General features: G+C 41.1%; 3 protein-coding genes across 5 annotated transcripts; all 3 read left to right on the forward strand.

The window, feature by feature from the left end:
• Positions 1-38,809: 38,809 nt before the first annotated feature.
• Positions 38,810-53,804, forward strand: SERPINB2 (serpin family B member 2). Of its 2 annotated transcripts, XM_059409797.1 has the most exons (9): positions 38,849-38,916; positions 40,323-40,524; positions 42,840-43,016; positions 45,909-46,025; positions 47,299-47,427; positions 47,955-48,072; positions 51,564-51,706; positions 52,307-52,471; positions 52,827-53,804. In XM_059409797.1, exons 2-9 carry the CDS (start codon positions 40,489-40,491, stop codon positions 53,235-53,237), a joined length of 1,296 nt encoding a protein of 431 aa, XP_059265780.1. In that variant the 5' UTR covers positions 38,849-38,916; positions 40,323-40,488; the 3' UTR covers positions 53,238-53,804. The 2 variants fall into 2 exon arrangements, with proteins under 2 accessions (XP_059265781.1, XP_059265780.1); XM_059409798.1 differs by lacking the exon at positions 40,323-40,524 and having other exon boundaries at positions 38,810-38,916.
• Positions 53,805-57,304: 3,500 nt separating this feature from the next.
• Positions 57,305-79,342, forward strand: SERPINB10 (serpin family B member 10). Its single transcript, XM_059410087.1, has 8 exons — positions 57,305-57,382; positions 61,198-61,374; positions 63,439-63,504; positions 63,915-64,052; positions 65,959-66,076; positions 73,687-73,829; positions 77,053-77,208; positions 78,790-79,342. Exons 2-8 carry the CDS (start codon positions 61,207-61,209, stop codon positions 79,192-79,194), a joined length of 1,194 nt encoding a protein of 397 aa, XP_059266070.1. The 5' UTR covers positions 57,305-57,382; positions 61,198-61,206; the 3' UTR covers positions 79,195-79,342.
• Positions 79,343-82,344: 3,002 nt separating this feature from the next.
• Positions 82,345-97,952, forward strand: LOC132023982 (serpin B8-like). Of its 2 annotated transcripts, XM_059410090.1 has the most exons (7): positions 82,345-82,573; positions 88,112-88,289; positions 89,346-89,483; positions 91,431-91,548; positions 93,286-93,428; positions 94,745-94,897; positions 96,405-97,952. In XM_059410090.1, the coding sequence occupies exons 2-7, from the start codon at positions 88,122-88,124 to the stop codon at positions 96,807-96,809; spliced, it is 1,125 nt and encodes a 374-aa protein (XP_059266073.1). In that variant the 5' UTR covers positions 82,345-82,573; positions 88,112-88,121; the 3' UTR covers positions 96,810-97,952. The 2 variants fall into 2 exon arrangements, with proteins under 2 accessions (XP_059266073.1, XP_059266072.1); XM_059410089.1 differs by lacking the exons at positions 82,345-82,573; positions 88,112-88,289; positions 89,346-89,483 and adding an exon at positions 90,711-90,779.
• Positions 97,953-144,179: the final 46,227 nt, after the last annotated feature.

Here is a 144,179-nt window from a genome sequence, read left to right on the forward strand (position 1 = left end):
ATGAATGCTGAATTTGTAGGTGGCAACATTGAATCCTGACCATGGTTTTTGCCACAAACTCACTGCAGGGCTGTGGGATAGTCAGTTAATCTCTCCAAACCTCACATTTTTCACACCATGAAGACGTTACAATAAATGATTCCTACGGTTCCTTTTAGCTCTTAAATTTGATAATATCATAAAATCTCAGTCAAGTGGCATCCAGCTAAAATAAACTATATGATTACACTGTTAGTTCTTTGTGGTGTCCTTCATGTCATATCCTTGACATGAGTCCTAAAATTGGAACATTTTAGAATAATGTTAAGATCTCTGAGAATTAAGCAAATTCTGAAGGACAATCACAGTTGGATGAAATGATCTTAAAGAGGGAATGGGGTACAATTAGTAGGTCTTTGTGGTCAACCAATTCTCTCCTGTTATGGTACATCATATTAATTCATCTCTGTGCATGAGGACAGTCATCCCTGGTTTTGTAAATGAGTATGAGTTGAAGGCAGTATATGGAAGATGTTAATTCCACGCAAGACAAACTTTTTTTTTTTTCTGCTTGAGATTGCATTGGTTGGTGTCTAGTCTGCCTACCTCTTGATAGATTCCAATCCCAAGGCAATCTTAAGGAGACATGGAACACTTAAACCTCCTCCCAACAAGGACAGCTGGAATGAGGAGAAGCCAGAGAAGGTGCCTTGTGGAGAGTGCATGAGGACAGCGGCCCGGTGTGAGGGAGCATGTGGGCTGTCTTACAATATTTCACGGCCCCGTGGAAAAAGGAATGCATAGTGTTCTGTGGCTCCCTAATGAAAATTAAGACAAATAGGTGGGAATTGCAGGGAAGAAGTGGTCAAAATGGGAAGGGCCTTTCTTGCAAGCCGAGCTGGGCAACCACAGAGCCCAGCTGTTTTTATAAAGAGGTGGAACACTGACACAAGGGCTTCTCATGTGGGTGTTGGTTGGTGACACCAATGCTGTGAGAGACATTCCTTGAAGGTCTCTTTCAGGTTTAAGATTATTTCATTCTAATCATTTACGAATGTTGCTTTGATATAAATTCAGCCTCTGTAGATGCCTGACTAATGAGAATGTTGGTTTGGTTGAAGTAGAAAAGTAAATTGGTGATTCTAGAGTTATAATTTATGTCATTAAGACCAGAGGATATCAGGTTCCAAAGGTGTTTAAAAAAAAAAAAAGATTTTCTTTACTTACTTGTCAGAGAGAGAGAGTGAGCGAGAACAGGCTGGGGGCGTGGCAGGCAGAGGGAGAAGCGGACTCCCTACTTAGAAAGGAGCCCGATGCGGGACTCAATCCCAGGAGCCCGAGATCATGACCTGAGTCAAAGTCAGATGCCTAACTGACTGAGCCACGCAGGTGTCCCTCAAGGGTGTCTTTTTAGTGTAGATGACAGGGGTAGACTCTTCTATGGCAGAATCTCCACACCTTAAGGAAGGGAATGAATTTATACTCAAACCACTCTTATTCTTCAAATTAGTTGGATTTTATGAGCTTGAAGAAAACTTTCAGGAGAGTTCCAATTGAAAGATGTAAATCGGGCTTCATAGCAATGTTTTTCTTTCAACTATCTTATGTAGAATATCCAACTCATTCGTCCTTGGGTTGGATTACATTGGTTAAAGAAGTTATAGTATGCCATGAATTGTACTTATGAAAAATTAAGATCAACGCTGCTTCTTTCTTTGGTAGTCTTTGACTCACTCACAAACCTCATTCATAGGGTGCTAAAACTCAGAATGCCTTTTTCCAAAGAAACAATGTTATTCAGTATGATTAGGTCACCACGTGAATTCTTCAAAACTCATTTACCTCATCTGTAGCTGAACTATGGTATTAATGACTGAGCTAACCCTCGCTGGGCATGAGGTATGTGCCTGTCACTCACAGGCATGAATTCGTCTAATTCTCATCGAAACCTTCAAAGGCAGAAATCAGTTTCATCCGTTTTAAAGATGGGAACCTGAGACTTGGGATTAGCCATTCAACACACAGATTTAAAAAAAAGACAGACTGGATTTTCAAATCCAGAAACTCTGATATGAGACCCCAGGCCTTGACCATGATCGGCCCTGCCCTATTTACTGGTTTGTGTTGTAAGGGCCTCGATGGTAGAAAATGAAGCAGACAGGAACAGAAGGGAGTCCTTTCCCTCATGTGGGAATGGACATAGTTTAGAATAAAATTTATAGAAGATTTTCAAGTCGATAAAGAAGTTTCAGACTTGAAATCATTTCATAGGCAAGTGTGCTTTATTTTATGCTCATTCTCTTTTCTGTGTTTATCTCCAGTTCTCTCTCTCTGTATTTGATAGAGAGAGACACAGTGAGAAAGGAAACACAAGCAGGGGGAGTGGAAGAGGAAGAAGCAGGCTTCCCACTGATCAGGAAGCCTGATGCGGGGCTCGATTCCAGGACCCTGGGATCATGGCCTGAGCCAAAGGTAGAGGCTTAAGGACTGAGCCACCCAGGCGCCTTGTGTTTATCTCCAGTTCTTAACTTCGACTTCCTCTTCTTCCTGCTCTTCGTTCTTCTGGCCTAAATTAGGTGCTCATTGACTCAAATCCCTCTCCAGGGAACCTTGAGAATGGACTGCAAAGAGCCCTGGATTTGGTGTCAGCCTATCTCAGCGGGGGATGAAGAAGCTGACAGGCTTGTGGGAAGCATCCCACGGTCAGGACTCAGTCTCTTTCCTGTGCAGAATGCACTTTCCAAGTCAGCCCCCTTCACTAGGCTGCAAGCAGATTAAGAATTCACAACCAAGGAAGGGCTTGATAAGTTGTTTACTTTAAAATTACAGAGGCATCTGGGTGCCTCAGTCGATTAAGTGCCCGAATCTTGATTTCAGCTCAGGTCATGATCTCAGGGTCCTGGGATCGAGCCCTGCCTCGGGCTCCGTGCTGAGCAGGAAGTCTGCTTGAGGATTCCTTCTTTCTACCCCTCCCACACATGTGCTCTCTCTCTCTCTCTCTCTCTCAAATAAATCAATCTTAAAAAAAAAAAAATCAATCAATCTTAAAAAAGGTAAGATTACATGCTCCCAAAATGCACAGCTGTCTGGAGCCCTGTACAAGGGCTCTTGGGTCCTCCCTTCCTTTGATGTGTCTCTCCTATACTCCCTCTCTGGTTTCTCCCTTTTATGGGACAATTTTGCTCCTTCTTCATGTCTACAGGCTTGATGATCTAATGACAATTCCTTACTTACCTTTGTGGTGTCATTTTGTAGTCATTCTGCATTTCTAGTTTTATCTGGTGAGAGAGATTCAGAGACATAGTTTTGAGAGTTTTTCTCAGATTTTTAGAATGTGAATTGTATCTCTACTTTTAAGTGAGTTGGGGACACATCCCCACTCATAACGAGTCCAATCCCTTTGCTCATGTCAGAACATTGCTTTTTAAATTTACCACTTAATTTTTAAGTTTTACCACTTAAATTTAAATTTATTGATATAATAACTCTAATATTAACCACTTCCCTTAACTCATTTGATTGGTAACTTGTATCAGGTGAATCATTCCAGTGATGGTGATGCATTATAATAAGATTATTTCCCAATATCCACTACCTACAATTTAGATTTTAATTGCTTTAGGTTGGATATAGCAATTATATTTTGACAGGACTGAATAAAAATTCTATAATGTATAACCACAGAGGAAATATTGATGATGTTGTACTATTAAAAATTTACTAGTTGCTTAGAGTGTCTTCCATTGAGTCACTTTGCACACCCTATGTAGGTTGGTACACCCTAATAACATAGACCAGAATTTGTTTAAATACCTTCCATTGTATGATGACATGTGAGTCATCATAGTTTCCAAACTAAGTGCTGTCAGCAGCAGCCAAAACGGTATGAGAAGACAATTAATGCTGGACAAGATGAGGAAGTAAAATATAAAAGGTGGGGAACTAGGACAACATATATAGTAACATACAGGAATATTCTAGAATGATAGCTTTGGGAATTGGTGGCTTTGTACTAAAGGGGTCTTTTCATCGTAATGCTGGGGATTTTTCTTCTTTTTTAAAGCTGTGTGTCCATGTGCCTCATCAGTTATACAGGGGGGAAAAAAAGGAAAGGAAAGGGGAAAAAACATAATTGGAGAAAGTGGGACTCACATAGTTTTGTGAACTATTTTCTACAAAAAAAAAAAAAACAAACCCAAAAACATTCTATGAGTCTAACCTTTATTTCATACAGAATGTATAGAAGCTGTGGACTAAACCATTGCATCTCTAATGCAACTGAAACAAACAAGTCCTCCTCCCCAAGGCTTTTGCTCGCCAGGGGACATGCTTCCAGAGGGTGTAGCAGCCAAGTCTCAGAAGGGAGCTCTTTTAGGAATGCCAACCCTGGCTCTCCTGACAAATAGATGCCTTTTTTTTTTTAATATGGTGACTTTGGCTCCAGACATTATTGAGTGGAACCAATAATTAATAATTAATAAATTAATGAATTAATAATTAATAATTAATATAGTTATTATAGTTATTAATAAAAAGAAGATATAACTAAATAATTTTAGTGTTTCTCTCATAAATGAATTTGCTAGATGCACGGATTTGTCTGTCAATGATTCCACTGATTCCAATGATTCCTTGGGTTCTATCATCAGGTACCTGAGCAGATGCCCTGCTTCATCAGTATTTTTTTTCTTCAAAAATTCAAACCATTTCGAGTTTTTTTCCCCTAGACTTGGATTTCCATATTGATTGGATAAGTGTGGGGCTATAGTTGTGTCGTTACTGTCCACTCATTATCTTATCCCTCAAATCCCTCTGCCTTCTCCCTCCAAACCACATCAATTCACTCCTCACACACACACACTTGCATACACTTTGTTTCATGAGATTCTTCTGCCATTTTCTGCTCTTTCATTTTTATTGTTAGCCATGTTTCTTTCTGCTTTTCCCTTGGGGAAGTAAATTTCTATGGGTCTACTAGAATGTCACTAATTCCCTTATAGAGTTATCTTCCTCCCCAAACTGATACTAAATAATGCCAAACACATGAGAATAAGACATTTCTCTTTTCACTATAATGGGTGAGCACTTAACTTTAATCACAAAATCATTACTGAACATTTAAGTAGTTTGACACCTTTGATTAGTATATTTTGTTTTAAACAGCATATGATCTATTTGATAGACGGAAACACAATGCAATCAAAATTAGATTGCAATTTCTATTTCCTGAAAACAGGTATAGATAGATAAGCATTTGCATACAGGACACACCAAAGTCACATGAATTAACTACCACCCATGAATACACTAAATTTCTAAACATCCAAAGACAGAAAATGTAAATAGAATTATGTGAATTCCACCTATCTAGTGATGGAAAGTCAAAATAAGACAGAAAAAATATCTACTCATTAAGAGAAGGAAAATACCTGTTTAAGAGAAAAGAGAATACATACCCAAATCCATTACTAAAAAAATTAAAAATTAGAAATCTAAGAGGGCACCTGGATGGCTCAGTCAGTTAAGTATCGAACTCTTGATTTCTGCTCAGGTCATGATCTCAGGGTTGTGAGATGGAGCATCAAGCACCACACTCAGCACAAAGTCTGCTCGAGACTCACTCTCTCTCTCTCCCTTAGCCCCTCCCCCCACTCATACAGTCGTGCATGCATGTGTTCTCTCTAAAAAGTAAATGAGTGAGTCTTAAAAAATTAGAAATCTAAATATTATTTAGTACTACTCTTAACAAACATGCATTTTTGAAAATAAATGTTTTAAAAAACGAACAATTGTGTCTAGTAGATAAGATGTATTAAAAAAAAAAGTCTTTACTTCAAATAAAGACGGTATGTTTTACAAGAGTCTGGAATGTGTGTGGAATATACACAGACAAAAGGGACCACGGAGTTGCATAACAGCATGAACCATAGGTTCAAGAAATTCTTCACTTCATGCTTGATATAAGTATTTCATTTCTGTTCATCCAGATTTACATCTTTACATGCCTCCCCTTGTATATGGCTTAACCATTCCCTCACTGTACAACTATACTTGGATCTAGATATGAATTCAAAATATTAATGAAGTTAGCCAGTAAGCCAACCACCACCCATTGCTTGAACATCCATATGGAACATGGCACCACCCAAAGATTTCTCTCTCCACCTTCAACATAGCAGCAACAAGGAGACTCCATTGCACAAGAAAAACCTCAGCTCCCTCACACTGCTGTCTTTCTAGGGCAGAATGCCTGAGGGCTGTTCTCTGGGCAACTCTGTTCCAGCAGATATGTGCTGCTTTTTTAAGAAAAAATTGGCATAAGATAAAAGATAAAATTTGAAACGAAGTATCTTATGAATTAATCTCTTTGATCTTGACATTCAGAAATTGAGAACAAGGAATGAAGGGAGCAAATCTGTCAAAATAATGAATAAATCAGTAAGTTGAAAACTGACTGTATCTTAGACCAAGATATCTAGGCTGAAGGATTAGGAGTAAATACTTGTAAATAATTTTATGGGAGTTAATAAAATTTCAGAGCAAAAAACTGTTTATTTCTATATGGAGAATAGTATTGTTTGAGAAGTAAAATTTAAATATTTTTCTAAATTGCTATTTGGAAGCAAGTTTTCTATTTAGGAATTATTTCTAAACCAGAGAATCATGAAAGCTATGGACTATAACTTGTACAATATCTTATTTTTCCCCATTGAAACATAGATAACTTTCTAGAAAAGATCCTTCCCTCTACCTCTGTGGCTATTCTACAAAATTTTAATAACCCATGCCACATACTCCACTGTAATACTGATGAACAATTTTATTTTATTTAAATATTTTTATTTATTTATTTGTCACAGAAAGAGAGAGAGAGAGAGAGCACGAGCAGGAGGAAGGGGAGAGGGAGAAGAAGGCTCCCACTGAGCAGGGAGCCTGATGTGGGCTCGATCCTAGGACCCTGGGATCATGAACCGAGCCGAAGGCAGACATATAACGAACTAAGCCACGCAGGCACAATTTTAATATAAACAACAAAACTATTAGAGTAAGTAGTAATGATGATGAGGATGATTTAAACAAAAATGAACAGAAAAGCATTTATTTGCTTCCAGTTTTAATTAGTATTTTATCTGGGTCATGATTTGCTTGGATCAGAGGCTGGAGGTAGTATTTCTAAACTTGGGTAGGGCTTTTGGTCTATGAAGACACAGAGAAGACATAAAATAAGGCTGACATGAGACAAATGCCTTGAATTTAATAAAGCGCTAGTTAATAAAGTGAGGAATGATGTTTGAAACTATTGCATATTAATACCTTTCTTAGCACACAGATTTTAAAGATAACTCAATTTATTTTGTGTATAGCTCTCTTTTGCAGCAAACTCTAATAGAATCTGTAAATAAGAATCTATATATTTAGTCTTGTTATAATTATATGGTTGTATTACAAACTTATTTAATACATATATTACATGTATTACATTATATTTTTTTGTCAAATATTTTTCCAAGCTAGTTAGGGACTCGGGTGGGACTACTTAGGTGTTTAGACAAGAAGAAGCAGTGGGGGAAACTCGTAAAATTTTTTTTCTCAAAGCATGTTCCATCCAGACTCTACTAAGGCTGTTTATATCCCTGCAACCCTGATGAACACATTTCACTTTAGCTGAGGCCATGTTCTTTTTCAGGGCAAAAATTCATTTCAGTTATAGTTTACATGCTATAATAAATATAATATATTTATATTTACATATAAATATAAATATATTATATTTATTATATATTACATTTATATAATAAGTATAATACGATATGGGGATTGGGATGAGAAAGAGAATTCAAATAAAAAAAGAATTTTTCCATATATAATTTTTTCAGGCCCTAAATATCCTTTTTAATCATGTCTATCCCATAATAATCAAATATCTATCATCCAGTAGTACAAAGTGGGCACAGACACTATCTGCACATCTGGAATCAGACGAGGTTTGAGAGGATAAGGAAAAATGATTGAGAACGCCGAATAAAGCCTGGATTTCACTTTACGCAAGGATCACTGTAACTTCCAGGTAAGCATGAGAAAAAGCTGCTGCTGTGTAAGGTATCTTGTCAGATGCTTTTTTGGGCCTCTTCCCTCTGTTGCTCTGCCTCCTCATGCAGAAGGGAAAGCGTAGCGAAAAGAATCATGTTGATTTAAGTCAGAATGTACACATACTTTCATTCTCCTTTGTAGAAACAAAACAAAAATTCTTCATCACGTTTAATTGCTTCCCTTCCGTTTATCAGTAATTCTGTTGAATGGGAACTTGAAGTTTTCTCTATTTCATAGCTGGAAAATGCCAGTTTGAGACATGTAGTTGTTATTGCTGTTGTTTTTAATGGTCTTAGGTTCTAAGAAACACTGGCAGAGCTCTTGAACTCCAAAACTGCCCCCGTGGGGAATTCTTCAGGGAGCTTTAACCTGAGGACTCTTCAAAATGACCAAATCCTTAGAAAACTCTCATCTGTAAGGTGGTGGGCAGAGATGTGAATACAGAATGAAATTCAACATTCTTGTTTTCTAGTGGTGGCAACAGACACAATGATTTAATTTTAATGGAAAGCAAGATGTTTTCTTTTAAGAGTTTCCATGAATTAAATATTGCATGCCACGCATTCAGGAGGCAAAGTGCCTTAACTGGCAAATACACACGTAGCATAAACACATGATAAATACATGGAGCTCTACCTGGGTGGGATGCCCTCTATTTTACTGGACGTTTTTAAAGTCATGGATTCCTTTTCGAATTTGATAAAAGCTATTGACTTTTACTGATAAAATGACCCACGCACATTCACACAAAATGCTTCACCCAATCTCCCAGACCTTGGGGAGCCTGGGTGGCTCAGTGGGTTAAGCCTCTGCCTTTGGCTCAGGTAGTGATCTCAGGGTCCTGGGATCGAGCCCCACATTGGGCTCTCTGCTCGGGAGCCTACTTCCCGTCTCTCTCTCTGTCTGCCTCTCTGCCTACTTGTGATCTCTGTCTGTCAAATAAATAAGTAAAATCTTTTTTAAAAAATTTTAAAAAATAAAATCTTAAAAAAAAAAAAAATCTCCCGGACCTCTTTAAGTTGTGCATGGGTCCTAGGCTAAGAAGTGCTGGTGTACAAAGCTCTACCTTTGTATTAGTGCTTCTTGAACCCATCCAGGTGGCAACACAACTGAACATGATGGTGATTTTTGTGAGACATCAACTGCTCTTAATCCACCCTCCAATCCTCTGATCCTTTGAGATAATAAACACGCTCTTCTCCACAACCTTTCATGTCATGGAGTGGTTTTAATGTACTTTTATGATTCTTGCTGGCATTTAGCCAGAATACTACCATAAATAACATCTTCTCTTTCATTAATTTGTACCTTGTTTAAATTAGCTTACGATATGATATCCATTAGCTTGTTATTCTTCATCATGCAAAAATTGCCCTAAATCTGCCCATTGTAAATCCCCTCAAGGCAGACACCTGGCTATTCTGACATGCCTTCATCCTGCTTTGAGCACTTTCTTGCTCTTGGGTCCAACAAGATATCCCAGAATTAACCTGTACTTTACCTGTCCCATTCCTGAAATCAGTTAGTTCTTTGAGAAGCTCTAATTCCTCTTAGTACAGAATGGTATTTAGAAAACTAAATTTGAGTGCTGGGGTACTCCTTGCTTTATGGGTATCTTCATTTCTAAGCCATTTTGGTAGGCAGAGATAGAAAATTGACACGATATACAATATGCTATGATATATTATATAAATTCATGTGTTTGCGCCAGTAACCATGCATCGAATCCAGCCCTGCAGGGTTTGTCCTCACCTTACTCAACTGTCTATTTGTGAATCAGTTTCCCACAGTGGAAGACCTGCTTCTCAGAGACATCAATACATTTACTTCTTATAATACATACACAAACTGTTTTAGAAACAGTTTGGAATTCTTTTCACCTGGATGATTACCTAAGAAGTGATGTTCCTTGAGTTCTTACTGACCTCTAGTGTTCTCTTTGCTGCTTCTATAGTTCTTCAACTAAATGGTTCATGGTTCTCCACGATTCTCCATGAAGAGGTTGCCCAGTCTGCCTCAGGTCTTCTCACCTTCAACATTAATGGCATTTTCTGCCAGATGTGTCTTCCATGTGGTCAACTGTCCTGCACATTGAGAGGCAGATAGATTTTGTGGCATCCATTGTCTCTCCCAACTTGTTAGGAATAGCACCACTTCCTTCTAAGTTCTGACAGTCACAAATGTCTCCAGACATTGCTAAGGGTCCCTACTGTTCCTAAGTTTCTAGTGAACCACAATACCATCTTTGCATCAAAGAAAGAATGGAAGTACTGTCAAGATTGGGGATTAAAAAAAAAAAAGAAGAATAAAGAGATTGAGATCACTCAGGCCAAAGCCCTCAACTTAGGAATTAGGATTTTAGAAGCTTTATGGGCCCAATTCTTGACTAGAATGCACTATCTGCAGATTGACCTGGGAAGAATTAGGCAATACGACCAGATTCCCTGAGCATTACCATCCTAAGCTCTATGGAATACATGTATCATTTTCACATTCCTGTGTCCCTACCAGATTTCTGAAATGAATCAGCAATTTAGCATCATCTTGGCTCCATGAGGAACTAAGAAATGAGCATTCTAGGGCCCTGAGATGTCATTAAAAAAAAAAAAAAAGATTTATTTATTTATTTGAGAGAGAGAGATATCAAGTGGTGGGGGGAAGGGGGAGGAAAAGAGAAATTGAAGCAGAGTATGTGCTTAGAGCAGAGCTCAATGCAGGACTTGATCTCATGACCCTGAGATCAGACCTGAGCCAAAAACTAAGAGCTGGGTGCTTTAACTTAAAATGGCTTTAACTGTCTGGAGCCCCAGGATGTCCTTCTTCATAGACAGGCCCTCTGTGTTGATATGGATTTCAACGGGTTGATCACGGTCTCAATGGGTTCCACATTCCCTCATCTGTCCTGGGTGTTCTAATCTCTGTGGGATGGGAATCAGAGACTTTTTTCTTTGAATTATCCTTTTTCCTGTTGCCTCCAAATAGCCTGATTAAGGGTCACGGTCTGGGCCCATGGTCTGGGCCATCAGTCTACTACAGGATGTGGGAATCATGGACCCCTACCCTCAAAAATATTGCCCCATTTTCAAATAATTACATCTTCCCTCTATATTACTCTTGCAAATCTCTGCAAGGTTTTTTTTTTTTTAATCTATCCCTATTTAATTTTATATTTGTGGATTTGATATATATACTGATTGTGTTTTCCAAACTTTTCCTATTAGATTCTTGTCATCTACAAATTCAAATAACTTGTCATCACTGCCTTTGATAGAGTCACTCAATAACATATCCAGTGACCCTGTTTGCCCTTTAGTGGGAAATGTTAAAACATCAGCCATGGCCTGTTTGTATTAAGGAATGCTTTTTTGGAGAGTGGAAGGGCAGGAAGCTGTCATACTAAAACACACCAGTTTTTTTTTATTTGACGTGAAATTAAACACACGCGCACACGCGCGCACGCGCGCGCGCGCACACACACACACACACACACACACACACACACACACACTTCCTCCAACACATCTTAAATTTACTTTCCACAGTCAAGGTGAGCTGGTGTTATTTACCAGTTTGAATTATTTTTCTGGAACAAGACTGACCTCTAGAGGACAGGTGAGGAACTTAAACCACCAAGAGCCAATGTCAGCTACTGTTAAAGAGCATTAAGGTTGTTTAGGAGTGAGACAGATGCTGGAGTTAGCACAGTGTGAGTGAAGGATCTTAATTCTGCATTAACTAGTGAGAAAAATTTCATATATCCTTAATCTCAAGTGTTTATTGTTTAAAGCTTTATTGGCATGTTATGTACAATAAGCTGCATTTTAATAATATTTTCTTCCAGTCCCTGAGCATGGAATGTCTTTCCATTTCTTTGTGTCATTTTCAGATCCTTTCATCAGTGTTTTATGGTTTTTAGAGTACAGGTCCTTCACTTCTTTGGTCAGATTTTACTTCTAGGTATCTTATGGGTTTTAGTGTAATTGTAAATTGTATCTATTCTCTTTCTGCTGTTTCATTAATGGTGTATAGAAATGCAACAGATTTCTGTATGTTGACTTTGTATCCTGCAAATTTACTGAATTTGTGAACCAGTTCTAGAATTTTTTGGGTGGAGTCTCTCATGTTTTCTGATATGACAGTATCATGTCATCTGTAAATAGTGAAAGTTGGACTTCTTCCTTGCCAATTTTGATGGCTTTTATTTCTTTTTGTTATCTGATTGCTGTGACTAAGACTTCCAGTAATATGTTGAATAACAGCCATGAGAGAGGACTCTCTGTCTTGTTCCGGACTGCGGAGGAAAGCTCTCAAGTTTTTCCCCATTGAGGATGATATTAGCTGTGGGTTTTTCATAGATAGCCATTATTATGAGGAGGTATGCTCCCTCTAAACCTACTTTCTTGAGGGTTTTTATCATGAACGGCTGTTGTACTTTGTCAAATGCTTTTTTCTGCGTCTATTGAAATGGTCATATGATTCTTATCCTCTCTTTTATTAACGTGGTGTATCATGTTGCTGATTTATGAATACCGAACCATACTTGCAACCCAGGAATAAATCCCACTTGATTGTGGTGAGTGGTTTTTTAAAAAATGTATTGTTGGACTTGGTTTGCTCATATTTTACTGAGAGTTTTTGCATCCTTGGCCTGTAGTTCTCTTTTTTTTAGTGGAATCTTTATCTGGTTTTGATGTCAGGGTAATGCTGGACTTGCAGAATGATTTTGAAAGTTTTCGTTCCTTCTCTATTTTTTTTGGAATGGTTTGAGAGGAATAGGTCTTAACTCTTCTTTATATGTTTGGTAGAATTTGTGAAGACAGCTGGCGCTGGACCCTTGTTACGAGTGTTTTGGTTACTGCTTCAGTGTCTTTGCTGGTTAGGGGTGTGTTCAAGTTTTCTATTTCTCCCTGTTTCAGTTTTGGTAGTTTATATATATCTAGGAATTTATCCATTTCTTCCAGGTTGTCCAGTTTGTTGACATATAGTTTTCCATACGTTCTCATAACTTTTTGTATCTCTGTGGTGTTGGTTGTTGTTTCTCCTCTCTCACTTGTGATTATATATTTTTTAGGACCCATCTATCTTCTTCTTAATAAGTCTGGTTAGAAGTTTATCAATTTTATGATTTTTTTCAAAGAACCCGCTTCTGGTTTCATTGATGTATTCTGTTGTTTTATTAGATTCCGTATCTTTTATTTATGCTCTGATCTTTATTATTTCCTTCCTTCTGCTGGTTTTAGGCTATATTTGTTGCTTCTTTTCTAGCTCCTTCAGATGTAAGGTTAGTTTTTTTATTTGAGATTTTTCTTGCTTTTAAAGGTAGGCCTGCATTACTACGTACTTCCCTGTTCGGACTGCTTTTGCTGCATCCCAAATGTTTTAGACTATTGTGTTTTCATTTTCATTTTTTTCCAAATATTTTTAAAATTTCTTCTTTGATTTCTTGGTTGACCCATCCATTGTTCAATAGCATATTGTTTAACCTCCTTATTTTTGTGCTCTGTCCAAATTTTTTCTTCACTTTAAGTTTTATAATGTTATGGTCAGAAAAGATGCATGGTATAATTTCAATCTTTTTGTCTTTGTTGAGGCCTGATTTGTGTCCTAATATGTGATCTATTCTCGAGACTGTCCCATGTGATCTTGAAGACAATATGTATTCTAGACCTTTTTAGGATGGAATGTTCTGAATATGTACATTCAGTCTGTCTGGTCCAGTGTGTCATTCAGAGCCATTGTTTCTTTGTTTATTTTCTGTTTAGATGATCTGTCCATTGCTATTAGTGGGGTGTTGAAGTCTCCTACTATTATCATATTATGATCACTTAGTTCTTTTATGTTTGTTAGTGTTTTACATATTTGGGTGCTCCCTTGTTGGGTGTATAGATATTTACAATTGTTAGATCTTCTTGTTGGATTGTCCCCTTCATAATGATATAGTGCCTTTCTTTATCTCATTATAGTCTTTGTTTTAAAGTGTAGTTTTTCTGATGTATGTATCACTATTCTGGCTTTCTTTTGACATCCATTTGCATGATGAATGTTTCTCCATCCCCTCACTTTCAATCTGCAGGTGTCTTTGGTATAAAAAGAATCTCTTGTAGGCAGAGTATAGATAGTATAGATGGGTCTTTTTTTTTTTCCCCCACTCTGACACCATATGTCCTTTGAGTGGAGCACTTGATCCATTTACATTCAGAGTAATTACTGATAGATATATATTTATTGCCGTTTTATTTCTTGTTTTGTCATTGTCTCTGATCCTTTCTTGTCTTTGTCACTTTTCATCTTTCCTTTCCTTTCAAAGTGTCCCCTTTACTATTTCTTGCAGGGCTGGTTTAGTGGTCATGAACTCCTATAGACATTCCATACTCATGGATTGGAAGAACAACTATTCTTAAAATGTCTATATTACCCAAAGCAATCAATGTATTTAACACAATGTCTATCAAAATACCAACAGCATTTTTCACAGAGCTAGAACAAACAATCCTAAAATTTGTATGGGACCACAAAAGACTCTAAGTAGCCAAAGCAACTTCAAAAAAGAAAAGTAAAGCTGGAGGCATCACAATTCTGAACTTCCAGTTATATTACGAAGCCATAGTGATGAAAATAGTATGATACTGTCACAAAAATAGACACATTAATGGAACAGAATAGAAAACCCAGAAGTGAACCCACAATTATGTGTTCAACAAATCTTCAACAAAGCCAGAAAGAATATCCAATGGGAAAAGGACAGTCTTTTCAACAAATGGTGTTGGGAAAACTGGGCAGCAATATGCAGAAGAATGAAACTGGACCACTTCCTTACACTATACACAAGAGTAAATTCAAAATGGATTACAGATCTAAATGGGAATCATGAAACCATAAAAATCCTAGAGAGGAACACAAGTAGTGACCTCTTTGATGTTGGTCACAGAAACTTTCTAGGTATGTCTCCTGAAGTAAGGGAAACAAAAGCCAAAATAAACTGTTGGGACGTCATCAAGATAAAAAGCTTCTGCACAGAGAAGGAAATGATCAACAAAACTAAAAGGCAGCCTATGAGATGGGAGAAGATATTTGCAAATGACATACCTGATAATAGTATCCAAAATCTATAAAGAAATTATAAAACTCAGCATCCCTAAAGTGAGTAATCCAGTTAAGAAATACTTGTGATAAATATTGTGTGTTGTATGGAAGTGTTGGATCACTATATTGCATACCTGAAACTAATATTCCACTGTATGTTAACTAACTGAAATTCAATTAAAAACTTAAAAAAAAAGAAAAAAGAAAAATAAGCTGCACATATTTAAAAGGAGCCATCTGATTAGTTTATATATTGTGTCTACTTTAGCATAACTAAGATACCAAATGTTTTCATCAACCCCTAATATTTCCTCATATCTTTTTGCAACCCATCCTGTCTCTATACCCATTTTTAGACAACTACTAATCTGCTTTCTATTGCTCTAGATGCATCTGCATTTTCTAGACTTCTTTATAAGTGGAATGATACAGCACCCAATCTTTTGTGTCTGGCTTTTTTTGGTTTTTTTTTTTTTTAAAGATTTTATTTATTTATTTGACAGACAGAGATCACAAGCAGGCAGAGAGGCAGGCAGAAAGAAAGAGAGGAGGAAGCAGGCTCCCTGCTGAGCAGAGAGCCCGATGCGGGACTCGATCCCAGGACCCTGAGGTCATGACCCGAGCCGAAGGCAGCAGCTTAACCCACTGAGCTACCCAGGTGCCCTGTGTCTGGCTTTTTATACTCAACCTAATGATTTTCAGATTCATCTAAAGTTGTGTGGGTCAGTCATTCATTCCATTCTGTTGCTGAGTAACATTCTATTGTATGGAAAGAATACATCTTGTTCAACTCGAGGCGGATCCTAGTCCTTAATGTGAACATTAAAGTTTCTAGAGGAAAAGATGAGAGAAAAATGTGACCTTAGGGTAGACAGCATTTTCTTAGAATACCAAGTGAACAGGTAATAAATTAAGAAAGATAGTTGGACTTTATCAGAGTTAAAGACATTTGCTCTTTGAAAGAAGCCATTATGAAATAAAAAAGGCAAGTCACAGATGGTGAAAAAATTTGTACGCATATATCAGATAAATAATATGGCAATAAAATAATAAAATAGTATCAAAATAATAATGTGCTCAAAAACAAACACTTGATTTTTTAAAAATAACAGATATATCACAAAAGAAAATATGTAAGTGCCCAATAAACACATGAAAAGATACTGAACCTCGATAGTTCTCAGAGAAATGATAAATGTGTGTTTTAATGCCTTGAAATTAGATACATCTTACAATTAATGAACTTGTAATTGATGTGTTTCTTTTTGTGTAAAACTAATACTTTTATTTTTAGATGCTGTATCTACTGAGTACTAAGATTTGGTAATATTCTAAGCACTTTGTATGCATTGTTTCATTTAATCTTCACAAAACCCTATAAGAAGACATATAATTAAACTCATCTTCACAGGTGAGTAGATTGAAACTCAATGAGTTTAAGTAACTTGCACTTAGTTTAAGTAACTGGTCACACAGCTAGTCAGTGGCAAAACCAGTCTTGGAATCTACTCTCTACCTCTATAGCCCACAGATTTAAGTATTATGCTGTTTCTTTTATTACTACATTGCTGGTAGGTTTTCAGTGGAGAACATATATAAACACAGGACCTTCCCTAAGTCTTGTTATTAACTTATTCTGCTGCATATGGTGGGACATTAAATGAGTCACTGTAAGTTAGGTTTACTACATAAGTGCTAGAGAACTTTTTTCAAATTGCCAAAATAGGGAGCATGAAGTCCTAGAGTCTCTACATAGTCATAAGAAATAAATTGTCAAAATACAAATTTGAAAATTACATGATTCCACTAACTTAAGCCAGATTTTATTGATCACTCTTTTCTTTCAACGTTTTACAGCTGTCTTCTATATAAAAGCACTCGAGTGCTGTGATCTTCTTTATCTGTGGTTCTCAGCCAGGAGTGGCTTTGTCTCTCATGTAATATTTAGCGACATCTGGAGACATTTTTTGTCTCTTTGGGGGTACGGTGGGGGGGGGGGAGCCTTTCTGGTGAGCGAAGCCAGAAATGCTGCTAAACATCTTAGAATTCAGGACCTCCCCCGCAACAAAGAATTATCCAGCCCCAAATGTCAGTAGCGCCAAGTTTGGGAAACCCCGCCTTATGCAAACATTGTTTTACCGACATCAGTTGAAGAAATGAATGGCTGCAGGAAGTTAAAGAGGAGGCGGATGTGGTTCCTGTTAGCACATCGAGTAATCCAATGGCGGGGGAGAACCCAAGTCTAATGCGAAGAACAATATAATGAATGCCACAAGAGAAAATAATAGAATATTTTAACGCTTTAAGGGAGGGACTATAACCAGATAATCCAGTCCAGAAAACCGAGAAGAGCTCTGAGAGGATTAAGTATGGAAATACCCTTCGTTTTTAATAAACACAATAAATGTGGGGTGATACGAGATAATTCCTGGTTGCCAACCATCATCTACCTTTTAATACGCTGAAACTCAGCAGGACAAGGCTGAAACTGTGTAATGAGACTTAACTAAAGGTGGTAGAGTCCCTGGAGGAGAGCGGTGGGAAACCAGGGAGGGTGGCCAGCAGCGGGCTTGCTCTCTTGGGCCTGGAGGTGCCTTGCCTGCCGATCTTGGGCTCTACCCCTCCAGCGGGGGTGTCTTCTAACACCCACTACCTCGAAGCCCACATCCAGGCATCTGAACGTCTTTAACTCTGCCCAGGGAGAATTAGAGTTCAGCTCTGACCCCGACTATCTGCGTAGCTTTAATGGTTTCTAAACTTTGGTGTTCTCCTCTGAACTGGGAGTACTAATGCATTGGGTACTGTATAACTGAAATCAGATTACATGCAAATTGCTTCGTGCTGTGGATACACCTGGTTACTACCCAACCACCACTATTATACAGCAGTTATTTATTGCTGAGGTATTGTTATTGTGAGGAATTAAATCAAAGCTTGTTCCCTTCTCATTGGAAAAAAATACATCGTGCGTAAGTATGAAAACGGGGGGAAGCACGAAGAAGGCGGTTATGACAGCCCCGCATCGGCATCTGTGGAAGAGGGCTGTGGGCCGAGGGGGACGGAGGGCAGGGGAGGGCTTCCTGGAAGGCTCACACAGAAGGGGCTGGATGGGGGCGAGAAAGAAGGGGAGGACGGGTTTGCTGGGGAGCCTGACTGAGCCCCGCAAGAAAGGGTTCAGTGGAATTAAATTCACTCCATACGCACTGAACGCTTGCTTTACTCCAAGCAAGGATCAAAATGATACCCCGTAACATCATAGGCGAGAGGAGCAGACAGACAAGGAAAACCACTACCTGTTTGAATTTGGGGGGAAGGAAGCAGGTGCGTGGTGAGAGGGCAGGGGAAGTTCACAGCCCAGGAAATGGTGGCATCAAGAAAAAGGAACACGAAGGACAAAAAGTCAGATGTGGAACTTTTTATTCCCCCACCCCTAAAACAGCAAACAGGGAAATTTAAGAATTGCCAAAGCCCAAGGAGGCCAAATCAATTATGAAAACTGGAATATGGAACAAGAAACTGGGAGTCAGGGGCGCCTGGGTGGCTCAGTGGGTTCGGCCTCTGCTTTCGGCTCAGGTCATGGTCTCGGGGTCCTGGGATCGAGCCCCGCATTGGGCTCTCTGCTCGGCGGGGAGCCTGCTTCCCACCCACCCCCCGCCTGCCTCTCAGCCTACTTGTGATCTCTGTCTGTCAAATAAATAAATAAAATCTTAAAAAATAATAATAAAAAAAAGAACCTGGGAGTCGGGAAGGAATACACAGGTTCGCACACGCCAGGAGCAGCTGGGTGGGGCGGGTGCGCTGGGGGCCGGGCCTGGCAATCACTCTGCACAGCTGTTTGGGCCCACAGATGAGTTTTACGACAGTAATAAAACACTCTGCAACTAAACTCCTCATTTTAAATTGAATTAAAAATGTTTAATGATTTATTGACTTAAATGCATACATTAGATAATAAATAGAATATTAAGTTAATAATAAATAATTAAAATAGTAAATCGTTAATGAAGGAGTCTTCACAACTCCCACCACCCCTGCTTCCCTCGATTCTCCTGGCTTCTGTTAGGTGGGGCGCTTTCCTGCTTCACCGATGTGCTTCCAGCCAGGAGAGGCTGAGTCGTGCGTCTAACATAGAGGAAATGAAAAGAGGCCAGAGGGTAAGTGAACCGATATAGTCCTTTAGGGCCAATAAAAAGGAGGTGAGGAGAGAGGCCAATGACTTGTCTAGCGGGGTGTTCTGGATGAATGATTGACAGCAGAGGGGCCCTTGGGGCCGTATGAAGGCGGGGCTGGGAAGAGAATGGCAAGGGGAATTAGCAGGAGGTGCTCTGGGGTCCCAGCTGGAAACCCTTTGATGGTCTCCCAGGAAATGAAAGCAAAGGGGACAACTGCTTGATGATTTCTGGTCGCTGCCCTGTCAGGACAGAGGGCCCTGGGGACCCCATGTTTCTGGTGGTAAGTGTTGAACTTAGATGGGCTTTATCTGGCCCGAAACTTGGGGAATGGGCATCAGAGAAAGACCCAGAGACACAAACATTCAGAAAGGGAGAGAAAAGAGTTAGCTTTAGGCTCCGTAAGGAAATAACGTGCAAAATTACCATGGTTTTTGAATTTACATGAACCCATTCATGGTGAAGAGATAACCTTCCTATGCCTCTGTCCTTTTCACAAGGGTCGTGACATGGCTTCCGATGTCAATACGGCGAAGTTCAGAAGGACACCAGTTTCTCTTAAGGGGTCCAGGTTTATTCAGGGTTTTATTCTCTGAGAGACCATCACCAGATCTGGTGATTTATTAATGATCTCGGGACGCAATCTGTTTCTCCTCATATGTGAGCTGTATAAACCCACTGGAAGCAAGGAAAAGTGTCAGGTTTTGTTTCCACACTAATGAGGTTTCAGTCTCTTGTAAAACCATGAAGGAATAATTAGGAATGAACTAAGTGGGCCAAGGCTACAGAAAAGCATTAAACAAGAGAAAACCGTGTGAAGAACCAGCAGGAGAAAATAGCAGTGCAAACTGGAAGGCAGAGAGACTCCCTTTCACCCTGGTAGATGCGAGAATGTGTGAGACAAACCTCCTCTGTCCCTGATGTCACTCCTTTGGAAGCCAGAACGAGACACTGCAAACTTCTCCTCAGAGTTGGAAATTGTTATTTGAGCAAAACATTGGTTTTACCTTTTTATGTTCGGGTGTTTCTATGGTCAGCTGCATCGGTAATTCTCTTATTTCCCATTCTTTCCTTATGGGCCGTGATACACTTTGACTTTCTGTTTTATTTCTTATAATGGTATGCCATAATTGGAAGGGATCAAGAAAAATAAGGTTTTGTGAGCATTTTCTTCAGAATCCTCCATGTAAATCCCGAATGACGGCGCTTGATTTTGTGTGCGTATGTGCGGGGCCTGCATTCCAAACATGTTGCAAGAATACGTGCATGGCGCGGTTGCCCCACGAGCCAGCAGCTGGGTGATGTACTGCCATTACAAATATGCAGGAAATGGGTTTGCGTGTGGAGTGATCTTCCTGTCTTTCCTCATGATCAGAAAGCTGCATTATCAGGGAGGAGTGCTGGGTCAGCAGCTCTGTGTTGATGTGGCAATTTACTAGCTATCCGAGTGCTCTTTCCTGGAGCGGGGGTGCAGGGTGGAGCAAGAGGGACACAGGCAGCCATGCCAGCAACCAAGGTCTTCAGCCCAGATCTATGTGAAAAGAGTGGGATCTGGGGCTGGCTGTTGCTGGAACCTTCTATACCTCGGGGGATCCCAGTACTAGCTGGGAGGTTTATGGGTGTGGGGGTGAATGGGCCTACTCTGCCTTGGCAGTTATTTGTGTAGGAGGAGGGGCTCAGGTGCTGCCATGACCACGTGATCCAAAAACCAGATAAGGTTTTAAATCAACTTTATTGAAAAATGTGATTGAGAAATATGATTCAACCATACAATTTTTTACTCAAAAAAAAATTGAGTAAAGACTTTGATGCCCTTTATTCAAGGCAAGCAGAGCACGAATCAGAGCAGTGGAGGACCATTCTGGAGTGAGGGACAAACCGAGTTTTATGGAACCTTAGAAGAGATGTGGAAACAGGACGGGGTTGGCTAGGAGGCTGGGGATTTTCTTCTAAGGCCAGTGGGTTTTGTTTTCGATGGTAAGGTGAGCTAGCTAAAGCCGAGTGATAGCGCTGTGATTGGCCTGTGTTCGATTTCCTTGATAGGCCTTTCCTGATAGTGCACGCTGAATCTGCTTTAGATTTGTGATGTGGGCCAGGCCAGTGGGTAGAGCCTCCATTTTGTGGGGCCAGATATATAAATTAACTTCATCAAACTAAAATTGTTGAAGCACTGACTATGGTAGCCGGGTGCTATGCTGGGTGTGGGGACCCAGCAGCACCCAATCTCTTCACGTGGAGTTCTTCAGTGATTAATCTCTCTCTTGGAGGAGGCCTCCTGTTTTGGGTTGTGTTTCCTCAGAAGACAACCATAAGCCTAGGATTCCTGGAGAAGTGATTTCCTTCCAAGAGAAACCAGGAATGGTTCAAAAGAGGCCGGATGAGAGAGGAAAAGAAGCCAAACATGGGTGGAATTTCAGGGCAAGTCCTAGACTTGGCCTGATCCTATGGGGAGTTCTGGAACATAATGCTCAGCACACAGGAGTTGGGCTTTTGTATTCCCATATCTGTCAGAGACTGACTATGGACCTTTTATGGGAGATATAAAACTCACGGTTACTTCCAGATCTCATTACTGGAGACATGGCTTTGGCATCTACTGGACATTTTCTGAATGTTCCTGATGCAAGCCATTAGCAGCAAGTAGACAGAAGCTGAAGATGAGCCTGTAGACAAGGCACCAGCAGTGTCTACTGCGCCCACCAGTGGGAGAAGGTGTAGACAGGACATAAAGAAAAAAAGAGCACCCAGAACTTTGTTACCCCCAAGTGTAGTCTCAGAGAGCAACATCTTGTCTGATGGAGATCCAGCAACAGGAAGCTTGTTAGAATGGTGGAATCTCAGGCCTCATCGAAGACCCAGTTAATCAGAATCTGAATATTAAGAAGATCTCCAGGAGATAGGTATGCATATTGTCTTCCAAGAAACTTGACTCTAGAGTGTTAGGAAAAATGATTTACTGACCTCCTTAACTGGCAGAAATAAGCATCGTGATCAGAGCTGCAATATGCTGGGCCTGGAAAATTCTTAGTCTGAAGGTCCTCTGACCCAGCAGCTGAAACCAGGGGCAAGAGAATGCATTCCTAGCTGAGAGCAAGGCAGTCCCTGCTTTGCTTCCCTGAGCCCTATCACGCCAGACATGCAGGGAAGTGGGAAGAGGATCAGGAGGAAGGATTTGGGTGCTGACGCAGAAAAGCAAAGTATAAAATAAGGCAAGACATAGAGCTGACCCCACAATCTAAACTTGAAAAGCAGATCGAAAAGTTGCGGCAGGTAAATCACTTGACTCAGATATGCGTCAGTAAGGAGTCACGACACAGCTCACGCATGAGAAGAAACCTCTGGGGTAAGATATGTTGGTCACCAGAAGGCCTCCCATAGTACAAAAATGTTTCTTCTGCAACACTGAAAATTCCTACTTTCAGAGTCATGATGCAGTCAGTCCACTCATACCATCTGCAGAGGCATGTTATCTCTGGAGGGCTGCTTGCCACCACGTTTGGGGGACATCTGGTTAAAGACGCAGATCGTGCACACTCATTTAACCTCAGAACATTCCTAAAATCACATGAGAAAATTGCGGGTTTTGTAATTTTGCCTGATGTTGCTTTCTTCAATCATTAAGCTAGGAAGATAAAGGGAATTGAAGAGAATATGGCAACAATAACTTGTCAGAGGCTAAAAAAGTAGGTTCATTATTATGGGTGATAATTGGCTTGGTAGAACCAAGAAAATTGAATGCTAGAAAATGAGCAAAGGGGAAGGCTGATAATCCATTTCATGTATCCGCAGAATGTCTCTAAAGGCTGAAGACTTAGCAGCATGAGAATAGAAGTTCGAGCCAGAAACAGACCAATGAGGCAATTGAGGTTGTCTGTTGAAGATGCAGTTTGACCTTGGATCCAGCATGCTGTCCCTACCCCTCCAGGAACGAAGGCAGGTGACTGGAGGTTGATTCTCCACAGAGAGTGAAACAGACGGTAGCCTTCAGATAGTAGTACACCAGACACAGCTAAGATCAGGGCTGCCATAATGAAAAAAGAGGCATAAGTTTAAGTTTAAATTCTGAATTGTACAGGCCATGCTGGGCCCCATTATCTTGCAGCTAGGAGAGCAAAACAGTCTTCTCTGGGCATCCAAAGATAGTAATACTGGGGATCTCCCAAAGAAACCACCCAGCTAGCTCATCCTACTTTCCACACTTTTCTCCCTTCCTCCCTGGTTCCCTTCTAAGTAGAGTTCTCGGTCAGCTTCTAGATGCCCCATTCGAAAATACAGTAGACTGATGAGTATCCACAAGCATTTAAGAAAAACATCCAAAATGAAAGAACAACCCTAGAGCATTTTCCATGTTAGAGATGCTTCTCCCAGCAGCTGTCCAGTGGGACTGGGAAACAGCCCAGAAGCTAAAAGAGTTAATGTTCCACAGAACAACCTGGACCAGAGAGACAAGAGAATAGAATAAGCCCACAAAGGAATTCTTCTCTGTTTCACTTCAAAGGTTCTGATGTGTTGTATTTCCATACAGCTTCTCTGAGATGGCAGTTGTATGCATGAGCCCCTGGCTGGATTTTCAAGCTCTGGCCAACTGGGTGATAGCTGTCCTTCTTTCTGTGTCTCACTTGCCTTCTCTCTTCCTCCGGATATCCTGGAATGGCACCTGATCATGACCGTTAGCAAGCAGGCTTGGCCTTAGGTCCTTTGGCTAGATAACACAACATGACCACAACGAGCGGACTGTTCACTTTGTACCTGCTGACTCACATGGGACCATGGAGACATTGAAAGTAGCCTTTTATTGCATTAAGGTATTGATTTTTATTTTACTTTTATTACAGAAAATTTCAGATATATACAAAAGTAGAGACACCAACTTCATGAGCCTCCATAGTCTCACCAGCTAGCTTTAGTTATGATCACCCAAGGTCTCCTGGCACACCTATTCCTCTATGTTCTTTCTCCAGTAACTTTGATGGCTTTGAAGCAAATTCTAAGCCTGTTATCCACAAACATTTCAAATCATAACACAGTATCTTCTATCACAACTAAAACATTTGATAATTTCTTCATATCATCAAAAAGCCCATTCTTTAAATTTCTCTACTTGATCCCTAATTTTCTCCTTTCATGGTTGATTAATTCAAATCAGAATTCAAATAAGTCCACAAATTTCATTTTCTGATATACATGTCATATATACATATCATCTGATACACATGTCATATATATATAATCTTTCAATCAAAATTTCTCTTTTTATCCTTGGATTATAATTTTTGAAGAAAATTAGTAATTTGTCCTACATATATTCCCACGAAATTCCAGTTTTATTAGTGTATTCTTTGAATTCTATGAATTTTAATGGATTTTAATTTATGAATTTTAATATATTTGAAATGCTTAAATTCATTGCCATTAACATTTTTTTTTCATGTTCAAATTGCCTTATTTTTGGTCAGTGGGAGCTTTTTCGTGTTGGCTTCTGGGTCCTTTTGATACAACCCTGGTGGTCTTTAATGGCCTCTTTGCTTTCTGGCATAACAAGATGTTCAGACTCAGACCTGTATATTTCCTCCCCCAGACCTAGAATCAATTATTTTTTCAAGGAGCCCTAGTCTTCTAAAGCAATAAAAGTTTTAGAAGTTATTATAAGAGAGTATTTTTCTGACTCTGAGATAGAAAAAAATTCCTTAAAATGACACAAAATGCTAAGCATATAAGAAAATAAAGATATATTTAACAGCATCAAGACATCTTAAAATTTGTAAGACACCAAATCAGAGTATTTTTGCATCATATATAACCAACAGTATATAGAAAGAACTCTAATAAGTTAGTAGGAAAAAAGAAAAAATCTTCCTCAAACTTTCCCTGACCAAAATAAATTTCAAATAAGGAATTCACAGAAGAGGAAATCCATATCATCATAGTGTTATGAAAGGATGTTCAGTTTCTTTGGCAATCAGGGAAGTGCAAATTATGACACACCATTTTATCTGTGCTGAATAGTCAGGAGTCAAGAAATTTGGCACAGTATCAAGTGCTGAAGAGGTATGTATTAAGGATGTCTTTGTATAGTTCTGATGAGAACAGGTATCAGGAGACAAAAACTGATATATACTAGTATATATCAGTATATACTGATAGGAGAATGGATACATAGTTCCTTGTACTCTAGTTCATTGGGTTCATTGCTATTCAATAGACTCACACTGAAAAAATAAACTATACCTAGAAAGCATCTGACTTTGAGAAATCTAATGTCGGATGGAACAACCAAGAAGCAGAAGACTATAGAATATGTAGGATTTTTATAAACAATTTGGCACTGTTTCGTATATGCTCTGGAGAAACTCTTGCATTGTCTGTGTTCATATGCAGACTTCCCTGGGGCTGGAGTCTGCATACTACGGCATATGGCCCACCATATGCTTTTGCAAGTAAAATTGTATTTGAATACAGCCACACCCATTTGTTCATGTCTGTTTTCCCACCACAATAACAGAATAATGGTAATAGAAACCATATGGCCCCCCAAAACTAAAATATTTACCGTCTGGCCCTTTACCAAACATTTTGCTACCTTCCCACCTCACTCTAGAGTATGTGCAAGATGGTGCCAAATTTTAACAAAGCTCATATGCAAGCAAAAATAAACAACCTATTATTTCTTCAGATTTCGTGATAAGGACATACAAACAAAACTAAGGAATGATGAATAAAAATTCGGAATACTGTTTAGTTCAGGTAGGTATCAGAAGGTAGAAAATGGAGTTGGGGGAAATCCATAGTAAATGGAAGTTACTGGCACTACTCCCTTCTATGAATTAAATATTAGAAATATAATAAAAAATAAAAATTCCAGAAAATTTTTTAGGACTGAGCAACATAATCTTCCAGATTAAAAGTGCCTGAGTATCTGTAAAATTGGGTATCCCAAAGCACAACATTATGAAATTTCAGGACATTAGAGACACAGAAATTCTGAAAGCTTCCTGAGACCAAAGTTAAGGTCATATACACAAGATCAGAAGTTAGAACAACCTTTGAGTTTTTATAGCAAGGCTAGTTACAAGAATATTTTTGGAGAAAATGTTTTTAGCCTGGAATCCTATACATTATCAAACTAGTAATTTAGTAGAGGGGAGAGAAAAGGCATTTTCAGATGTTCAAGATCTGAAAAGCTTTACTCCATTGTTTCTTTTCTCAAGTTGTTCATGGAGCAATTGCTCCACAAAATTGAGCTAATGAACCAACAAGAGGATGATGAAGGATGGAGGAAAAGAGAATCTAATCCAGGAGAGAAATGGAAAAAACAATCCACAGATTCTAGGTCATCGCCAAAGGATGACAGACTTTCAGGAACCTTGAGAGCAGCTGTTTGGTCTGTACCAGATCAGAGGGTCTGAGGGTCACTATTTTAAGAAAAGTGAAATTGATTAGATACCGCAAGCATTTGAATTTATTTTTTCCAGTTTTATTGAGAAATAATTGACACACATTTCTATAAGTTGTAGGTGTATGGTATGATGGTTTAATATATAATACTATAAAGTCATTACAACAAGATCAGCTAACATCCATCTTCTCCAATAGATACAATAAAAAGAAAAAAAGAAAGGAAAAAAATTCTCTTTAGGGTGGTAGAACTCTTTGGCTTTACTCTCTAACCAACTTTTTAATTTAATGGCAGTGTTAGCTCTGGTCGTCATGTTGTACATTGCATCTAGTAGTACTCATTTGTTGTAGCTGGAAGTTGATGTCTTTTGACCACCTTCTTCCAATTCCTCTTCTTCCTACCCCTCACCTCTGGTAAACCCAAGTCTGATATCCTTTCTTATGAGTTCTTTCTTTTTTTTAAGATTCTAAATATAAGTGAGATGAGATGGTATTTCTCTTTTTCTATCTGGCTTATTTCACATGGCATAATGCCCTGCGGTCCTTCCATATTGCAATGGTCCTATCATTCCTCACTTTTTATGGCTAACTAAATAGTCCATTGTATATACACACCACAACTTATTTATCCATTCATCCATCAATGGGCATTTAAGTTGCTTCCATGGCTTTGCTATTGCAAATAATGCTGCTATGAACAAGAGGGTGCAGCTGCCTTTTTGAGTTAGTGTTTTCATTACCTTTAGATATAGTCCCAGAAGTGGAATTGCTGGATCATATGGTTATTTTATTTTTCATTTTTTGTGGAACTCTATACTGTTATCCATAATGGCTACACCAATTTACAGTCCCACCAATAGTGTACAAGGGCTTCCTCTCCTCCACATCCTCACCAACATTTGTTACCTCTTGTCTTTTAGTGGCCACATAGCAGGCCTGAGATGGAATCACACTGAAGTTGTAACATGCACCTCCCTAAGGACCAGTGCTGTTGAGCACCTTTCAAGCCTGCCTTTTGTACATTTTTCATACATCTTTCTTTGGAGAAATGTCTATTCAGATCCTTTTGCCCATTTCTAAATTGGGTTATTTGTTTTTCTGCTACTGAGGTTCATTAGTTCTTTATATTTTGGATATTAAACCTTATCAGATAATTGGTTTGAATATTCTTTTTCCCATTCTGTAGGTTGTCTTTCCACTTTGTTGATGGTTTCTTTTGCTGTAGAGAAGTTTAAGTTTGATGTAGTCCAATTTGTTTATTTTGTTGCTTGTGCTCTAGATGTCATATCCAAAAAAATCATTACCAAGACCCTTGTCACAGAGTTTTGTTCCTATGTTTTCTTTCTAGGAGTGTCATGGTTTTAGGCCTTCCATTTAAGGCTTTAATCCATTTCCAGTTAATTTTTGTGAGTGGTGTAAGTTATGGATCATTTCATTCCTTTACCTGTGAATATCCAATTATTCTAGTGCCATTTATTTATTTATATAAATTGCCATATATATAGGGACTGTCTTTTCTCCATTGAGTATTCTTGGCTTCCTTGCCAAATATTGGTTGACCATATTATTGGGTTTATTTATGGGCTCTTGACTCTGTTCCATCCATCTCTTCATTTGTTTTTATGTTAATTTTGATAACTACAGCTTTACAGTATAGCTTGAAATTGGGAGTGTGATACTTTCTGCTTTTTTTTCCCTCATGTATTTTAAATGTATTAAAATAAGATTTATCTAGCAAGGAGAGGCTTGTGGTTGAGCTAGTCATAAGTATATATGAAACAAAACACATTTTAAAAAGACAAGATAATTCAGCATATTAGGAAAACAAAATCTGCAAAAAGTAAATTATAGAATATGGCCCAGTTAGGATGAATTCCATGCACACAATCATAATAATGAAAACAGAGAATATTGGTCTAACTAAAATTTTGACATTGCTCTATTAGAATATGGCCGGATGGGAAATGTGCACATTTGTGGCTGTAAAGGCCATACATCCATCGCTACTTCTTCAACAGTTTTAGGACAGACATAAAGGAAAATGCCAGAAAAATTAGCTGAAGGAGTAAAAGCTAATTCCTTTAAAGGAGTGAGAAATCTGAGAAGAAAAATTATGTGCCTGCACAGTTTTAATTAAAATTTTAAAGATTCGTTACAAAAATGACACCACAGACAAAACTCTGATGTATTAAGTACAATCATCCTTTCCCAGTTTAGAAAACCAACCTAGAAAATATGGCAATATCAGGAATCGGCCTTTCCCTTAAAAGAAATGAATTAAACAAGTCAGGTTGAACCTATGATGAGGAGATGCTATTTTTTTGCAATATCTTCAGCACATTACACAATCTTTCCATTCACATGAAGCTGTTCCTCCAGAAATGAGTGCTGTTTGGCAGTCAGAAAGGAAAGAAGAAAAAAAAAAAAAAAAGCAGACTCTGACACTCAGAAACTAGTCCGACATAACCAGATCATGTTGGCCGCCTGCTAGACATAAACCTTGTCACGGAATACCAACGTCAGACAAGTTACTCTGAGACCATAAAAAATGAGACAAAATGGTGCCTTTCATAATTTCGTTCAAGTATGGACAAAAGCAAGATCACTATGTCACCCATAAAGTAACAAACACCCCTGTCTCTCACCCAAGAATGATTGATTGCTATTTCCTTACCATTTACAGTTTTATCCTCCCTATAAATAACATTTATTGAGATACCCATCAAGAATTTACACTTCCTCCCTTTTCTGATGGCATCCAATATGGAGCCGACACCATCTGTTACTAAGGTGGAACGTTGGATGATGCCTTATCCTCGTCAGTGTGGACAAGGGAGGATCCAGTTTAGCACTTTGACTGAGGACTTTGCTTTTGCTTATTACATCGCTAGGCACTGGACAAGTCAAGAGTGAATATGACATTATTTCTCTCCTTGAGTTCCTAAGAGCAACTTAAACAATCCCAGAAAACTAGAATTATACATTTCAAAACTGGAAAGAGCATGGAAGTTATTGTCTGTGGATGGAAAAAGCATTGACCTAAAACATTTAAATGTTTTAGGGTTTAAATGAATCCTTACCACGTATTAACCAAGAGACAAATCACTTGACTACTGTTTTCTCAGATGTAAAACAATGATTTATCTTACTTAAACAATCACTGAGAATGTTAAATAAGATAATGTGCATTGACATATAAGTTGTATGAGACCACTATAATGTAAAGGAGGGGAGGCCCAAAGAAATGAAATCACCGACCCAAGATGGCACAGTTATTATCAGATGTCAGTATAACACTTGAGTGGAGATAATTACCAACAAGACTTCAATAGTAAAAATAATAATAATATCGATTATTATTATTAAACATTCTGCCTTACACTTTACATTATTTCATTTATAATAATATTTTAGTCTTGCATATAGAATATGTGGCTCTTTTTATATCTCTCTTTATAATATTATGGAAAGCTGATGGAATTCATGAGCATTATTGTGTTTTACATCACTATATCAGAAATTTTGGAAAAGCAGGATATGTGCTTAACTTTCTACATTAAAGAAGAAAGAGGATCTTATAATTCAAGATTATGATGCTGTATTAGAAAATCATGCAACATATTTTCAATATGAGTCAGGCTAAGGGGTCACGACTCTTCATTTTAAAAAGTGTGATGACCAAAGTTTCCTCCTTGATGGTGAAGTTTTCCAAAAAAATTTTTGAAATGAGCTTTATGTGCTCATGTTCAGGCAAACAGGAACTTGCTATGGAGTAAGAGTTGTTAAACATTTGTAACCCTAGGAGTAGATCACAAAGATATACATACCTGAGTGCTGTGGAAAACTCTAGAACTTTCCTTGAGTAAATAGTATGGCTTTATTCTTTATCCCTCCACATATTTGGGTTTCTTAGCATAACCCAATGAAACATGAGACTAAAACAGTACATAGCCAGTTCTTATGAATCATAGAGCCACTGAACTCTAAGAAGTCACTACTGTAGAAAAGTTAAATTTTTGTACTCTGTACAACACCCTGCCTGGGTATATGAGATAGTAGCACTTTCATATTAAGGCAACAAGCATTGGGTACAAATATTGAAATGACCAAGAAATATGATGGAAGTAGTGTGGGAAAGGTGAAAGAGTAGGAGCTTTCACTCTTACCTTTCAAAGGGAAAGGTAAGAGCTAAAATCGCTAAAAAAAATAATATACTTTTGGAGATTTTCATTCCTTCAACCCAGACTTCAGATAAAAAAGCATTCCAAAGGGACAGATTACGTATCTAGAATGAAATGTCACACACACACACAGAGAAAACTGCAAGTCCTAACCTGATGGAAATCTGAGATGTTCTGATCTTTGTATGTTCTCATTAGCCTGTTCACTTCAGTGTCAAATACATAAATCATTTCAATTATTTCTTTCCCTGGAGCCAATTCTTGCAACCCTATTAGCAGCATGGTGTTTAGCTGCTTCTTCAATTTTTTTTTCATTGAAATTTATGTATTTCTGTTTGTAGGCAAGTGTCCAATATAAAAACTTAGAAAATTGAGACAAGTAAAGTAGACTTCTTTTCTTGTGTTCATCTTTTTTAAAAAAGATTTTATTTATTTATTTGACAGAGAGAGATCGCAGGTAGGCAGAGAGAGAGAGAGGAGGAAGCAGGCTCCCTGGGGAGCAGAGAGCCAGATGCGGGGCTCGATCCCAGGACCCTGAGATCATGACCTGAGCCGAAGGCAGAGGCCTTAACCCACTGATCCACCCAGGTACCCCCTTTTCTTGTGTTCTTAACTGCCCCCCCCCCCATCCCCATCTTCTCTTAGCTCTTAGCCTCCTTTCTTAATGCCTGATACTTGTTCACTGCTTATAGCTCCTGGAGCCCAAACTCCTATGATGCCTTCACCCAAACCCTGGAGTAGAGGAGGTATTTCCCCTGCTATAGGCCCGACCCCTCTGTGCCTACACAGCTACCTAGCCAAGATCAAGGTCTCTGTTCCTTTGCTTATGGAGTCCTATCTCAGCACCAGCCCCTGAATTTCTCGGCACTCATATACCCAGGATCTTGACATTTATCTCATATTAGTTCATGAGACTCACCCTTAACTACTCCCTCTCCCAGAAGATAAAGTTTTCTGTCTTCATAGCAAAGGAGGAAGAGAAGGAAGGCCACACTTGGAGGCTATCTCAGTAGTGCTAGGGAGGATCAAAATTAGGATACAAAAGTTTGTTTCCAGTTTAGTTAGAAAAACATTAAGGAGACATTCCCAGGGAACATACATTATACAACAAGTTGTGGGTATAAAAACTGAGACACACAGTTTCTGTTCTCAAGAGATTTACCAGGGAAATAAATATGTAAAAATAGAACTTAGTACAGTTTTCTAAGTGCAGTTATAGAGCTGATCACTAATGTTAACAAATTTGAGTACCTATTATGTACCAGATACTAAAGACTTATTTTAGAGTAATATTTAAATTAATGTTATTGGAGAAGAAGGTAGAGGAGAGATCACAGATGGTCCTGGATCCATGTGAATCCAGTTTGGATTTTTATCTTTTATTTACTGGGGACTCATTGAAATATTTTGAGAAGAGACATAGCTAGGTCAGATCACATTGTAAAGACATCAGGTACAAGACACTAGAGACAGGGAGATCAGGCCAGAAATGATGGAGACCAGAGAGAAATCGTTTTAGTGAAAAAAGATGAGCACATCAACTCAAAAAATATTTCAGAACTAAAACTAGTGGGATTTATGAAATCACAGATGTGAAAGTGGATATAAAGAAAAGAGTCAAGGTTGTTACTTCAATTTTGGTTTGGATGACTGGTGGATGGATGGGAAACAGATGAAGAGAAACAGGTGGAGAATGCTGGGTCATGGGAGGTCAAGGGCAGGAGGCTGCATTTGGCCATCTCACAATCTAGGGAGAGGTTGAGGTTAGAGGAGAGTCCCCGGAGCCTTTTCTTTGTTGTCTGCTTTCCTCTCCTCCTGCTCCTGTCACCCACGCATCCCATTTGCATTCCCATATTCCTGTCCACGTGGTCCGTGGATGATGACTGATGAACAGAGCGAGAACTGAGCAATCATTTCCTCATCCTTCTCGCTTTGACCTAAGTCTAAATAAGGCTGTCTGAACCTGGAGAGGATGTAGGTGTTCTAGTCCCACCCTGTGATAAGACGCCTCACCGTCCCCCCGTACATCCTCTTTTCTTTTGACGGTTCCTTCCTAGAAACCAGGGATTCCCCTAGTCATTTTGGATGGGACCAAATCTGAAATCCGTGCGTGAATCATTAATGTATTTTAGCAGTAAGTGGCAACTGGTCTCTGGTCTCTTATCTACTCTTAATGAAGAAAAGATACCAAAATTTATAAAGAGGATAAACAAAAGTAATTGACATCTGGATTGGGAATACATTCTATGATTATCTCTCTTTTTTTTTAAATTTTTTTAAATTTTTTATTTGATGAAAGCTATCACCGAAATGTGTTACTTTTATTAGGTATTGGCCTAGATGTACTAGGAACATGCTAGATAAAAGAGAGGCTAAATTTACACTTGTTCGTTAAGGAATATAAATAATCCACTTATCCAAAAATAATCCGCTAGGATAACAGGAACCGAAATGGGGCATACAACTGTGGTTTCGTGAATGCAGTGTTGTATCATTAGACCCTCGAAGGAAATGCATCACTCTAAGCACAGAGTTTCACCGGGTATATAGGATGAGTGAATTTGTGTGATTCATGATGCGTCCTAAGGTTGCTCTGCAAATGTGATCTCTCCTTGGATGCTTTGGGCATGACGGGTTTTAGGAAGGTTATTGGTTTTGTCATGTAGCTGAATCACAGAACACCGGACACGTGTTCCTCCCCCAGCCTACCAACCCCGGCGTCTATGTTAGTGTTATCACTTGGCAACAAGATAAATACTCTGACTGCCACGTTATCCTCCCTAACAGAGCTTGTTTCATGTGCAAACTTTCTCAGACTCCTGGCTGGCCCAGGGCAATATCTTAAAATAGGCAAGCTTTGGTTTTTGTTGCCCTAGAATCTGGTATTTTCTCTTTCTATGACCTGGGCTCACTCTCAACCAGAGCCTTCTCGTCCTTTGGCTTATTCTCTTCACACACCCCAAAACTCCTTCCCTGACCACGTCTCCCTACTCTGTCAAAATCCTTTCTGTAGGAATTTAGAAACATGTATTATTTCTCCCAGATCCATTAACACGATGACGCTTATTGCTAATTATAGAAGGAGAAGGCTTATTCTCTGGTAAAGATATTTCAAGAAGTATATACCACGTGATGTCTTAGCCAAGGGGACCCCAAATTCACACCACAGAAGTGGCCATTGACTCTTGCTCATAGTGACAGCTATTTAAATGTCTAGGGTGAATCATGCTACTGTAACACTAAGGTTAATTCCTATGAATGATCTTTGTTGTAAAAACAGGGTTTTGATCTATTTAATGGAAAGTCATTAGTAAAATAAGATCATGAGATGGCATTTTATGTCAAAATGGGACTTCCTTTTTGACCTACAATTGTACTGCACTTTGGATAATTTCAGTGGTGACATGAGAGATGATACATGTGTGTATTTCCCATCTACAAGCAATTCCCATGGAGAGAGAATTAGGAAAGTACCTGTGGTTGTTCATTCAAAGTGGAGAAGAGAAAAGCATAACACTGCCCCGTGCTGAGCGTGAACAAGTCATTCAGCAAACACGCAGTGAGCTCCTTAGTCTGAGCCGAGTGCCCATCTCTGTCCCTGGGGTAGACTCGGGGCTAATGGAGCTCACGGCGCTTACTGTGTACAGGGAGTCTAACACCCGGTGGTTAACACACTCACAGGCTGCTCCCTCACAGCTGGACAGGTGCGTCACAGAAAAAAACGCAGTGCATATAATCTCCCGATTAGAACATTAGAACTTTATTCACAAAGTTTTCTTATTTTTGACCTTCTTTCTCCTTTAGGCATGTTTCATTGTAGTGCTAGTGGGAAGAAAAGAAACGCCTCAATATAGATACTTTGATCATGTATTTCTGGTCTTTTAAAAGTAATACATGTCTACTGTGAAAGATGTGGGGAGTTTTTATAAAATAAAAAAAAGTTGACAAATATCTATGAAGTTATCACAATCACTCGTTACATTTGACACGTTTCCTTCAAGTGGTATTTCTGCACATATTTTACTTACCACTTTACTTATGCTAAGTGGTATTATAATTTTTTTTTTACTACTTATGATTGGTTTATGATTTTTTTTTTTTACCACTCTTTACCACTTACGATTGTCTCACCCATTTTCCTAGAAAAAGACAAGCCATTGAGAGGCTTGCCAGTTCATTGTCCCCAGCTGCTGCCGAAGTGGCCTGACCTACAGCTGCTGCAAGCCCAGTTTCCGGTTTACTGAGAGACGGGATCTTATTTACCTCACAACGGTGAGCCTCACTCTGTGGTCACTCTGCTCTGCTCCTCCGCCTACCGATGGGGCTCTCGCAGTGGTCTCTTCCTAGTGGTCCGACCAGCTGCGTTCCTCCTCTGCTACATTTTACAGATTTTTCTTCCCCTTTACAGTTTTCACAAGCAGCTTCTCTTGTCTGGAGTTCATGGGGGATGTCTTGAGATTAGGTCTCAGCTGGCTCTGGGGTTAAGTCCTCTCTGTGAGGTGCTGTGGCTCTCCTCGCTCTCCCTCCCCTACCACACCGACGGCAGGAGGCAGATCCTAGGCAGCCACGCAACGGTCTTTGCTTCCCATGCCTGTAATTTTAGTTCTTTCCTCTTTCCATTGCCACTTTCTCATTTATCTTTTTCTCTCCTGGAGGCCTCTAACACACATATATCTATCCTTCCCCTCTTTCCTGTGACACTGCCCACCCCTGGTGCCACTCACGGGCTTTATGCTTCCTCTAATAGTTTGAGGCGTGACCTTTTCTTTTTACACTGATCTGATAACATTTCTCTAATCTAAGTGGGAAGATAGCTTCCAAGTCTGGCCACCCACAGTCACTCCATTTCACTCACAAACCCTGTGGAACACTCACTCTATGACAGATAATATGCTAAGCACTTGGCGGTCATGATCTCATCTGCTCTTCACGAAAGTCTGTGTTGTTCAGGAATGCTTAGGTAATGTAGGCTTACTATTTATCATTTCAGGTAACAATAACAATAAGGACAAAAATTAGAGGTAGGTAGTTTCCAGCATTGACTTGGGAGTGTTCTGGAGTCAGGGCTCTGGTTTGGCATCTCTGCAAAGCTCTTGGCCTTCCTCTTGGATTGATGTACAGTGGGAGTATCTCCTGGCATCTCATCCTCACGCAGCCAGGCTCAAAGCTGGGTAGAAGCAGGTGGTGTGTGACAGGGAGCTTCTCTTTGTATGTCTCTATCCTATTAGGAAGAAAAAACTTCCCCAGACATTCCCCAACAGACTTCTCCCAAACCTCACTGACCAAGGTTGGGTTATATAGCTACCCACCAACCAACAATGAGGCCTTCCTTCCTCAAGGCAAGGAATCTCTTGATACCTGAACAAAATCAGAAAAAAGAAGAAGGGCAGAAATTGGATTGCTTTTGCAGAGGCAACGGACAGTAGCAGCATCATTAAGAAACTAAAGCTCGGATAAGTTGAGGAAAAAATTTGTGCGAGATTATATAACGGGTAAGTGGCGGAAAGAAAATTCAAATTCGACCTTTCTGAGTCTCTCAGGATCCATATCTTTGCTCACCATACTAAGGAGCCTTTCTAGAACGTCTTAGCATTTCTCTCAGTCAAAAGGTATTTTGTTAAGTACCAGATTGATGTTCAGCACTGTTCTTGCTGCTGAAGGGGCATTAAGTGTAGAACCTATTTGAGAATAGAGGCCCATTCCAATGAAATATCTAGAATACATATGATTAAATAGTGAATTAATAATACGCCTGTATGTTGTAGGTCTAAGAGGTGCAGTTCTACATAGCATGACTTCACTGAGATTTATAGAAATCAGACTAGATGTCATGGAAGCTGTGGAGTATGAGCAGAACCTCACAGACTTGGGTCAGTGGGGAGAAGAGAGGACAGCATTCTCGTTGAGAAGGATAATGGAATGAAAGCCGTCGGATGGAAACAGCAGAGCCTGAAAAGTGAGCCAAGCAAAGGGTGGCCAGGTTTCTAGCTACATCCGCTATTGGCCCAATAGATTGTTGAGCTGCCAATGTGTGGTTCAAGAACAGTTGAACAGATTGGTCCTGTAGACACTGCCAGAGGGGCCCCCCAGGAGACTGAGTGTGGAAAGGGGAACCCCTGGACCAGCAATGGCATCTACTGATCACTCACTGAGATGGAGATCTGGCTGAGCACCAGGGGATGTTAAAACTTGTAAAAAGGTCAGTGGCTGCCTATGAGTTCCCTTTGGTGTCATGAAGGAACTTAGGAGTTGAAAGATCATTGTCGAGGGTGGGATTCCTGCTTTTTCTTGATGTGACCTGGGTCTTCCAGCGATTAAGAAAATCACATAACTTGGCTTTTGGCTGCTAGGCACAGATTCTGAAGAATACACTTATCCCATTGTCCCTCTGATAATAATGAGGGGTTTGGGCTAAGTCACCCCCACTCCTTTGGATGGGAGACTCACAAAAGCAAGATGAGGTATGGGTAGATCTTGCTCTATGAACCACGGGTGAGCTAAGAAGCCTATAGAGGGCTCAAACCCACAGACTTGGTGTCACTGACTATCAGGTTATTAACCCAGCTCTCCAAGCATGACAGGGAGCTGGCCACAGCAGCCGAGAAGAAACACAGTGCTTTTACTTCTAACCATCTCTTCCTTTGAGGATTTCCTGTACATGAAAGTACAGCAAATAGATGAGAAGCCACCTTTAGTGTTTTGCCCTTGTCAATTAGCTCAAACAATATAACCATGTTTAGACTCAAATTATCACTCATCATGCCTATTTTTCTCTGTTTTTGCCTTTTTTTTTTTTTTAAAGATTTTATTTATTTATTTGACAGAGAGAAATTACAAGTACACTGAGAGGCAGGCAGAGAGAGAGAGAGAAGGAATCAGGCTCCCCGCTGAGCAGAGAGCCCGACGCGGGACTCGATCCCAGGACCCCGAGATCATGACCTGAGCCGAAGGCAGCGGCTTAACCCACTGAGCCACCCAGGCGCCCCTGTTTTTGCCTTTTAATTCCTTTCCTGTATCTAAACACCTAGTGACCTTTTTCCCCTAAACTTTGCTTTTTTTTTTTTATTAATTTTTTTTTTTTAAAGAGAGATATCATGGATGTTTGTGACAGGGGCAGGGAGGGGCAGATGGAGAGGGAGAGAGAGAAAATCTTAAGCAGGCTCCCTGCTCAGTGCGGAGCCTGATGTACTGGGGCTCTATCTCACAACCCTGAGATCACCACCTGAGCAGAAATCAAGAGCTGGATGCTTAACCAACTGAGCCACCCAGGCACCCCCACCAAGTGATTTTTTTCAATCAAGTTTTCAACATCATGATCCTAGAGGTAAAAGTCAATGTTAAGTACAGAGTGAATTTTCTCTGTATAATAAAAGATAAGATTTGTGTTGGAAACACTGGGCAAATAGAAAGTTATTTGGGTGTGGCTGCTGACAGGAGATTTGGGCGGAACCCAGAATTATTTAGAAGATTCCACTTTGAGAAATTTAAGACAATTTAAAATAGAGAATCTCCAAGAAAGAAAAATAGTGTTCCTCTTTTCCTTGCCATGACCAAAGGGTCACTTGGGGGCTGTCTAGACTCAGAAAGAAAGGATTCTATGGTCTTTAGATATTGCAAAGGGTCCACGAGCCATCCCTGTGCAATGGTAAAAGGGTAATTGTAGAATTTGGCACTGTCCTGGGGCGCAGGTACAGAGGGGGTGCTTGAAACAGGCTGACAAACTTCGACTAATTTTAACAGGCATGTGTAGGTATTACCAAATTCTTAAGTTTCTGAATGACATCATCCTCCGAACAAATTTCTTAAACGGAGCCTTAGCAAACAAGCATTTTTAGAATAGTGATGTCTTTCTGAGTAAAATGTTGAATCACTCAAAGGATACAGATTAGAAAGAGAGTGAGGAAAAAAAATGCTCCGTGGGAGGGGCAGAGCTGTATAAAACCAGTCCACTCCGTGTGTGCACTCTGACAGCTCTCTGAGGACGTTTTCTTGTCAGCGGCGCCTCCGGGAATAACCAGGTATGTTTCAGTGAATTCCATGGCCGTGGAAACAGGTTTTCATTTTTCTCCCTCTTCCTTCTTACTGGTATTACTAATAATGAAAATTAAAGCGTGGGGTGTCTTTAGAAAATGAGTAAAAATGTCATGGTGTTTTCTTGCTTAGGTTTCTTTTAAGTGAAAATATTTTGGGTCGAGATTTGAATGAAATTTGTAGTAAGACTTAATCTTGAATCTCAGAAGCCTGCAGATGTGTGTGTAACATTAGCTGAACTACAGTGCCTAGTCAAGTTGAGACAGGGATTTTACTGAACAGGTTAGAATATGTATATTCTTTACTAACTAGGGTTTTGACACAGAATTGGATGGAAATGGTAGATCAGTTAAAAGATACTAATTTAAGCAATGAAAGGATTCTATAAATTGTATATAAATATAATAAAAACAAGAAAGATGACAGTCTTTATCTAAAACTACCAGAAATTACAGAAATTCAGCAGCAATCTGAGTTGGCTCTGTTCAATACCCCCTTGTACTTACTTTTTTTTTAAACATTTTATTTATTTATTTATTTGACAGAGAGAGATCACAAGGAGGCAGAGAGGCAGGCAGAGAGAGAGGAGGAAGCAGGCTCTCCACGGAGCAGAGAGCTCGATTCGGGGCTTGATCCCAGGACCCTGGGATCACGACCTGAGCTGAAGGCAGAGGCTTTAACCCACTGAGCCACCCAGGTGCCCCCGCCCCTTGTACTTATTGAATTGAGTTCAATAATTGGTCAATTTGGTGGAAGAGAAAAATTTTCCAAACGGTTGTTGGATTGACTGAAGTAATAGTTCAATAAATCATTTAATACCCATAAACACACACTCATTCGTTATGAAAGTCATCAAATAACAGGAACTGCTTTTAATTTTGTTGGGGCGGAGAAGGTACTAAGTTTGGATGGGACGTTTCCTTGAAGATACTATTTTCTCTTTGTCTTCATTGCCTTTTGTGGTCAATTTCTAAATATTTGCACGATGCTGTCGTAAAACAGGTTGTTTTAAATGCCACAGCAAACTCAAATCTAGCATCCAGCATCAACGAGAAGAGGCCCTTGGTGGCGCCTCAGGACACCTCCCAGCTTGATGATGTGTGCCCATCTTTAGGGCACATTTGTCAACTTGTGGGGCAGGAGGTGATGCATGGAGCCCAGCCCCACGGGTACTCCCCATTTATTCTTCCCTGTGATGATATTAAACCTTAATTAGTGGGATGATATGCAGAGGTTAAACAATTTTTTAAAATTTTAATGATAAGAAACACACAGCAGGTGTCACCTGTTTCATTCTGTGACTTCAGTTGTGCATTGTCTCAGGCAGAGTCCCACCTAAAGGTAAGGTGTGGAGTTGCCTGAGAGGAAAAATGGCATATGTGTGCCTTCATAGGTTTCCAAGACTGCAAACTTCTCAGACCTCATGTGAAAAGCACCAGAAGGCTGAGATTGTCTGGGCTCTGAAGCTAACTAGCCGTGCGATGTACATCTCTGCATTTTTGTATCAAGAAATTACTAGGTTTTCCTGGGAAGGTATTGACACAAATTAAACAAAAACGATGCTGCTGAAGGAATTTGGTAACTGCAATACAGACGTGAGTTTTTTTTTTTTTTTTTTTAATGTTAAATGCTGCTAATTGCCCCTTATTCAAGGAATAAAAACTAGACTATTTTTAAAAGAAGTAAATGCACCTGGGAGAATTTAATTCTGTCCTTATGTACTTTTTTCCTTTATAAAGCCACCAGAAATCTATCAAAAGCCTCTCTGATAGTTGAACACTTACCTTTTGTTAGTGTCAGAGGGACTGACTACGCAGGATAGGATAACGAATTCCGTCTGGGAGAAGCCTGCGGTTACTTTTCTGGCTCTGAGCCCTTATTAATTTTCTTCACATAAGGATAGAGATATATTTTATTTATGATATTAATTATCAGTTTGTTTCCAAAATGTTATGAGGCAGTTCACAAAAATGATCTGCCCAGTAAGACTAATTAGTTTCAAGACAATTTTAAATCAGTGGAGGGAAGAGGAAACAAATGTCTGAGTCACCCAGTTAATCCAATCTCAGTGATGAAGCAAGAAAAAAAAAAATTAGTGGGATTTGTTTGTTTGCTTTTCCTACTTAATACGCCTTCTAGGAGCATTACGGACTTGCTACCTTCCTATTTTTATTTCCTCTTTCTAGCATTTCTCAAGCTAGTAACTTGCCTAAACTGTTACACATAACAGTGAAGTTCACCACCAACAAAGAGAGGCACTGTGAGGCAGTGTGGACCGAGTGGGTTCCTGAAACAGACCTAGGCTTAAATCCCTGCACCATTGCATAGAAGCTCTGTGACCTTCTGCAAGTCACTTAAGCTCTCTGAGCATCAGGAGGCAACCTAAAAAATGAAGATAACAGGATGTACCCTCTTCAGATCCTGCGAGGACTGAATGAGAAGAAATGGTTTCAGGGACAAATCTTGCTTAATTTACAATTTTGTCTCCATAAAATACACTTGGGTGGTATTTCAAATGAGACATTTTGATTCAGATTGCAATGATTTTCTTAAAGAAGAGTGTTCATGAGCCAAGTGTTCCCCGAAGACAACCCCGGGATTGGGGAGGGAAGTGAGTCCTGGCCCTTGCTGGGAAGCCTGCTGAGTGAGCCAAGCCTACAGACGGGGACGTCCCTCACCTTGGAGCCTCCCTCAGCCCCTCCTCAGCTCTGGGAAGCCACTGTCACAAAGGTTCCTGTGGGATGAGTGTCAGCGTCATTTGGTATATTTATATATTTTGGTAATTATAGGGTGTGTTTTAAGCCACTGTGAAAGCATAACACAGAGCCAGAAAAATGATCGCTGGCCAGTACCAACAGATACTGTACACACCTCGGGTGTGTCCATGCTTTCCGCTTCACATGGGTCACAGAAGGTGTGTCCGTCCTTTATCTTCAGGTGGTGATAGGGTGTGTGTGTGTCTGTTTCATGTTCATTGCATGCAGTGTTGCCTGCAATGGATTTGCCTGCTGGTGGGGGGGGCACGGGTGCTGGAGAAGCAGGCGACCATTCCAGCACCCCCCATACTGAACTCCTTAGCGTGGGAAGCTGTTTTATTGCAGGTTGTAGATGTAGGTGTGGAGGGGCGGGGCGTACAGGAGGTTGGAAGTGGGTAAAAACACCAACCTCAACTGGTGAATCCAAACCACTTCTAGAAACAGAGAGTCTGAGGGAAGACTAGTGATCTCAGCTGGGGCCAACAGGAATAAGTGTTTGACTCTGCATGTATTTGCCCATGTGTGTGCTGGATATTTGCAGATGGAGCCTTGAGGTTGAAAGTGTGACCCTGGAGGCCCCCGACCTGGCTCCGATGCCTGGTCCTGCCCTTTATAGTTGGGTGACGCTGGTCACTTTCCTGATTCTCTGTGCTGTTGCTTCTTCCTTCGTAAAATGCAAATAGCAATGCCTTTCTGATAGGGTTTTGGTAAGAATTAAATGGTTGGTAGAATGTTTAGAATGGCATCTGTTGTATAGTAAAAATCTAATAAATGCTATTCATTGTCATTGCTCTTATTATGATTATTATATGAAGCGTCCCTACTCATCACGTAACTGCTCCCTGCATCTCAAGATCAACTACATAATTTTCAGGATCCAGCGTAAAAGGAAAATGCAGAGCCTTTGTTCAAAATTATTAAGGATTTTAAGTTGGTAACAGCAGAACATCGCATGAAGCCTGGAGCCCTGTGAGGTTGCTCACATCACATGACCATGACGACATCTGGGCTCTAGTTCATGCTGTGCCATGAAGGAAGAGCAGAGAGGGAACCCCTTTCCTGTGCAGGGTACACCATGTACTACTCGGCCAATATCACCTAAAATGTTGAGTCACCTTTCAGACCTGTTTCTTTCTTCCTCGCTTTCCTTCCAGATTGAAACAATGGAAGACCTTTATGTGGCCAACACAATCTTTGCCCTCAATTTTTTCAAGCATCTGGCAAATACTAGTGCCACCCCGAATCTCTTCTTCTCTCCGTGGAGCATCTCATCTACCATGGCCATGGTCTACCTGGGTGCCAGAGGCAACACTGCAGACCAGATGGCCAAGGTGAGTGTCTGTTAGAGCTCCAAACTAGGACTGGGTCTCTCCTGAATGGAATTGTAGAATTGCGATTGTATGCTTCAGGTAGCAGCTTGACTTTACGGAGGTCAGTTGTTGTCACATGCCATCACCACACAAGCAGCTAAACCATGAAAGCTTTCAACTGTAGATAATGGAGAGTGTCCTGAAAAGCTCTGGTTACCACACTGCTGGAGATACAAGGAGAACAGTGTGACTTCGGAGGGCCTCGGCCACGTTATCAACCCCGTGAGGTCACATCAACAAAACGGCGTCTGGCCTGATGGCCAGTTTTCAAAATCAGGGTGGACAGGGTGTGCATGAACATTGTGAGGCCTTTCTGTTAAGTCCGCTGGCTTCGGTGCTTGGTGAAGGGACACCAGTTCAGTCAGGGGACTCCTTCACGGAGTCCTGGGCCTTGGAAATCCACCACATGCCACAGGACTCCCGTGGGATGAATTCAACCTGCTCCTGTTATGTCTGAGGTCAGTGAGCCGGATAAGGTCATCATATAATTAAGAGTCTTTCAGACTCGCATAGCCACAAATGTTGACATTGAGTGCTTGAGGTACAGGCCCTGCTTTCTCACAAGCATATGCTGTGCTCTCAGTCACACCAAAATGCCCCCGGCCACTTTCGGGTTTCCCACGAGAACCGTGCCTGAGACTACGGCTGTCCTTTGCTGGTGCACAGTGACCCATTTACCGTGGGTCTGGTTCGAGGCTGTTCACAGGGAGTGTTAGCCAATCTCACCGCACGAGGCAGGGAAGTAAAAGGCATCCCTCCCAGTGAATGTGGCAGTTTAAACATCTAGGCTTACAACAAAACTCAGTTGCTCAACCCTGATACCAGCCGTATTTGGCAACACACCTTCCCCTTTATTCTCTTCCCCTTGGAGGAGGCTGGAAACCTTGAACTGCATGTCAAACTTCAGAAAACATCAGGGTCTTAATTTTTTCACCACAAAGGGAGCAGAAGCAATATACTGTGAGGGAAAATGAGAAATGAAGTACTCTAGGTTGTTAAAAAAAAAAAAAAAAAGAAAGAAAGAAAAAGATTTTGACACCGGAGGCGAATGAACGTATCCGTCTCTCTGGGCACAGACAGCTTTTCTGTATCTAGAAAGTGCTTCAAGCATGTGGGTCTAGGCAAAGATGTTCTATTGTTTTTCTCTAACTCTGCTGCATGTACTGGTTTTAAAAATCGAAGGGAAATGTGGTTCATTCCCTGCTAAAAGGAAGAAGAGAGGCTCTTTGGCTTGGAGGAAAGAGGGTGGACTTTGGGGACAGGCCCGGCGGTGTGGAGTGGTGGCTCTGCCGCTCGCTGCTAGGTGTGTGGAGGAAGGCATGGAAACTCTCGGAGCCTCCGCTTTCTCATCTACAAAAAGAGCACGAGAGCGGCCCCGCTGGAGGACAGGTGTGAAGGCTCGAGTCAAGCGCAGAGCGTCTGGGAGCCGCATCTGTGTTAACAGCTAGTGACCCTCAGGGCCTCAGCCAGGCGCCCGAGAGCCCTTCATGAGTTTGCGCACGCGCTGCGCGCCGCTCGGAGCCGAGGCTGTGATTACCGCGTTGTTCCTATAGACCAGGAAGGGGGCCGGGGAGAGGTCCCACGGCTGGGACGTGGTGCGCCTGGTGAAGGTCATGGTGGCAGTGGAAAGAAAGGAGCATGTGGAAGGCTCTTAGGTTCAGAGTGAAGCCCCAGGCCCCCTCGGGCTCCACTGCCTGGCTGGGCAGTGCCTCTCTTTACCCACGGCTTCTGCGAGGCCCAGGGCCCCCTCCGCTCCCCCGTTTCTGTGGGGCTTTAGCGGTGATTCAGGAAGGCTTTAGGGCTAGCCAGGAGACTCCTGATTTAAGTGTCAGCTTCCTCAGAAAGGACAAAAACCAAAAAGGCTGTTTTGGGAAATATTCTTCCCTTCTGTAGGAGCAACAGTAGGGCCACTTCTTTTCAGAGGGTTAGATGGGACTTATGACATCTAATCGGAAGAGCAGAGAAAGAGCCCGTAGCCCTTAGCACCTGTCCTGCCAACCCAGAAACACCACCTGGCTGGACAAGCTTGCCTTTCCTCTGTCGGCAGAGGCCCCACCATCAATCCACTCACCAGAGAGGTCCTCTGCACCACAGGCCCCACAAGGGATGCGATGCGGGCCCGATGGGACCCAAGGGGTGTGGATTGGGGGAAGACCTGGGTGCAGGGCCAGGCTGGGGGTGCTGAGACCCGAGAGGCCAGGCTGGAAAGCTGTCGTGCTGGGAAGGAGCCAGGGCAGCTTCGTAGGACCAGCTTTCCCCCCTCCAGCTTCATGTGTTTTCTGGATCTGCCATTTACGATATAAAGAGATTCATATGTCATCTGACCCTAGTCACCTGTCCCCCACATGGATGCTGGTTTCTCTGTGTAATACAGTGTGTGCAAATATTTTATGGGATCCCTGTTAATAGTGAGTAAGTGTGTTTATGCCTAAACTAACTTGGGCTTGTAGTTTTTGACAGATTGGAAGTGGATAATAGATAAGACCTTTGAAAAGACAGAGACCTCCAAGGTCGTGAATTAACCTTATTTTTTTCTTCAAAATACTGGCTTGGATGGTAATTTAGATACTTTAGTGAAAAGGTTACAAATCATTTCATAAGAACAAATTGTTGTCAAAATGGCCAGTATATATATGGATTGGTGTAAAATAACTCAAGCTGTATCTTAGGAGAGAAATTTCAGTTGCAGACACCTATATGTTATGTATAAAGAGCATGTGCTTATTTCTGAGACACAAAGGTAGGGAAGTAGATAGGACCTCCAAGAGGTATCTGAGCACCACTGGTTTCAAGGTGACATAATATAGCAGGAGAATATACTCATAAATACATTGTCTCTAATTCCAAATGTAGGTGTTTCAGTTTGACAAGGTTGTTGCTCAGAAGACCCCAGTGACCCCAGTGAACCTCACCGGTTGTGAACTCATGCAACAGATCCAGAAGGGCACTTATCCTGAGGCCATTTTGCAGGTATCTGACTCACTGGTTCATAATTCCTTTTGCATTTTATTTCTAGAATCTTCTTGTCTTAAAGTCACAGTGGTAGACAGGGAAGGAACTTAGTACAACTTCTCCCATTCATAGAAAGAAACCTAAGACTCAGAGCCCTTAAATAAATACCCTCTGGGCACATGGATAAATAGGAGCAGGGCCAGAGTAGAATCTAGACTTCAGGGCTTTTAGGTCAAAAACTGTTTTTGGATTTAATCCCATCACTCTGCCATTAGGTGGGCATGTGTAATCTATTCTGAAATCATGGGAGCAGCTCCTAGAATACACATGCATGGATACAGGTTTCCAGGTGGAAGAAGGTAAAGAGTGACAAGCAGTTGAGCAGTGGGGTAGGTCAGGCCCCATGACTTCATGCGAGACCACCCTTGGCTATCCCTCGCAACCTCCCTACCTGTTTATCATCTGTCCATGTATGTATGTACGGATCTATTCATCATCTATCTCAGTTAATATCTTTTCTCAATACTCTATTTCCTTAAACACCAGCTCTCTAGCTAACTTACTGGGCACAGATGGACTCCTATTGATAAGCAACTCCCCTAATATGCTGTGGGTTTGGTAAGGGGATATCGCCCATAACTTCCTTCTTGCAATGTTGCTCCATCCCCCCGTTGCCCAGGGAATTATGGGCTAGAGGAGGGGAAGAGGGCCCCATCAAGATGGAAATCCAGCCAGTCTCCTGGGACACCCAGCAGCCCATCTGCAGGGCTCTGTCCCCTGCTTTACCTGCTGTGGCTGTGACTGAGTCCTATGTCTTTCGTCATGCTTACGAACTCCGGGTTGAGGATTAGAATTCACCTACATTTTCATGGCTTTCTAGAACCCAGATTTCCCACTGTAAAGACTCCCCTATAATTATAAAATGGGTACTTTTGGACATATGTTAACTTTTTCTAGAACATCTCCTAGGTAATGTTTTAGTATAACAAAATCCCTTAGAGACCTTGAATTTAGGAAATTATAAAAGAAGCCTAACTTCCTTCTAGGACATCGGTTACTTCAAGGTGAAATGTAATCTATAGGTGCAGCAAAATTTGAAACGAGTCAAACGTTGCCTTCTGGGTTTTAGCGCGCTGTATCAGAAGTATTTCCTCAGAGATTCCCCTAAGTGTCAGAAAGTGCCAAGTATCCATTATACGGCATTTTATTGTTGCACTGAAAGAACACGTTTGCTTAAGAAATACCTTGTTTAGCCACCCTGTGTTACCTAAAGAGACCCTTTCTGTTTCAGGCACAAGCTGGAGCGGCAGTCCACTCCTCGTTCAGCTCTCTCAGCTCGGCCATCAATGCGTCCACAGGGGAGTATTTATTGGAGAGCGTCAATATGCTGTTCGGAGAGCAGTCGGCGAGGTTCAAGGAAGTAAGTGGAACCTGCAGCTGAAATGTCAGGCTCCGCCGTGTGCAATGGGGTCCCTTTCGAAGCTGCTGTCTGTGATGCCCACAGAGAGTCAGAATTCCACATAAGCGCCCTGAGGCTCCAAACACCCAGGGTCACAGCAGCTGTTTGCATGCTCCCGAGGTCAAGTGCTCCCCCCCAATGGATGCAAAGGCCCCACATTGCAGAGTGACTGCCACAGCTGGGGGAACAGTGATTTCCAGGACCACTCCCCACACGCCCAGCCTTCCCCTTGGACTCAGTGTCTATAATGCACAGTTCAGGAGGGCAAGTGAGTATGGGTAAGGGGATCAACGGAGCACTTACAATCCACACCATTTCCTCTTTCAGCCCCCCAGCCCCCCAGTGCCGCCCTCCTCCCCTTCCCTTACCTCAGCCCCTTACCCCCCCCCCCCCCCACAACTTTTGACAGTAAGCCCATGATTTACAATTACATCAAGTCTTGTTCAGTGATATTCTGGGTCACCTTTAGCTGGTTCCTTGCTTTAAAGGAATACATGCAACTCTCCAAGAAATACTACTCTACAGAACCCCAGGCGGTCGACTTCCTAGAACGTGCTGAAGAAACCAGAAAAAAGATTAATTCTTGGGTCAAGACTCAGACCAAAGGTAAAACCAAAGCCATATTTCCTGTTCTTCTTTTCAGTTAGAAACCGTTGATCTATTTTTTTTTTTCAAAAAGTCACTTCTGTGCCTAGCCCTAACTCCCTTAAAATTCCCTTCACCTTAATTATTTTGGTTAACATAGCCCAATTCTCATTTAGCCAAGTGGTGCATTAAGTGAAAAAAAACAGTTGAGGTCTACTAAAGGAAGACATGTGTTCAGTACGTCAATCATCCGATTTTGGATATTACCTTAGGATGGAAGGTGAGAACAGGCAGACACATCTTCCAATGTAGGAAATGCCAGTATTGAAATAACCGTGCCCTCTGTCTGCTGGAACAAAAACGAAGAAAAAAGGCGTGATCCTCCGCTGAGTAACTGGGTGAGACCACTGGCAACAAAGCAGGAGGGATCAGAAAATTATTTTACCTGTTCTTCACCATTCCAAGTCTACCTGCTGTGAGGTTCTTTAGGGCCCTGCTGAATCACGTCTACTATTGGAGCTTATGTTCCTAATTCTTTCATGGGTTCCTGCTTCTCTTTTGTTTTTTACCAGGACTCACATTTGATGAAATCATCCATTCATTGTCATTGTATTGTTATTGAACCCACCGCATATTACGTGCCAGGCACTGTACACGTTCTGTAAAAGAAACAGAACTCAGACCCTGCCACCCTAGAACTTACAGTCAGTAAGTTCAGTTCAGTCGGTGGCATTCAGTTCAGTCGGTGATGGCTGTAAGGTGACCATAAGTGCTTGATGGGGACATGCAGGACACTGCATGGGAGTGTGTGAGGAAGGTGCTGGCCTCCAACGTTATGACTGGAGGGGTCTTCCTGGAATGAGAAGTGCTTATGTCGTGACTAGGAGGATGGGCTGCAGCTGGCCAGGCCAAGAGCATGGGGAGAGGATTCTAGACACAGTGTATAGATGTGCCAAGATGCCGAGGTGAGAGAGCTTGGCCCTCTGAGGCAAAGAGTGGAATTGGCTGGCCTCCAGTGTGGAGTACGGGGAGGGGAGGAGACTGCAGAGGGGACTGACTTCACACACTTGTCCCCACACAGAAACAGCGTTGCTGCCCCCCAGCTGGTCTCTGCAGAACATCTTACTCTTCACCTTGACTTTCAAATTCTTAATTATCCCACAGACCATACTTGATGACTGTTGGCCCCTGAGCTCTCGGTTGCTGCCTTCCATACTTAACTTCTTACGCATTCCTAATGCCAGAGTTTAATTTAAGTGGCAAGCCCAAGTCTTAGCCTTTCTAGAGGTACCTCCCAGCCACTCCCCTCCTCTCTACCCCCTTGCTCTTTTGTTAGTTTCATGAGTCCTGTTAACGTTCGCCTTATACAGCCTTCAACTGTAGCTGACCTGATTTTATTTTGTTTGCTTTGTCGACCTATACAGACCATAATTATTTGAGGGTAGGGCCAATATGTCACTCTTCTCCTGTGTCTCCACAAAAATTAGCACAGTCTTTGGCTGATAATGAAAATCCTTCATTCTCTCAAATCTCTAGGTTTGAATTATAGGTCACAAAAAAATAACTGCTGACTAGCAATATATAGATGGATTTCTAGGAAGAAAAACGTAGAAATTATTAGATTTGTTCTGGGTATTTCATAGATTTATGAGCTGTTAGGACTGGAAAGGTACTTGGAGATAATTTACCCAAATTTGCCCCTTCATGGTGGTGGACTCTTCGTCTGAGAGGGGTTAACTGACTCTTTCAAGATTCCTCTACCAGTTAATGATGAAACTGGGGGTTCTTCGTCTTTGATCCTTAGTCTAATTCTGAATTCTTCATTTGGGTGTTTAAAAAGTTTGCATTATAAGGTAGGTAAAAAGTAAATGTTCATTTAACTCCTATGTTTAAAACGTGGTTGCAAGCGATAGTTTGCAGTCTTGGTTTCTTGGCCCCCATATTGGGAAAAAGCAAAAGGTCTGTAGAACTTATAAAATATTTTTGTTTCTCCCAAAATAGTTGTTCTCCCTTTGTTCTTCATTTCTATAACAGATTTTGAAATTACTGTTCTAAAATATTGACAAACCACTGACACAGAGGAGTCAGGGAAAGGGAAGATTAGCAGAAGTGAAAGTAAAAACCGACTGCAGAATTCAAGAGACATGTAGGAGTTCTGCTTTTCTGAGAACAGCACAAATTCACTTTCTTCCTGTCTTCAGCAGCCATGACTCAAGCAGTTGTGTTGTCAAAATGCCTCATCTTTTGGGCTGACTGCTTCACCAAATTTTGTAATAATTTGAGGGAACTGTTTGTTTTATTTATTATGATCGCATGAATTCTGTCATTTACATCACAAAGTTAAGTAAAGCTGTAGCATTTTTCAATAGTAACCAAGGGTTTTCATTGCCCGGGTGATATATTGAATGGATAAAGGGAAGCTGGTCAGATTCCATTGACCTTTATGTGAGTCCTGCGTCTGTCAGTAGGATCGGGAGGTGGTAGAGGCGGACACAGAATCCTGACCACTTTCCCAGTTTGTGACCTTGAGGAGGTTGCTAACTTTCTTAGTGGAGGATCTTTTTGTGGAAAATGACACTAGTAATATCCCAATAGAATAGCTGTCAGGATTAAGTAAAATAATGTGTTTGAGCAGTTGAAAAATTATAGGGCAGGTATTAAGTGTAAGTGGGCTGTTTCTCAAGCCATGTTGTTCTTAACTACCACAGTTGGGTGTTATAATTTCTGAGACCCTTTCTTCCCTGGCTTATTCATGTACCCCCTTCTCTGCACAGCCACAGTACTTTGCATTCTGTTGCTGGATTTCTGACGCATTGTCTCACTGCTGGTTTTGAATGCCTCTTCTAATATTCTCAACCCCTCCAGGGCAATTCTTCCTTTTTACCCTCTTGTATCTGCCCAACTCCTACTATAGATCTAGCACAACTTCAAACAAAAACAAGACAGTTTTTGAATGAATCAATGGGTCAGACCCATAGACTGTCTGGATCTGATCTAGAAGGAGTGCTAAACTTTGAGAAACTTTGAGAAAACAACATAAAAAGAGGTGAAAATATTTCCATGTTTGATAGTCATTCTAAATATTAAAGATTTTATTTATTTATTTGACAGACAGAGATTACAAGTAGGCAGAGAGGCAGTCAGAGAGAGGAGGAAGCAGGCTCCCCACTGAGCAGAGAGCCCAATGTGAGGCTCGATCCCAGGACCCTGAGATCATGACCTGAGCCGAAGGCAAAGGCTTTAACCCACTGAGCCACCAAGGCACCCCATCATTCTAAATTTTAAATGCATAACTCCTTCATTTTCTCTTGGACTTTGCAAACCTTCTGAGAAAGGTGGTCTGATTTATTTATGCTTTAAATAAATTGGGAGAAAAACCTGAGCTTGAGATCATCACCTCTGCAGAATCTGACAAATGTAGATGCTGAGTTTGATGGTGACTCAAGAGATTCAAATCATAGCATCATCACAGTTCTTGGTCATGAACCCTAAACATATGTTGTTTTCTGTAGGCAAAATCCCAGACTTGTTACCTGAAGGTTCTGTAGATGGGGACACCAAGATGGTCCTGGTGAATGCTGTCTACTTCAAAGGAAAGTGGAAAACTCCATTTGAGAAGAAACTGAATGGGCTTTATCCTTTCCGTGTGAATGCGGTATGAGACAAGATGGATTTTCCTAGCATGTATTTTAGGATCTTGGCCAAGATAGAGAAAGAAAAGTTAGAGACCACTCATGCTCCTGTATGACTTGTTAGTAATAAATTATGCACATTGGACAGTTGGACTCTTTCCAGCTACTGAGTGTCACTCAGTAATTTTCTAAGAGACCATATGCGTAACAGTGAGGACCACGGGCTTTATAATTACATAATTCTGGATGCAGTTGTAGGTTCTACTACTAAGGTTCTACTAGTAACCATCTATGACCTTATTTATCTGCTGGGAATTCCATTTTTTAATCAATAAAAGTTGGCTATTGTAAGGATTCAGTGAGATTGCACAGAGTTTTGGCCTATGGCAGGAGCTGAACAAATATTTTAGTATTATTATAATTATTAACATTGTCCGTCTTAATAATAGATGTAATCATGATAAAGCTAACAAGAGCAACTGTAAGGGTATAAATAATTTATTTTGTTGATTTTTAAGAACATATTTCTTTGACACTACAGCAGAATCAATTTCTTCATGTCTAATTATAAATCTCGTGACTCTTAATATCAACTTTCATATTTCACTTTTTAATCATTTTAGAATCAGCGCAAACCTGTACAGATGATGTACTTGCGTAAAGAACTGAACATTGGCTACATAGGTGACCTAAAGACTCAAATTCTAGAACTCCCATATGCTGGAGATATCAGCATGTTCCTGTTGCTTCCTGATGAAATCAGTGATGTGTCCACTGGCTTGGAGTTGGTAAGCCATTCCAGCTTATATTGTTTGAAACCTCTAGAGCTAAACACACCTTTCATGAGAAGCATGTCTATAGGTGTAGAAAATGGTGTGTAGATCCTCGCAGAGACATGTGAATTGGTTGATTATAAATGTTCATGTCTCAAACATGAAATGATTATAAATGTTCATGTCTCAGAGCATGAAAATATGTCATACATGCTACTTTCTTGCAAATATTTCACCAGTGTATTACATTTTTCTATCACCTACAATGTGGTAAAGTTAAAGTCATTGATTGTTAACATGAGACTTGTAAGTTATCTGCCTTCTATTCTGAGCACTTAAGGGTTTTTTTCTTTAATGTTTGGATTTGTAGCTGGAAGATGAAATAACCTACGATAAATTCATTAACTGGACCAGCAAAGACAAGCTGGCAGAAGATGATGTGGAGGTATACCTCCCTCAGTTCAAATTAGAAGAACGCTATGAACTCAGATCCATTCTCCAGAGCATGGGCATGGAGGAAGCCTTCAGCCAGAGCCAGGCCAACTTCTCAGGAATGTCTGACAACAATGACCTGTTTCTGTCCCAAGTTTTCCATCAAGCTACTGTGGACGTGAACGAAGAGGGCACGGAAGCAACTGCTGGCACCGGGGCCATTGTGTCAGGAAGAACTGGCCATGGAGGCCCACAGTTTGTGGCGGACCACCCTTTCCTCTTCTTTATCATGCACAAAGTCACCAAGAACATCCTCTTTTTTGGCAGGTTTGTTTCACCCGAAAATTGAAAAGTTCTGTTTCTACACAGGATTTCATAGTATGAGCTGTAAGCCTCCGGATTGCGTTAAGTGCCAAGAATTTAGAGATTTTCCTACACATTTCTGTTTTTTTCTGAACAACTCCTACTAGACACTAATGATAAGTACAGCAATAAGTAGACAGCTGTCCACCATAACATTGCAAGCCTATTAATCATTTGGTTTCCTAAGTGGGATGATGCCCCACTTAGGTCTTCTTTACTATTGGTTAATTGTATAACATTAACTTCTACTATATTATTTATTATTTTATATAATGGTTTTAATTATTGTTCACTGTCAGTTTTATGCAGCTGATAGTTGCAGAAGCAGGCGATCAGTAATTTTTCTATCTAAAAAATGCTTTTACTTATTTGTATAATGAGGGATGAGTGGTTGTCCTTCCCATGCCCTCTTATAATAAATAACTAGAAGAAAGCATTGAACAACAGGAAAATATATGTTACATACATTTCTAGTATTATGTATCACATAGATATGTCTACGACCTATGTAATATTGCAAGTATATGAAAAAAATAAACACGTTTCCACACAACCATTTGTTTGTTGTCATTCCATTGGGTCATAATGCAAGGTGGTCCTTGCATTAGCTCGTAAGACTTGTCATACCTTGATTCCTAAGGATCAGGCATCGTGCTTCATTTTGTGGGGACCGAGTAAAAACAGAATAAAGGAGATAAAAGGATAACTGCCTCTTCAGGGAGCCCCAGTGTTGGGACTGGAATGGGTTTGTGTGGAAAATGGTTTAGAGCTGTGGTCTCCTAGCAGCAAAGGGCATAGGAATTCAGAAAAGCTTGAGTCAAAGTCCTTTGGGGATCTTCTCAGTTAAACCTCAAGGATATCAAGAATAAACACTATGTGCAGTGGTTCAGACAAGGCCAAGGTCATTGAGCTGAGGGTTCAGAGAGGGGAAGATGGCTTTGGGTGTAAGAGTGAGAGAGGAAACACAAATGCCTTCTTTCAGGGGTGTTTGCTTCAAATAGCGCTGAATGCCTTGAGTAGATCAGAGACAGAGCAGAACATGACTAAGTCCTGAGAACTGAGTCGGGTCTGGTTTGGGGAGTCCGAGCTGGCTGCAGAGTCTGTTTGCAGGAGTGTGGCCAGACTCTGAGAATGTCTCCCAGGCAGCAGACTTCCCGTGACGCAAGGCAGGTATAGATGACCTACTGGAACATGGCAGCTAAATGGGTAACCTCAGGCCCTTGACTATCAGCCCCTACAACTCAGTTTTCGCCCTTGTGAATCCTCTAACCATGGGCCAAAATGGTGTTTCTTTATGTTTTGGTTTCCAGCCTAGAAAAAGTAATGTTTTTCTCATAAGGCTGCCATGATGGTTAAATGAATTCATACATCATAAGCAATTCAAAGAATGCTGAGCACGTACAGAGTTTAATAGGTACTAGCACTGATGTTGATTATCTTTGCCAGAAATAAAACTGTCTGTCAGCTGGTCAAATGCAGAATCCCAGAAAATTATAAAAAACAAAAGAAGTAAGTCTTGAATTGTGGTTTGTTCCCTCGACAGCAGACATTTTTGAAAATTAAGAGTTCTTGCTTCTTGCATTCTCTTATGTTTAATTCATTTTTCTATGAACTTCAGTAATTCAGCAATTCAATAAGTAGCAGCATTTGGAATCATTGTGATTCTTTAGATATCCATATTTATCACTCTCACTTTTGAGTTAGAGGATGGGCATGGAATTCAAGGTTCAAAGCACTCGTCAACACTCCAGGGGTATTCACCAAAATTGCTGATGGGAAAGTTGATGTCAAGATAATTCTTTCTCCTTGCAGTTTTCATAATTGTCTTTGTGTTCTTAATGATGTTCTTGATATTTCCTTGCATTAAGACTATTTTTAAAAATCGTTCTTAAATTTTGTCTTGCTCATCAGCAGATTTTTTTTTTTTCCATCTGGAAACTTGTATCTTTGCTTCAGTTCTGGGAAACTCTCAGCCATTGCTATGGACTGAATGTTTGTGTCTCCTCTCCCCCATATATATGTGAAAGCCCTAATTTCTAATGGAATGGTATTTGGAGATGGGATTCTGGGGAATAGTTAGGTTAGATTAAGTCATGAGGGTTGAGTCTTCATGATATAATTCGTGTCCTTAGGAGGAGATGAAGGGATCAGAGCTTCCTCTCTCTACCGTATGAGGACAAGAGAGTAGGCAGCCTACTGTGAACCAAGAACAGAGTGAGTCCACACCCCAAACCCAACCAGTCTGTTACCCTGATCTCAGATTTCTAGCCTCTAGAACTGTGAAAAAAAAGTTTGTTGTTTAAAACACCCAGCCTTTGGTATTCTCTTATAGCAACCCAACGGGGCAACCGTTATCTACTCATTGTCTCTGCCCACTTAATTTATGCTCTTCTTCTGGATTCTTATTAGAATAATATTGATGCATCTAGAGTTCTCTCTGTCTTGAAAATTTTGGAATAACTAATGAATTCATAAAAAGGCCAGAGCAAAATCTATCTCTCCCACCCCACCTCCCCATTCATATAGTTCCTATCCCTACAGCCCTATTAGTAATTTGTACATATTATACATATACATATATATATATACATATACATATACATATACATAGGGCAGGCCATAAATGATAGCAACAAACAAAACTGTGTTGATTATATTATGTTGTTAATTTAGGATACTCTTACCTCTTTTTCTTTCCCTGACCACCCCCAAACAGGCATCATAATAATGCACAACCATGATTTCATCAACATGGGTAGTATATCTATAAAAATTTAATCAAGAGATAAGTGGGAAAGGAATCTGGAGAAGGCTCAGAGGAAACCAATGAGTAAAACTTAGTCTGTGACTTTAGAGAAGATGAAACAATTTCTTGGCTGGTTTGGCAGTTTTTGCATTGATGCACTTAATGCGACATAAACAATGCGTCTCCGTGCTGTGTGTTGATGTTGCCCAAGTCACTCTCTGCTGAACTGCTGTCAGTCGGGATGAACAGTCCCTCTACCTCCAGCCTCCATATGAGACTTTCTGCTAATAAAAGTATGGAGGCACCAGTAGATACTACTACTATGTGCTCAGCACATGTCAGGCAGGTGCAATAAACTTCTTACACAAGTCCCATCCCCTAGTGAAGTCCAGAGAAACATTCTGCTCTAGGTTCCCCACTAACCTTCAGATGTTAAACTCTGAGCCAGTTTATCAGGAGACAAGTGTGTCCCATGAAGAGAAAAATGCAAAGTGCATGAAGAACATTCCAAATTTGTCATAAGTAGAGAGGCTCCTTCTCTCCCTCAAACTCTCTGGAAGGTTCTCAATTCCATCCCTCTCCCCACTTCCCTCAGCACCCCATCAAGCACAGGTCTTCAGCAGTAGAAAATAAAACAATAACTATGGTTTTTCCTATAGAAGATATCTGGAAGAGGGAGAGAATATTCACAGGAAGAAAAAAAAGAAAACTAAAAAGTGATGAACCAACATCTGACTCAGCAACTGTGTCTAAAACATTGGTCCAGACCCCTTATCCCCGCAGGTGGGAAAATGGACATGGGACTGGATGGAGTTCTTCCTTGGGTTCCACATCAACCCATCAAGGGAGAAGAGGACCAACATTTGTTGGGTGCCTCTAGTACATGGCACCTTAAAAGCAGCTTTAACAATGTAACAGCAAATATTTCACCCCCAATATTTTCCATTTTACTACCCATTATTATTCTGTTAATTAAGAGCTTTCTTTTTTCTTTCTTTTTTTTTTTTTAAGAAAGACTACTGGGGAAAACTACTAGAATTGCTGCCAGTTGGCCGACTAGAGAAGAGAGTAAACAAGGAAAGGATGAGTTACAATTTGTCAGAGCTCAGGTTTCTACCTGCAGACAGAAATGGCAAGTGTAGGTAAGTAAGTCATCCAGGCAAAACATTCATTGTGGATCTCTGTCTTTTTAGTTGAGCTCTCAGCCAAGATAAACTTGAAAGGAAGAGTGTATGGGCTTGTGAAATGAATCAGAGGGTGGGGCCAAGAAAAGGGAGGTGCTAGAATTTTTAAAGATGATTTCTACAGTTAAAAGTTACTTAACTCACCACAATCTCTTATTAAAGGAACCAGTTGCCAGTTCTGCTCCAGCAGAAGAAAACAAGGTATTGTAAATATTTTTTTGTTTAAAAATGTTTATTTATGTTTTCTTTCTATATTGAAATGTCTAACAGTGTAACAAATGATCAAGAGCTCTCAAAAACAGAAAGCTTCCTCTCCCCAAGAATTCCTTACAAATCAGACAGATTTAACCCCGAGCTCGTTCCAAGCTTGTGTGGAAAAGAGGGCAAAGAGGGAGAGACAGCATTTATTTAAAAGGAGTTAGAGAAATGGTTTTACCAGAAATTGTGAAACCGTGAATGGAATCTCCTCCAGTCACTTTTCTAGATTGACCACCTCTGTATCGGTCAACATAGGCAAAGAGAAATAGAGCATTCTCAGAATAATTGAGGCCAACCTCTTCTAACCCTTTGGAAGAGCGAGCTTGGTGATATGAATTTGATCCACATCATTAATGCATGGAATTAATTTGGCTCTCATTCCCTGTCTCCATCTAACATCCCATCCAGGCTACCACTCCATGGGCTGTTAGCTTTCTTCTCTTCCATGGAGTAGCCTAAGCCCTAAGCCCCAACCTTCTACTATATGCTCATTGTAAAACATCCCAAACTATTGATTCCCTCAAAAAATGGCTTTGTGTAGAGTGCTGAGGGGAGATGTCATCCTCTGGTAAGCACAGCTCCAAGAAGTAGGCACTACCATTAGTATCATCAAAAGTCAAGGAGCTTTGGGTATCCTTTTGTAGAAAATGAAGTGAGGTTCCTTCCCACTTCCATGCTCTATACCATCTTCCCTCCTTTCTTCCTCCTCCTGTTCACCTTTCTTCCTCCCCCAATCTCTCTTTTTTTCTGTTAAAATCTTGAAGGCAATGAGATACAATGACAAGGGAGATTGTATTCAGAGTCCAGAGAATGGGATTACAGTGATAACTTCACTCTTAGCTGTCTGTGCACATTGGACAGCACATTTAAATTCTCTGGACCTTAGTATCCTAGTAGATAAAACAAGGCAATTGTACTAGAGGGGACTCCAGGTTTCTTTGTGACTATGGGTATCTATGATTCAACATTTTGATGAATGACACTATCCTTTTATTACTTTCATAGTTCTTCAGTTTTTCCCCTAAGCCCTTGAGAGAGTTGTACATATTTTACGTGTATGTATTTGTATATATTAAGGCATGTATATATTTATATATATATAGATAAAGATCTAAACTGACATTTCTAAAACTTCTGAAAACTGCAAAGAATAATTTATTCTGAAAATGGAATAGTAGTCTTCTGATCTAGACATTTTTTTTTTTTAAAGATTTTATTTATTTATTTTACAGAGAGAGATCACAAGTAGGCAGAGAGAGAGGAGGAAGCAGGCTCCCTGCTGAGCAGAGAGCCCGATGCGGGACTCGATCCCAGGACCCTGAGATCATGACCTGAGCCAAAGGCAGCGGCTTAACCCACTGAGCCACCCAGGCGCCCCTGATCTAGACATTTTTAATCTTCTCTGAAAAAAATCATTGTCTAACCTTTGTAAGGATAAATTATTTCCTATAAAATATCATCCTAAAATTTGCATCTTTCAGAAAGCACTTTTCACTCAGGTTAAATTTTACCAATGGCTTAACACTTCTATAAATTTTTTGTAAAAAAAAAAAAGGTAAGAATTGTTCTTTTATGTTTGGGGCAATACTTCATGTATTAATGATGATATTAACAAGAGAATTAATGAAGCTGAAGATAACTGGATATTAACTTCCACAAATAATTAACTCTTTCATTAAATAAAATTATTGTTTTCAGGAATTTGTTACAAGTAGTCAAACTCTAGAATAACCATAAACTTTAGGTAGAAAGATAAAAATCTCAGGCCCTAAGATATTATTTTCTCCTCCCTTCATGGTTAGTATAGTTTTAAGGAGGCAAACATTTTCCATATGAATGTATTTCATGAATTCTAAAGAGATAAAGCTTAATATATATGTGGTAAACAAAGCATCATTTGAATGAATACAGATGTAAAGAGATTAAGGAGGTTATTTCCAAGATGGCCCTGGATCTATCAAGAAAAACTACATACTGGTAAGTTTTGAACATTTTGTGAGGTGTACACTTATTACAAAACTAGAGTTGTTTTTCTTTAGTCAAGTGATATTAGCCTAGAATTATCTTCACCTTCAGCAATAGACATGGGCTAGAACTGAAGCAGGACTTAGAGGGGGAAGTTCTTTGACTAAGTGTAAGCCTATGGTTAGGAGGGATTTCAGTAGGATCATTGTTAATCCAGTTTATGATGAAACCAAAACTTGGCCTACCTATGCCTCTCCCTTGATTCAGAGACTCTTGACCCTTCTAAGATCCCGAGTGCCAGGTGATGCCAGTATAAGTTGAAGTTCTACACAACATTGGCACTAATGGGAAATTCTAGGTCTAGGAAGTTGACTTATTTTTAGTCACTTAACCAGTTTGAGAGATTATTTGGCTATAAAATGACATCAGATTGAAGTAGTTGTTTCTTTGATAGAACCCATGTCTTAAAAGACTGAAAATGTCAGGTAATTAGGGGTGAAATTTAGAGGTTGAATATAATTTTTTTAAATGAGTAAAACTGAGTTCTTTTTGTTCAAGAAGATCATTTTCAGAGGGTCCCAAGTGAGTGAGAATAAGGGCAAAGAGCCTTGACTTCCCTACTTCTCTATGAGCATTTCCCACTAAACTGTGTATGGTTTCAAGTTTAAGTGAATAGACAATGGCGGCTGGAGCCCAAATAATGAACATTGTAAAGAAGTAATAAATATTTATAAACATCCATTTTGTGTAAAGTCCTGAGCGAGGTGTTGTTGGAGATACAGAAAATTTTACTCTTAAGGAACTTACCCTGGAGTTGGAAAGCTACAAGCGTGTGAAGACAGAACTATCAGTGGGATAAATATCAATAAGGGGCAAAGTGATGTTGTGGGACTTAACTCCTCTGCATACTAGAGATCAGGAAAAGTTTCTTAAGAAAGAAACTGGAACAGAACTGGATTTCAATAGAGTAAAGAAGGATCAAAACATTCTAGGAAAAAAGAAAACCATTCTAGGAATGAAGAATATCATAGATAAAGGCAAGAATGAACAGATAATGGCGCCTGGTGACTCAGTTGTTAAGTGGTTGCCTTCAGCTCAGGTCAAGATCCTGGGGTCCTGGGATCAAGGTCCACATCAGACTCCTTGCTCAGCGGGAAGCCTGCTTCTCCCTCTCCCACTCCCCCTGCTTGTGTACCCTCTCTCTCTGTCTTGCTCTCTGTCAAATAAATAAATAAATAAAATCTTAAAAAAGAATGAACAGATAAGGTTAAAAATATAAAAATATTGGTGATAAGTGAGAAAAACCATGAAGTTTCTTGAAAAAAATGACTAGCAATTTCTTATTTACTATGTAAAGTCAGCAGTCATGTGGTGCATTGAGAAGCAGCACAGGGCTGATGGCACCATTTTTATTATGATTTTCTCAACAGGGAGCTGCCAACTGACCAGCACCAAATTGTTCTCTGCTGCACCTTAGCACTACAATTTGAGCATTCCCTCAAACTCTCTAAACTTCAGTTTTCTAATATGTAAACTACTAATATTGGTAAGGGATTTTCCACAGTCCTTTCGGCTATTATGAATAGGTACACATATAAGGATGAATGGAAATAGATGCATATAAAATGGATGGAAATATATATACTACATATATGATATAAATTTGGATTAGATAATATATATTTTTGTCACTTCAAGAAAGGGTGATTAAAAAGGATAGTTGTGTCAGCCAAAAGTGAAATAAGTGGAAAGGATTATTAACAAGTTTTTTATCTCTGCTTTATTTTTCTTAGGTTTTCCCAATGGACTCTCTAGCCAAATCAATCAACCAATTTGCCCTGGACTTCAGCAAAAAGCTGGCTGAATCGGCTGAGGGCAAAAATATTTTCTTTTCTCCCTGGGGCATCTCAACCTCATTGGCCATGGTATATTTGGGCACTGGAGGTACCACAGCAGCCCAGATGGCCCAGGTAAGCAGGAGAGTTCAAGCATCCTCTGCGGCCTTTAAACAGAGCCTTCCTTTTAACTGCTGCCATCATTTGCTTCCTGAAGTCCACATAGCTTACATTTTACAGCCATATCCTACAAGACAAAAGATATACTTCAGCATTGTTTTAGGCCATAAAAAGAATTCTGGGGAAGAGAACCAACCATAAAATTGCTCCTTAAGGGGCACCTGGGTGGCTCAATGAGTTAAGCCTCTGCCTTTGGCTCAGTTCATGATCTTAGCATCCTGGGATGGAGCCCTGCATTGGGCTCTCTGCTCAGCATACTTTATTTTATTTTTAAATTTTAATTTCAGTAAAGTTAACATATGATATTACATTAGTTTCAGGTGTACACTGTAATGATTCACCAGTTCTGTACTTTACTCAGTGCTCATCAGGACAAGCGAGCTCTTAATCCCGTTCATCTGTTTCCCCCACCCTCCCACCACTTCCCCTCTGGAAACCCTCTCTTTGTTCTCTCTAGTTAAGTTAGGCTTTTCCTTTGTCTATTTTGTCTTTGTTCACTTGTTTTGCTTCTTAAATTCCACATATGAGTGGTATCATACCATTTTTGAATGGCTCATACTTTAAATACTAGAATTAGTCATTGTCTTTCCAATCTCAGAAGGATTTTCTTGAAGACGCAGATAGAAAAATGAAATGAATCCAGTTCTTTGTGCTTTGTTTGGTTTGTCTACGTCTAATCCCTGGTTGTCTGCATGAATGTAAAAAACCCACTGAGAGCATTAAAATAACAAAACAATAGTATTGTTTAAGCAGTTATTGATTTGTTGTAAACATCTTCAAAGCATTGTGACCGCGTGTGCAGACACACACTTACATGCACAAGTAGAGCCATAGATAACAAAATTGTAGTTTAAAAAGTCATGTGTATATGTGTGCTTCTGTGCAAATGTACAAATATATGTGTGTGTGTGTTTTAAGATAGATATAGAAAAGAGGAAATCCAGCCCTAAAGCATGCAATAATCAAAAGATTAAGTGACAGAATTTCCATTCCGGTGGTGCCCTTTGAGTCAAATACAGAAAACAGCACAAACAGTAATTCTGCATGAAATAGGCAGAATTTATATTCTGTGAGCTTGGGCTTAGAATATCCCCCTTATTCTTTTAGTTCACAAGATATTGTGTGTTTCAAAATGAAAACAAAATCCTGGCTTACCCCTGGTTAATAACTGGTTAAATATTAAAAGGCTTAACAGTTAATGTGATCAACAGTCTTAGATGGATTTCAACTGGGGTCCATTTCATGTGAACATATTTCTGTGTGTTTCTTGTCCTTGCTTTATTTAAATGCTACTGACATATCAATGGCTATGCTTTGTGACTGAGACTGAGTCCTTCATGTACCCCTGTTTGTCACTGGGTGTCAGTCAGCATGAGCTTTGGTAAACTAGATTTTATTCCCCATTGTGACCTGAGTCCAGGCTATGGGAGATGGAATTATCACCTTGTTTTCTACTGTTGCACAGTTCAGGGGAAGCAAGCATGTCCACTTCCTTTTTGTTAACTTCCAAATGAAATGCTAGGCTGAGCACAAAGAATGTGTCTATAACTGTCAAGTGAGGCAGACAATGAGACCTGAAACTTAACTAGAATAAGCAAATAAAATCCCTGAATTTTCTAGATAATTGAAGCAATATTGGCTTATGCTTAAATCGTCTAAATGATACTTTCAAATGAACACCTAGTTTTCAAAACAACCATATACAGAACAAAACAAAACATGGAATACAAGAGATTTTTACCTCTAGTGATTTCCCAACATCATCTCAAATGTCCTATAAAGAGTATAAGAATAAAGAGAGTAGCTACTTAACAGCAGCTTAAAAATTTATTTCAAAGCTGCTGTTGACCTCCCCATCCATCTAGCAACACATTATTTAAGTGAAATCAGAGCGCCCTGCTAATTAATTATATGTTCTGTGGTGATGGGAATGACTGACTTGTATTTGCTGAGGAGAATTTCAGATGATTACATCTTCGCAAATTGTGTTCACATATTTCCTTTTTATTGAAATGACAGGTTCTTCAGTTTAGCAGAGATCAGGACATCAAAACTTGTCCTGAAAGTGAGAAGAAAAGAAAAATGGTATGTCTTATTTTTAATATGCATTCAATAATTAAAAGGAACTTCTTTTAGAAAAATTTCATCAAACTACATAAAAATTTTCAAAATACAGAAACGTGTATGCTTTTTGGAAGGGTCGTATTCTTTCCCTCTCTCTCTTTCCATCTTTTCCTTCCACTTCAAAGCTGCCCCACCTTCAAACTTGTTCTTGCCTTTATAAACTAAATGTGAAGAAAACAATACCCTAACAACTTGTAAATTCTTGCACTGCTAACATTAAAGAAAATGTTTTTTGGTCTACCATGCAACTGATTTGAGTTTTTGTTTACAGGACACCAACTCATTTTATTGAGATAGAGGCTGTTCATGTAGACCTAGTTCTTGTTCAGTGTTTTTATTTGACTGTTTGACTAATCCTTTTTCTTTTAAAGGAATTCGGTTTGAGCAATGTTGAAGATATACACTCTCACTTCCAGACCCTTATCTCAGAAATAAGCAATCCCAGCAAGGCTTACATACTTAAAACAGCCAACAGGATATATGGAGAGAAAACCTACCCATTTCACACTGTAAGTGCAAATGTGTCTTTTAAAGCTGATGGGAAAGAAAGATACCAATCAGGAAACTTTTCATACATTTCTCTAGAGATCCCAGGGACGATATTCATGTATGGGGTCAGCACTTCTTTAGAGCACCAGTAAGTGGCTAGGTGTAAAGGAAATCAACAGTGGGTCTCAAGCCACACTATATGCTCAGAATAAAGGGGTCCACCTCAGCCAGTGAATGGGTAAGAGATGTGGTTTGGGTCATCTCCAGGTTAGCATCTGTTTCATGGAGAATGGGGCAGGAGATGCAGGGTAACCCAGTAGGGTCGATGTGCAGGAGCAGAGGGCAGAGCTGGTCCTGGGAGTGCGGCTGGATTGGGAGCTTGTAGTTGAGCAAAGCTGACTCGGGGATCAGATGGGTCATTTCACAGCATGACTTTAGAGACTTTAGGAAAGACTCTCGACATGGAATAATATCACCTTCTCCCCTTCTCAGGTGACTGAGATCCCACAATGCAGACCATACTTTCATTCTCAATTCAGATTCAAGGGCTTCCCACAGTGGGCCACCCTGAACGAAGCCAAGCAATGAATTTCCCATTAGTGCATCACATCTCAACACATAAGAGAGTAGGAGGACCCAGGTGCCCAGCGGGCAAAGGGCAAGGAACTTGGGTAGGATAGAGGGACAGCTTTAATTTAATTTAATTTAATTTAATTTCCCAATAGGAAATTAAAGCTATCTTGTGATATCAAGCAGGGCTGTCCCTGCCCATAGCCAGTGAATTCAGGGAGGTCAGCACTTGGGCCCGGTCAAGACTAAAGGCAGAAAAGCATCCAAATGAAGCCTTAGAGACATTTCTGGTACTGGTAGTCCTGAGCATTCTGCTTTGGTCCAGAAGTAGGAGGTATCTGAGTGGGGCAGGCACTTAGAGATGAGAAGGACACAGATATACAAAATGAGACATCTTTTATAATGTCCACAAGCCCTGGATGTGCTCGGAGAGGTTGAGTAGAACCTACGAGTCAATACAGGGAATGGTGCCTTGTGAAATTTTAAGCCTTCCTTTTTTACTGGATCATAATTTCTACATAGTTTAGACTTCCTAATCTTCAAACCACTGCCTGGAGGCTGAATTACCTCAGCACTTCTTGCTGAACACAATTCCTCTACCAAGTAATACACTGAAGGGGTATGACAGGGCTCCTGAGGATGGCAGGTGCCCTCATAAGCCCACTTCTGATGACTGCCACCAGGGGGGACATCAAAGGTCCAGAGGACTAAGCCAGGTTTCTTCCCTCAGACAGCCTGCTGAACCCTTGGCCACACTTTGCAATCCATTTTCAGAGCAGCGTATAGCTCTCCTCGGGGGCCCTCCACAGGTTTTTGGTGCTTAGTGTTCATAGCAGGGGGCTGCCGGACCCACAGGCTTCACTTTGGTGCTGGCTCTGCTAGAGAAAGCAAAGTGCAATTGCAAACAGGTCTTTGTCCCTGGAGATAGTCCTGGGGTTTCTAGAGTTCTCTCCCTTTTCATACCAGCCCCATTTCACAGGCATGGATAAACACAGGAGAGGGTAGAGGTGCTTGGGTCACTCAGTCCATTAAGCATCTGAGTCTTGGTCTGAGGGTTGTGAGTTCAAGTCCATGGTGGGCTCCATGCTGGGTGTAGAGCCTACTTTAAAAAAAAAAATAGGGAGGGTGTGGGAGCCCCAGAACTGGGAGGCAGACCTTCCTCCATACCTGGACTTCTTCATGGCTAGTCTGTGCCCAGCTAACTTTAAAGAGGGGAGTGTTTAGTTTTCGACCAAAATGGAAGTATGGAAAGACAGAGGGGGCAATGGGGTGGAGGTTTGCAATGATCCATGGATAGCCTTGATGTCTCGGTTTTGGACAAACTCTGCAAAAGAATATTTTACCTCTATCTTCCAGAGATATCTAGAAGACATGAAAACATACTTTGGTGCAGAACCACAGTCTGTTAATTTTGTGGGAGCTTCTGGACAAATTCGAAAGGAGATCAACTCTTGGGTTGAAAGTCAGACTGAAGGTAAGTTTTCACCAAGGTGCTCAGCAGAGTATCTTCTCCAAGCATTTTTGTATTTTTTTGAATTTGCTTTGTAAGAATGTGTATTTCCAAACAAGAACAGTGGATACATTCTAAATATGCAGAACATTTCTTTCTATCCATGCCCATGATTTTCAGATTCCTAGCTTTCCCAGCAAGTCTTATCTAAAACCTCTAAGTCAAGATACCCACTTTACTAAGAGGACAAGAAAATTCTTGTATCCCAATAATTCCAGACAGGAGCCCAGGGGCAAAAAAGCAGAAAAGTGCAAAGAGGAAAGTAAAAATACTGCAAACATTTGTGATTTCTGATGAAAAATAGCTAGCAATTAGTAATGAAATTGTGGCATTAAATGTGTTATATAATCTTAAATAATTTTCAAAATGAGGTCATATATTACGGTAGGGGGCTAAGCTGCTGTAGCGGAGAGACTTGGAATACAGTGGCTTAATGATAAGGCAGACATTTATTTTTCTTTTACATAATAGTCAAAAGGCAGATAAGCATTGTCTCTGCTGAGGCAATGCAGAGACCCAGACTGGTGGGTTAGCTCCACCATCCTCAAAACATGGCTTTCGTATTTAAGTCTAAGATGATTCTTGCATTTGTCATTGTAAAGTCACCAGGAAATGGTGAAAAGAAAGCTTCTTTGCTTTTAAGGAGATATGACCCAAAGGTTTCACACATCAGTTGCACCCATATCTTAAACTCAACTACATGGCTGAGTTTTACATGGTCCCCCATTTAGGCTCTGGGGACCCACCTGTCCTGATTTTCTTGAAACTTTCCTAGATTTAACACCTGAAGACCTCTCAGTCCCAGGCAAACCAGGATAGCTGGTCACCTAGACTTGCTGTAATAACCATCTTTTAAGATGTAGTTTGAAGCTAGGTAGCTACACACTCACTTAAAAGTTGAGTGTTCTATTTCTTTTTTAATTTTTTAAATTTTAATTTTCAAATTTTTTATTTAAATTCCAGGTAACATATAATGTAATATTGGTTTCTGGTGAAAATTTAGGGATTCAACACTAAAATTTAGTGATCATCACAAATGCCCTCCTTAATCCCATTCCCCCTCCCCCGCCCCTCTGGTAACCCTGACTTTGTTCTCTGTAGTTAAGAGTCTGTTTCTTGGCTTGCCTCTCTTGTCCTTCTTTTCTTCCTATGATCATTTGTTTTGTTCTTAAATTTCACATGAGTGAAATTATATGCTATTTGTCTTTTTCTGACTGACTTACTTCACTTAACATTATACTTTCTAGTTTCATCACATCAGTTGCAAATGGCAAGATTTCATTATTTTTCATGACGGAGTAATAGTCCATTGTGTGTGTCTATGTGTCTATCTTTTTTATCCCTTTATCAGTCATTGGACACTTAGACTGTTTCCGTAGCTTGGCTGTTGTTGATCATGCCGCTATAAACATGGGGGTGCATGTCTCCCTTTGAATTAGTATTTTTGTACCTTTGGGTAAATATCTAGTGGCACAAATTGGTGGGTGGTAGGGTAGCTCTATTTTTAAATTTTTGAGGAAACTCCAAACTATTTTCCAGAGTGGCTGCACCAGCTTGCATTCCCACCAACAATACAAGAAGATTCCCCTTTCTCCACATCCTCAACAACATCTGTTGTTTCTTGTGTTGTTGATTTTAGCCATTCTGATAGCTGTGAGGTCATATTTCATTGTAGTTTTGATTTCTATTTCCTTGATGATCTGTGATGTGGAGCATCTTCTCATGTGTCTGTTGGCCTTCTGGATGCCTTCTTTGGAAAAATGTCTATTCATGGCTTCTGCCCATTTCTTAACTGGATTATTCATTTTGGGGATGTTGAATTTTATAAGGTTTTATTTATTTTGGATACTGACCCTTTATCAGATATGTCACTTTATCAGATATGTCATTCGCAAATATCTTCTCCCATTCCATAGGCTGCCTTTTAGTTGTTGATTGTTTCCTTTGTGGTGCAGAAGCTTCTTATCTTGATGAAGTCCCAATAGTTCATTTATGTCTCACTTTGATAGGTACCGCACTGTTATTGAAGTTAACCACTGAAGCCTCCCCTGCTAGACTCAAGGGCCCAAGTACAATGATGCTACCTGATGTGAGTTTCAGCTTCAAATCACTAACACACAGCAGGCCTGCTAATTGTTATTGCTCAGAACATTAACATTTACTGAAATGCCCTGAGGAAGTTGGCAGCCTTAATTCTCAGTTCCTTTTTCATTGAATAGTGACTCAAAAGCCATGGTGAGGCAAGAGTGACCATTGTACTTAACTTATACCTGACTTGGGTTCATTCAAAAGCAAGACTGTTTTTAGAATGATAGACCCGCTCGCATTTACTGAGCACTTGTATGGATTCAGTCAGCAGGAGGACCAAATGGGACCGCACAGGCAAAAGCCTGCTGTAATATCCAACACAAATTCAGCATGGCAGATGTGACTCCAAGAATAATCTGGGGCTGAACTAACCCTGAGGTCCTCAGATTCCTAACACTCAGATTCTAGAGTGTTCCTCAGATTCCTGAGGTCTTAGATTCCTAGGTCAGATTCCTAACCCAGTGTCTGTCATGTTTTCTGGAAAAGAAGGGGAGCTCTACAGATAGGAAGGCTAAGAGCAGTTAACTTGCGATCTTTACACAAGAACAAAGCTTTTCAGAGCCGAGAGGAGAACCATGGTCTCGTGTTGCGGAAGCTGGCTTCTTCCTATTCTTGCCCTGCTTCCCCTGCATCAACTGCCGCCCTTAAGGAACATGACCAGACCCAACTGTCTAGGTCACAAAGCCTCCTTGGAGATTGTCCTGTGTTGACAGAAATGTGTCATAAGTCTGCCCTGCCCAGTGTGCTAGGGTCACATGTTCCATCCACACATAACTATAGATGGGTTCAAATGTGGCTAATGTTACTGATGAACTGAATTTTTACTTCAATTTAGTTTAAGTAATTTAAGTTTAAGCAGCCATGGATGTCTAGCGGCTGCCATATTTGACAGTGCAGGAGTTTTGATTTTGAGGAAGAACTGAATAATCTTAAATTATGGAGGAACGAGTAGACTTCAGATTATAGTTATTATAGGGTCGAGATATAGGACAGACACATTTTGAAAAATCCTCTGTTGTCACACGACTTCTAAAATGAGAGACCTCCAAAATAAGTTAATCAAGGGCATGGTCAGAATCTTTTATTGAGCCCCTGTTTCCTGCATCCTATGACCTCATTGTTCCAGCTGGCAAGGCTGGCTCTACTTCTTAGAAGTGGTATCTTCCAAAGAGGCAGAAAGCTGTAATCTTTCTGTATTTTCTCTTTATGGACTGAACACAAATTGGTTATTTGAGGGATATTCAAAACCAAATAAGGTTAAGGAATTAAACAGCTTTTCAGGAATTTTGACTTCATCAAGGTATAATTCTGTACACCCTTAAGAAAAAGTTGCTAGAAACTCCTCAGCATGTATACGTTCCATCTGAAACACCTGAAAGAAGCTTCTTTCCTTAAGCTTTCAAATAGAGTTTCTTTCAAGTAGCCATATGGACCACTGGAACATACACGGCATTCAGAGTCAAAAGTCTCGATAGTGCCAGTTACGTGTTGCAATTTTTTTTTTCTGGATTGTCTTCATTATAGTCTATAAACTACTTGAAAGTGGGTGTTGGAGAAGGTTATTGTCTACGTGTTTGTCATCTCAAAACCTCTCATGTGTTTGGCACACTGGGCACTCTAGTGTCACATTAATAACTGTGCTCAGCAGGACTTACTCTGAATATCTTGGAAGATTGTCCTTCCCATTCATTACCTCGAACTACCAGGGGTGTGTGCAATGAACCAGCCAGTAGGTGGCACTTTAGCTCTAAAGAGTACAGCAAAATCATGGTCAAATTTGACTCAGTTACTTTTAAGTTATATTTGACTACACTTTATACATCCTTTATTCAATAATTATATTTTACATAACCTAAAACAGCTGCGGGTTCAAGAGGTTAGTTTCTCTGAAAGCATATGAGTCCATAGAATAATGCAGCACAACTTAAATCATCTGTATCTCAACCAACCTGAGATAAGTTTGTGCAAAACTCAGTCCTCTATGTTTTCTATTTGCATCTACAACTCTGTCGAGTGATAGAATACTTGATTAAAAATAACACAGCTTTTAAAAAAATAAAACTTCTGTGCAAAAAATAAAGATTAAAGAAATGATGTACATGGCCTCCCCATGATGAATCATCAAAGAAATTAAGTTTAATACAGTCTTTAATAAGATTGGCGAAAACTAAATTGTTCATTGTTAAACCAAAATGTATGTTTCATCTGTGAGGGAGGGCTGTCCTGAAGAGACACGTCCAAGTCATACCTCAGATCAGCTGGAATCTCTAGAAGTGTTACTGACCCCAGAACTTTTTTCAAAAGCTGCACAGGGGATTCTCATGCGTGTCGGGTGAGGACTTCTGCAGGCGGGGTGTGCGCACGCGCAGTCAGGCTCTTGGAGCCCATTTGTTGCGTGTGCGCATGTCTTCCCAACCCTGCTTTCCGAGACTTCCATGTTGGTAGCTCGAAATCAATATGGCGAGAATATTTACACCCCAGAAATGGGCTACAAATCAAGTTTCCTTCTCCCCCACTCCTACCTGGAGACAGTTTACCAGCAAACCACTGGAAATGGAAAGACAAGTTCTGGATTTCATTTGTCATTTTATTATATTTCACTGACCTACTCTTGTTTTCCATACCTACTTTTTTTTTTTTAAGATTTTATTTATTTGACAGATAGAGATCATGAGTAGGCAGATAGGCAGGCAGAGAGCTGCTGAGCAGAGAGCCTGATTAGGGGCTCAAACCCAAGACCCTGGGATCATGACCTGAGCCAAAGGCAGAGACTAACCCACTGAGCCACCCTGGCACTCCCTACTTTTTGTTTGTAACAATAAAGGGAAATCTAGAAGTTAAATAGACCTAATTTTAGTTGTTCTTAATTATTTTTGAAAGCTTTAGCACATGTGTTATATATAGTCCTTATTAAAAAAAAAAAAAAAAAAGATAAGTCAGCAACCCCACTAGTCCTGACTTCACTGTGGTATAGATGTCCTTGCTCATTGCAATAACCTGCAGGCAGACATATTTGCTACCCATTACTGGCACACAGGTAAATATTAAAGACCATTAGACCAAATGGCTCCAAACCAGTGGCTCTCAGTTCTCACGACACATGAAACTAAGTTTACTAATTCCTAAGTCCAACCCCAGATGAATTAATTGAGATCTCTAGGAGGGAGGCTCAGGCATCAGTATTGTCTAAATCCTCAGGTGATTCTAACTGACAATCAAGGCTAAGAATAATTATTGCGAATAGGATAATACCCTCAATTCTATTAACACCCCCTTTCCCATTGAGCTCCACTGCTCATGGCCTTTGAGGTTCCAGTTCCCTGGATAACATTTGGCCTTGCTCAGCAGCCCTCTGGGGTGTGTGTGTGTGTGTGTGAATGTGTGTGTGCGTGCACGCGCCTGTGCGCACACGCACGGGTGCACTCGCTGTGGTTTCACCTAATCCATCTGTATTCTCTCTTCAAAATGTCTTTCAATAGCATCTTTTCTTAGTTTGCATTCCTGTTTCAGAATTATTCTTTTCAACAAATATTTGTTCTAGAAAAACATAGTTTGACTATGTACTCTAAGGCTTTAAAAACAGAACTGTACACAGATCTTGTACCTTAGTTATCAAATTTGCTTTTCATAGGAGAATGGGTTAACCATTCTGAAACTATTTTATGTATATTCTAGGACTGAGCAAATGAGTAAATATATTGGAAATAATAAGGCTCAGGTGTTTCACTGACAGGGAAAGGAATTGTAAATAAAGAAAAGCAAAGATGAGCATGAACCCCATGGTGCTGGACTGAAATAGGAAATATCAATATGAATTCCTCATCTATAATATATAAGCAGAGAATTAGATAGATATGGAAATATTTACAGATGTGTGTATAATACATGTATTTTCTAGCTTTCTTTGCTGAGCAATGACACCCCAGGAATAATGAACATAGCTAACATCCACATCTTGATTTCTAAAACCCACCCTTCAAATACAAAAACAAAAACAAAAAACAAAAAACAACATAACCAAGGCTGCTAGAAGAAATGCCAATTCTAGGGCTGGGACATGGAAAGCACCAGATAAACTTTAGGACATACTGTGGTACCAGAATATAGGTAAATGCCCAAAATATCTGAGAACATGTCCAATGGATGTAGGAGCCAACTTGAGGATGTTTCTAATAGCCAAATCTGGGACAATTTGGACAACAAAATAGATAATGATAGTAATAAATTATAACCCATAGGGTAAAACAAACATCCATGAGTCTATACTGATATAAATTACCTAAATAAAAGGAGGAGATGGGAGAGTTCTTCCTCATAGTAGAATTCCAGTTGATAAATGTAGAAGGAATAGTGGAAATCGAATATCACCATTTGGCAAAACACCACAATCATCATTGTTTCAGGCAAGATCATCAACGAATGCTGAAATTGGTGGGCAAAAGTTTGATGAGAAAGAGGAAATTTATTTGGTCATCTAGTAGCTCCCCACATGACACTTATGAATTAGAAAGGGAAAAAGTCGTAATTTTACAGTGAGAAACCTGTGGGAATCAAATCATCAAAGTTAACATCACCCATAGTGGGAAATAAGAACACAATCTGTTTCCTGGTATGTATGATTCATTGAGAAGCACATAACATTGTTTCTGTGGTTGTGTTTGTGACCTAGGGCTGCCATGACCAATTACCACAAACTGGATGGTTTCAAACAATAGAAATGTATTTTCCCACAGTTCTGGAGGCTTCAAATCTGAAATCAAGATGTGACCAGGGCCACGCTTCTTTCAAATGCTCTAGGGAAGGCACTGCTCCATGCCTCCCCTCAATTTCAGGTGGTTGGGGGGCAATCCTTGACATTCCTTGGCTTGTAGACTCTTCAATCTCTGCCTCTGTGGGCACATAATCTTCTTCTTTAAGTCTGTCCTGTATCTGTGTTTTCACATCGTCTTGTCCTCTCTGCGTGTCTATGTCCAAATTTTCCTCTTCTTGTAAGGATATCATTACTAGGTTAAAGCTACTTTAATCCAGGATGACCTCCATCTTAACTTGATTAGGTCTGCAGAGACCCTGTTTCCATATAAGAGCACATTCACAGGGACTGGTATTTAGGACCTAACATATCTTTCTGGTGGGATACAATTGAGGAAACATCAGACAAATCTGAAACGATAATTTGACACTTTTTCAAAAGTGTCAAATTCATGAAAGACAGAAGGAATGATTCAAAGGCACAAAGACAAAATGACATAACTACAACTTGAGATCTTGGATTGATTTCTGATCCAAAAGAAGAGTTTTACTGGAATAGCAGATGAAATTTAAATAGGACCTGTTAGTAATATTCTATTGATGCTAACTTCCCTGTTTGGATCATTGGTGGATATAAGATATCAGTCAGTAGTATTTCATAATTATCATTTTTATAAGTGTGGCATTTTGCCAGGGTGTAACTATACCATTTGTAATCTATCCTTTTGTTCTTATAGGAAAAATCCAGAATCTCCTACCTGATGATGCAGTAAATTCTGAAACCAGGATGGTTCTGGTGAATGCTCTTTACTTTAAAGGAATCTGGGAACATCAGTTCTTAGTCCAAAACACCACAGAAAAGCCTTTCAGAATAAATAAGGTAGGAAACTTTTAATAATCAGCATGGTTTTTACATGATATTTTAAAGGAGATTCTATTTGAAATTTATTCTTCTTTTTGAATATATGTTTCTGGAAAGTCTGGCTATTGCCAGGGCAGGGATACCTAAGCTAAAAGCCAGGTCCATCCTGCCTGGGGATTCCTCTTTTCATTGTTTCTTCTCTGAAGAGAGACAATTCACATATTTTATCGCTTAGTTCTTGCTTTGACTATGGTGGAGTAGGTAAGATAGTTATTATATTTATTTCCCAGCTGTCAAAGTGACTGGAGCCATGCCTAAGTTAAAAATCTACCAGAACCGTAACCCCCGACTCTTCACTATTAGTTCTGTTCTTGTTCTATTAGACCAGTACTCTCTTCTTCCAAACCCATATCTTGCCATAAGTAAAAGAAAGACACATTTAGGGGCACCTGGGTGGCTCAGTGGGTTAAAGCCTCTGCCTTCGGCTCAGGTCATGATCCCAGGGTCCTGGAATCGAGCCCTGCATCGGGCTCTCTGCTCATCGGGGAGCCTGCTTCTCCCTCTCTCTCTCTGCCTGCTTCTCTGCCTAGTTGTGAACTCTGTCTCTCAAATAAATAAATAAAATCTTAAAAAAAAAAAAAAAGAAAGAAAGACACATCTAAAATCTCATGCTTTCCATTGTTTTCTCTTTGTGTTAGTATACAACACACTCATTTTTGTGATAGATAGGAACTCACTACCTCAAAAGGGGAGACTAATATAAGGCAACAGATAGATCCCCTAGAATCCAAGGGCTAGAATATGTCTGGGCCTTGGAACTTGAGTGGAAACAAGGATTCAAATGTAGTCAAGATTCAGTCTTTATCTTTGCAAGTCTGTTTCTCCCATCATTCTTCCCTCAGGCTGAAATCTAACTTTCTCTTCTTCCCAGTCCACAGTGGCAGAACATGCTACTCACAACATTGCCTCCATTTTAGAGACCAGTCTAATAGATCTCATTTTAAATTCCTAGGAAAGGAATTGATTAGCCAATATTTGTTAAAGCTGATTAGTCCTGGGGTGGGTCTTCTCACATAACCAGTGCTCCCAGGGACCTAATACAGTAAGCACACAGGTATGTGGAGTAGGTGGCTTTCAGTCAGTGGGATAAAATGGGGAAGGGACCAAACATGTAATTGAATGGACTAAGCAGAGCTGGATAGTTACCTGGCTTAGTACATCCACAAGGAATTTTCAGTTACAAGTGGTAAGATAACATTCCAAAATAGCTTCAGGAAAATGGGATTTGTATTAACATTATTTACATAATGAAGGGGAACTGAGAGGTCCAGGGAGTCTCAAGACATAATCTCACTTCTCTGTCCTCTCTTCCCTCACTCCCATCACTTTTACTCCTTCTGGTTATCACCTTCATTCTCTAATACTAAAGATACAATTTCTCTATATGACCCGAGAATTTGGTTGCCCCATCGTCAGCCTTTGAGCTTCACAACTCTGGTAGATAGTCCTTCTGCTAGCTCTAACAGAATGCTCCTTCCTTAAGGAGGGCTCTGTTTTATGCGATTCATGTGTTTATCCCTGAAAAAATCACTGTATCCTGAAGTATCCTGAATGAACAACCCTAATCATATGACCACTACATTAGCAGACGGGTGGAACTCTGTGATTAACAGCTCCCTATAGAATGGATAAGTAAAGTGTCTACAACATTTGAATTGCAGGGTTTTGTTTTTGTATTACTATTGGCCTTACTATAAATACACTTTTTTAAAGAGCATTTTTATGTTTGCAGCAAAATTGAGAGGAAAGTAGAATTCCCATATGTCACCAGCCACATAATTTCCCTTATTATTAACATTTTGCATTAGTGTGGTGCCTTTGTTGTAGTTAATGAGCCAATATTCATACATTTTCATTAATTCAAGTCTGTAGTTAACACTAGGGTTCACTTTTGGTCTTGTATAGTTCTATGGGCTTTGACTAATGCAAAATGTCACGTATCTGCCATTCTGTTTTCATATGGAATATTTAACTGTCCTAAAAATGCCCTGTACTCCACCCATTCATCCCTCCTCCTAAATACCTGGCAACCACTGATCTTTTTACTGTCTCTATAGTTTTGCTTTTTCTGGAAGGCCAGGTAGTTGGAATTGTATAGTATGTAGACTTTTTAGACTGGCCTCTTCCACTAAGCAATAGACAATAGATTTAAGCTTTCTCCCTGTCTCTCCCTGGCTTGATAGATCATTTCACTTTACTATTGAATAATTTTCCATTATCTGGACATATTGTAGTTTGTTTTGCAATTCACCTATTGAAGGACATCTTGGTTGTTTCCAATTTTGCGCAATTATGAATAAAGCTACTATAAATAATCTGTGTGCAAGATTTTGTGTGGACATAGTTTTTAACTTCTTTTGGTAAATACTCAGGAGCACACTTTCTGGGTCATGTGGTAATACCATGTTTAGCTTTGTAAGAACCTGCCAAACTGTCTCTGGAAGTGGCTTCCACTTTGCATTCCCACTGGCAGGGAATCACATTTCCTGTTGCTCCACATCCTTGTCAGCAGTTGATATCGTCAGTGTTTTGGATTTTCAGCCATGCTAAAAGGTCAGTAGTGCTAGCTCATTGTTCTAATTTGCAATTCCCTAAAGATGCTTGAGCATCTTTTCATATGCTGTAAGTCTTCCTTCAGTGAGGTATCTGTTCATATCTTTTGCCTTTTTTAAAAATTGGGTTCTTTTATTACCATTGAGTATTTAAAGGTTCTTTATATATTTTGATACTGATTCTTTATCAAATATGTGTTTTACAAATATGTCCTCCTAGCTTATTGTCTTTTTATTCTCCTAGTAAATGTCAGTGTTTATGATACTAAAATACTTTCTCAAATGTTTGCATGTGAAATCCACCTTATGCCATTTCTGAATCATTGACATTGGCATAGTTTGCATGAGATAAGATACTTTTTAAAGTGTTCAGTAGGATCCAGCTTGCTGTGACTTATAGAGGTTGCCACAACAGTGTTATAAAAGGCAACTTCCACATTACTTATCAATAATGTTATCCAGTAGAACATCTATTTCAGAAAATAAGGTCTGTGTAACTTTATTTAGCATTTTACAGAGAATCATCAGTTTTGCCAGGGTCCCAGACTACTGGGAACCAATTATGATAAAACAAAATTAAGGATTTGGTGGAACACTTTCTCAATGACTTTGCTACTTCCTTTCCATAGAGTACAAGCAAACCAGTGCAAATGATGTCCATGAAAGAAAAACTCCAAGTTTTTCACATTGAAAAACCACAAGCTATGGGCCTACAACTCTACTATGAAAACCGTGACCTCAGCCTGCTCATACTGCTGCCAGAAGATATCGATGGCCTGGATCAGGTATAGTCTGTCTGCTGTGAAGGTGGTTCTGGCATTTACCCCTCTGGGGAGAAACAAGACATGGTCTCCCTGTTTGTTTCTTTGATTCCTGTAGAGGAAGACAACCAACATATCTTGAGCCTTGAAGACTTTACCTTCACAGTATCATTTAAGTTTTATAAAATTCTATAAGTTGTCACACTATTCCTCAGAAAGTTTAAGTAGCTGAAAGAACAGTCACAGGAGCAACAGATATGTATATATTTTTTGTCAGTCACAGAGCTGACCTCAGTCTAGGTCTTTCTTCTCCTTCTGGTAGGGCCTACTTAATCAAAGTTAATTTTTTAATCATTTGCATTAATTTAGCTTGAGATATATATTTTTCAACAAGACTCCGACTTCCAAAACTTGAAAAAAAAACTATTTTAATTAAAAAAAGTCTTCAGGAGGAAAAGGCTGTATCTGTACTAAGTATCAGTACTACCTTCAAGTATTATTTGTTTATCAGCTAAATTTCTATAAAGCCTAGTATAACTTTGGTCAGACCATGTTTCTGAGCAATTTGTATGTTTAAATTGAACATTAGTTTCCCATGCAGTGAGTGGCCTGGATTTCCTTGCACTGTGCATAACTTTTTGTGTGTTCCAGATTCTTTATACTTGTAAGTTTTCATAGTCCTGCTAGAATTTTGAAGAGATTTCCAAATGGTATCATAAAATCTGTGAAACTGGAAAGAATGGTAAAATTAAGACCAAGGGTGTACAGTAAACTATTAGCATCACAGCTTTATAAGATAACCCTTTCTTCCTAAAAGTGCAGGCTCCTGAGCTGAATATGTTGTCAGATTACTAATGTGTACTGTCTACAAGTATGTCACTGACAGCTTGAGTCTAAAAACTCTCAAAGTAGCAAAAACATGCATCTTGAAACAAACAAACATGCTATCTGAAAAAAAAAATCAAGCACATTTTTTCTCCTATATATATATGGTTATGTATATCCATATATATTTATTATTTAAAAAATTTAAAAGATAAAGAGGAGAAAAACACTCTAAAACACTATACTGAAAAACAGCCGTTATTTTTAAGATTTGGAGATCTTCCTTTCTTTACTCTTCCTTCCCTTTTTTGGGCATAGCTTATTGTTATTAATTTCATATTGTTGTGTTTATATAGACATTTTATTTTATCTCAGATATTGTTTTCAAAAGGCTGCCTCTCATGTTAATATAACAGATATCCTTTTGTACCCTGGCACATAACTTGTTCTAAAGTTTATACTTTGGTGTTGACAGCACATAAGGCATATTTATGTTGACCCATTTCCGTGTGTAGTTGATGTCTTGCATGCTGGCATAGAAGTACGCCATTTTGAAATAAGGTCTAATTCTCCTGTATCCCGGCAACTGGTCAGTTACAAAACAAAGATTCTGTAGGTCAACAAGGTGAAGAATCTCATTACACAAAGAATTTCCAAACGTGTGTGCTTTATTATCCTGGTTAATGGGAGGGACAGTAATTCATCTATGTAGTATCCAGGTCTCACTCAACCACTCTTTATGGAATTACGGACTCTCTCCTCCTCGTTCCACACCTGCAGCTGGAAGAGGCCACCACCTACGAAAAGCTGACTGAGTGGACCAGCGCAGACATGATGGAGTTGTACGAGGTTCAGCTGCAGCTCCCCAAGTTCAAGCTGGAAGAGACTTACAATCTCAAGTCAACCCTGAGCAGTATGGGGATGAGCGATGCCTTTAACCAGAGCAGAGCTGATTTTTCAGGAATGTCTATGGGGAGAAACTTATTTCTGTCCAATGTTTTCCACAAGGCTTTTGTAGAAATAAATGAACAAGGTACGGAGGCTACAGCTGGCACTGGGAGTGTGGTGAGCACTCGAACTAGGCTCCCTTCCATTGAATTTAATGCAAACCACCCGTTCCTCTTCTTTATCAGGCACAACAAAACTGGTAACATTCTCTTTTACGGGAGATTCTGCTCCCCCTAGACAATGGATCTCTCTCATTAAAAGAGACCAACTTCTGGTGTGAAAAGTGTACGAAAAGATGGAGAAACACAATTATAATAAAAACCAGTTTGCAGCTTGTTATCTTTTTCCACATTCGAATGTTAGCAAATAAACTTGAAATAATGCATTCTAGTGGTTTTATCATATTTATAAAACTAGAGAGAATGGCAAATTTTATTTTTACCACTTAACATTTTGTCTTAATGTGACTATTATTTACATTTCAGGAGTACTGTTATTCAGTCGAATGCCTTACAATTTTTCAACTACTTGGTCATTGTATTATCATTGTTACTTATATTTCACATGCCTCCTTGAGAGAAGAAAAATCTTTATAAAGGTAATATATGGATTTTTAGTTTAAACAAATGTAGAAAGAGTATGTTAGATGTTAGCACCAGGGAAAAGGTGTTAGAAGTATACAGAATTCCCTGGATTATCTTTGCAGCTTTTTTGTGAATCTAAAATAATTCAAAAATAAACACAATAATTATTGTGTAAAAGTGTAGTCATATTAACATCCCTGCCTTTAAAAATATTATGAGGTAGGGGCACCTGGGTGACTCAGTGGGTTAAGCCTTTGCTTCGGATCAGGTCATGATCTCAGCGTCCTGGGATTGAGGCAGCATCTGGCTCTCTGTTCTACAGAAAATATACTTTCTGAATCAAAATTGCTCAAAAACTCGTCACATATGGAATTTATTTCCTTCTAATCTATCCAGATTATGCTCATATGTAACTTCATTCCTAATTTATACTTAATAACTCATGCTCCCTGTGACAACATTGTTTTGTTCTTCTAATCTTTACATTAATATCCTATCATGGATGTGATAGAATCCGATCTGTTCTGTTGTTGGGCATTTGCTGATTTTCTCTGTGCACATGAAAAAAGGATGAATGGGTCATCATTCCGCATAATATTTAATCCATGTTTGTGCGTTTTACTTTCAGTGAAATTCCTTGAAATGCAATTTTGATTCAGAAAGTATATTTTCACAGCAATTTCTTCTTTTTCTTTCTTATTCCACCCATGCTTTTCTTTTTTCATTTCATTTCATTTCTTCTTCTTCTTCTTCTTCTTTTCTTTAAACACAATTCTGGAAGTAATTGGCACCCAATTTTCAGCATTGTTTATAGAGAATAAGAAGTCATGCCTGTCTGACCTTACCAGCATCGGAAACCGATAGTTTTTATACTTGTGAGTTTTATGCTTTAAAATGATAACTTTAATGTGCTCTCCACCACTACTTTCTTTTTGGGAGGTCATAGTGTAGCATAGTGATTAAAACAGTGAACTCCAGAGTCACACAGTTTCCAATCTCCTGTCTGTTGCTCACAGCAGAGCAGCCTGGAGGACTAGAAAGGGTTCCTGGGCAGTGGTCACAACACATGGCATTGGTGGGAAGTTAGGGATCAGTTAACTAATATTAGTTAATCAATTAACAATAGTTAATTATTATTAGTTAATTACTATTTTCCTTTTAAAAAGTCTAGTGTTCCAAATGTGCTGACCTTTTCTGTGATGCTAAGTGGCTGTTACCAGTAGAACCCCTAGCAAGTATTTAAAAAAAAATGCTGTTGACTGATTGCCTTCAGGTAAAGGTGTGTTTTATCTATGAATGTGCAATCAACCACTTTTGAAGGATTGTAAAGGGATCATTTGAGAACATCCATTGGCATGTTTTCTGTCCTTGTGATGAAGTCCCAGAACCTAAGTCAGGTTCGGTGGGGTGAGAAGGTTCGGAGCCGACGACTAAAGAAAGAATTCTTAAGACATCGTTGGTGCAAAAGGTGATTTATTAGAGCACGGGGAGAGGGCCCGTGGGCAGGCGGAGATGCGGCTGCCCCGGGTTGTGAGGGTCGGCACGTTATATACCCTGCGGTTGGGGGAAGGTGAGGGGAAGGGAGGTATCAGTGGAGTTTTCATATGCTAAAGAGGGCCTACAAGGTGCCAGGATGTTCCAGGCCTGCCGGAAGCCTTGCCCTTGGGGCTGGATCAATGTTGTCTCTAGACCAGCCATTAACATTAAGATAGTTGGGAGACTTTTTGGTGGGGTGTCACAATTCTGCTACCAATCGTCTTTGTTAGTGAAATTTAGGACATTTGTAAGCCAAGGGAGACTCCTGTCTAGCAGGATTGTGAGCTCTGCAAGTTAACTATTTGCTTATTGTTCATGGAAGTCAGGGCTGCCTGAGGGATGCTACACATATGACAGAGGGGGAGCGATGGAGAGTGGGGTGGGGTGGGGGCGCAAGGCGCCAGCTTTTGCTTCGTCTTCCGCCAGCCTCCTGCTCCCTCATCACTTGTATGATCTCATTATTAGAAAAAGATGTTAAAACTCTCAAATATGGGCACTTAAAAACTTGCAAAATATAATTTTCTAAACTTCACAAAAACCTTCCAAAAAAAAAAAAAAAAGATTTAGTGGGCTTCTAACTGTTCAAATACTGAAAGTACACGCTGAAAAATCTGGGTTTGCAAAAGCCAATGATTTTCAAGAGGATATATAGATTTTTAATAGTTACATCTCGACCAAAAATCTTTGTACAGTTACTATATGAATGAAAATCAAGTGTCAACGTTTAGTCAGTAGAACCAATGGTGACGACTTTATTCTACTTTAATCAACCCATTTCCTGGGAAGCATTGTGACAGCTTTCAATCCACCTTTAGAAATAAATGGAGTTTAAAAGCAGGTCTTTAAATTATTGTACTTCAAAGTGTTAAATTAAGGTTAAAATAAACACTTATTCAGTCACTGTGACCTCATCAAATATTGAAATTTTTTTGAGTGCAAAAGAATGTATTTCTAATAGTATTTTTTATCCTTTGAAATTTTTATGTTTTTATAGCGTTTGTCATATATTAGTATTTAGCGTATTAGCCCATCTAAACACGAATACTGAAACCGGAGATCGTGCTCAAAACCTGTCTTGGTGGGTGTCCTACCAAAACCGTCTGGAAGCCACTGGCTTTAAGAACCTTTAAACTCTGCTCCTGCTTTTAGTTAATTTCCGAAGTGAAGTCGCGCTGTTGACACTGCTCTTGCGCACACGCACCAAACACGAACACTGCGCGGACTAACCCGGGAAAACAAACCAGTCCCCTTTGCGGAGGGACTCGGCCGACGCCCTCGGAGGTCGCGGCCCAGCCTCCCCCACCAGGCCGCGTGCACGCAGGTCCGGCGGGAGCGCCGCGGGGGAGGCTCGGGCCCCTCCCGCGGACGCGCTGGGTGCCGGGCACTGCGGTCCGCTCTGAGTCACCCGCCGGAAGCCTCGCCCAGGATCAAAGCCGCCGGGAAGCTCGCAGCAAGCTGGAGCCGCCGCCGCCGCCGCCGGAGCCGGAATCTCCCAGGTACCCGGGCCGGGCAGCGCGCGGGTCCCCAGGTTCCCCGGGCGGAGGCTGCCCCGCCGGGAGCGCGGCAGGACGCGGGGCGGGAGGGAGGCGGCCCGGGGGCGGCTGCGGAGCGCGGAGCAGGAGGAGAGGACGCGGCGCTGTGGGCAGGGTGGTGGTGGGGGGTGATCGGACCCGACCGCGGCGGGGCAGCTGTGCGCGCGGCTCTAAGGTGGCTGAGGGCGCGGCCGGCCTTGGCGGCGAGCGCCGGAGCGGGGGGGGGGGGTGTCCCCCGATGGGGAGTGACACCGCGGCGGGCTCACGCCACCGCGCTGCGATCTGCCGGCAGGAGGGAGAGGCGGGTCGCCCGAGCCCGGGGTGCTGGTGCGGAGACGGCTGGGCGGGAGCTTTGGGGAGGGTGCGTGGGAGCCGCCGCAGGGCGCAGCTGGGAGACCGGGGCGCCGCGGGCCGCCTCGCCTGGAATTTCCAGGGCGCCTTGGGCAAGTTGCGGGGAGGTGCTGGGTCAGCGCCACCTCCCGCGCCACCTCCCGCGAGGGCAGGCCCCTCCCCCTGCCTCCTCCCTCCCTCCAGGCTTCCCCTTCCTTCCTTTATCCTGTTTTTCTTCCAGATTCTTTTTTCTCTTTTTCTTTCTTTCACCTGCTCTTTATTGGCTGCTTTTCCCCAGTTTGCGAATATGCTCCCTTGCTGTTTCCACCTGGCCCGCAGCCACAGTAGGTGACTGAATGGACTCCCCCCTTCCCGGGTTCTCCCCAGCTCCTGCTCCCGCGGCTGGGCGAGCCTCTCTCGGGCCCTGCCCCGGGCTTCCGCCCTTGTCTCTTCCTCTTCCTACCTGCAAATACCAGACATTCTTAAAAACTAGGTGAGTTTCTCCTCTTACGCCTCTCTGTACGTTGTAATTTCATCCCATTTGCCTAGGATCTCCCGCAGCCTGGGTGCTCAGGGCCCCCAGTCTCTTGCTCCGGGACTTGTGCCCGACTCAGTAACCTGTCTGGATTTACAAACATCCCTCGGCTGTCTTTGTTGCAGGGATCCAGGCCCTGTACCAAGTCTGCACGTCTCAAATAGAATGTATCACCTTCCTCATTCCATCTGGCTCCTCATATAAATTTCCAGTGGGTCACGGCCGCCCCAAGCATCCATGACCTAGGAGTTTGTTAGAAGATAAACGGAGGCATGTTTAAAAATTCAGTTCATCGGAGCACAGGGGAATTGGAGTGGGGCGGCACCCAGTCTAGCAGGTAGAAAGGATCTCTGAGGAGCTCTTCAAAAATCCAAGACTTAGAAGCAGACGGGAGTGAGGACAAGGAAGTTATAGCAAAAGAGAGGGCTGGGTATTGCAAAGTTATTTTCCTTTAGCGGATGGCAGGGGTCTGGCAGGCGGGTGACCTCACTGGGGCAGTGACCCAGTCCCTCTGGTCCCTCCGCAGTACACAGACCTGCACCATCGCCACCCTCTCTCTGCTGCCAATCCCACCCCTACACCCGCAGCACTCACCTCCCCTTTCACCACCGCACAGGCATTCCTGGTCCAATGTGTGAAAGCCAGCCACCCCTCATCTCCTGAGCTTCTAAGGAGAATTAATTCTGCTTCTTTCTCTGGGGACTTCCGTAGCACTTTGTAAATTTACCAGGTGACCGAGTGCAGGCTGGCTTGAAACCACACGTTTAGGTTTGTTTGCGTTTCTCCAGTGGGGAGGAGGAGCGCCCCATCAGCAATTATGGTCTTTAGTGTTCATTTTCTTCTCTAAACCATGTAAGCAAAGTTCTACAATAAATGTTCTTTGTATAGATTCACTTTTGGAGGTGTCCGTGGGAAGGCGGAGTGGAGCAGGGAGACCACAGGTGGTCGGGGCCCCAGGAAGACAGCAGTGTCTCTTCCTTGGAAGCAGAAGGCATTGCTTTTGCTGCCGACTCTTCTGCCCTTACAGTGAGAGCCTTGGACAGTCTTTAACGATCCGGACTTCTCTCACCACTAAAAGAAAAACTAGTTTAATGCCAATTCATTTTATAGGCTGGAAATCAAACCTTTCCACATTGCTGTGTTTTTATGACACAGTGGGATGGTGTACTGGTACCCAGAGGTATTGTTTCATATTATATTGAAATTTGTATCATATTGAAAGTCCTTTTTATTTTTTAAAAGATTTTATTTATTTGAGATTGAGTGAGTGAGAGAGCACATGAGCAGGGGAGAGGCAGAGGGAGAGGGGAAAGCAGACTCTCCACTGAGCAGGGAGCTCAATGCAGGACTCAATCTCAGGACCTTGGGATCATGACCTGAGCTGAAGGCAGATGCTTAACCAACTGAGCCATCTAGGTGCTGCGAAATTCATTTCTTTTTAGATTTATTGGGCAAGTTCCACTTTGTTTCAGGTACACCCCCTTGAAAGTTTAATGTGCACATGAGACTGGGGGAAAGAGAGTCATTGGGTTATCCTGCTTCTGCTCCTGCCTCTTGACAGGTGGGACTTGGGACACACTCCCGAGGTGCCCGCCTGGTGAGCGTGAGCCAGGGTGTCCTTGCTGTGAGGTAGACGCTGATGGGAAACACTGTGCTACTGGCCAGCACCTGCCCCTGTGGAAATGAACTGAAGGAAGAAGAACGGTGGAAGAAACCAGAAGTAGGCATTTGACATTAAGAGCATTAAAATGTTAAGCTGAAATTTCTAGTACCCTCCTTTGCCTGTGCAGGCAGGACAGCACACACACACACACACACACTCTCTCTCTCTCTCTCACACACACATACACACACACACACCACTCACACTGAGCAGCCTAACCCTAGGCTCAGGTAGGATCAAATCCAGATGTGTTTGTGTCTGTCACCTCCTGGTACCTCTGGGTCTCTTTGGTGCCACCTTGTGGTGGGCCGAATGCCGTGCAGTTTGCATCCCCCTGGCTCCTAGCTGTTTTCTGAAAAGTCCTCCAGTGTAAGGCAGGGAAACTTGAGGCCCGGAGGTGGCCTGCAGGCAGGCTGCACGCTGCATGCTGCTCTTTCTAGTGGGACTTGCCCACTGCAGACGCATGGGCTGTTGCACACTCGCAGCCTGCCTGTTCAGGCCCTGCAGCGGAAAGCTCTGGAGCGAGGGCCGTGAGGACTATGTCCACGAAACCACCTGCCCAGCATAGCATGCTTCTGGGTAAACTTTGTCACTACTGTCCTCTCTTGGTTAATGCTTTATTACTCACTTACTTATTTATTAAAGATTTACCCGTTTATTTGAGATCGAGAGAGCACAAGCAGGGGAAGGGGCAGAGGGAGAGAGAATCCAGAAGCAGACTCACTCCAGAGCAGAGCCTGATAAGACCACGTGGGGCTCCATCCCAGGACCCGGAGGTGGTGATCTGAGCCGAAACCAAGGAAACCAAGAGTCCGCTGCTTAACCTCCTGAGTAACCCCCGCCCCCAAGGCACCCCTTGGTTGATGTTTTAAATCATTTCTTTTAAACCTGAATTTGCCCTGCTTGGAGCTGTTGTAGAGTCTGTATTTAGAGCAGAGCCTTTATACTTGTTTGTTTGACATCACTTTTTTTTTTTCTTCCTAAATCAGAGCCATGGTATGTCTTCTCTTGAAAAAAATATTTTAGGAAGAAGCTTTCAAGGAACCAGTCAGCAATCGGAGAGGCTCTGGTTGAAGCAGTTGTCTCCCTGTCCTCTTCCCGCCCACTGAGTTCCTCTTTCCTCTCCTGACCCCTGAGAAATCCAGGACACGTGCCCCCGCCCTCCCTCCCCCAAGGAAGGCCTAATGAGATACAGACACAAGAATGCTTTAGGAGGCACAGCCAATCTTCTGTGAAACTGAAAGAAAAAGTACCACATGACCATCCACTGGTTGGTAAAACTGCCCAGATGTGTGATGACTCTTACTGGAGGCAGAGATTCTAGTACTTTTGGTATTCCTTATTTGCTGGTTTTCCAAACTGGAATCTATTTTTCTTGTGTAGCTTTAAAACTTGCGAGTTAAAAACATACATGCAAAGAGAGGGGAGAAAAGGATAACATCATAGAAAAAAAGTAGCTTGCAGAGTCATGGGATTATGGGTGACGATTTATATTTTATTTTCTAGAACGTTTTCACCTGGAACAGCAAAGAGACTCCGGGAAACCAAGAGGAGTTGATGAACTTTAAGAATTTATTGAATAGTAGTCCAGGGTTCTAGAAGGCAGAAGAGAAATAAACAATTAATGCAGGACTTGTAACAGCTTGCTGAAATTATAATAATTAAGAGGCTGTAATAATATCTCTCATCTTGGAGCAGGGGGGCCGCTTCTGCTCCTGCCCTCCCATAGAGACTGGGAGGTAAGGGTGCTGTCTTCCTTGATAATTCCATTTTTATAGGAAAGGGTTTGAGGGATTGAGAAACAGGAGAGAGGGTTGAAAACAGGAGAGAGGCTTTCAAAATATTTCTATCTCAAAAGAGCAGAGAAACAATTACAGGGACAAGTTGTCTAAAGTAAATGCTCTAAGGAAAGGGAGGTCATCGAGAGGCAGGAAGGAGTGTGTCTAAAGTCTCTTCAAGGGGTGCCTGGGTGGCTCAGTGGGTTAAACCTCTGCCTTCAGCTCAGGGTCCTGGGATCGAGTCCCACATTGGGCTCTCTGTTCAGCAGGGAACCTGCTTCCCTTCCTCTCTCTCTGCCTGCCTCTCTGCCTACCTGTGATCTCTCTCTGTCAAATAAATAAATAAAATATTTAGGAAAAAAAAAAAAAAGTCTCTTCAAGTTGGGGGAAGGTCAAGGCTGGATCGGTCAGGCTGATCTTGGAATTGATGCCTTTGACTCAAAGTGCCCACCCGATGACTTGAGATTTGAACCTCATGTTTTATTTCCCTGCTTATGGGCTCCCGTGCCTGCTCGCCAGCCCTGTTTCAGCCACTCCACGGAAAGCAGTGCATCTTTTTAGAGTCCTCCTGATTCAAAATGAGCTGTTTTCCCAGTAGCCCATATTTTAGGTCAGATCATCCTAAACCCACCCTTAAAATTTGTTGAAATCCATCCAGTTGATTCCACATGACACGGTGACAGACATGTCGTTTTTATTTATGAAGATTTCTTTATAGTAGGACACTTTCTGGATTATACCAGAGACCCCAAACCGAGGGAGAACTTGCAGCAAGAGTGTGGCTGTGGAATGAGGAGGAATTCAGGCTCTTCTTGCCTTTTGCAGCTCCCAGAGGCTGCCTGCATTCCTTGGTCCTTGGCCTCACGCCATTTTGACCTTTGCTTCTGTTGTTGCATCTCCTCCTCTGACTCTGACCCTCCTGCCTTCCTCTTCTAAGGACCCAGTGATTACACTGAGCCCACCTCTTTTCTGCAGACAGTCTCCCCATTTCAAGATCCTTAATGCAGTCCCTTACATCTGCAAGGTGCCTGATGCTGAGCAAGATAACAGAGTTTTGGGAGGTTCTACGTGGGCGTCTGCGGGGGGGGAGCAGTTATTTTTTGACCACACGCTGTGTCTACCGACGGGTGCTAATAGCCTCAATGACGTAACAGGGGGCATGACTGATGTGCCTCCGTGTTGTGCTTTCCTCACAGACCTTCCCTCATGGACGATCTCTATGAAGCAAATGGCAGTTTTGCCATCAACTTATTGAAAATGTTGGGTGAAGAGGACAGCTCCCGAAATGTGTTCTTCTCCCCTCTGAGCATCTCCTCAGCCCTGGCTATGGTCTTCATGGGGGCCAAAGGAAACACCGCTGCCCAGATGTCCCAGGTAGGCATGCTAGCATTCTGTCCCCCCCCCCCAAAAAAAAACAACAAAAAACAAAACAAAAAAAACCCCACAAAAAAAAAAGTCCCCAAATTTCACCTTTGTTACATTTTAAATTTTGGCTCACGTTAAATATCAAATTGAAATGTAGCTGTTTGAACGAACTTGCTGTTAAATGGGCTCTAGTGTATGATTATACACTAGAAGAAAGCAACACAAATGTGGACTTCCATCTCCGGAATTATTGAGAGGAATTGTATAATCTGATTGATCTAAAACGGGTTCTGTGGGACTTGAGCTACAAAGGAAGTAGTGGCTTTAACCTTAGGGATGTAGTCTTTAACCTCTTTGTTATCTTAAGTTTCTCTGATGGTCTTGTGAGTGTCCCAGAACATTGCCAATGCACATGACTTCTCCATTGACAGCAGGGGTGCGTGGGTGCCCTTTGGAAGTGTCTCTGGGGATGGCAGCTTGAGGGGGGGGGCAGTGGTTTCTTCCAGGTCTCTGGCAGAGGGAGGCTTTGGACTGGAGCCATTGCGAGACAGAGGAACAACCTTAATTTCCACTCTAACTTGACGTAGAAGTCCCAGTCTGGTCTACAGGACTTCTGTGAAATTACTTCAGTATTTGCTGTTGATTTCTGCTTATTCTTGTGTTCCCCGGGTTGTGCTGGATTCATTCCAGCCATCTCTTTGTTCTGTTCTGTTCCGTCTTCCTCCTGAGTTTTCACACCTGCCTTTCTAAGTGGGTTTACACACCAGAGCGACATTTGCCACTGTCCTAAGCAGCTTGATTGTCTGAGAGGTGCCACTGACATCTAGTGGCCAGAGGCCAGAAATGCTGCAAAATGTCTAAGGCACAGCCTAGGCCCTGCCACAGAGTATCTGGCCCCAAATGTCAGCAGTGCCCAGGTGGAAAGGTGCTGTAGGATGGTTAAACCCAATGCCATTGCCTTTCAAGATGGGATCATTTGTGATTTTTAGCACAGGGCTCATTGGAAATAGCTCTTTGTGGGAGCAAGATGGCAAAGTTACAAGTCGTGTCCTTGTCTGTTACCAGGCGCTTTGTTTGAACAGAGGCGGAGAAATTCACCAAGGTTTCCGGTCCCTGCTCAAGGAGGTTAACAAGTCTGGCACTCAGTACTTGCTCAGAACTGCCAACAGACTCTTTGGAGAGAAGACGTGTGACTTCCTTCCTGTAAGTTGTCCTCATGCACTCATGTTAAAAAAATGGCAAATGAGGTAGAAACTGCTGAAGAACAGAGATAAAGTATAATTCTGTTGCTTAAAAAATGTGCTTTGAATTGTACTTTTATAATTCTAATTTTGAATTTTATGATTGCCTCTGAAGTATGTCCTTTTTAAAGTTTTTGTTTTTGTTTTTAAGAAGTTTTTATTTATTTGGGACAGAGAGACAGCACACAGCAGGGAGGAGGGTCAGAGGGAGAGGGAGAAGCAGACTCCTTGCCGAGCAGGGAGCCCAAAGCAGGGCTTGATTCTGGGACCCTGAGATCATGACCTGAGCCCAAGACAGATGCTTAACTGATTTGAGCTACCCAGTCACCCCAAAGTTATTTTTGATAGATCCCTTCCAGATATCAATCTCAGTATGTCTTATCTTCCTGCACGCAGACCTGCCTGCTTCTTCGCCTTGATCCCCCAAGCCTCAGTGACCACATAGTCCTGTGTGTTTACCTGGCTGTCCCCAAGCTCACCTTTGGTTATTGGGTGGTTCTGGCAGAGCTAGTCTCTCAAGGCCTCCTAAATTTGTCCCTTCTTCTGAATCACCACCCCCACTGCCTGGGTCCAGACTCTCACTGGATCTCCTACATCATTATTTTGATTCTTTCCTGATGAATCTCTCCAAGTCCAGCCAGGTTCTTCCACACTACTGACAGAATAGTCTTTTGAAAATTAAAATTGGGCCTTAAAACTGAGGTTTTAAATCTGTGCACTTCCTAAGTACTAAAGCATATAATTCTCAAGTTCTCTGGTCCAGTAAAAGCTTGCCATCATGCAATGAGTGAAGGCCAAAAAAATATGTTATACCCATGCAGAGTGTCACTACCTCAGATTAACGAAGAGATCTGGGCAAAACCAGCTATATTCCTGGCTGGCAATTCCAAGGATTTTTCTGTGAGATTCAGATACATCCCTGTTCTGGCTCCTGTTGGGTGCAACCCCATGGAAGTCACTCGCTCTGGGCTTGAATATCATTGGAGATAATTCTGGGTCTTCTAGAACAGGCATTAATGATCTCAGGAATCTTGATTAATTGATGTTCATTTTTGAATGTCATCCTGATCTTTGGGGACTGTCATTGAGGGTACTGGGGACACAAGGAGCCACCTTCCCATTTTCTCAGTTGCTTGGCTCCTCTTTCTCTCTACATTTTCTTTCTTCTGTAGAAGCTAAAATATTTGAGAACAGGAGATGGGCGGAGGATGGGAGCCAATTGCCAGGCACATTATATCTGACACCAAGTTTTTGTGAGGTGAGTTATCCGGGTTTTCATGTACTGGGTACAGGTACTTCCTGACTTGACCCCAAAGGACATTCCAAGGCTCACCCCAGGCCACTGTTTCCCTAAACCATCCCCCACCACACCCCAACAGCCTCCCATGTGATCCAGGCCTATCACATTCCACTGCTGGAGGGACCTATAGGATTTCTGGATGATCTGGTTCCCCCAGGGAGCCTCTCACTCATTCACAAAGCTCAGACATCATAGCTGGTGTTGGTGATATCAAAACGGGTCAAAGCGAGAGTCCGGGGCAGACGTAGAAAATCAAACCGGAAGTCAGCGTGGAGCGGAAGTGCTCGGCAGGGAGGGAGGGGGCGGTTCTGCGCACGCGCACCGCTGGCCACGTTCTGGAAGCTTGTGGGATCTGTGTGTCCCTGCGCTGTTCGTTGCTCTCCGCGGACCCTGAGCCGCCTCAGGGACAGCGTCGCGTCTTCAGCCCCCGGTGCCCGGGCCCTGACACGGGGGTCCCGCTCGGTGGCGGCGGTCGCCGCGTTGTTGTCATTCCTTTGAATGAGCCTTCAAGTGCAGGCCGCCCCGCACTTGAACCCCGCACGGGTTCAGAGAGGAAGTGTTTGCGCTCCGGTGCGAACTTGGCTGAAGAGGGCCCGCCTGTGTTCGCAGGCCTTCAGGGAATCCTGTCAGGAGTTCTACCAGGCCGAGCTGGAGGAGCTGTCGTTCGCTGAAGACACAGAGGCGAGCAGGAGACACATCAACGACTGGGTGACCGAGAAGACGGAAGGTGAGGCGCGTGCGCTGCGCCGCGCTTGGGGCGTTGCGGGGCGCAGCCCGGATCGGTGCGGGCGCGACCTCCGCGGCGTCGCCCGGTGGGTGTTGGCGGGATTTCCAGGCCAGCGAGGCAGTTCGCTTCTATTGCTCGGGTTCGTGAGGTCGCGGAGTGCTGATTTCTAAAAGCTACGTAAACCGACTCTGAGGGTTTCAGACCCCCTTCCCTCTGGAATGTGCTGGAAGATCCCCCAGAAGGCTTCCTGTTTGGGACTGGGCAATCTCCTGTCTGAGGGGAGGGGATGAGAGCCCTGGTCATGCCCTGAGAGCAGCATGACTTTCAACTTAGGCTGTGGTTGAGGTGGCCCGGCCTTGCCCGTGAGCTCCCAGTGGCCACGAGCGCAGCTGGTTTTATCTGCGGGGCTCGCCTCCCTCGGTCACCCGCTGCGGCCGCGTGTGCCCTCAGAGCGTGACCTTTGCTCCAGATTCTGGAACTGCATTTCCAGAATGGAAATGGAGCCTGCAGCCTCCCTGGTCCGGACCATACTCTGTCTTACCAGGAATATTTCCGCCAGTGCTTGACTGAGGTACCGAGAAGGGCATGCTTTTAAGCACTCAAAGCACCTAATACAGTCTAGAGACTTCCAGAAATATGTGTTTGTGGTGCGTGGGCGAGGGAGGGGGCGGGGGAGAGTTAAATCTCTTACTTCTTCCTGTGCTCACCTAGCACGCTTTAGGACATCCGTTCAGGCTTTAGGGTGCACCCACCCTGTGTCCGTCTCAGCAACGCCCACGATCATACTGAAAGCCAGTAAAGTAATGGTCTTCGGAAGGGCAGAGCTTTTCATGTTTTCGTACATTGTATGTGCAGTCGTCCCTCGCTCTCCAGTCGATCCAGCAGTGCTGGGTCCCCCAGGGAAGCCAGAAGCTTCTCCCTACATCACTCGCTTCCTCTTCATCAGATTGACTGCCAGCATGTTGCCCCATATTAGAGCCACAAGGGACATCGGGGGTCACCTTGTCCCCGGTCTCATTGGAGAACTCAGTTTGGGCCCCTCTGTTGTACCCCTGAATTCCTTCCCGCATTCACTGCCTTCAGGAGGACTGCCCTCACCCATTTACAGGTTTGTAGTCCTTCATCCTTCGGAAGCTTCTCCTTACCTAAATGAGATTTGAAGGTTGGCGTGGAGCAATGCTTCTCAACCAGAATCAGCCCCTACGTGACATTTGCCAACGGTGAAGACACTGTGGTTGTCCCAGTTGGGGAAATGCTACTGGCGGGACATCCTACAATGCACAGGACATCCCCCACAACAAAGGATGATCTGGCTTAAAATGCCAGTAGCTACATGGTTGAAAAATTATGGCACTGAGGTTGGGAAGCTTACAGTTAGAAGAAATAAGACTCGCAGGCCCTTGTCTCAGCTCAGCCGCTTGCCCCCCTGTGTGACATTGGCAAAATGTCAGCCAAATGCTCTGACCTGAATTTCTACATCTGTAAATTGAGGGTAAAATGAGAGTTGACCTGCCTGCTTCAGGACTGCTGTTCAGGGACCAGCGGGGGTAATCCACACTGCGTGCGTGCACAGCATTACAGCCTACGCCCTGTTCCTCAGGCCTCTGGGAAAACAGGATTCCAGTCTGGCTGGCAACCAAATCAAGCTTCAGATGTCAGGAGAGTTGTTGGAAAAAAACATCTGTTCCCTTCCCTTCTCCCCCACGTGGCAATAAACCTCTCTCATGTTCTTTGCAGGTAAGATTTCAGAGATCCTGGGTGCTGGGACCGTGGATCCACTGACTAAGCTGGTTCTCGTGAATGCCATCTATTTCAAAGGAAAGTGGAACGAGCAGTTTGACAGGAAGTACACAAGGGGAATGCCCTTTAAAGTCAACCAGGTAGGGAAATATTGTTCGGGAGTACTGCTAACTTCAAGTAATATGCTGGGAAGGATTATGAATGAATGGAAAAAATAATTTGTTTTCATACTATATTTATGAGTGAATTTCATGCTCCCTATGTATCTTTTATTGGAGAGGGGAAGAGAAAAGACAGTTGTGTGTTTGCGTCCTTGCATCTTCGGCCATATTATTTGGATTGAAAGAAAATTTCTTCCAACCCTTGGAATTATGTTTGTCTTGTACCGTTGCTATCTCTATTTACACAGACACCTTCTTACAATGTCAGTGACAACTATGTGTATATATTGCCTGATAACTTATAGCCATACAGTTCTGAACACAAGAAAAAAAGTGTTAACAGATGTTCAGGCAAACTTTGTCTTTATTTTTGGATCTTTTTAAAAAATAAAAATAGTATATAATGTGCACGAGATAATGATTTGATATAATTCACGTAGAAATAATAGCTTTGGTCCAGCCAGTTAGCACACATTTTCCTCACATGGTTATCATGTTATTTTTGTGATGAGAGCACCTGAAACCTGCTCTCTTAGCAGATTTCTAATATTCACTACAGTGTTAGTAACTGTAGTCGTCATGCTGGATATCATGACTGATTTAGAAATCATCAGATTTCTAAACTTAGAACCTAACTTTAAAAACGCTTTTGTCCCTTCACTTTAGGGTATGATGATGGTTGGCATCAAGAGCACTTAGCTTGAAATTTGACTTCCATCAACCTGATGATGGCATGTCGCACAGAGATTTAAAAGTCTACATTTGACAAAAGCTCTAGGATCAGTGGACACTACAAATCTTGTCAAGGTCTTCTCTCCAAGAAAACCAAAGATATAGCCAGTTATATAACTGAGCAACTTTTCACAATAAAAATAGAAGTCTCTGTGGCTTACCCATCTCTTCTTACTGTATCCTTCAGCCCCCAAACCTGACTATTAGTTAGTTCTCCATTTAACTTGGATAAATAATCTTAAATTATAAGGTCCCTGGGAGTGCTTCCCAACTACATCTCCTCAGAGGAGAAAACCACAGCTTCTTCCAAAAATAATGTGGGGTATTATGTCTGTGTCCGTCAGTTTTATTCTCGCTCATCGGGTCATGGTTGATCTGCTGGGACAAGAGCACGTGGGATTCCATACTAATATGTCACAGTGAGCATTTCGCCTCTGTCAGCAGAGTACACGGAAATAACAGTTCTCTCACATGGACCGAGGGCTTGTGCAAATGAGATTTAGCTCATTTTCTGTAAGCCGTGCTCATTTCTCAGCTGATTTTAATTCCGTATTTTTCATTAGGAGAAAAAGACGGTGCAGATGATGTTCAAGCAAGCTAAATTTAAAACGGGGTACGTGGCTGAGGCGCACACGCAGGTGCTGGAGCTGCCCTACGCGGGGCAGGAGCTCAGCTTGGTGGTTCTTCTGCCGGATGACGACACTGAGCTCGCCGTGGTAAGCCCTGGCTGGGCGTCTGAGAGTCCGTGGACACGGGCTCAGCTCATGTTTTCCTGTCCGTCTGTCCGCTAGCACGTGAGGAATGTCCGCTTGAGGGTTATTAGGAGTCCTGGGTGAGCAGCATGTTATGTCTAGGGTGACCATGGGTTTGCGTTTCCGGTGAGTGGGCATCCGGGAGTGGAACTGGTGGTGAGCCCCCGTCCTGATGACGCTAGGACAGACTTCCGAACTTCTAAGAACACTGTGCCTTATTCTGACGGGAGGGGCTGGTCGAGTCCCAATAATGGTCGAACAAAAGTGCTAGACAAGGAGAGGGATGGATCTGGGCGGTGCTTCTCAAGCAGTAATGTGTGTAGGACTCCGCCAGGTGGCCTGTTAAAAGGCAGTTTCTGATTCAGGCCTCGAGGGCCTGGCATTTTGCATTTCTGCCCACATTCCAGGTGGTACAGATGCTATTGGTCAGGGACACACTTAGGGGGGCAAGAGTGTCAAGGACAGGTGAGGAATATTCCTTAGACAGGAGGAGAGCGATCTCTTCCCACGACAGAAAAGCAACAAAGTTCAGGGTGCGAGAAAGTCAATTTGTAAGGAGGTCAGGGCCAGTAGCGGGCTTGTTAGCAGGCTCTCTGGGGCTGGAGAGTGGCCTTCGTCGTGGTGTCTGGCTGAGTGAGGCGACTGAGGGTTTAATAAGTGGCTCTTGCCAGAGGTACAGCCAGCTCCAGCACACGGATGCACAGGATGTCAAGGGCAGGACCTGGCCAGTTTCCCTGGTTTTCTATGGAATCAGAAAGCTATTGGCATAAGTCAAGGGTGAGATCTGTCATGGCTCCTCAAAATGAGAAGAGTCTGGGAATTCGAGCTAATATCCAGATAGCCATCCATGGAGAAGAGCTTTCACCTGGGCTGCTGGTGGTGAAGAGAAGAGGGAGAGGCAGTGGAGGTTCCTTCTTCCTTTCTTTCTTCACTGTGTACGGATGGACAGAGTGGTGGGTCTTGGAGGTTTTGAAGTGAACGCCAGGGAAGGCAGAAGATGAACAAGAATGCCAGGAGCTGCAGCGTTGTTGAATTCTCCATCTCCACTCTCCCCTCCCCAGAAGCCACATCCTCCTTCCTGTTTGGATAATCCCTGATTTTCCTGCTCGCCTGTCAGAGTTCTGAGCCGTGCTCTGTTTCTTTTTTTTTGTCAAACAATCTCTAATTCACACTAATGTGCATCACATGAATACAATCTCTTGGTTATGAGAACTTTCCAAACTATAAACATTTGAAGTGAGTTTGGTACAGGTAATTAAAAAATCTCTTCTCTCTCTGCATTTTTTTTTAAGCTGTTTTCCTTTTATATCCATAAAACAGCGAAAAAGATGAGAATTTGAGGGAAAATCTGTAGATTGTCTAGGACCAGAACTCCTGTCATTGTATGTCCTGGGCGGGTGGGGAGCTGAGTGGAGAGAAGGGCACCAGGTTTGTTGTTTATATTTTAAGATTCAATGACTATTTTTTTCAGGTGGAAAAAGCACTTACGTATGAGAAGTTCAGAGACTGGACAAATCCAGAGAAGATGACTAAGGATAAAGTTCAAGTTTTCCTTCCCCGATTGAAGCTGGAGGAGAGTTACGACTTGGAATCTTTTCTTCGAAGTTTAGGTATGACTGATGCGTTTGAGGAAGCCAAGGCAGACTTTTCTGGAATGTCAGCTAAGAAGAATGTGCCCGTGTCCAAGGTGGCACACAAGTGCTTTGTAGAGGTGAACGAGGAGGGCACGGAGGCGGCGGGGGCCACAGCTGTGGTCAGGAACGCTCGGAGCATCAGACACGAACCAAGATTTTGTGCAGACCACCCTTTCCTTTTCTTCATCACACACCGCAGCACCAGCAGCATTTTGTTTTGTGGCAGGTTCTGCTCTCCATAGGGAGGTGCAGTCACTATAAACACCCTCCTTTTGCTTCTGCCAACCTTGTCTTAATACAGATTCCTGGGACTCAACTGGTGTGGTGGTTTGGATGCCCAAACGAAGAGTGTGCATCTGCAAAGTCTGTGTGAATGTCCTCACCGGGGATTCCACAGCTGCTGAGGAAACTGAGGCATCACATGTGTGCAGTTTGGGGTGGAGAAGACTGTGTGTGTTCTGGAGGGTTTGGGCAGCTCCTCTTTCTCATTGGCTCTGCCCTCACCTGCCTGTGAGAGGACGGCCTGCTCCTCTCAGAATCTGTTCTTGTCGTTTGTGGGCATCTGGAGGAGCACGTCAAGGATCCACATACCCGCCCTCTCTATGCATTCTCATCCTGCAGTGATCTCAGAGCTCTGTCTCCCTCCGCTGCCAGGCTCCTGTGGAAATGCCAGAGCCCAGTGCCACTGCACACACAGCCAGAGGTGAACGCCCTGATGGAAAGCCTGCAGCCACCCTGTCTCTGCCCTGTCAGGATCCCACAGACTGTCCTGCATGTCCCAAATCTCACACAGTCCTTCATGGAGACAACTCCTTCAGATCTTCTTGCCATAAACCTTCAGGCCTGCGCTAGGAGGCAGAGCTCCGAACAAGCCATGCCCTTTAGTCTCCTCCATGCCCTCCTCGTCTGAAGCACCGCCCCCTCCCTGCCCCAGGACCTTCATGTGAAGCACCTGTCAGGACAGCTGACCCTCTATGTAAGCCACATACAAGTCATGTGTGGCTCCAGCATGGCCCTCCCTACAGTATGTTTTTTTTTCCCCCTACGGTATTTGTTTTGGCTTAAAAAAGGATTTGTATTTTGGTAGCAATTTAGAAACTATTGAAAAGTACCAGAGAACACTGAAGTCACCCACAATTCTATCACTGTGAAATCAATACTAATTATAGTTAATCCTATTCTGTGTATGCAAATACAAACATTATAAACATTTTAGCATGTTAATTACAGACTTCTGTAGCTATTTCTACCCTTACTTGACATAAACTCTCCTCAAGATAATTATCTATGTCATAATTTGATATGTCAAATTGTATCTCTATATTTTCTATTATTGGATCTACTTTTAGACAATTCAGATAATTAAAATTATATACTCTTATGAATATATTAAGTATTTGCTCACATTTTTAATATTTTAAAAGAAATATTTTGAATGATACTGTCAAGATAAAAGTTGGGGACCTTTTGCGACTGCTTCCAAATTGGTCTCCAGAAAGTTGTCCTGGTTTACAACCTCCCCACCTAAACATGACCCATTTATACTACTGCTAACTGCTGCTGGCTATTTTTTTTTTCTATGAGTGTTATATCCTGACTCTGTTTTGGATTCACAGTTCACAGTCACGTGAACCATTCATATTATAGTTCTTTTTGCTATTTTTTAAAAAGATTTTATTTATTAGAGGCAGCGAGAGAGGGAACACAAGTGGGGGGTGTGGGAGAAGGAGAAGCAGGCTTCCTGCTGAGCAGGGAGCCCTATGTGGGCTCAGTCCCAGGACTGGGATCATGACCTGAGCCAAAAGGCAGATGCTTAACAACTGCGCCACCCCGGTACCCCTATATTACAGTTTTTACTTAAAATTCATCAATTTAGAATATGTTCTCTGTTAGGCCACATTCATCTCAGGGATCCTACTTTCCAAAGAAGACTTGGCCAAAAGTGAATCCACAGGACTCGAAAGTCTGCATCTTTTACTTTTAATCTCATATCCACCTCATACTAAAATAAATAAATAAATAAATAAATAAATAAATAAATAATTATACCTTTGTTGAGATATAATTCATACAGAATAAACTACATACTTAACATGTTCAGTTTGATAAATTTTGACACATGTAACACCCATGAAACCAAGGAACCAGTGGGCAGGTACCAGACCATGGGAGGCCCATCAGAAGCAGACAGCCCTCTGAAGTCTGAAAAATGACCATGAGCTAAGAAGACCTCTCAACCTTTACTTCGACCTCTTGTCTTTCCAAGTAAAGGAGACTAGGGGTTAGGGGGAGATCCCTCTGTGTCAAGGTCAGAGTTCAGTGGTCTCAAAATCTTTGGGCCGGTGGTAGAGCAGGAGTTCTCTAGTGAAGTAGAAATGTTCTGTACAGCTGAAACCTGGCCCAGATGGGGGTCAGAACTGTAAAAGTCCTAGGAGGGACTCTGCATTCCAGGCATAACACTAAAGGAACTAATATGAAAAGTGATTATGATAACAGGACCCATTTCCTAGACTTGTCCAGAGGACTTAATGGTTATGTAAAGAGGCTGGAACAATGCCTAGTGTGGCAGTACCCAGCATGTAATTGGTAACTATAATTATTAGACAAGACTCAATTGCATTTTCCTGCATTTAAAAGCAATAGTTAGAAAGTGTAGTTAATTTTACATTAAAAAATATAATGTGCTCAGTTATGATAACTTGAGATGAGCAAGACTGTTGTGCTGAAAATTAAGAAATGCTATTGAAAGTCATTAAAGATGGCCAAAGGAAAGTGAGATATTTCATAACATGAAGAGAGACCTTGAGTTGAAAAGTCATCAGTTTTCCCTCAACTGTCCTAGAGATGTAATTTTAATCCAAATTCCAGTAATGTTTTCTCTGGGATTTGACAATTATATTCATTTAAAAGTTTTTATGAATAAGCAAAAGGTAAGAACTACCTAGCATACTTGTAAGGAAAAAGAAGGGAGTTGCGGAATTCTGCTCTACCTGATATGGAAGCTTATTTTTAAGTTTTAATAATATAATGTGTTGTTTACAGAGGGACAGACCAGCAGATTAATAGTACTAAAGAGAGCCCAGAGGCATACTTATTCATATGTGAAAATGGGAAATGAGACAGAATTGGGCTTGGAGTCATTAGGGAAATGACAACTCCATATAGTATGCTGGGACAACTTATATAAAAGGAAACAAAGTTAATTATGAGAGGTTACATACCAAAATATGAAAACCAAATTTTTTAAGTTTTACAACAAAATATAGCAGAGTATTTTATTACTTTAGGGAAGGGAAAGATATCTTAAACTATATAAAAAGCAAAACAAGGCAAACAATTGACAAAATCAACTACACTAAAATACATTTAAAATACACGTTAACAATTATAAAAATAAAGGTTCAAACCAGGAGATGATAGCTTAACATGTTTAGCCATTAAAAGATAAATATCCAAAAAATAAAATACTTTCATGAAAAAATTCAGTAAGAAAATGGTAAGCCAGTGGAAAAAAGGGTGAAGGCTTGAGCTACTTCATGAAGAAGAAAATGAAGGAAGGCAAGAAACCTATGAAAAGATGCTCAATAACATATTAATGAAAGAAAGCAAATTCAGGTAGACATTAGAGATCAGAGCGAGGTGTGACCATGGAGGAAGGGCAATGTCGTTGTCTTTGGAAGATGGAGGAAAGGGGCCTGAGCCAAGGAATGTGGATGGAGAAGCTAAAGAAGGCAGGGACATGGATTCTGCCCTAGAGCCTCCAGAGAAGAGCGTAGCCCCACAGGCTCCCTGATTCTAGTGTGATGACTGACCGGCTGAGCTCTGACATCATGAATTCATGTTTTATATCTCTCAGTTTGCAATAACTTGTCACAGCATCACGAAGAAACTAATATTTGGCATGATGCTTTTCTTTTGCAAATGATAGAAACACATTTCTGTAGAACTAATGAAGATAATTTATCATCTCATCTCAAGCTTTAAAAAGTACCTGAAGAATAACTAGGAATGTAGACTCAAGTGTCTTTAGGCTAACTCTCCATTTCTGGCTTTGCTATTTCTCTGAGTGTTAGCTTCCTTCTCTTTCCCCACAGAACTTGAGGTGGATCTCTACCCCTCCACTCAGCAACTATTGTCTTGGATTGACCCTTTTATCATTTAGTTATCCTAGAATGAGCAACAAGGACAAAGGAACTAGGATGGACTGACATCCTAGCTCTTTGTGAAACCCTATGGATAAACCAGAGGAAGTGATAATATGAAGCTTAGAAGAGTGTCATGTGTCTGTTTTCTGTCAACCTTTTTTGGCATTAATCAAGCAGTGATAGGTCTTACTTCCATTAGTCAAAGATAAACACAACTAGAAAAAAATCAACTGAAAAAAATTAACTGAAAATAACATCAATCCAGTTATTTAAAAGGATCTGGACCAATAAAATTACCACAAGCAAAACTCACCTACTCTCTTGGTTTCCTCTTGCTGTCTTGGTGGGTTACCAGTGACTCAGAGGCTTAAGCAATGTGGATTTGTTGTCTCGTGGCTCATGGTTCAGTAGGTTAGTAGACTTGGCTCTGACCAGTCTTACAAGGTCAAAGTCAGAGCGCCAGCAGGGCTCCCTGTCTCCTTTGAGGGCTCTGAGGGAGAATACATTTCGGGGACATTCAGGTTACCGGCAGCATTGAGCTCATCAACGTGGTTGCAAATACCACATTCCTATTTCCTTGTTAGTGGTCACTGGGTTCTTTCTCCTTCTTCCATTTTCCAAGCCAGCAATGGAAGTCCAGTCCATCTTGTGCTTTCGGAGGGCAAGAAAACTTGACTTCTACCCATCTTAGGTTTTCACTGAGACTCTTTAACAAAAAGACAGGTTAGGAGGAGAAGCACAATTCACTATTGCAAGCATTTTTATATGCTACGACCAGATACCCTACTCTCAGGTTGCTGCTAGAGAAATGAAATGTTCAAGAGACATATAAAATAATGCTCATAGCAATATTGTAGCTCAGAGCAAGAAAAAAAAAATGTTGAAAACCCCCCTAGGAAAAACGCTGAATTATTTAAATGAATAAGTCATGTTGTATTCATACACTGGAATCAGGGTCATCACCTTGCTTAACTCTGGGGCACTATTCACATTGTTAGCACCTTTCTTATAGATCGTAATGCACTGATGTCTTCTGGAGGTTGTATAAATTTGTATGGAATACCATATTTTGGGGAAAATGAGTTAATCACAGCTGTCAGCATAAAACAATGCAGAGCAAAAATAACAAATGTCAATTGCATTTGCACAAAGTTAAACAGTAGGAAAACTGATCCTTTCGCTGTTAAGAGATATATACACGTAGTAAAGCTATAAAAAATTGAGGAATTTTCAATGCAAAATACAGGATACTATTAAATTCAGGGCAGGAATAGAATGTGATCAGTTAGGTCAATAGAAAGCTTCAAAGTTTTTCATGATACTCAGTTTCTTAAGCCAGGTGATGAATATTAGATGTTTATTAAGTTTACTACTAATTGTTAAATATATCCATTGGTATATCCATGGTGTGTACGATATGTTTCACAGTGAAAAGAAATTTAACAAAAGAATAGAGAAATCATGGTATAATATAGTGTGATAAAAATGTTGTCAGCTAAGAAAGCAGGTCTGTTAAGTTAAATAATCAAACTAAATGTAACTTCCCTATTAAAAGACAAAAATCTCTCAGATTGAAAATGAAGAGCAGTATTTTGCCAAATGTGGTTTTCAATGATCATATCTCAAATAAAGTGACATAAAGTGAGCAGAAATGTATCAGGCAAATTTAAATAAAAGGACAGTAGAAGTCAAGCTATTAATATCGGAAAAACTAGACTCTAAGGAAATGATTGGAAGAAATGCTGTCATTTGATACAGAAAAGGGTACAATTCACAGTGAAGATAAATTTGAACTTCAATGTGGCTCTTTCAATACCAGACAAATGGACACAGAAAAAAACAAATAATAAAAACTAGACGGATAAGTTCAATACTACACTGTACTTCACAGGAAGAGCCATTTTTGTACATCTTTACATTTCCAAAAGTAAGATGTGTCTCGACGTCATTGCCATTCTATTCTCATGTTCAGTCACAGTTTTTTATTTTTTCATTTCAAGTTATTGATGCTATATGTGTTGTGTATAGTTGCCATTAGTTTTTGAAGATTATATTACTACTTGGCATGAAAAAATTACTGTGAATGCCAAAAATTATTATAGTGGAACAGTGATGTGAAATCTGATCTCAGAGAAGCAAACCCTTATGTTTCGTGGAATGAGTAAAAATCTCCCATTCTGTTGCAAAGCAGTGACCACAATTTATAGAACCTAAGGAAGGGCAAGTAGAAGAAGGTGTGCTATAGGATTACCCATCACCTGTCAGCATTGAAGCTTGCAAAAAGGGGGTCATCAGCCTGGAAGAGAATCCTATAGAGGCTGGCTAGCTAATGCTCTGTCTGCTCATGTTTGGTGGTGTTTGGTAATGGCCACATACCAAAGTTCTTGATGGCCCACTAAATACTGTGACAAAAAACCAGGAGCATCTATGCTTTTAAGCCTCATAATTATTTAAAGAGACAAATTCTGAACAGGCTTCAAGGTTATTTTGTAATTTATTTTGCAAATATTTAATTTTACATTCGAACAAGTATAAGATATAATAAAATATATATGTAAATACACCCAAAAGAACTCTTTACATATTTATAAAATAAAAATTCAAGTGAAATAAGGTATTGTATCCTAATGCAATTGGCACAGCCTTTATTTCCTTAGCAATACATGAAATAATAATGCATTTTAGAGCTGAGATCATTTTAGAATTGATGGATTGTGGTACAATCGATGTGATTATTTCTTTCTATCCTATCTCCCTGTCTAAAGGGCATCAGCATCTAGTGTTGAACTCTCTGAATTGATCATGGACAGTGCAGCTTTTCTGTTTGTTATTCTTAAGGCCAGAAAGATTTTCTGAATATTTTCTCCTAGTCCGTCTATTGATTTTTTTGGATAATTATGTTTTAAATTTCAAAAATATACTTTCTAGCCTTTTTTCTGTAATTTCTTTTTTGTATCAGCCTGTAAGTGTATGTGTATGTGTGCGCACGTGCATATACGAGTATGTGTGATGAGTTCTGGAATTAGCGAACAATACTGATTGGAATTTTTAATGTTCTTGTCTAAATTGTTCCCTCCAGATCAGGTCTTCTGAGAATTGATCAGCACTGTTCTTTGTAGTAAACCAATGATATTCTTCAAAGTTCATTGTAAAGTTTGTCCGTTCCTATCAAGTAATGCATAATTTTGGTTATTGGCGTAGGCAACTTGCTTCAATTATCTCTACTGTTACATGTGTCTTCAGTAGGCTTCCCATCAAAAAGTGTGCTTAGTTGAGATGACTCATGCTTGTGGAAAAGTGTGTCAACTTGCATCTGTCCCAGAGGGCAGATAAATAAGCAGACAGGTCTGGCCTGGCTGCCCCGTTTACCACAGACTCCACTCCTCTGCCTCCTACCTTAACTCTCAAAGTTCAGAACCAGATGAGTTCTCCTCTTGGACTCTAGCATCCACATTAAAATCTCCTCTCTCAGGCCGGATTTTCAACATTTCTTTACAAAGGAGTTCACATTCTTCTGTATTCCTCAGAGAGCAGTTCTCGCTTGCTTATCACTTTGCAGCAGAAAGGCGAGGGACATGGAGCCAGCTGGAACCACTGTTTCCCTGGGCCCTGTCCCTCAGCATCTGCTGACTCACAATACCAAGCCTGTCTGGGCCAGTCTGTGTGCAGTTCACAAGCACAACGCAGCGTGGATCAAATACAGCGATGCCCCTTCTAGGTACCAGCATCTGGTGACCTTGACCTTCAGCTCTGATCGGGGCCATCTCAATAACTGGGCAAAGATGAATTTGCAGAGAGAAGACTCCAGAGACTGGCTCCATGGATGGGGAGGAAGCAGCTGCTGGCAATTCAGAAGTTACTAACTAGTTATATGACCTTGAGCAAGTTATTTAGAGTCCTTTGGGTTCAGAGTCTCCTCCTTTGTAAGGAGAAAGAGTTTGCCCAGATGATCCCAAGTAACTTCCAGCTGGAACATTGCCTAATAAACGTGCAGCCCAAGACTACTCGCGGCCATGCGCTTTACTTTCTTCATTGAGATTTTTCATTACTTTGTAAGCTTTTGTTATTTCAAAGATGACTTTCGTTGTTAGAAATCTAAGTTGGCTCTCGTGTGCTCGTTATATCGACACCTTTTCCATTTCAGTTAAAGACTTTGATGACAGTTTTCCAGAGAGAGCATGGCAAAATAAAATCATGTTTTCTGTTCTAACATTTGTTTCATCTTCATCTTTTGTCAGCGGAAATATTGCTATTTGTCATTTCAACATTTCCCAGTGACACTTCTTTCCTCATTTGGGGTCTTTGAAGTTTCTCTCAACAGAATGAAGGCCTTTGCTAACAGTTCTCCCTGGCTGCTGCTCCTGACAGAGAAAAGGGTTTCGGCAAGGCTGCTCCTGGGCTAATCAAGGTCTCTGGGCAGTCTCCCACTCTCCCATAAATAGAGCAGCATTCAATTAGAGAACCAGGGTTTGGAGGAGAAAAACTGCCCTGGGGCTTTGTCTCCTATTGCTTTAGTGCCTCTGTTTGGAAAGAAGCTTATTTATATTCGGCAGACCTTATATGCTTCTTCCCCAGGAGAGGCCTGGGGGTCCTAGGTCTGGAGGCAAAAGGGACAGCTGACCTGATCGTCTCTTCCTGACAAGCACCACTGGTGAGTGAAGCAGGCCATAGAGCCCTTCAGCAGGGGGAGGCTTTGCTGATCCAATGGGTCACAAACTGTTCCAGAAGATACATAAGACGTCTTTCTAGCTGCCTCCACATAGGTCATCTCCCCGGAGACGCTGAACCGGGCAAGTGTATTTTCTGAGAAACAGGTTTGAGATCAGTTCCCTTCCACCCCCGCCCTGTTTGAAGTCAGGATTGTTCTGGTTGAAATCAGGTTTTTTCTAGAATACCCAGAACCTCTGATACTTCTGCTTTCAGGGGGAGATTGAATAAGGATAATTTTCTTACCTTTAGGTAGGGAGCAGAGAGAAATATTATGGGTGATAAACGTGAGGAATAAACAAATTTTGTTATTGGTAAGGGTGACAAGTGATTAAGAAGGGATTTATTAGAAAGTCACAGATTCAACATTTGAATAGGAGGGATTTTAGGCATATTCTAAATGCCACCTCCATCCTGTGTTATCCAAGACCCAAGAATCTATGACGTGTCCAGCACCTAGAGCACTGCCTAACACATTATAACAGTTTATTAAACAGCTTTGGATTAAGGGTCCGGTGGCACAAATCCAGGTCGTTACAGTCCTCAGTTAGGGGTGGAGAAAGCCCAGGGAGCGTGAGAGCCGGGAAGAGTCTCCGATGTTTACCACTCATCCCTTCCGATGGTCTGTTCTGAGCCTTGCTGTAGGCCGTGAGACTTCTTCGCCTAACAGGACATCATCGCCAAGACCCGACAGGAGAAGCCTGACCAGCATCCCTCGCGTCCACCTCTCTTCTGCCCCCACATTCAAGCAACCCAACACCCTGCACTGCCCCTGCCGTCCGCTCAGCCCCTCCTCGTTGCCCCACTCCAGGCTCATCCACTCCCTCCCCAATCCTTACACCGTTATTAGGGTTATAATGTAAAAAAAGCAAGCACTTTCATACCGTGCTGCACTTTTCAGGGCTTTCGTGATCAAATCTAGTTCAAGTGATGTGGCCTTTTCGGGTCTCTCCTCTCGCCACTTCTTTATTCACATTGCTTCCCATTCTGTCTCACGTGAACGTGAACCCCGTCATCTGATTTCTATTCCGTGATGCGTCATGCGTCATATTTATATTCCGTGATGCACCTGTGGATGTTGGTCAAACGGGGTTTCCTCTCTGTTTCTTGCCTTCCAGTACCCGCTCATTGGAGCGCTTTGCAACCTGGAGAGCCTGACAGGGCATCTCCGGGGGATAGGTAAGACCAGAGGAGCCCAGCTCTCTGAAGCTGGTAATGGATCCTTCTATAACCAGGCGTCCCTAGTACCATTGAGTTTAAGTCTCCCCATTTTAGAGATGGGAAAAAAAACTTACTAATGAGAGATTTTACATAATGGGCTGCAAATCATATACCTAATAAGCAGCAAAGAAGGATTTGATGTTACTCAGTTAACCTTCCCATCATATCACTCATCACGAGGGGCAACAGCTGCCCCTGTGGAAGGAAGGCACAAGCACCTGCCTTCTCATTTCCAAAAAGACAAGCTACCTTACTGATGCTCATTTCTATATTAATCATGGTAGTCCATATGGAATTTTCTTTTTGACTCTGGGTCTGGGCTGGAGATAAGATTTTCAATGCGGAAGCACTGGTGGTAATTATAACTGAAAAATCTCCATCCATTTAGAGCCAGGTTCCAGATTATGCGGGTCACGGCAACCATTTTCCCAGGTAATTTCTCACAGAAGTTTGAGAAAGTCTAAAAACGTTTCCAATATGGTACCACTTGGTGTCGCTAGGAGCCCTTTCCTTTTCAGGACTCCTAGACAAATGAGGGCTTGTTTATTTTAAAGAAGAACTTCCGGGCTAAACTGGAATAGACCTATCAGAATTCTACTAAAACTCTGGATTTTCAATTTTATTTTTCAAAACTTAACATTATGAAACTTTGGGTTTATTTCAGTGGACATACTCCAACAAACAAATCTCGTATTAAAAATAAAAAGCCTCATCTTGGTACACTGAACAGAAATAACAGAACCAGAAAGAAACCCTTAAAATACTGTCAAGGGCAAATCAATGCAAAGTGAATGGAATTTTTAGAATTGATTTCTTACAACTAGTAATTTGATTATTAGCGCCACTCTGGTTTTATTGTGCTGGGGCTGCTGGAAGCAGTTGGGTCCATTGAAATGGCTAAGACAAATAATATTGATTGAATATTTGTGGCGTGAAGACATTGTGTTAAATGATTTCTAAAGTCTATAAAGTGTATAAAGTCTAATCACCGTCATTACTGCGACCATTTAAATGCTTGACTTTCGTGTATGGCTCTGCAGCCTGTAAGGCACTTTATCTTAATGACCCCCGTGAGGCGGAGGGCAAATGTCAAAATTACTCAGGGAAACCATTAGAAATGAAGGAAAGATGGGGAAGCATCTGTGAGTTGCCTATAAAAATATATCAGAGTTTATTAGGCACATCTTGATACTGGAATGCATGTTTTCCACAGTACTTGGTAAGATCATTAGATTTCTTCATGGCTTAAAAAAACATTAAAGACCCATAAAGTGAAAGAACAAATGAATGACTGGAGAATTATAACCTTCACTCAGGGTCATCCCTGCTGGGTGAAGAATCAAGGTCGGCCAAGGTGCCTGTGTCCACTGCATTAGGCTGACCATCTGGTCTTCACTTTTTTGTTTTTTGTTTGTTTTGTTTTTGCTTTTTAAAGACTTATTTATTTGACAGAGAGAGAGAGAGAGACAGCAAGAGAGGAACACATGCAGGGGGAGTGGGAGAGGGAGAAGCAGCCTTCCCGCTGGACAGGGAGCCTGATGTGGGGCTCAATCCCAGGACCCTGGGATCATTACCTGAGTTGAAGGCAGACGCTCGATGACTGAGCCCCCTAAACACCCTGACCATCAAATCTTTGTTACACCTCTTGTACCTTGAGGTCTAGACCCGTAGAGTAAGCTGCTTATTGGAAATGGTTTCTCAGATGTCTGCAGGAATCCAAACTGCCCAGATTTCACAGTAAAGACATTTTCCATCCTTGGATCTGCTGCACCCACCCAGCACCCTCCTGGTTTCCCTCGCGTGATTCCAGTCTCATCAGATGGCACTGCCTTCCGACCGCGTTCTCCAACTCAGACGTCACCCTACAACCCCTCTTTCTCTTGCCTCCAACATTCAGTCACTCATGCCTTCTTGTCTGTTTGTTCTGTGAACACTGATGTCTCATAATCTTTCTTCAAATCTCCATATCCATGGCTGAGGGTCTATTCAAGTTCTTTTCATCTCTCTCAGAAAAAGGCTACTTCCCCAGCTTCTCTACTCCCCTTCCCTCCACACTGTTGCCAGAACCAGTCAAGAAAAGTGAATCAAGTCTCACCTAACACTTAACTCCTGGATGAAATCCTCTTTCCATGCCATATAAAATCCACTCCCTCTCTACTAGCACAGCACCGGTTAAGTCTTGTACCACAGCTACACTGAACTCCCCAGCAAGTGTTCCATCAATTTTGGTTGAATTAATATAGAGATAAGTGACAGCGTGATTGGATGGCTAATGGACTTTCACGTTAACCTGCCGATTGTCACATCATTATTAAAACTTTCTTTTTGGGGTTGTGAAGTTTTTATTAGGTTCAAAAATCCTTAAAAACGAATGATCAAATAAATGTGTGAATGCATGTGAAAAGGCTTGGGAGCACCAAGATGTAATTTTTTTAGTCTATCTGTGAATTTTTCTGGTTAGCCAGCTAAGCAGCTTCAGGGCGCAGATGGGTCCTGGGTTTGGAGTCTGGGGGGGGGGGCGGTGGCCAGCGGCTGCTCAGGTACCCTTGACTTTCTTCCCAAGGCAGCTTGGGGCCATTGCTGGGAGAAACTCTGCTCCTGTTCTCACTGCCACAGACTGCTGGCTAACCTTGGGTAAGTTATTCTACTTCGGTTTCTCCTAAGCAACGTTAAAATAGCAACATTAACCTACCCCCCACAGGCATGTTAATAAGTACATTTCCCCCCAAAGTGCAATGTACGAATTTTCATTAGTCATAGGGCTACAATAATAGTTAATTGTCCCTAGTTCTCCTTGTTATTTACTGCCCATTCAAGCAAAAGGAGTAACCGAAGGGACTGGGGTGGGGGAAGTTGCTAAATATGCTGATGTACCAAATAAGTTGCCAAGAGAATAAAAAAAAATGTGTAATCAAGACCGCCAAAGACCTTCTGATTTCCATCCCAACGAATCATTAGAGATTCTATTGCAAACTCATTTTCTTATCTCTTACCTCTAAGTCAGCTCCTCTGCCAAGGACTTAAGGACTCAATTTATCATCTCCCTTAACAGGTACCTTGGCTGCCAGTGTGCCTTGGCTCTGGATCTACCCAACTGATTTACAGCAAAATTGATCCTGACTCAGAATGTTTGTGCTCTGGGTTTTAAATGCAAATGCATAAGTGCTGGAGTAATAGACAAGCAAGAGACAACCCTGCTCCTATGTATATATAGCTTTCACTCCCAGCTCCTCTTCTGAAAGAGGAAAATTGCCTTTAGGACCAACCAAGTGTATCATACCACAGAACATCCTTCCCTTCTTTCTCCTTCTATCAGAATAAGGCAAAGGAAACTTCCAGAAGGAAGAGTCTCTAGAACATCAAAAATCAAAGCAGCTTACCAAGGTTTATATCTCAGTTGACTGACCCAGTCTTTCCAATATACTTATTGGTCAGTTGACAGGAAACTACACTGAAACAAATCAGTAATTGTATTGAGCTTCTCAATACAATTGAATCAGCATGGCATTAGAAATATTAGAAAATCCAGAAATAGGCCATGAAAGAGGCTTCCACATTCCTCCTTTTAAAAGCATAAACCAAGTAACCATAGTGTGTATCTAGTCCAGTTAATAGACTAGACTGGACACATGCCTCTCACGTATCTAGTCTTGGAATTTTCCTTTTCAGCTCACTAATATTTCCCTTCTAATATGGGTCCCCCTCTTGATGTTTTATTTCTTAGTCAGATGAACAGCCACCTCAAGCATCTTTTTCCCCTCTTTTCCTCTGTTGCAAATTTATTAAAAATCCTCAGGATACAGATCATTAATGCATAAACCTTTAGATGTTAGGATAATACAAGTAGTGATTTTGCAAGTGAGAAAACTGAGACTTGCAAGGGTTTGCCCAGGATGCCTAGTTAGTGCCACAAACAGCTATGAGATTCGTTCAAGAAAAATGAAATCAAATTTGAAGGCACGAGTTCAACATTATTTGGAAAATAGTATTTATTCCAACTTCAACACAAAATACTGGCTTATTTCATTTATGTGTTGAACCATATGAATGAGAGTTTTGTAGGTTGAAGATACTGTAGTGTGGTATGTGTATTCTACCCTGAGCTGTGATTTTCAGAGAGCATGAGTCCTTTATAGTAGTTGAACATTCACAAAGATAAGGTATCAGATAGAGCTTATTTATCACCTGTTCATTCAACTCACATTAAACATCTTTGACTTGTCTTCTTACTCCATGTTTCATCGGTCACAATGTGTCCAATTTCAGCTCCTTGATATTTCTGCAATGCCTCCTCCTTTCCATTCCTAATATTTTTTCCTTAGATCAAGGGTTGGCAAACATTTTTGGTCATTGACTGATCATATTTTTGGCTTTGGGGGACAGTCTCTGTCTTGACCACTCAGCTCTGTCCCTGCTGCGCTAAAACGGACCTAAACAATATGTAAATGAGTGTGGGTGTGTTCCAATAAAACCTCAGGAACATTTGGCTACTGTATCTCCTCTGGGTTCCCACAATCATTCTAATCTAAATCCTTAATCCAGTCCTTAGTAATGCTAATCTGATCATGCATAGCACTGTGGCGGCACTTAAAATCGTTAACAGTGGCTGTCACCCTCTGGGAGAAGTCCAGATTCTGTTGTATGTTGTAGAAGACCGTTCAAGATTTGGTTTCCATAAGCCTTTCCCATGTCATCCCGCCTTACCTACAGGAGACGCTATTCCATTGATCTCAACTGGATGGTGCACAGCTCCAGAAATCTTCTGTGAAGGTCTCCTCTAGCTCTTTGGTATGTTGTTTATTCTGTCCAGGTTATGCTCCTTCAACAAAACCTTCTCTCAGTTCTGTAAACTTCATATATCCTCTAGTTCTCATCTTGGATGTCACTCCCTTCAGGAAGTCTTCCTTGACCTAAGACTGGAATAAGTGATCTCCCAAGTACACCCACTAAAGAAAAAGATTAGATCCACTGTCGTATTGTGCTGTATTATCACCCACTCACTTGGAATATCAGTTAGAGGGCAAAGAAGTGTTCTTTACAGGAGCACAGGACTGGGAGGCACAATGTTTGTTACACAGGTCCGTGTATATGTTAATACTCTGAGGAGGGGTACATATATGATCTAGCCAGAATGTGAGCATAGTAAATACTGTGTATTGCGTGTAAAAATTTATGAATGACTTTACTATGTAAATTACTGATGTAATTAATCTTTCAAAGAATCGTCTCTTTTTACAATTGAAATGAAAAGATCTGTCCAAGATTAGAGGATGAATTAACAACATATTCAGGTTCGTTTTGTTTTGTCTTGTTTTTTGTTTGTTTGTTTGTTTGTTTGTTTTTTAGAGAAAGTCTTCTACTTTTCATGGTTTGGAGGTGGGAAGAAAATTACAATGAGTCTCGAACCTCAGTGTGATTTACTATTATGCAAGGTGGCACCGTGATATCAGTCCGTGCCATCCGGCTCTAATTTTCCCCTTACATACGTGGACATATTGTCTATTTCGACAATATGAAGGTAATTTCCCAAACCTGCCACAGTCTGACTAGCCTGAAGGCTGGGCCCAGGGTGCAGGAAGTCGGGTCTGGGCAGAGCCATTGCCTTGCCAGTAACCACAGAGGGAGAAGAGGACAGATCCCAGCAGCCCCTCGCCTAGATCTAGTGAATAATTCATTAGGTTTGCCACTGGCTGGGGAACATCCTTCTCCACTGATTACTTGCTTTTATCCACCCATTTATCTTCATTAAAGACTTTGTTTCTTTTCAAATACTGGCCTCCAATTTTCCCATTTAAAGCTATTTTTTCCCCTGGCTTTGAGGTTTTAAGATTCACTCTCTTTCTGCTCATACCAAAGCTAACCACAAATTCCCAATGGAATAAACACTGAAATCCTAGAATTGCCCTCACTGTTGAGACACAACCAAATTTCACAATGTTTACTCTTGACATAATTAGTATAGGATATAGACTGGTCAACTATTGTGACCTCTCACTAGAGAAGATTAATGATCAATTTCCATGAAGATGAATGATCAATTTCCCTTGCTGATGACACATCATTTTACCTAGCTGAACTTCTGAATAAGTCAGTTAAAAGGAATTTGGAAATGGAATGTTTGATTTCTCACATTCCAAAATTATTAACAAAATACATATTCAATAGTCAATGGAAATTTTATCTTTCCCCCTCTGTATTTCAATAATATTGAGGGAAAAAAGAATAAAGTTTGTTTTGTTTTGTGTACTTTTCTATTTTAATATGCTCATGATTATTATGATTCTGATGCCACTATCTTTCTCTCATGCACTGAATTTTAACCTGATGATTTTATTAGTAATTAATATGATTAGTGGAAAAATTACCACCTGTTAATTTCTGAGCTCATTCTTTCTAATCTCTTTCTGAAGATGGGTACCATGTTGCCAGTATCCAATCTATTATAAGAGTTTTGAAAAATCATTGTAAGTTAATTAAGTTTCTTGACTAATTTCCTTAATAGCCTAGGGCATTTGTCATTCAGACCTATTGCTTAATACACGTCCATGTTTTCCAAGCATTTTTTCACTTATTCTTTGAAAATAGCAATTTTTACAAAGTCTTCATTAGTTCCTAATTGTTCGAATTTATCTTCTTCATTACACCTGCTAAAGACCAATTTTTAAATGAATTCATTTTCCCTGCTATTTTAGAGTTGTTTTTATATCTTATATCCTTTGTTTATTACAGGATTTAAATCATTCCAGTATATTTTGCCTTTGGTTTTGGGAATAGCTAAGAAAATCCTTTGTGTGTGTGTTTAGCGTAATTCGTAATAACTAAAATAAGGCATTTTGAGAATAAAGGTTTTTTCCTTCATTAAAAGAGTTATGCAGGTAACATTTCTTCTACTTCTTGTTAAATAAAGCATTAAACAGGTTTAGCTACTGAAGCTTGTAACTCACCTAGCTTCTCTTTAAACATATCCTATTACTCATCAAACAGAGATGGTTTACTTTAGCATCCATGCTGGAGGATTATTTCACCACTCACCTAAGAAAATATGGTCGTAAGTAGTGACAACTTAATTCTTTAAAAGTACTTAGGCAAACAGAAGGAACAACAACAATGACAAAAGTACGGAGTCAGTTTTCTTGATCTCAATGTAAAGTTTTTAGTCTTTGGTATTTCAAGTTTCTTCATCAGTAACTTTTGCCTTCATTTTAATATTTGTTTCCAAAATGAATTCTAATATGGAAAAATTAAAGACTGACCATTTTGAATTTAATAGATACCTGCAATTTACTCTTACAGATCGAACGTTGCAGGGAACAGGGTCTGAATTCCTGTTGGGAGCCGTGGGGCTGCTTGCCCCACTAGGTTAGGTTTGAACTGATGCAGGCCTAATCCTGCCGAGGGCCTGAGAGTCCCCACAGATAAGTATGGTCTGACAGTCTCTAGCCTTTTTCTCTGATCCCCGTATCTCTCTCAAATTAAGAGCCCCTTGCTAATCTGCTGCAAATATCTCTCAGGCTTGTGGGCCAGAGCAAATTCAAGGAGGTAAATCATTCTGTACCTAGGACACTGGAGAACTTTAGATGTGTACCATGATAGACAGTTTCCTCCCTGGGTTGATGTCTGTCCAGTGTTTTCACAGCTGAGCCATTGATATACACCCTGCCTCCCGCAAAGGTAACGCCTTCTCGTTCCTACTTCTCTCCTATATACTTTACTTTCTCCAGATAGCTTCTCGTTTTCCATTAACCTATATCCTGTTTTCCTGTAGTTCCTTACTATCTAGTTCATCCCTAAAGTTTCTCTTTTTCCATTAACCTAGATCCTGTTTTCCTGCAGACCCCAGAATAAGTTACCAAAAGCACATATTTGTGCTACCTCCCATGGCTTTCTGAGGGACACAATTACTCAAGAAGCAAGACCCTGTCCCCTATCCCCGGCACCGGCACCAGTCTATATCCATTGGGTAGCTAGTTAAGCTACCCATTATAGCTTAACTAGAATAACATGAGCTGAACAGAGAGAAATTTTCTGATGAGTACTAGAGTCCTTTGATGTCCTTTGCATGAATGTAACCTCCTCCCCCAAGTAAACTGCCTATACAAGAAGCTCTAAAATCAGAATAAAGATGGCGATGCCTGACTACTGACCAGAACTCGCTGTGTGGCTCATTCCTCTCGCTGACACCGCCCCTTCTTTGGGGACACCTGGACCTTCTGAGGCTGGACCCTGGCAAATTCAAAAGTGCAGCTTTCCATGTCAGGTAAGTGTCTCCAGAAAGTTCCAGTGGCCATCAATAGGTTTTATGATAGTGCTACAAATGATGTGAAACATCAGAAGTTTGAAAGCAGAATACAAGCAGATGATGATAAAGCAAAGAGACTTTTTTTTTTCCTATGTTAATTTTACGTCTCATCAACTATGAATGAGGAGGCTGGGGCCAGTACCTTATCTGCAATTTCAAGCCTTGGCTGATGGCTCTGTGTTCCTACACAAGATTCCTTCCCTCCTGGGGTCCCAGATCCATGCCCCTTTTGGGCTACAAGTCAAAAGTAGGTCTCACCCAGTGCTTTTGCCAGAACACCCAGGGCCCCAAGATTTCTATTTGTACTGGCGATCTTCATCACCCGGCCGGCCTCTTGGCCCACGCCACCGCCCCCCACCCCCACCCCCGCCTCCCACCTCGTTCTCCTCCTTCTCACGCCCACGGACGTCCTGGTGCCTGGTCCAGCCTTTCCATCTGGAGGAGCAGATTCTGCTTCCCTCACAGCTTCTCTCAAGAATTGACAGTTTTACTAAAACAAATAAAAAAGCCCCGAACTAGGAACAAAACAAACAAATAAAACACTTAATGGATTTCCTCACAGGGCACCACGCAGGCCACATCCAAGCTTCCGTCCTGCACGTTGGACCTGTTGTGTTTCTGGAAAGCTCCGCGCATCGCGTGATCAGTATAGCTTGGGCTGCTGGAGCCCTCACTGTCTTCTCAGTTGTTCATTCAACAGCCGCTCAAGACTCAACTTGCTGATGGGTTTAAACACACCCCTTTCTCCTGTCCCCTGACCCCACATTCCCCACTATCACCTCTGACCCATTGCTCCAAGCCCAGTTCTTTAGGTGGCACAGTCCCAAGGACAACTTTGGTCCCAGAATCCTGAGGGCACACGGGGTGTCCAGAGTGAGGCCATCTGAACTGAAGGTGTGTTTCAGTGCCCCTGGGCACTGAAATCCCAGATTTCACTGAGAGCACTGTGGTGTTTTCTCTCCCTTCTCCTCAAGCTTTTGAGCGCTCTGCCATTCCTCAGGGCCAGCCACTCGGTGATGGCAGGTTGACTGCTGCTGACGGCTGGTTTTTGCCTGGCTCTCGGGCCCCCTTCTCCCTCACCCTTCTCCCCTGGCTTCCCAAATGTGGAATGAAGAATCCTGGAAGAAACTCTACAGTCATTTACATCCTACCCAGAGCATTTCATCTGGAAGCTCAGCGAACCTCAGCGTGGATGAGGTGACTACCACTGCCCCCAGTCTAGGCATAGAGGTTTGGCTCTTCTGATCCGAGTTGACTGCTGCTAGGGCTTGGCCCTCCGGGTCTCTGTTTCTCATACAGAATTACAGCCATTCGTGGTGAGACCAACCCTTCCCTGACAGTGGGGAGAGGCTGTGTGGTCTGTTAGAGCTTGAATTTGATGGTAAATGGCACGCCTAGGGCGGCAGGCAGGATATTTGTCTGACGGCTCCTAGTATCTGAAAGTGGTGGGCAGATGTGTTATTTCCATAGATACCAGAGGGAGGAAAGTGGGTTAGGTATTTCATGCACACGCTGGATGTCAATGCTGTTCTAAAATAGGAAAGCTCTATTGGTGATGAAGCGTAAAGTACTACTAGATGCGGAGACTAATGTTGGTGGAAACCAGTGTATAATGCGGTAGAGAGCTGATTTTTTCATAGAAAATAATAGCCTGTTCTGGGTCTTTTAAGAAAAACTTGAATTAGTTTTAAGACAATTGTATTAGGAAAAATATAAATGCCAGGCTGTTATGAGAGCATGTGGTGGTGGTCTCTGGGGGGCTATTGGAAAGGGGAGATGTTTTGACTGCACAGCATCTCTGAGGCTTCCTCCATCCAGGGTGACCCCACCATGTACCTAGAGAACCCTGCTCAGCCTTGTCAGTGATCAGTAAGAGAAACCAGAACGGTCCTCTTGAACCCAATAAAGTCCTTTTCTCTCCTCTCCCCTCTTAGTCTCTCTGGGGCTTTCTCTATGTACCTTGGGTGAGGGTTATCTCCGAATACAATGAGTGTCATGGCCCAATTCTTTTTTTTTTTTTTAAATATTTTATTTATTTATTTGACAGACAGAGATCACAGGTAGGCAGAGAGGTAGGCAGAGAGAGAGAGAGAGAGAGAGGAGGAAGCAGGCTCCCCACTGAACAGAGAGCCCGATGCGAGGCTCGATCCCAGAACCCTGGGACCATGACCCGAGCCGAAGGCAGAGGCTTTAACCCACTGAGCCACCCGGCGCCCCTGGCCCAATTCTATCTGATCCAGTCACCCCCGGCATCTTGGGTGTGCCTCAAAGAATGAATGTGTGTGTAAGTCAAGGGGATCAAGATTCTAGAATGTTTTGGCCTGGGAAGCTCATGTCTATGTCAGCATGCAGTGACAAGATTCGAGCGAGTCTCATCATGAGGAAGAAAGACCATTCTCTCCTTCTGGCATCTAGAGAAACTCTTTCCAGGCCAGAGTTGTGGGGAGTCTTTTAGCCATGCGGGTCAGACAGAGCTGGAAGTGGGGGACTCGGGGTCCTCTGGCACCGGGCATGCTTTTCATTTTCTCTCCTTGGACGGCCATCTGTCAGATGGACTCAGTGGATCTGAGGGAACCCAAGAAAGGTGCTAAATGTCTGGGAAAGACATGGTTACCGAGCGGGATGGAGTTCAGAAACATTTAATTCATTAAATAGTGGGGGGACAATTCATTGTACTGCCTGAGACATGTCAGTGCCTAAATCACTGAAATGATTATTCCCCCCTGATATTTTCCTTCTCGTGTCGTGTTCGCCAAAGAAACCAGATTATGTTATGAACTAAGCCATAAAGTTTATATTTCAACATCTGGCGCCAACAAGTTTGTGTATCTTCACACCAAAACTGCATTCTCAAAATCTTTATGAATGGAGATTATTACCAAGTGAAGTTGTATCCGTTAGTTCTCTCTTACTCACTAATGACAGAATACAAGAATCTGTCAAGAAGGAAAATTTATAGCTTCACTCACTGTTTGATCTAGGCTCTTGACGGACTTCATCAGAGTTTAGTTTTTTCTTCCATTTCTGGCCTCTGACTCCTCTTGAGTAGCCTTCAGTTGAGAGACTGTGGTGGTCCCCAGCACGGCTTGACTCATACATGTCCAGACTCAAGTCTGTCAACGTTAGAGCAGAAAACTTTACAGTAGTCTCGAAACAAGCCTTATGTGGCCAAGAGACTGTGCCTGGGTCCCATCGCTGTGCCTACCTTGTTTGTTCGCATGGGCCACAGAGAGTCCCATGCCCATGGTAGCATTAAAGACAGGTTGAAATGGGGGAGATGTGGTTTCCCACAGAAAATTCCGAATCTTCGAGGAATGATTTTCACCCATCACTCTGCTGTTTAGACGGGGCAAATTGAACGATGATGTAAAGAAAAGTGGGAGCCATGAAGGAAACAGGATTCGGTCCTTTCCAGACCTTTCCTGCCCATCTTCTGTGTTCTTCACTGAGGACAAGCAGGAACCTACCTTCCTCATTGTGCGGCACAGCAGCACATAGCCTCGATGGGGAAGATCCAAGAAAAATAATCTTACAAGTGTATTAAAATGAAAAACAAAAAACATAAAGCAGATGTGACAGCAGCAAGGGAAATTCAGAAGGTGAAGTTAAAATCCTGGAGGCTGGTAACTCTGGCGGGTTGGTCTCAGCCCTGTTTGCTCTGCCCTGGGCTGGGAGCGAGGAAGCCTTTTGCAAAGCTTTCAGACTCAGCACATCTGTCTGCCTGAGGGCCCCATGTCTTGGGCGAGCAGCTTTGACAGGCTCTTTTTACCCTCCTCACTAACAGGAGCAGGGCTGAAACCTGAGGGAGCCAGCAGCCTGTTGCCTCAGGAGGAGCCCTGTCATCGAGACTCCTACTCCTGCCCCCCCTACGGGGCAGCCTTCATGGCAGGATTTTATTTGACTCTTCATTTAAAATTGAGATGCATTCATGAGCGGCATCTTTCATGTGGAGGTGAGTGGTGGGAGTATACGGACCCCATACAAGTGAGGATTTATTTTTCATGTGACTGTCGTTAGCGATTAAATGTGAAGGGAACACCAGAGAGAGAGAGAGCGCGCATGAGGAAGGAAGTAGGCCCTGCTTTTTCTTTCTCCTGCACCCCTCACAGTGGCGAGAGGACAAGCTAAGAGCCTGGGGCTGCCTTGCGGCCGGGTTTGGGTCTGAGCTTATGTGAGGAGATGCTAAGCTTGAGGGACCCTGTGGACTGCTGGGAGGACCAAAGATCTGAGGAACAGGCAGCCCGTGCTGACTCGCTTGATAACTCCAAGAAACCGGCGTTCCCTCAGAGTTTCAGTGTGTATATACTTTGACTAAGTGATCACTAAAGTTCCATCTAGCTTTGAAGACGAGTTCTTCAGTGGAACCTTGCTGTTGTCTCAACATTATCGCCATTGTTACGTCCTGGGCATTGTGGTCAACCTTCCCATCCGTGATCCCAGTGAACCCGCACTTCAGCCTCACTGGGGGCATCTTACTAGCATCGTCTCACAGATGAAGCTACCGCGTCCCAGAGACTCCATAAAGTGTAATGGGTTGCACACGTGGAGGTAATCAGTGCTTTCTGTTTTTGATTTAATAGCTTGTTTGCTTCGTTATTTGGCCTCTCTTTGATTTTGAACATTTGGAATCAGCCCCTAGCTTTTTCTGAACCAGTTCTGGATATCAGCTCCGCAAATGGCAGTTCAGGGGAAGGATGCTCCTCTGTGCCACCCAAAAGGAAACGGACTAGTAAATCTCCCTGGAGATATGATTTGTGATTTAGTAGTGTAGGTGAGGTTGGAGTAATGGGAAAGCGTGGGCTTACTCTGGGATCAGGGATCATGGAAAAAAGAGAAGCAAAGCATAGTCAACAATAGTTGGAACTCACTCGTCCATCTGTCCGTCTGGGCTGTTTCATTTCCAAGGATAGAATCAAAGCATCTACTGGCTGTAGAATGATAAGGCTTTGGGGGATGTCCAAAGATATCTTAAGTTACTATTCCCAGTGTAACACATTATAAAAGAATCTAGAATACGTTACCACCCCATAACCTGAGAATGTTGCTGTAGTGACCTCCTTCCTGTGTGATCCCATAGAAGAGGCTTCAGATAAGCTTTACTCCTTCAATTTTTTTTTTGGAAACACTTATTTCTCTCTTTTGAGAACGTCCAGAGAGAGGGATTTACTCTTGTTTGTCCGGCATCCACTGCCCACAGGGTATGAGCAAAGCCCATGGCTTAGTTACAGAAGCTGTGAAGTCAATGCCAACTTCTTGTCCTTCCTACCCCGGTACCCCAGCCAGGTCCTCACCGACGGGCTCCCTGTCCCTCAGACATGCCACCTTTCATAAATCGAAGCCTTGCGCATGCTTTTCCCTCCATCTAGAATACCCTTCCCAAGTTTGTCATTAGCTCCTTGGTGGAGGTTTCCGAAGAAATCGCATTTTTAATCTTCCCTCAGTCTCTCAGGCACGGTTACGGATTGTTCTATTTTCTGTGCTCCCCTGATTCTGTTCCTGTTTGTGTTTTGGCCTTTACCATGTTATAATGAAACATGTTTTTACATTAGTTCTGGCTTTCCCTTTTGATTATAATCTTCCAGAGGCCTGGGAGTATAACATTAATTTCTAAATCTCCATAGTTGATTACTGTGCTTGAGGATGGATATTCGATGGATGTCTGAAAAATGAACAAGGTAAATTAGATATATCTGGGAACTGGGCGAAATCTCTGTACTCTCAGCATACCTATTTATTTCCTGTCATGGAAATAACATGGAAATAACGTGGTGGATTTATTACACTGCTGTGGAAAGAACATGAGTCTAAGAGCCAAGTAACACCAACATATTGCCATCCTGGTCAGCTGTCAGATGAGCAAGCTTCAGGAGTCACTTAACCTGAAGAAATCCACGGTTTCCTTAACAGTACAGTCAGTGTTGAAGGAGATCGTCTTGAAAATATCTACCAACGAATAAAATCTGTAATTCTGTAAAGCAGCCCATGGCTTAATAATAATGTTCAGTCAATGCTAAGTGTTATTATAGAGCAAAGGGTTTAGTGGTCACAGAGCCATAAAGCCTGGATTCGAATTCCGGATCTGTAGCCCAATGGTTTTGTGACACTGGGTACATCATTTAATATCTAAGCTTTTGCTTACTCATCTGAAAAATGGGAAGGAAATGTTATTTTTACTTTGGGACCATTGGGGGCACACAATAAGATTATTCATTTGAAAGTACATTTTGAATTTGGTTATTAATTATTTATCCCATATGTAGTTGTTAATTATGTCATGGCAGCTAAGATGAAGGCACCTTCATCTTTTAGCTGACCTACCTCAATAATCTCCTGACCATTCTCTCACTTCCAGAATAGAAATTTTAACAATTAAATCTGATCACATGATTCCCTTGATTTAAACCCTCCAATGGCTTCCATTTTTAACTTAGAATAAAATCCTCACTCTTCACATGGTCTATAGGAACTTAGGTGTTCTGATCCATGGCTACTTCTTCAATGTCCTACCTGACCCCCTAGGCCACAGACCTACTGTCCCCCTATTAAGTGAGCACATTCTATCTTGGGTCTTTCTCCTTGCTTTTCCTTTGGCTGGGTTTGCTCATCATTCTGGTCTCTATACACATGTTAAATATTAAAAAGACAGTTCCTGTCCAGAGCACACCTCTTTTTACCTGGAACAACTCCGTATCTCTTTACCCCTACGACTTACAGATGTTTAGTGACATGTCCAAATTACTCAAACATTAGAAATTAGATTGCTCCCAAAATAAAACAAAATTTATATGAGAAAAAGTCTGCCTTTTTAAAAAAAAAAAAAGATTTTAAAGATTCTTTTAAGTTTTTTAAAGATTTTTTCAAGATTAGATTTTTTTTTAAATTTAGATTCAGATACACTGGCACTATTCCATTTCTTTAATATAAGAGGGGCCCACTTCCAGGTTTGCTGAGTGAAACTTAACTAATGCAGCTGTCACTGGGGTCACCAATGGTCATTATCAATATGGGTGGTGCAGCTGTGAATTTCACACTATTTTTCATAGTCTGCAAAGCATGGGACATAGACTAGATTCATGCCTCAAGCGTGCAAGTAATATGAAAATTGGGACTGCATTTCCCAAATGGCGTGCCAACACAAAATAAAGCCATGTATTCCATAGTCACCAGATTTTACCAGTAAGCACGATTTTGTGTATTTGAGAGGTGAATGGAGGAAAATACCTGACAAACACATTTCACTAATGATAATCTAGCTGTGGATAGGTAAATAGATATGAATTGACTGCTTTTAAATGATTATGGGAGATGCTTAACTGATGCGTGAATCAATATCCACTCTTCCAATCTTTTTCACAGCGATTAGAGTAAAGAGACAGTAAAAGTACTTTTAAATTAGTGGGTGACTGAAGGGTAAGTAAGGAACAAATGCCAATATGTTGAAGGTCATCTTTCCCAGTTTCACGTGCCCAGTTGGAAGGTCCTACTTGGTACTCAGACTAACATTAAAAATGTCTTTTGTGTTTGTCATTTCAAAGTCATTAGTATAACATTTAGGAAAGACAAGCAAAGTAGAATAAAACAAAAATCACCTTCAGAGGTCACCATTTTATATTAAAACATATATATGTATATATTACCCCCCCCCCCCCCCCACCACCACGGTTGAAATTCAGGGACTCCAATGCACATGGGATCTGAGCTCCAGCACCCCAGGATTAATCTCCTGACAACAGCAATGTTTTGCCTTATTTCTAAAACTCCAAAATCCTGTCAAGGTTTACTCTATATGCCTTTGAAATTCGGAAACTCTGAGCGCTGTCCGTTGTGTAGCCAAAGGGAGGAGAATATAGTTCTTGGGATATGAAAATGGACACGGGTCGGATGCACGGCAGAGTGAATATAAGTCGGGATGTTTCTCTTTCCGAGGACTGGTGATACCTTCACATGCAAAAGTTTCTCTTTTCAGAGTTCTTTAGGTTCTCTTTCAAGGAGGAATATGCCAGAAAGCCATGAGGATAAAGGGTATTTTCTTTATATATTGCAAAATAAAGAAAATATCTGTATCTTCAAAGCAGTAGTTATATGCTTAGTAAAATTTCCTGATAATCCCATTCCCCTAATTGCTGATTATTCTTTCTGGTGAAGCAGCATCAGTTAACTTTGAATTTTCTGACTCTTGCTCATTATGTGATGATGCCCCAGGGGTTGGAAGGATATGCAGCCTTTAAAAGTTGCCTTTACAAAGAGTTGGATTTACACAAGCAGGAGGAAAAAAAAAAAAAAACAGTGGGTTTTGAAATTGTTGAACTCAACATTTTTCAGGGCTTGGTGTCTGTGATGATTTTGTTCAAGTGAGTAGAGGTCTTTTGGCATTGTGTGGTTGACTTGACTTAAGAACTCCAGGATCAAAAGGGGGCATTTGCGATGCTTTTAGAAAAGAGTGTTTTTCAGAATGTCTTTGGTATATGTGTCTCCTGACGTCCATGAGCTCACCATCATTATCACATACAGGAGCTACAGAGAGTGTCAGCAAAACACTGGCCACCCAGCATGGTGGGAAATGCCATAAGAACCCCGGGAGGAGGCCAATCTGCTGTCTTGAACAACCTAGACAGCATTTGAGTCACTTTATAATATCTACAGAACACAAAGTGATGTTAGCACACTTAGGGCTTACTATAATCTCTTTCTTAATTAACTAAATTTACAAATATGCCACTTACTTTTTAATCAATAAATCTTGAATGTTTTATAATCCAGAAGAGTTCAGGAATGAAACACTGGAGATTTCATCTTAGCCTGTACATAGTATATGATATTTTCAAGTTGTTTCTCGAGAGCTTTGAAAAGTGGTCATGAGGTTTGAGTATATTAAACCAGGCTTATTTTCCAAAGTTCAACCTTTAATTTCTTCTTGAAAGTCTCTTAAATAGCAAGGAAATTTTAGTCAAATCCAAACATAGACTCTTTATACACTTATTACTGTCTATAAAATCATGAGTATCAGTAGTGAGGAAGTTGAATAAAACTAAGTAAGTTGAACTAAAAAAAGAAGAGAAATAATTATTCTTTCTCCTCTCAAAGAAGTAAAAGACCACTGAGAAATTCAGTCAATAAACATTTAATGAAAAACTACTTGAAAAGATCTCTTTAGAAGTTGTGAGAAGAACAGCAATAAAAAACATAAAGCCATTGTCAACAAGACAGTCACTTAAAGTGATCATACATGTATATACATCACAGCTACTAATTACTTATTTGTCATCCACTTACTGAGTATCTACAGGGTATCCGACATTGAGAAGAATGCTGGGAACTCACAGTCACAATGATGATCGTACAACTAAGGACAGCAAGTACTATCCGTTGAGAGCCTTTTATGTGCTTGGCACTGATCAAGATTTTTCCATTTTGTTTTAGCCCCATTTAAAAGTTAAAGAACAGAGGATTAGAGAAATTAACTCTCTAATACAAGTGTTCAGAGCTCTTTACAGAAGAGGCAGCTCAATTCCATTTTGTTTGGCTCAAAAATTGTTTCCTCTGTATTGTACTCCTGGTAACACACAGACACAGAAGACAAGTCTGCTTTCCCTCAAAGGTCACAGGTCATGAAGGGGATGCAGACATAGAAATAGTTACAAAACAATGTAGTCATTGCTATCATCAGGTATATCTATATTCTAATAGGCATTAGGGAGGAGGGAGCTTCTGTCTCTCGTGGCCCATTTGCAGAAGAGATGCTAGTGCCATTTTGAGTTCGAGTGTGCGTAGGAGTTCGCTACACAGTCAGAGATAGGAAGGCACAAGATTAAAAAGAATAAAAAAGAGTAAAGTGCCATTGTGTGGGGGAAGTCCAAAGGGTTTAGTGAGCCTTTGCAATGGAGTGCATTTGTAGAATTGACGGGAGCTAGATGAAGGCGGCCAAGAGCATGAGGGGGTTCACATACGCAAGCTAAGGAGTTTGCATTTTATTCTGTAAGCAATGGGTAGGCTTCTTTCTCTCCCTCTGCCCAATGCCTCCACCCCCATGCCCTGATACGCCCCCACCCCCGCTGCTGCTCTCTCTCCAACATAAATAATGTCTTAAAAAAAAAAAAAAAAGAAAATACAGATAGTGACTCCCCACATAGAGACCGAGAACTTTCTCTCAGGGGCTGAGTTCTTCCCTTGGCAAGGGGTTACAAGGAATGAAGATAAGGTCTCTCTGTGGAGGGGGAGAGTGGCAGGTTTGTCAGTGGGTCCTACAGAAGATCAAGATCTCCTTGTCTGGAGTTCCTCAAGTGTGACCACAATCCATTATGTGGGCAGGCTCATCTGCCTTGCCTCCATGGGACAGGGGAAACAGGGGGGACCAACCAATCCCAACTTGAAACCCAGGCCTTCCTTCCTCTGAATAAGACACATGGATCTAGACTCCGCGTGTGGTCCCCGCCTCCATCACGGTGGGCTGGCCGGTGGCCCTAACCTGCCGCAGCAGGTGTTGCAGCTGAAGAATAGCTTGAGGGCTTGACCAAGTGAAGCCAGGAGAAGAGAGGCCAGGTAGGGAGTAAGGTTGCCAAGAAAAGGACCTTGATGGGTGCGATGTGCGTGTGCAAGGGCAAGGAGGGAACCAGTAAGTGCCTGGAAGTTACTACAAAAGAAAAAAAGTAGTATGACACGCAGAGGATCTGTAGAGCACGTGATTAGCTAGACTGTCTCTCTTTTTTTCTTTTTTAGATTTTATTTATTTGACAGACAGAGATCAACGGCAGGCAGAGAGGCAGGCAGGGAGAAGGGAGAAGCAGGCCCCCTGCTGAGCGGAGAGCCCAATGCGGGGCTCGATCCCAGGACCCTGAGATCATGACCTGAGTGGAAGGCAGAGGCTTTAACCCACTGAGCCACCCAGGCGCCCCAGCTAGACCCTGTCTTAAATAATCGCAATGATTCCTAGATGGGTAATGATGAAAACGATGGCCGCTGATCGGGTGGGGAGCCAAGAGTCGAAGTGGGACAAGGTGCGGAGCAGCAGCCCAGGCCCCGTGCAGAAGGGAGTGAATGGTGGGTTGCACGAAGCTGCGGGAGTTACTTGAAGCAGAAAGAGCATCACTGACTGCTCATCCCACCCGCGTCTTCTTGGCGGAGACCGGCAGAGTGTGGGGAGGCAGGCTTCCTTTCGGCATCCCCTTCGGGACTGGGATCGCTCGTCGTCTGGGGGCCGTTGCATCTGCCCACTTGGACTCCTCCTTCGCCCCGCGCACCTGTGCGGTCCCTCGTGTCACTCGTCGGGCATCCGGAGCCCGGCCTCGCGCGACGAAACCAGGAGAGACGACGTCTGGGCTTCGCGGCTCACCTCGCTGTGCGGCCCGCTGGGCTCGGCTTCGCCCTTTGGAACGATAACCACCACCTGCTGTCATCACGGAGGCTCCTGGGTTTCTCCGACACAAGTAAAAGAACTTGGTTCTTATTTTTGTGTCAAGTTCCAGGTTGCATTAAATGTATTAAATGTGCTTCTTGAGATCCACCAACGACTTCAGTTTCTGGCATCCTAACACATGAGGACGTTCCTGGGATTTGCTCTAACGAATGATGTGTGAGGGAGAACACTGCCTCCGAGTTGGACCTCATTAAAAATAAACCGGGAGTGAAAGAGCTGTGAAGGAGTTGGGATCCTTATAGGGACAGGGACACAGCCCTAGGGGAGCAAGTTTACAAGGCAGCCTTGAAGCCAAAGAATTCAGAATGATTTTGAGGGTTGCTTTTATAAGAGAAAAAGTTTTCACTGCTATTTTCTGGGTGAGCATGTACTCCATAGAATTTTTTTCTTTTTATTTATTTGCTGGTTTGCTACTTACTTATCTGATGCGAACGTTGTCGTTCCTTTAAAATCTTGTTTTGTCTACTTTTCCCATTAGAGAAGTCAACTAGGTGGTTTGAGAATTGTTCCTGCTTATAGATTTCCTATTGTTTATATGAATGTTAAACATGATGTTTTAATTTTCACTAGGATAGTGAAAGACCAAAAGAACGTCCCCGGCTAGAAGTGCATTTTTATCCTGTTAACCAGCTAGTTTCGCTTTTGTACCAACACTTGCTTTTTCCCGCTTGCGGGCTACCCGCCCAGTTCTGCTTCTGTAAGACTGCTTTGCTTGCTTCGCGGGCGCAGCCCCCTGAACCAATCCGCTGGCGCCAAGTATGCCTGTTCAAACTGTCAACCAATCAGCTCAGCCCCACCCGGAACTTGTTTGTACCTGTCTATAAAAACCCTGCACCGACCCAGCTCCGGACCTCTCGGCGTTATCGGCAAGGAGGGGCGCAGAGGTCCGCGTTCTAACCTGCAATAAACGGCCCTTGCTGCTTGGCTTTGACTCACGTCTCTGGTGGTCTTTTAAGATGGGCGTAATACTCTGTTGGCATTTCAATACATGTTTTCCTGAAAGGTGCTTTTTAAAGGAACTGACTTTGGGTTTGTTACATTTACTGTGGTATAATTCTTCCCTTCATTTTATTCATCTTCTGGAAATGTCATTAGTGGTAAGAACTAAAAAGGCAAATGAAGATATCTGGGGAAGCAAGCTGCCCTTGCTTTTCCTCTGGATAAATTATACAACAAGGTTACTCTCCCAATTAGATAATGTCTTGGGAGATAACCAGTCACTTTCTAAAAACAAGCACATTTGAATTTTAAAATGAAAGGTTTGTAAAAGGTAATACATTTTCAATCTCTGGGCTAAGTATAAAGTGTAGTAGGACAATGTGGGTGTGGGAAATCCAAGCCAAGAGACTTTTGTACACTTATCTACAAGCTTATACAAACATATGTGTGCATATGTACATAGGTAAAAATTTGCATAACCCTTTGAAAATAGTTTTGTTTCATTGTTGAGTTATTGTTTGAATTTATTTCCTTCAGTGTTCTCCTGGTGCTTTTTGATTACAATGGTTCCATGAATATTAATATTTTTGAGGGAAGGAAGGAATCTGGAGGGAGCAGGAGAGGAGTTTTGTCATTCTTAGGTTAGATGAAAAGATCTAGGACTGGAAATTTCTAACTATTTGAAACTCTGATTGCTCCCAAAGGATACACACTTTTCGTGGCCATCTAATCAAGTAAACACAAATTCTAAAAACTCAGTGGTTAATATAGAAATATAATGATAAATATATTTGTGTATTTAATCTAAATGCAAATTACCAACAAGACCCTTAAACTTCAACTAAAAAACTTTTCTCCAGCGGCTTTTGTAACTTTAACAAAGATATTAAAGTACTTTGTACACTTTCAAAACTACTTTTTTTTTTAATGTCATTTCTGGGAGTATTTATATTTTTCAGCAATATAAATCATAGTCTCCATTTAGCCTGACGCTGCTGGTTCAGGAATATGGAATACAGTATTGCTTTCTGTAAGAATGAATTGACTTCACTATGAAATAAGGCTTTCTTAGTATCAGCCCTACAGAAATATATTGGTTACAACTGAAATGTATGGTTATGCTTCGCTAAAACATACAGACATTATAAAACTGTATATTGGTTTCGGTAACAATGTATTCTTTCCAATGGATTCATGTGGCTTTCAGCAAGAATGTATTGATTTCATTAAAATGTGCTCCTTGAGATAAACAAAAATTCAGTTAAAATGCATTGGTTTCTGTTAAAGTTCATTGACTGAAGTGAAGAACATTACAGTGTTATTGGGTAGCCTCAGGGTTTGGTAAGTATTGCATAGAGAAGCATACATAAGTAATAATAAAGGCTGGGGAAAACAAAGATATTATAAACTGTATAAAGATGTAAATATTCAACATGCGTTATTAGATTGAATTTTCTCACAGGCAACAAGAATCGGCTCAGGTACTTTTCACAGTCACTACAACCTCAGCATATTCTGAATTCATGGGAATTCAAGTTAAATGAATGCATAGAAACTCTGGTTTTCCCTCTGTTTAAATTACTCCCCAGGAGGATGTTAGGTCCATAGGATGCTCTTCAAGTCACATATGGTCTGAAAATTTCCACTTTAAAAAAACAGGATGGTCTTTGGGTGAGTTAATGCATTTTTTCTCCCAGTAGGGTTAAAAGTATCTGCAGAAAATAGCCCACTCTTTGGGAGAACCCAGTTGATTTTGCTTAATTCCACATTGTGTCTTGATACTTGTGGAAAAGGGAGAGAAAGGAGGAAGAGAGAGGAAGGGTAGGCACAGTTGACCGTATTTCTTGTTTTGGTTTCTGAACGAACAAAGGAGAACCTAAGATTCCTTGGGGTGAATTATATTTCACCAGTGTTAATTATAAAACCATCTAGCTCTTATATGAGCAGAATGGAGGCAGGTGCATTTCATTTGGGGAAATATTATTTTCCCTATTATCATTTTAGATTATCTGAACCTTATGAGGCTAGAACAGAAGATTTAAAAAAAAAATAAGCAAAAATAAAAATTAGTTTAAATCACTTGATATTTTATCATTCATGAAAAAAATCAGTTTATATTTTGTACTCGTTTTTAACAGAATTTTTATGCTTCATAAATATTGATATATTTATCTCTTTTAAAACAAATCTGATATTAAGTCATATGGACTTTGTTCTAAACTGCTCTTCAAGGTATATAGGAAATTGCATAAAATGTAAATGTAGAGCTAAATGGGTAACATTTGACCAAGATGGCCTTAACATTCCCAACAGCTGGACTAACCTTAAGACAAATTTCTTCCAGACTATAGGCCCCTGACCCCCCTTTTGTTAGAGCATTTATTTTAGAAAACTTGTAGTTGTAAATTCTTTCTTTCTCCTTTGACATGGAAATCTTCTACCACCCAAGAATGTCAGTTCAGGAAGGACCCAAGAACCACCCTCTGAAATGGAATCATCAAGAAAGACAGGTGGGAGGCAGGAGCCTAATTGTTGTGTCAATTAGCAAACACAGACGGCCTGATACATCAACCAGCCGCCCCACTAATGTAATTCAGTACTTTTTCAGGAATTCACTGTAGTGTTTAAACATCCTCTTGCCTTTTGTTTCAGTGGAGTTGAAGGCAATCTCTCTCCCATATTGCAGTAGTCTTAAATAAAGTCTTCTTTGCCCATTTAACTCCATTGGTGCAATTTCTTTGACATACCCGTGCATTGACTATACACGTGATGGATTATATAACACTTTCTTGAGCCCTTGCATGCCCTTTCTTATACAAATCTCTGCCCCCTTTTTCATCAGAGGTAACCACTATCTAGACTCTCTTGCTAATCCAGTCCTTGTTTTTCTTGAAAACTTTTTTTTTTATACCTTTACCATCAAAGTGGGCATTCCTAAGCCTTTTTTTTTCAATTTGATCTAGCTTTGAATTGTATTTAAATGGAAACAGAAAGCAAGTATTATTTTAGGCTGTCCACTCTCGCCCACAGCTGTGTTTGAGATCAATCCACACTGTTGCCTATAGTTGTCTTAATTTTTATTACTGTGAAGTATTCCATTGAATGAATATGCCTCCACTTATTTATAGTCTACTGGTAGATATCTGGCTGTTTCTTCTTGTGGCTCTTACAAATACTGTTGCTATGGACAGTCTTATATATTAATCCTGTGTCATGTGTGTAATCATTTCTTTATGGTACCTATGTCGGAGTGGACTTGGAAGATCACAAGGTTTGGTTACCTTCGATACAAAAGAAAGGTGTAAATACTCTCTTCCCCTTCCTTCCTGCCTTCCTGACTTTTCTTTTTCTTTCCCCCCTCCCTATCTTCTTCCTTCTCTCTCTCAGAGAAAGAGGGGGAAGCAGGCTCCCTGCTGAGTAGAGGGCCTGATGTGGGACTTGATCCCAGGACCCTGAGATTATGACCTGAGCAGAAGGCAGAGGCTTAACCCACTGAGCCACCTGGGCATCCCATGTTTTAAAACTCTTCTGAATGTTTACTAGTCTATGGCCTCAGGGTCTACTACTCCCTCTCTTGTTAAATCTTAGTGGTATCATATCATGTATCTTGTCTGAGGGTCAAACATCCCCAATTTCTCTACTGACTGTAAAGCAGTTATTGGAGAGAAAGGGTCTTAATTTTTATTTCTTCATTAAACATTTGCATTTTTAATTTATTAAGAAAACTGAGATGTTTATTCTCTGTTTCTCTTGCTAAACACAGTCCTTTTTCCTTTGCCATATATATAGATAGATAGATATAAATGTGTGTATTTATGTAAATATATATACATATATGTGTGTGTGTATATATACACACATTAAGTTAAAAAGTCTGTCCACACCAGGTATTAGCAAGGGTATAGAAAAACTGGTACTCTCATTCAGGGATGGTTGGAATGTAAAATGATATAAGTACTTTGGAAAAACAATTTGGCAGTTTCTTAAAAAGTTAAACAGATGCTGAAAATATGATCTATCTATTCTACTCTACTCTACAAATTTACCGAGATTAATGAGAGCACATGCCCGTATAAAAACCTCGACGATGGTTCATAGCCTCTTTATTTGTAAGAGCCAACACTGGACACAATTCAGATGTCCTCCGGCCAGGGAACGGACGAATAAACTGTGATGCATTTGTGTGATGGGATACTTCCCAGAAGTAAAAGCAATGAATTATTGATATATGCCACAATGTGTATGAATCTCAAAATAATTTTCCTTAGTAAAAAAAGCCAGAGCCCCCTCAAAAAAAAAAAAAAAAAGATTTATTTACACAAGATTCTAGAAAATACTAATCTGTATTGATAGCAGATCAGTACCCTGAGGAGGGAAGGAAGGGCAAGAGGGAGGCTCACAAAGGGATATGGCTTATTTTAGAGGGTTGCTATTATATATTCATTATTTTGAGGTAATGATCTTTTCATGGCAGATACCTAAGTCCAAATTTGTCAAGTTAGATACTCCGCATGTGTGCAATGTACTCTCAGTTATTCTCCAATAAAGCAGCTAAGATTTTTAAGAGGAGAAAGTCACCATAAATCTGTATCAAATTGATAAATCCCAAATTAACTGAACCTTCTGCAGTTTAACTATAGACTAGGAATTAAGGTGGTGGAGGGGTTCGTTGCCTTTCTTATTTTTTTAAATGCACACTTATACTAGATGTAGTGAGTACATGTGTGTTATATGAAGATTTTCTTTAACGTTATGTTAATATACTTCAACTTCTGCACACTTTAACTGAACTTCCTCTTCCACAAGGAGCTCGTTTCATTTTGTATTTTTCAGTGATCTGTGGTCACCACTATAGTTTCTGAAAATTAACTTTTTAAAAGAAAGCAATTTATTGGACTAAGGCATAATTCCCTTGTTTAATACAGAACACTTAATTTCATTTTATTCCTACTATGTAGGAGGGACTTGAAAATCTGGTGAGTGAGAAAAGCTGGCATATACTAGATGGAAGTAATGAAATAGTAAAATTTGATCATTAACCAATGGAATGAAGCATTTATGGGACCCACCAAAGAGAAAAAATTTGCCTTAGCTAATACTGTTGGAGGTGAATACTTTTTTCTTAAGCCTTTAATATTTAATTGGAAATAAATTTATTTTTCACCAACTTTCTCTCTTGTTCATGCCAATAAATCATATTTATTTCTGACTCTATTTATCACTGAAAAATGGAAGTGTGAAAAAAATTCAAACTTTCTTTTCCTTTTTGTACAGTTTGGTAAATATCATGATATTCAGGTTCCAGGGATGCAAGTTGCCTGCCTACTGCGTTATGCTCTGTGACTATAAATGTCAAGAGATCAGAGATTTTGCTCCTGGTCATTGCAGAGCTGGAAAGCGTTCTGTTGTTATGGAATCTGTTGATTTCTGAGTCAAAGGACAAGGGCTTCTGTTTTGCTCATATTATGACAGTAATCTACAAGAAATGGATCACTCTGTTCACCCAGCCTGTATCCCACTGTGAGTGTGAGTCTGTGAACACTTGTGAGTTTCATAGTTTGGGATAGAGTTCAGTAACTCACCTACGTATGTGGGAGAAAAAGGACATTTTGCGGCTCAGGTAGTGGGTCGGGAGGTTTCCTGTTACTCAATGCACAGTAGCAATTGAAGAGTTCCTTGTAAGCCCCTCAACCTTCATGTCCCTAAAGCCCTACTCTCTTGGTGCATACACACTCTGGCAGGAATATGTTTCTAGTAAAGGAGCATCAGTGATAACCAGAAAGGGCAGTTGGAACTTAATGGGAGTTCAAGACGCCTGTCTAGTAACTGCCCATGCTTGCTGTTGCTTATCCAGTGAACTCTTGACTGGGCTGAATGTTTCCACGAAAGTCCATTCTTACAAAATTTCATCAGAATTTAAACCCTTCTGAGGTTGACCCAGTTGCATTTCACTGCTTTGTCTTGGATGCTTGACAGTTAATTACAGGAAGCCTGAATGTTGAACCATGTGCCTCACAGACCGGTTCAAATTCTCCAACAAAATAAATTTAGCTTCCCTTCATCTGAATTAAAAGGTTGAAGCTTACATCAAGAAAGGACTCTGCCCTCTGCTTTGAAAAATGAATCACACTTAGAGACATTATTACTTTCAACACTCAGTTGCTAAAATATAAGAGAGAGGAGGAGAGAGAGAGAAGGAGGGAGAGAGAACGCTCTAGTGAAAAGAAAATCAGGCACTAATTATTGGATGTGCTGTTCTTACATTCCAGTTTCAAGAAACATGCAGAGCCAGTCTTTCTAATGGGAAATTAGCTAACTTTGTGATTGGTCAGGTGTTCGTGTCTGTAATTTGTACTGGGGGTTTCTGGTACCACAGGTCCAGAGAGATGAGAAGCACCTAAGACAATAAGCAGGCACCGTTGTGCTTTTCAGGGGCTCGGCTCTCCCTGGTATCCTAATTACGGACTCTGCAGGAAGGATTCCTTTTGAAGGTGATGTGAGCCCTGTATCCAGGATGCTAATGAAAGGGATTTGAGAAATCAGTTGCAAGGATGTCTTACTTGTAAGATCTTTTCTTTCAAGGGAAAGAGAACAAACATGTATTATTAAAGACCTACTACCTGCCAGCCTTTGGGTTAGTGTTTTCCATTCGAGTCCCGAGTTCCTCTAGTCCTTCTCTGCTGGTGAGTGTGTAGAGGAGGTCACCTTACTGTGTAAAGGAGAAGTTGGATGGCCTTTTGAATCTCATGTACTTGTGCACAGTTGGGCCACCCTCAAGGTTTCTTCCCCACTATTATCCACGAGGACCCTTAGGGGCTGTCTCCCAAGCTCTCAGAGATGGGAAATACACACGGTAATCTGAGGCTCATCTAAGGGGACAATTTTGGTCTTTCCTCACCACACCATTTACCATAGACCAAATGTTTGTGTCCTCCCAAAATTTATGCATAAAACCTAACAGACAAAGAAATCATTCTGTAAATGTTAGAAAGAGAGAGAGACAGAGACAGAGAGAGACAGAAGACTGTCTCATTGTATGACCAGGCTGTGCCTATTTGGTATACCTTTCAACATTTGCCTAATATTTTACACATTTTTTATACTTCATTTAGAAACAATTGTATCATTACCAGATTTGATTAAACATCCCCCTCTTTGGGAGGGGCCGGCTCCCAGCAAGCGGCAGAGCAATGGAGCACAAAATCAGGACTTTTAAAAGTCTGTTCCTCTGAGGGACATCGCTCCAGAGGCTAAACTGAGGCGAAGCCCATGCAGGGTCAGCATGGCCTCAGGTCCCACAGGGTCACAGAAAGATCAGGGGTGTCTGAGTGTTGCAGAGCTTGTAGGTATTAGAACAGGGGAGCTGGCTACAGAGACAGAGCCAAGGAGTGAGCTCTCAACTTGGGGTTACCTTGAACCGGTCGCAGCCTGGGTGAGCTTGGAGCGGGGCCAGAGGCCAGGGAGATAGGAGTTATTGGGCGCTATTCTCTGAGGGTACACTGAGGAGTGGGGCCCCGAGCTCTCCAGCTCTCGGCTCCTCCTGGCCGGAGACTGGGAGGCCGCCATTTTTATTCCCGTCCTCTGGAACTCTACAGAAAGCGCTCAGGGAAAAAAAGCTCCTGAAAGCAAACCCGGGATTACTCAGCCCGGCCCCTGGTAAGGGCGGTGCTATTCCACCTGGGGCAAAGACACTTGTGAATCACTGCAACAGGCCCCTCCCCCAGAAGATCAACAAGAAATCCAGCCAGGACCAAGTTCACCTACCAAGGAGTGCAGCGGAATTCCAGAGGAGGAGAAAGCAAAGCACTGAACTCATGGCTTTCTCCCCATGATTCATTAGTCTTGCAGTTAATTTATTTTTTTTTCAATGTTTTTTCTTCTTCTAATAAATATTTTTTAACTTTTACCCTTTTTCTTTTTTAACGTTTTAAAACTAGTTTATCTAATATATATATATATATATATATATATATATATATATATATATATTTCTTTTTTATATTTTTTCTTTATTTGTTTTCTTTTTTTAATTGTTTCTTTTTTTTCCTGAAACTTTTTTTATCCCCTTTTTCCCCCCCCCCCCCCATGATTTGGGGTCTCTTCTGATTTGGTTAAAGTGTATTTTTCTGGGGTCTTTGCCACCCTTTTAGTATTTTACTTTCTCCCTCATATACTCTTATCTGGACAAAATAACAAGGTGGAAAAATTCACCACAAAAAAAAAGAACAAGAGGCAGTACTGAAGGCTAGGGACCTAATCAATACAGATATTGGTATTATGTCAGATATAGAGTTCAGAATGATGATTCTCAAGGTTCTAGCCAGCCTCGATAAAGGCATGGAAGATATTAGAGAAACCCTCTTGGGAGATATAAAATCCCTTTCTGGAGAAATAAAAGAACTAAAATCTAATCAAGTTGAAATAAAAAAAAAGTTATTAATGAGGTGCAATAAAAAATGGAGGCTCTCACTGCTAGGATAAATGAAGCAGAAGAAAGAATAAGTGATATAGAAGACCAAATGACAGAGAATAAAGAAGCTGAGCAAAAGAAGGACAAACAGCTACTGGACCACGAGGGGAGAATTTGAGAAATAAGTGACACCATAAGATGAAACAACATTAGAATAATTGGGATTCCAGAAGAAGAAGAAAGAGAGAGGGGAGCAGAAGGTATACTGGAAAGGATTATTGGAGAGAATTTCCTTAATATGGCAGGGGAACAAGCATCAAAATCCAGGAGGGGCAGAGAACCCCCCTCAAAATCAACAAGATTTGTTGGTCCACACCCGTCACCTAATAATAAAATTTACAAGTCTTAGTGACAAAGAGAAAATCCTGAAAGCAGCCCGGGAAAAGAAGTCTATAACATACAATGGTAAAAATATTAGATTGGCTGCAGACTTATCCACAGAGACCTGGCAGGCCAGAAAGAACTGGCATGATATATTCAGAGCACTAACCGAGAAAAACATGCAGCCAAGAATACAATAGCCAGTTAAGCTATCATTGAAAATAGTAGGAGAGATAAAAAGCTTCCAGGACAAACAAAAACTGAAAGAATTTGCAAACACCAAACCAGCTCGAGAGGAAATATTGAAAAGGGTCCTGTAAGCAAAGAGAGAGCCTAAAAGTAGTAGATCAGAAAGGAACAGAGACAATATACAGTAACAGTCACCTTACAGGCAATACAATGGCACTAAATTCATACCTTTCAATAGTTACCTTGAATGTTAATGGGCTAAATGCCCCAATCAAAAGACACAGGGTATCAGAATGGATAAAAAAAACAAAAGCCATCTATATGTTGCCTACAAGAAACTCATTTCAGACCTGAAGACACCTCCAGATTTAAATTGAGGGGGGGGAAAACAATTTACCATGCTAATGGACATCAGAAGAAAGCAGGGGTGGCAATCCTTATATCAGATCAATTAGATTTTAAGCCAAAGTCTTTGGCTTAAAATTATTAAATTAAAATTATTCCTCATCTAATAAGAGATGAAGAAGGACACTATATCATACTCAAAGGATCTGTCCAACAAGAAGATCTAACAATTTTAAATATTTATGCCCCTAACGTGAGAGCAGCCAACTATATAAACCAATTAATAACAAAAACAAAGAAACACATCCACAATAATACAATAATAGTAGGGGACTTTAACACTCCCCTCACTGAAATGGACAGATCATCCAAGCAAAAGATGAACATGGAAATAAAAGCCTTAAATGACACACCAGACCAGATGGACATTACAGATATATTCAGAACATTTCATCCAAAAGCAGCAGAATACACTTTCTTCTCTGGTGTACATGGAACATTCTCCAGAATAGATCACATCCTGGGTCCTTAATCAGGTCTCAACGGGTATCAAAAGATTGGGATCATTCCCTGCATATTTTCAGACCACAATGCTCTGAAGCTAGAACTCAATCACAAGAGGAAATTTGGAAAGAACCCAAATACATGGAGACTAAACAGCTTCCTTCTAAAGAATGAATGGGTCCACCAGGAAATAAAAGAAGAATTGAAAAAACTCATGGAAACAAATAATAATGAAAACACAATGGTTCAAAATCTGTAGGACACAGCAAAGGCAGTCCTGAGAGGAAAATATATAGTGGTACAAGCCCTTCTCAAGAAACAAGAAAAGTCTCAAGTATACAACCTAACCCTACACCTAAAGGAACTGGAGAAAGAATAAGAAAGAAAGCCTAAACCCAGCAGGAGAAGAGAAATAATAAAGATCAGAGCAGAAATCAATGAAATAGAAACAAACAAACAAAAAATAAAATAAAATAAACAGTAGAACAAAGGATGGTAACTAGGGGCTGGTTCTTTGAAAGAATTAATAAGATTGATAAACCCCTGGTCAGACTTATCAAAAAGAAAATAGAAAGGACCCAAATAAATAAAATCATGAATGGAAGAGGAGAGATCACAACTAACACCAAAGAAATACAAACAATTATAAGAACATACAATGAGCAACTCTACACAAACAAATTTGACAATCTGGAAGAAATGGATGCATTTCTAGAGACATATAAACTACCAAAACTGAACCAGGAAGAAATAAAAAACCTGAACAGACCCATAACCAGAAAGGAGATTGAAACAGTCATCAAAAATCTCCAAACAAACAAAAGCCCAGGGCCAGATGGCTTCCCAGGGGAATTCTACCAAACGTTTAAGGAAGAACTAATTCCTATTCTTCTGAAAATGCTCCAAAAAATAGAAATGGAAGGAAAACTTCCAAACTCATTTTATGAGGCCAGCATCACCTTGATTGCAAAACCAGACAAGGATCCCATCAAAAAAGAGAACTACAGATCAATATCCTTGATGAACACAGATGCAAAAATTCTCACCAAAATACTAGCCAACAGGATTCAACAGTATATTAAAAGGATTATTCACCACGACCAACTGGGATTTATTCCAGGGCTGCAAGGTTGGTTCAACATCCGTAAATCAATCAATGTGATACAATACACTAATGAAAGAAAGAACAAGAACCATATGATACTCTCAATAGATGCTGAAAAAGCATTTGACAAACTACAGCATCCCTTCCTGATAAAAACTCCTCAAAGTGTAGGGATAGAGGGCACATACCTCAATATTGTCAAAGCCATCTATGAAAAATCCACCGCAAATATCATTCTCAATGGAGAAAAACTGAAAGCTTTTCCGCTAAGGTCAGGAACATGGCAGGGATGTCCATTATCACCACTGCTATTCAACATAGTACTAGAAGTCCTAGCCTCAGCAATCAGACAACAAAAGGAAATTAAAGGCATCTAAATTGGCAAAGAAGAGTCAAACTATCACTCTTCACAGATGATATGATACTATATGTGGAAAAACCAAAAGACTCCACTCCAAAAATTGCTAGAACTTATACAGAAATTCAGTAAAGTGTCAGGACATAAAATCAATGCACAGAAATCAGTTGCACTTCTCAACACCAACAACAAGACAGAAGAAAGAGAAATTAAGGAGTCAATACCATTTACAATTGCACCCAAAACTTTAAGATACCTAGGAATAAACCTAACCGAAGAGGCTAAGAATCTTTACCCAGAAAACTATAAAGTACTCATGAAAGAAATTGAGGAAGACACAAAGAAATGGAAAAATGTTCCATGCTCCTGGATTGGAAGAACAAATATTGTAAAAATGTCTATGATACCTAAAGCAATCTAAATATTTAATGCAATTCCTATCAAAAAACCATCCATTTTTTTCAAAGAAATGGAACAAATAATCCTAAAATTTATATGGAACCAGAAAAGACCTTTGGATAGCCAAAGGAATATTGAAAAAGAAAGCCAAAGTTGGTGGCATCACAATTCCGGACTTCAAGCTCTATTACAAAGCTGTCATCATCAAGACAGTATGGTAATGGCACAAAAACAGACTCATAGATCAACAGAACAGAATAGAGAGCCCAAAAATAGACCTTCAACTCTATGGTCAACTAATCTTCGACAAAGCAGGAAAGAATGTCCAATGGAAAAAAGACAGCCTCTTCAATTAATGGTGTTTGGAAAATTGGACAGCCACATGCAGAAAAGTTAAATTGGTTCATTTCCTTACACCACACACGAAAATAGACTCAAAATGGATAAAGGACCTCAATGTGAGAAAGGAATCCATCAAAACCCTTGAGGAGAACACAGGCAGCAACCTCTTCGACCTCAGCCGCAGCAACATCTTCCTAGGAACATTGCCAAAGGCAAGGGAAGCAAGGACAAAAATGAACTATTGGGATTTCATCAAGATCAAAAGCTTTTGCACATCAAAGGAAATAGTTTACAAAACCAAAAGACAACTGACAGAATGGGAGAAGATATTTGCAGACAACATATCAGATAAAGGGCTAGTGTCCAAAATCTATAAAGAACTTAGCAAACTCAACACCCAAAGAACAAATAATCCAATCAAGAAATGGGCAGAGGACATGAACAGACATTTCTGCAAAGAAGACATCTAGATTGCACAGACACATGAAAAAGTGTTCCACATCACTCGGTATCAGGGAAATACACATCAAAACCACAATGAGATATCACCTCATAGCAGTCAGAATGGCTAAAATTAACAAGTCAGGAAATGACAGATGCTGGCGAGGATGCGGAGAAAGGGGAACCCTCCTACACTGTTGGTGGGAATGCAAGCTGGTGCAGCCGCTCTGGAAAACAGCATGGAGGTTCCTCAAAATGTTGAAAATAGAACTACCTTACGACCTAGCAATTGCACTACTGGGTATTTACCCTAAAGATACAAACGTAGTCATCCAAAGGGGCACGTGCACCCAAATGTTTATAGCAGCAATGTCTACAATAGCCAGACTATGGAAAGAACCTAGATGTCCATCAACAGATGAATGGATAAAGAAGAAGTGGTATATATACACAATGGAATACTATGCAGCCATCAAAAGAAATGAAATCTTGCCACTTGCGATGACATTGATGGAACTAGAGGGTATCAGGCTTAGCGAAATAAGTCAATTAGAGAAAGACAACTATCGTATGATCTCCCTGATATGAGGAAGTGGAGATGCAACATGGGGGGTTAAGGGGGTAGAAGAATGAATGAAACAAGATGGGATTGGGAGGGAGACAAACCATAAATGACTCTTAATCTCACAAAACAAACTGAGGGTTACTGGGGAGAGGGGGTTTGGGAGAGGGGGGTGGGGTTATGGACATTGGGGAGGGTATGTGCTTTGGTGAGTGCTGTGAAGTGTGTAAACCTGGCGATTCACAGACCTGTACCCCTGGGGATAAAAATACATTATATGTTTCTTAAAAAAAATTAAAAAAAAACCCAAAAAACAAAAAAAAACCCACATCCCCCTCTTTTACCACAATGAGAGATTCCGGTGAACTTGTTGAGGATAGATCCTGAACTGTAGCTTGGCAGAAAAGGGTTTATTTTTTTCTTCTTGCTGATTATTTTGTTAGACTTTATGTATGTAACTATGGGAATTTGTCATTCTCATAGATTCTATACTTTTAGATGTTTTGCTCCCAGAGGGTTCTGCCAAGATATGTGTAGAAGAAAACAGAACTATAGAGGTTTGAAAACTCATTGACAAATGTTTTTCCTTATGGTCTAAAGACTAAATCTCAGTAATAAAAATAATCACGTTTAAAAGATAAAGTAATATTCCCTTGTATAATTGGTATCTCTAATTTAATGGACAAGACTGTCCTCTGTCCTTAGGAGATGTCATTCCTTTTCATTTTGGTGAGCCCCTATCACAATTCATCTTTATGAGAATGACTGAAAATAACTAAAATGAAAAAAAATTGCATTAAACACTAGTGAAAAATAAATACCTCAAAATATTCAAAACATGACTAGTTTGAGACATGAATATTTTAAGTAAAACACTCCTATTATTTCTGAAGAAAAGCAGTGTGTTCCAAGAAGGCTTACCTGAAACAAATTATTTATCATGACTAAAACTCATTCAATTTAACTCAACATATATTGCTTGAGCTGTTACAATATGGAAGCCACTAGGTTAGTTACTTCAAGAAATAAAAAAAGTAAACCAGATAGGATTAGTCTTCTTCAAGAACAGACGTTTCATGATTTTTCTGTTACTGAAAATGATGAGTGGGGGGCCTGGGTGGCTCAGTCAGTTAAGCATCTGAGTTCGACTCAGGTCATGACCCCAGGATCCTGGGATGGAGCCCCGCGTTGGGCTCTCTGCTCAGTGGGGAACCTGCTTCTCCCTAACCCTCTGTCTCTCCCTCTGCTCGTTTTCTCTCTCTCAAATAAATAAAATCTTTTAAAAAAAGAAAGTGATATATTCCACAGTACAAATCTGTGTAGAAAATGAATTTATCTAAAAATGAAATAGAATAAATCGGTCAAACTTCTGAAGAAATATCTAAGGTTAAGGTGATTTCTTATTGATTTCTGCACTGGGAAAAAATTCTGTAGTCTCCTATAGCAATTAGTGTCATAAAAGGTAAGCATTCAAAAGACAAATCTATCTGAGGAACGAAAATTCGATCAGCAGTTAATTTCAGTACAAATGTTTAATTAAAGTCTTGCTTTTCATTTCTTTGCCTCTGCAGATCGAATTGATATGGATATGAGGAGATTATTGTTTTTGCTAAAATGCGATCTCATAGTTAAGGATATCATATATTTGAGGATATCATATATTTGGATCATAATTCAAAGTTATGATTTAAAAGTTGAAGCATTGCAAAAACACTCCCCCCCTCATTTGTCACCCATACCTCAAACCACACGACCTGTATTTAGAAGATAGAGGTTACTCAATCCCCTGTTTTCCATTCAAATTTCCTGTTCCTATTTTTTCTGGTCAAATACAGAGTTGACTCCATGGCACTATATCATGATTTGCCCAGTAAAATCCCCTCCATTCATTCAATTATTGATTGATGTGCAATAACTTCCTCATTCCATTTTATCACCGCTACCCATTTGGATTCCCCTTTTCCAACCTAAGCAACTATTCTAATGTCTTTTCATTCATATGTGCTTTTGAAAAGGTATATTATTTTTGTGTGTGTTCATGCATTCTGAACTTACATGAAAGCTATTGGGTCACATATCAAATATGTTATTAAAAATGTTTGTTTGTTTTTTTAAATATATTGTTACCCTGCATTATGTTTATAAGCTCCATCTGTGTTGCTAACTGAGCTGCTGGTCTGTTGCCCCTTTCTTCTCTATAGTACTCCTTACTGGCTAACCATCAATCTTTATCCACTTTCTAGCAACAAACAAACCCAGTCTTGCCTGGAACTCCACACATCCTCAAATAATGCGGCAATAAATATCCTTATATGTGTCCCCTAAGGAGTGTGTGTGAGAAATTCATTGGGATATAAACCCTGGAGTGAATTGCTGGATCACACTGCAGGCTTATATAAAATTTAACGGAATGTACCAGATGCTCTCCATAGGGGCCGCTGCCATTTACAAACCCCCCCAGTAGGGATGCCAGTCCCCATCTCCACGAGCTCATCAATTATCTGGCTTTCCAATTTTTGCTCATCTAAGAGATGTAAAGTGATGTCTCGCTCTCTCCCTTTTTAATTTGTACATTTCTGATTTTTAGTGGGTTTCGGCGTCTCTTATATACTCATCTACTTCACTTCTGGGTTTCTATTCATATACTCTTTGCCCATTTTTCTCTTGTGATCGCTCTTCCTTTTCCTGTATTAACAAGTGTTACATGGTGTTTTCTAAATATTATTTCCTTGTTTATTCAAGGAATGCAAGTACCTTCTTCCATTTTTCTCATCTGTTGGATATGTCCATGCTATGTGTCTTTGAATAGGAATCTTTAATTTTGATACTACCAAGCTTATCATGTATCCCCCTTATAATATTTATTTTGAAATTTTAAGAAGTCTTCCTTCACAAATATATTTCTATTAATTGTATTTAAATCTTATTTTTATATTAACTTTAATTTTTTTTTGTTTTTGGTCTCTCACATTGATTGTTAATCCATTTTGTATGTATTATAAGGTAGGAATCCCATTTTTTTTCTTTTAAAATAGGTTATTTTCTCAAATATGTTCTTTTAAATAACTCATACCTTCCCCAGTGATTTGTGGAAACTTTGATTAGAACAGTGTACCAGTATATATAAATGAGGGTATTTCTGAGCTCTCCAGTTGGTTCTAGCATACACCCCATACAGGTTTTACCATGATGGCTTCGTCCTATGTCAGTACTGGGCAATGTAGAACTCCTCCTCTCACTCTTTCTGTCCAATGCTGAATTTTTTATGGACATTATAGATTTTTGCACCAAGTTTACAAATTCCTCAAAAAACCCAACTGGAACTTTGATAAGAACCTGCATTATTTTCCTCCTCTTACTGCCATAACAAATGACCACAAACTCAGTAGCTGAAAACAACACAAATGTATTATATCACAGTTCTGTGATATAATTAGAAATCAGGCATGGTCTTACTTGGCCAGAGTCAAAGTGTCAGGAAGGTTTCATTTTCTTCTGGAGAGTTCAGGGGAGATTCTTATTTCCTTGCCTTTTCCAGCTTTCCCAGGACAGCCACATTCCTTAGCTGTTGGCCTCCTTCCTTCGTCCTCAGAGCCAGCAGCATACCATCTGTCAGACCCTACTTCACCTGTCACCTTTCCTTCTGACTACAGCTGCGAAAGGTCCCTCACTTTTAAGGATTCATGTAAATTACATCAAAATAATCCAAGGTAATCCCCCATCTCAAGGCTAATAACCTTAATCACATCTGCAAATCCTTTTGCCTTGTAAGGTGACATATTGGCAGATTCTGGAGATTAGAAGGCAGACATCTTTGGGGAGTCATTGTTCTACCTACCACAGAACTGCTTT

The sequence above is a fragment of the Mustela nigripes genome, chromosome 8 (genome assembly GCF_022355385.1).
Source record: "Mustela nigripes isolate SB6536 chromosome 8, MUSNIG.SB6536, whole genome shotgun sequence".
NCBI classification, from domain to species: Eukaryota; Metazoa; Chordata; class Mammalia; order Carnivora; family Mustelidae; genus Mustela; species Mustela nigripes.

What these genes read in the sequence shown, in the direction of transcription:
- SERPINB2 (XM_059409797.1), top strand. Translation starts at nt 40,489, where the DNA reads ATGCTGCTGAAGGAATTTGGTAACTGCAATACAGAC. An exon ending in TTGGTAACTGCAATACAGAC is followed by an intron (nt 40,525 to 42,839) that starts GTGAGTTTTTTT and finishes CTTTCCTTCCAG; the next exon opens with ATTGAAACAATGGAAGACCT. An exon ending in ATCCTTTCCGTGTGAATGCG is followed by an intron (nt 51,707 to 52,306) that starts GTATGAGACAAG and finishes TAATCATTTTAG; the next exon opens with AATCAGCGCAAACCTGTACA.
- SERPINB10 (XM_059410087.1), top strand. Translation starts at nt 61,207, where the DNA reads ATGGACTCTCTAGCCAAATCAATCAACCAATTTGCCCTGGACTTCAGC. An exon ending in GTGAGAAGAAAAGAAAAATG is followed by an intron (nt 63,505 to 63,914) that starts GTATGTCTTATT and finishes TTTCTTTTAAAG; the next exon opens with GAATTCGGTTTGAGCAATGT. An exon ending in AAACCTACCCATTTCACACT is followed by an intron (nt 64,053 to 65,958) that starts GTAAGTGCAAAT and finishes TCTATCTTCCAG; the next exon opens with AGATATCTAGAAGACATGAA.
- LOC132023982 (XM_059410090.1), top strand. Translation starts at nt 88,122, where the DNA reads ATGGACGATCTCTATGAAGCAAATGGCAGTTTTGCCATCAACTTATTG. An exon ending in GGTGACCGAGAAGACGGAAG is followed by an intron (nt 91,549 to 93,285) that starts GTGAGGCGCGTG and finishes TGTTCTTTGCAG; the next exon opens with GTAAGATTTCAGAGATCCTG. An exon ending in ACGACACTGAGCTCGCCGTG is followed by an intron (nt 94,898 to 96,404) that starts GTAAGCCCTGGC and finishes TATTTTTTTCAG; the next exon opens with GTGGAAAAAGCACTTACGTA.